The sequence below is a fragment of the Erpetoichthys calabaricus genome, chromosome 4, assembly GCF_900747795.2.
Source record: "Erpetoichthys calabaricus chromosome 4, fErpCal1.3, whole genome shotgun sequence".
Classification (NCBI taxonomy): Eukaryota; Metazoa; Chordata; class Cladistia; order Polypteriformes; family Polypteridae; genus Erpetoichthys; species Erpetoichthys calabaricus.
In genome coordinates, this window is record NC_041397.2 from 246,256,740 (window position 1) to 246,400,918 (window position 144,179).

Consider the following 144,179-nt stretch of genomic DNA (forward strand, 5'->3'; position numbering starts at 1 on the left):
GGACTCCTGTCTGTAAAGTCGTGCTATTTTCCTCTCACAGTTCCAAAAGTACATGGGGTTACCAAGGTGATACCTCAGCTTTTGTCTAGGTTTTTGTACAAGGGCTAGACAGGACGTTTTTGACTCCTGGGGTAAATTTATGTTTTTAAATAAGCAGTCAGATAAATATATATACACTAACAAAGTAACCAATAAATGCATGTGCGGTAAACTCCATTTTTGAAATTCTCAAGATTCTTTATTTGTCACATGCATAGTTATACAGGACAACACGCAGTGAAATGCATCCTGATCCGCTTATCAAAAACTGTGCAAAGTTAGAAGAATATCAGTTAGATTAACAAAAAGTCATAGATCGAAAGATAGCAGTATAGTAGAACATAATAAATTAGTAGAATTATGTGAATAAAGTAGAATTAAGTGTTAAGGTGCAATAGTGTAGTAATTATTGTGCAAAACCAAAGTTAGACTGGTGCATAGTTAAATGAGGCAGTTTGTTTGTTTGCGATCTTTACTTTCTTTTATATATTTTCTAATTTTCCTACTTTCATATCCTTTAACTTTCTCCACATGTGTATAGCGCAGTTTTTTTTTTTTTGAGCCATTCTAATTTCACTGGTTTCATAGTCTCTAACCTGCTCTGCATGTGTTTAGTGCCAATGTTTGTAAACGTCTTTATGAAGTTGTACTTTGTCATTTTACTCATTGTCTTTTAATTCTGAGCCGTACAGTACAATACATAGAACAGAATAAATCCTCAATACAGTATAAAAATAAAAATTCTAGAAGTACGGAGGAGAATTTCACATTAGATGATACAGTATCACATAATATGATTTGGATTTGTTTTAAGTCCTGGAGACCTCATTCATCAAGCTGCCTCCCCCATTTTGCCATTCCACATCTGAAATAGCGCTAATCCGATGAAAGGACCCCTCACTGCCACGTCCCCATTCATCAGGGATGACTTTACCTTAGGCAGGCAATCTACAATTTAAAGAGATTGTTGTTTTCTTGTGAATTGTTACATATGCATTATTTTCACTTTTACTTTAAAAACTTTTGTAAAAACAATACCTGTTTCTTTATTTCCTGCCCAGCGCGTGTTTACATCTCTTTCTTCCCAGACGTATAATACTGCTCGGTTGTGAAGGGTGTTGTGGCTGAACGTACGCTAAGGATATGCCTTTGGATCATTTGCTGTCTTTTTGCTGCTTGCTAGCTGCCTCTTCTGCCTGTCGCATGTCGTTGTTTTAAGAGCTGGGAACACATGATGCTTGCCTGCCAAAAGCAATCCAACAACTGCTAGCTTAGAGGTCTATTGACTTGTTTTAAATGATGGCTCACTGCCTGGTCTCGCGTGATGGTGTAAAAGCAATACCTGTCTTTTATTGCTGGCCCCAGGTGTGATTGAATTCTTTCTTGCAGGATGTATAACACTGCTCGCGTTCGTTTGGGGTAGCTGCTGTCGCACTGCCCTTCCATCTTTTTAAAGCCTGTACAGCCGCTGTCCTTTTTGCTACGTCCCTGGGACAATCTCTTGGCACCAAGTCTCATGTTTACGGTCCCCGCGAAATGCATCGTGGCAAGTCTCCTTGGTCTCGCAGGTCTGTAGATGTCTTTTGAGATTATCACGTATCGTAGCCTAGCATTTTCTTTCCATTCCAGGATTTTCTTTTATATATATAGAGAGATGCAAACATTTCTAAAATCCTGTTTCTGCTTTTCCATTCTGGGGTGTTGAGTGTTGCACGATGCAGGGAAAAAATTAATTAAAATCATTTTAGCACAAGGCTAGTGAAGGCGCCTGAATACATTCTGAATCCACTGTATACTAAAGTCATTTACTGACAGTAATTTGCCATGTAAAGCTTGTCTTGTGTACTACATTATGATACTAAAAAGTACAACAGATAACTTATATATAAAAACAACTGGCAGCTGGGTTACCAGTGATATACTGTATAACAAGTGCCATCTTTTAAATTTTTATTAGTGTTCAAGTCTTGGAAACCTTCAAATCTGCAGCACAAACATCCTCATTACAAGTTTAATATAGCAATCAATTTTAAAGCAACTTAGATAGATCAATGTAGAATAAAGAAAACAAATAAAAGACATCAAAAATGTTCTCATAAAGATAGAAATCATGCAGTAACAGATTGCAAGGCTTTAGCCAATGTTTGCAGCTCTTAATTAACTCAAGAGATTTCACAAATAGCAAACATTCAGAAAGGAAAAGGTTAAATATGGGACTCCATCTGATCCATTTATATTTATGAATGAGATAATTCCCAAATATTAAAATATTGATTAGAAATGAACTGTTATAATTAATAAATTTCTTCTCATAAAAGATAATAACATCCTTATTTGGAATAAAACTCAGTTTACGGGCATGAGTTCAACTGTTTTGATGCAAGGCAAAATCACAAAGAAAAATTCTAAAATCATTGTTTAGGAAACACTATTTTTGTTGGCATGCAATGTTGTGACACTGGAAGGGCTACTGGGTCACATAGAAGCTTCCCAAAATAGGGAGGTCTGTTCTTCACATCGCCACCACCCCCATTGCACCCAAGGAAACCAACAGGGTTGCCCTTCCATACTTCAATTCCCTAGCAACCCTGAGGGTGTCCAGACTGGGATTCAGCTGGGGGAGCATTACCACCGTGTTGGGGGATAAATTGTTCAAAACATTTATTCGGCCCTTGTTTATCCATTATCTGGGCATCTTGTTTTGGGACAGAAACAGAGGATCATCTCAGCCAGGTTATGCTTCCATTGTTGTGCTCCATCCCGGCCAGGTAGGGTGTCAATCTACATCTACATGTACATCCATCCAGTCTGGCATTTGCAATACACTCTATATACAGTATACATATATATATATATATATATATATATCAAAAATTCATGGGTGATACCGTATACAGTGAGTTATATTAGATGTGGCAAAACTAATTGTGATGAAGAACTTAGGAAAACTTTCCTGTGTCTTCTTTCTTGCTTCTCAAACTGAATGTCCTTTGAGCTGAAAGTGCTAACTCCTTAGCTCCAAATATCCTATATTTCAGCCCCAATTTCGGAGTCAGAAATTTTATTCAAAAATCTTTATTTGCTCATAATTTAGAAGTGAATCATTTTTCACTGCTGTGCCTTAAGCAGACGTTTTTGTGCATGTTTGTGTACATAGCTACTTGCTATTATAGGCACAGATAAGACTACTCTAAGTGTAAGTGTAAAATGGAGTTCTCAGATACAGAATAACAACCCTTAGCACCTCCAGTTATTTTTAAACTTTGTATTTATAAATTAAATTATAATTATTAGTAATGCTATCAGTTACACTGGTAATGTAATAGGCTAGAAATCAATGTTTTAATGAAAAGGACAGTCCTCTGTGTTGCTCTTAGGAAAAACACATTTAAATAATACATATAAAAGTCAATAGATGAAGGGGCAATGGGCACCCCTTTGTTTAAGACTGGGATGACAAATGGAAAGGCAAATTTCCTGAATACTTCTGTTACCAGAGCTGTCTACAGGATATAGATATTTACCTGTCTCACAAAAGAGGCACTTGCTTTGACCTACTTTGATTGGTATCTTATCAACATACAACACTGTGTTAACAGAAATCCCTGCTTCCTTATAAAATGTTTATATTTGCTTGGTTTGAATATTAACATGTTCTGGGGACATTGGTCTCTATCTAATCAGCATACATTGGCATATATACTTCTTGATAGTTAGCAACAATACTATTGTTTAACCAATGAAAATATGTATACACTATCGTTAAGCAAAAGAAATTGGTATGTACCATAGTTGATTTAGACAAAGACTAAAGCAGTAAGATAACTCTGGGCAAATCAGAATAAAAAAGTATGGGAAAAGATTTCTAATTGCTGCCTGCTTTTTTTATGCCTTTGGCACCATACCACTGCAGCTACACCATGATATGCTACAATACGCTGAGGCCGGTAACAATAACAGGTTTTGATTTAAAATTACAGAATTTGTGGTTAATCTTATCAGGAGGGCCAGATCTCTTTTTTGTGTTGTAATTGTTGGTTTGACATGCTAAAATATTGTCTACAATAACTTCTATAATATATAAGTGTTTTTCCTAGTTCTCTGGAGTTTACACAAACATAAGAATTGTTAAATCAGTGAACAATATGGTTGTGAATTCTAATGTTGGCATTGTGAAAGAGAATTCCAAAACATGAAAAAAGAATTCTGCAACATGAAGCTGAGCAACACTTCAGCCCCTTCTTACATCACCTCACACTTACCCCACTTCTTTTTACAGTTCTGGCTTGTAACAGGAAAACACCAGGAACCAGGCATTCACTCTCAAGTACTACTAGGGCAATACATCACAGTAAACAGAATACAGCATATTCAAACATCTATCCATCCATTTTCATAACTTATTTATCCAAGACAGGTTTCTGGGGTAGCTGGAGCCTATCCCAGAAATCATCGAGCACAAGGCAGGAACAATCCCTGGACAGGGCGCCAGCCCATTGCAGGGCATAAGCAAACATGTACTTTCTTCACTTGTACTTAGTTATGTTAAGCCCGTCCTTTCAGATCCCCTCCCAGTCCACTCCGACTGTATTGCAAGGTATTTATTTCAACACTTGTAGCTGTAAGGTAACAAATTAGTGTTTGAAAATACTATTTGACTATACACGGGGCTCTATCTATAAAATAAATAATTATGCAAATTTCATTCATCAGTTGCATGCTTCAGTTACAATCAAGATCTATCAAGTATGATTATGTCACAAGTGTGTTTTTGTTTTTTTTTAACTAAGTCTTTATTGAAGATGCCATGTTCACTTTGGGTGGTTAGTGTGAAATGAAATGCTAGCAACCTTGGCTGCAAATTAATGGACATGCTAAATATCTAAATTAATCAACAGTGTTAACGGTGAAACATTCTATTAATGTAAAGCAGTTATATTTGCAAATCAATTGCGGTGCACTTAATATGATTTCATTTGCAAAGGGATGATGAATTTTGGCCTCATTTGACTAGGCAACTTTAACAGTGGTAGGGGACAGGGAGGCCTATTTTCAATTACTTTCATAACTACATAGCATTTTTAAGATACTACTTGTTGCATAATTTGCTATGTGAAACTTTTCAAAAGGAGAAATACACTAAAAGAAATAACAAATATCTATATTAAGAAAAATGTAAACTCAAAAAGAAAAACACAATAATTGTAATCTCTTTCTGAACTTATTAAATTGGAATGTCAAAGGTCTTAAACATGACATTAGACACCATCATTGGCATGGATATAAAATATGAGGACGTGGTTCAGTCCGTATCCTAGTATCTGGATATGAATAACAAATCTCTGTTTGTGCTTTTTTTATTTTGGAACTTTTTTGTTACATCTGTCAAGAACCTTTTGACTTTTAACATGAGCACTGACTTTTCTTAAATGTTTAGAATTTTGGATCCTTTTTGACTTACTGGTTATGATCCTCATTATTTCTTTCTTTTTATATAAGCCTTTAGAATGGGTCTCAGGGTCTGGGTCTTTATAATACTTACTACCTTTGTTGCAATTTAGCCTGGTCATCGGGATACACCCTGGTTTTAACGAAGGATGCCCACGGATCTTTAATGACCACAGAGAGTCAAGACCTCAGTTTTACATCTCATCTGAAGGATGACGCCATTTTTATAGCACAGTGTCCTGATCTGCTCTGGGGCATTGGGATCCACATTCAGACCATGGGGTAAGCACCTCTGGCTGGCCTCACCATGCACCTCTCCAGCAGCAACTCAAGCTTTTTTCTAGATGGTCTCCCATCCAAGGACTAGAGAGATTGCAACTTACAGAAGAAAATATTCAAAAAGAAACAAACACTTTATTATAGTGCCAGCAAGACACAGAATTATTATAAATACAACAATAAACTAAAATAAGTGATAGTGAATATGTACAGTATTTGCAATGGCTCAAAAAAATGTGATGAAAAGAATAACAAAAACATAGAACAGACACCTCTTCTTCTTCCTCCTTCTCCCGGACAAAAATGAAGAGAACAGAAATAACAATAAATGGCACTGGCACAAAAATACAGGCAATTCAAAGAAAAAATTAACAGCTCTCTATATACAAGAATGCTTAATAAGGATCGTTTTGCAATTTGTTCAGCTATGCTGCCGGTGACGTTCCACCCCTGCAGCCTCAAACTATGTGAAAGTCTTTCTATTTCTCAGGCGTCTTGTTCGCTCACAGGTGTATGGCTACCGGCACACTCACATTCACGTGCCTCCAACTTTAGGCACCTTCCTGAAGTTGTTTTCTCATTTACTTTTTTTCCATTGCTTTCTATCTCATGGCTCCCCTGCACTTCAAGCTTACATGCCTCCATTATCAGCCGTTTACTCTGATGCAACTCACACTGTCAAATGAACATCCTTCACCAGGATGGCTTGAAGTAATTCCAGGATTTTGCAGCTCGAGAATTAAATTGAGTGACAGGCCTTAATCACTCAATCTCAATAAACTCCCAGCAACGTTTTTACCTGTGGCGTGCATCCATACCACCATCAGAGCCATTTGCTCCCAAAGCCTTTTCACCTACCATGCAGGCAAGTGCACTTTTTATGAGTAAACTATACAAATATAAACTGCCATAGGTCAGTTATTATACTGTCTCCAAATGTTCTGTGATATAGCCTATCACACCCGGCATTAGTGTCATCATTTTCTCAGTGATATAATTTGTGATGTGCTAGGAATTTTTATTTTGGTTTATACTGATGCCATCCTAATTTTTTAAAAAGATTAAAAAGAAAAGAAAAGAAACACATATCAGTCATGTTAAGGTTGTGTTGCACCATTTAAGAGATAATCATTTATTTGCAAAGTTAGAAAAGTGTGAGTTACATCAACCGTAATTTTATATCTTAGGTATATCACTTCTTGTACAGTGTTATCAATGTATCAATATGAAGTAACAACCATTGTAAATTGGAAGATTCCGAATAACGTACAGACATTTGTCTGTGCTGCTAATTATTATCATAGGTTCATCAAAAATTTTCAAATTAGAACCTGAGCACAGCCATGCAATGGGTGACACACATTGTTCGAATGGTGCATAGGTATCACCCATTGCATGGCTGCACTCGTGTCCAAACTTGGGATCCTAAAGTGGTTCATTGTGTGGTAGGTGCAGCAACGCGCTGTATCAGTTCATGCTCCTACCCTCCTCTCTACCTATCTCTCCCATTGCATCAAAAAAAAAAAAAAACAAAACAATTCCTTGAATTCCAGAATCAAAAGAAGCTTTTGATCAATTGAAATTTTACAGCACTGGTACTAAGACATCCAGAGACAACCCATCAATTTATTGTCAAAGTAAATGCATCTAACATAGGAGTAGGTGCAGTCTTGTCCCAAAAGTATTCTGAGAATTGTTGGTATTAAAAAAACACTGGACGACTGGTGTCACTGGTTGTAAGATGTTACTTTCCCCAAAGTGATTTATATGGATGTCAAATATTGTATGTAACTTAAAAGTGCTGAAAGGCTGAATACAAGACTGGCTATGTGGCTCTTATTCTTTAGTTGATTTAACTTCATTATTTTTTTAACTCTGGTGCAAAAATGGGAAAGCAGGTGCTCTATCCCATATTTATGACCCCAAAGAAATTGAGGCTGAACCTGAACTAATAATATTGTTTGTAATATTTCATGCAATGATCTCAGTGACTACCCCAGCCAGTTTATTGGAAGATTTAAAAATGATGCAAAGTTTAGCTCAGCATCCTAATAAAGTTTCTAATGGTAAACTATTTTTACCCCATGATTACAGGGGCAGAGTATTAGAATGAGCTCAGGCTTCTATTACGTTTAGACACCCAGGGATTAAGCAGATACCCGGATTGTTAAAAATGTGTTATTGGTAGGAACAAATGTACTGGGATATTAAGAGCTATGTTTTAATTACAGAATTTTGTTGAAGTGTCAAATTTTCACAGGGTCTTCCCTTCAGAATGTTTCAGCCAATTTCAGCTCCTAATCGGCCATGGAAATCAATTTTGATGGACTTTATTACAGATCTACCTCCCTCATATGAAAACACTATTACACTAGTAGTAGTAGATCAATTTATGAAATGAAACCACATTGTTCCACTTTAACAATTGCTATGTGCTAGGGAATTAGCTGGTATTTTTCAGAAAAAAGTGAAACACCTTCATTGATTTCCTTTATCCATGAGTTCAGACAGAAGTCCTCAACTTGTTTGGCAATTTTAGAAGAACTTTCATAATCATATGAGTTGTGAAATTAATTTAACTTCTTCTTGCCATCCTGCAGCCAATGGCCTGATGGAACATTTTAATCGTGATTCTGAAAATTATCTCCCTGTAATATTGATACATATCAAACAAATAAAAGTGACCCATTGCCTTTGGCTGAATTTGCCGGGAAGTGAGAACTTTGATATTCTATTCAGTCTGGCCTCACAACATAATGGATTCACCCCAGAGTAATTAGTGCATTGGAAAAGAGGACCGATCATGGATATATTCTAAAGACATTCATGCTGCTCGTGTTCTAGTATATCATTCATAATTTCTCGTAAGTTAGACAAATATGACCAGAAATTGGCCCTTAAGAGGACAGCTATGTTATGATCTGGTTATTAATATAATTTTAATTTACCTTATACAATGTGTGGACCAACCAGTGGGTGTACCTACCGCTCCCCTAACCCCGACACAGACAGGCTGAGACACAAGTCTTTCCCAGTAGCACACGTTTTATTCAGGTGAGGAAGTGTTTTTTCTCTTGCTCCCCACTTTACAACACAGTACACAAAGCATCAAATACAACACAATCCTTGTCTCTTTCTCTCTCTGTCTCTCTCTCTCTGTCTCTCTCTCTCTCTCTCTCAGTTCCCCTCCTCCAGCAAGCTTTGTCCACCTCCACCTGACTCTGGCTCCTCGACTGGTGGTAAGGCAACTCCTTTTATACTGCACCCAGAAGTGCTCCAGGTGTTCCTTGGCCTTCTTCTGGCTGCACTTCCGGGTGTGGCAGAAGCGTTTCCTCTAATAACTCAGCTGCACCTGCATCACCCCCTGGCAGTGCCCATGGAGCCCAACAATGTTGAAACTCCCAGCATGCCCTGCTGGGATTCATGATTCTGTACAAACCCAGGAGGGCTGCCCTGTAACGTCTTGTGAGAGATAATGTCCTAAATATGGTCTCTCCCTCAGTCTTTCCACCCAGCCAGAGTCTCGGCCGGGTAATGACCCTGGCCATCTGTCACAAATGTTAATTTTAGTCTTCCTCCCTTTGGGTTTTGTTATTTTTTGCTATAGAGAGTCTATTCCAGTTACTTTGTTTTTGGAATAATATTTAATATACTTAGAATATAATTATGTCATTTATGACAACATTTTGTTTTATTATGAATGCCACCATTTTGTGTTGTGGTTGGTCTAATGTTGTGAAGGAAAACGTCCTGGAAGTTTACAGACTAAGACATCACTGCCACAGGGTTATAAAGATCTTTGCCATGCACTTTCTGGTTATCCAACTTTGTTGATAAAGTCCAAGCCTTTTGCAAGTTAAATTCACTCTTTATTCAGCTTTTTCTGTTTTTAACTTAGCACTTTTATTTCTTAACAATTGCTTTGTTTGATAAATTAAATGTGCGTGGAAAATAGAACTGACTGACAGTATCAACCATATCCAGGACAAAGACTATGGCTCTTCTGCTTCTAGTCTCACACTTATTATTATGCCTTATTTTCTCCGTGGGATAGCATTATGAGTATCAAGTAATAACTTATGGCATTAGCAGTTTTTTCAATTATTTGTCAGTGCTTTTTTTGAAACATCTTTGGAGTTTATGTTGGGTATATTTTGACAACACATTATTTGTTCTTCTACAACTGAAAAGCTTTTATTTTAACATTTTAACGAAACATTGACTTATCTAAGTAAGAATCAGTTGTTTGTTAAAATCTAAGTTCCATTAATCTCGAGTTTGATTTCTGGGGTATTGTATTTCTAGAAGGGATAAAACTAAGATCAAATCCATTCACATTTGAAAGACTCTTTAATCAGTCAAGCAAGTGTAACATTTCACTGGGTCTTCAAACTATTATTATAGATACTGCATGTTGTGGCTTGAACTGGGATGTTTGTGGTTGCCATTTTTTGGTTAAAAGTGTGTTGTATTTAGTGTAACGTTTAAACACAGAATAATAAGGGAAGGAAAAAAATGTGCGTGTGTGTGATATAGATGTATATATTAATAAAATCATTTTTTTGTAGCCTCAACTGCTGGTCTCACACATAAAATCACTCAAAAATTTCAATAAGCAAGGGTACCCAAGAGGCTTTGAGAAACTAAAGAAAACTTTCACTTCAGCATTTATTCTCAAGCATCTCGATATTAGTTTGCAATTTTAATTACAGAATGTTGCCTCAAATACTCCAGAGGGAGTTTCTTTATTGCCAATCGTTATTGTCCATTAAATTCCCTCTTGAAGAATGGAGACATTGGTTGGAGGGTGCAGAACATTAACTTATCATTTATACTAACAACACTCACTGCCTTAGAAAGGCAAACATTATAATTAAAGACCTCAACCATCCTGTACTGCTGCCTCTCTCACTCTTTCCTTCTGGAAAATGGTACAGGGCTATTGGCACTTGTACTAGCAGATTCAGAGACAGTTTCTACCCATATGTTCTAAAGTTGCTAAACAATTAATCATAATAATTCAAATAAGGTACATAGAGAATTTAATGCATATATTTTATTTTTTGGTTTATTTATTTATTTTTAGTTGTATTTTTGCCTACTATTCCAAGGAGACATACAAGTAAGAGTTTCACTGTACATGTTTTGCAACTGAAACTCTTTCAGTCTACAATATTGTATTGTAAGTCTTTCTCCTACTGCAGTGGAAGGAGATTAAAGTACGGAATTCAATATGTTTTGGATTCTAAATGGAAGGACTCACAGGCACAATATTTGGTACAATGTCAGGGCTTTGGTCCTGAGGATAGATCATGAGGTCATGGCTCATGATTTTCTCACATGTGCAATGTGTTATGTCATCATTGCCACAGGTAGACAACATGGAACCACAGTTCAGTCATCCATCCATCCATCCATTATCCAACCCGCTATATCCAAACTACAGGGTCACAGGGGTCTGCTGGAGCCAATCCCAGCCAACACAGGGTGCAAGGCAGGAAACAAACCCTGGGTAGGGCACCAGCCCACTGCAGACAGTTCAGTCAGTATTGGAGTATTAATATTTTGATTAATTGAGGAAACCTTCTTGTTTAAAAAAAAATCAGTGGTCAAAATGTAATGTTCTGCATTTTAACAATGATCCTTTTGACTATTCTTATATCTTTGGCCTTCAGTTTTTTCACCTCCTGGTCCTTTTTTTGCCTAAGTGTCATTTTCAGAACAAGCTTTACTTCCATCTAAGGCACAATAAGGATTGAGAATACTGATTCATTAAGAAATTCCTTTTATGGCTTCTGAGAAAATTCTAAATCCAAGGAGTAGCAAAACTCAACCAAACTAAATGAACTCTGGCTCACATATACTAACCCTAATTTATAGATAACTAGTATATGCTTGGGTATTATTTCAAAATTTCATTGTAAATTTTAAGTGGGGAAAATTTAATTTTGATTAGGCTAACTTTGATTGGTAATCCTAATTTGTCATGAGATTTGACTCATTTGTGGGGTTAAGATTACATTAAGTGGTTATCAAAGTAAAGATTTATATATGACAGAATAAAAACCTAAGACAAGATGCAATGGTGGTGTAATGTTGAGAGATTACGCTTGCAGCCCCAAATTGCCAGAAATATCCAAAAATACAGTTTGTCCTCACCAAGGGCCTTATGCATAACACCATGCAAAGAATTCACACTAAAACAAGGCGTACGGACAAATGTGGAAATGTGCATAAGCACAAAAAATTCAGATGCACACAACTGTGCGTAAGCCAACTTCCATGCACTTCCTCTACATAAATCCCGGTCAGCATGAAAAGTAACACTTGTGCACGTGCCTGCTGCCCCACCCTGACTTCTCCCAGAATTTTGCATATTTTAATATGCAAATAAATATAAACAGCCCTTTACGTTCAGTATTCGGCTAAAAGAATATGGAAAAAGCACTTGAAAAAAATAATTTCAAATAATACAAGGTTTAGGCAAGGAAAAACATACTATTTGTTAGCTTAAGCAGTGGTATAAACAACAAAAGGAAGTTGATCAATACAGAGTGCAGAGAAACTCGAAAGTTCAAGTTCGGAAAGTCGCATAGTGCCCGAAATAAAAAAGAAGTGGTCAGATATCAAAGTCACTGTGAAAAAGCAAGTCGTTGCCCACCATCTGAGTGTCATATGTAACCGTATTAGGGTACAGAGAAAAGGAAAAAAACATGGACACTGTGAAAAAAAGGTTGAAATTTCCACTTTAATCACATAGTTTATTTTGTCATTAAAGTAGAACATCATAAAGTTCATCTTAAAATTGTTTACTAGTTTCTCAAATCCCATCATAACTAAACCAGCAAATTAAGTGCTGCGTATTCTAGGTTGGCGCTGTCATTTGATCTTTTCATTACTTTTGTCCCTCTATAGTACAACTGAAGAACTTGACTCCCAATGACATCACAACCAGTCTGAACCTGTTGATGTCACTTCTGGCTCCCTATGATGACACCATATCCAGTACTCAGAACTCCTCTTCCTGCCACATCAGTTCCTGTTCCGGCCTCCCTGATTCCACCTCTTCCTCCATTCAGCCATATTTATAGAACAGCTTTTCAACCTGTTAGTCAGATCTGCTTTGGACAACAAAAACAATAACAACAATTAATTTTTTGTATAGCCCAAAATCACACAAGAAGTGCCACAATGGGCTTTAACAGGCCCTGCCTCTTGACAGCCCCCCAGCCTTGACTCTCTAAGAAGACAAGAAAAAACTCCGAAAAAAAAATCCTTGTAGGGAAAAAAATGGAAGAAACCTTGGGAAAGGCAGTTCAAAGAGAGACCCCCTTTCCAGGTAGGTTGGGCATGCAGTGGGTGTCAAAAAGAAGGGGGTCAATACAATACAATACAATACGCAGAACAGAACAAATCCTCAAAACAGTATAAAAATAAACATTTTAGAAGTACGGAGTAGAATTTAACAGTAGATGATATCACATAATAAGATTTGGATTTGTTTAGAGTCCTGGAGACCTCATTCATCAAGCTGCCTCCCCCATTTGGCCATTCCACAGCTGAAATAGCGCTAATCCGATGAAAGGACCCCTCTTTCCCATGATTCCTGCGATCCTCCATCAGGGATGACTTTACCTTAGGCAGGCAAAACAACTTGGCAGGTGGGCTGTGGCACCAAGCGCCACATTTCAGTACCAAGAAGAGAAACAGAATAGGTGAGGGTTAGTATCCAGTTATAACTATCATGTTACTTATGTTTTAGTGCTAATGACTAACAACAGAGATGCAGTATGTACAGTTAATCAGCAGCTCTAGTCAGGATATGCTAAACTGAAGTAGTGAGTCTTCAGCCGGGATTTAAAAGCTGAGACCGAAGGGGCATCTCTTATAGTAGCAGGCAGACCATTCCACAGTTTAGGGGCTCTGTCACTAAAAGCTCGACCTCCCACTGTTATTTTATTAATTCTTGGAATCATAAGCAGACCAGCATCTTGAGATCTTAATGTGCGCTCAGGTTGGTAACAACAGTCTGTAAAGATGTGTTTATTTTTTTCTACCAATTTCTTCAGTATACAGGGTGGCCATCCCCAAACCTTTTTGTGACTCCATTTGTCCTTATTACAATAGATAGTCCATCTTAATATAAGTGTCCATGTGTCTGTGAATATGTGTCTGTCTAGTTGCTATGCATCTGGCATTCCAAAAGATGGTGCATCACGAACATTAGTATTAATAAAATGCATTGCACATCACAAACATTTGTAGTAATGCATTTTATTACTACAAATTCTTGTGATGTGCCAACTGTTGGAATGACAAATACAATGCATTTTATTGTTACATGCATACAAAATACATTCCAGTAAATGGTGCACTACAAATGTTAACACTGAAGTCTACACTGATTACTTAGATTTCAACCCATTTTAGATGGGTAGCACAGTGTCTCCAGCAGGGGGCACTTGCTCCTGGGATTATGTTCTTTATTTAATGCAGGACATACCTGAACCTGGATATACACCCCTTCAGCAACCATGGAGGAAATAGGCAGATGAGAGAAATATAATACAAAAAGAGATTTAGATACGTATTTAACTTGCATTACAATGTAGTTTCCACTTCCAACATATAGTGTAGTATAGTTATTTATACATACATATCAAGGTTGAAAAGAAGCCATTAGAACAGTACAATCATCATCCAGTTCTTCTGTGGGGAATTCTGATGGATGCAGAGTGTAAGGCAGCATTTGGGCAGCTTCAAGCTTTTACTGGTCCCTCACCATTGTAAATACTCACATATTTTGCATTTTCATTGAATTTTTAATTAACCTTGTCAGGTATGGGCAACCACCATTTGAGCTACTGTATCTATGTTATTTATGGACTGTGCCCAGATAGCACCTTTCCCAGTTTTAATTACTCATTGCCTCTGCCTGAAAGTGATAAATCAACCAAAATTCCTGTCTGAAAGAATTATCCCATGGACTCTAAATAGCAAACAGTGGCCCCTGTCCTTGTTCATTACCAAACAAGGCATGTCAGCACTTTAAATAGCCTGCCTGAATCATCTTTCACATGTGTCTGTCCATCTCCCTGTCGGTTTCTCTCTTTTATCTTATTTGTGTGGTTTCAGCTATAAAATAATGTGTTTGTAATAAACCTCACAGATCACAGTGGCACACTTTAAACTTTTAGCTACACACAGCTAGTAAATAATAAATAAACAATATAATACTAACATGTGCCCAGGATTGGTTCCTGCCTTGTGCCCTGTGTTGGCTGGGATTGGCTCCAGCAGACCCCCGTGACCCTGTGTTTGGATTCAGCGGGTTGGAAAATGGATGGATGGATGGATGTGCCCAGGATTGGTTCCTGCCTTGTGCCCTGTGTTGGCTGGGATTGGCTCCAGCAGACCCCCGTGACCCTGTGTTCGGATTCAGCAGGTTGGAAAATGGATGGATGGATGGATAATACTAACAAAAATGCATAATTACAATACGCATATGAAAAATAATACTTCCCAATAAACAAAGAAGGTTGATACAAAGAAATGAAAAATAAGTCAAAACTCTGGCTATAACATAACATTTATCAGACAATACCTCTCTCTGCCTGTTTTTGATCTCTTAATTTCTTGGTTATTTTCTTAGCCCATAAAAATCATCATCATTGACCACTTACTACACAATTCTTAGTGATTATAACACCAACAAGGCAAGAAAGCGTGAGACCTAGATGGCTACCCGGCAGAATAAAAAAAAATTCTAAATAAGGACAACTGATGCTAGAAACCTTTTTCATAAAACAATTCTGCAGGCATAAATTACCGTTTTTCTCATCTTTAAGAATTCTCTTTTAATGGTCCAATTTCTTTATTGAGCTGCTGTGTAAGATTATTGCTAAAACTCTAGACCGTGAAGGGTCTAGAAACAGTGCTTCACTTAAAATTTTTGCAAAATCATTTTTTAAAGGAATTTGTTAAAGGTGGACAATTATTATCAAATCCACATAATAAACACCCCCACATCAACAAGGCTCCATGAGGTCTTTCTATCTCATGGTGCAAAAAAAGCCTTTGTCAGAGCTAAAAATGGGTTATTTGTTCAGTACAGTATGCAAATTTGTATTTGGAACAAAGTATATTTTGGATTAAATTACTTTAGCCCAAGAACATTAGTTCATGTGAAAACTATCTCTTTTGATTGTTTCACTTTAGAACTTGAAGCCAAACGATGCTAGTCCCTTGTAACAACCAATCAAGGATCTGATTGTCAGTGTTTAGAGATTACTCAATGAACACTGAGGACTTACAGAGAGCAGATAATGAAACTAAGGCAGCTTTGCAGACAGCACAGTATATCACCTTAAGACAGACTCGGCACTAAATGTGTCTGTCCTTCTGTAACTTTTTCTGCCTAAAACACACTGCAGCTTTAATTGTCTAAAATCAGCATACAGTTGGTGATAAAAAATGTGTTCTGGAAAATAACTTTAGGAACTTGACAGCCATTAGGTAAACTGAAAATTAATTTGAATGAGTGTTGTGAGCATGGGTCCGAACACCATCAGACTAACACCTGCACTTTACAAAAACACACATTTATTTTCACAATAAAGTCCACCCAACACACAGTGCTCCCAGCACCAATCACCCTCCACACGGGCCTTTTTCTCACTGTCCGTGGGCCGCCTTTCCTCTCCTCACGGGAGCTTCGTCCTGCTCCCACTCCTGACTCTAGCTCTCTGATTGGAGTGAGGCACCCCTTTTTATTTCCACTCGGATGTGCTCCAGGTGCTTGCTGATGTTCTTCCGCCGGCACTTCCTGGTGTGGTGGAAGTGCCGCATGAGCACCCCGAAGCACTCCGGGTGTTGCTGGAAGGATCTTCCCCCACCTTTCCAGGTGTGGCAGAAGTGCAGAGCTCCCGGTCTTTAGGAGACTTAGGGTGCCACGGACCCCCACGGGTTTGTGCCTCCTTGCTCCATCCCTGTGGTCCCCTGCTTATCCAGGGCAGTTGCCCCCTCGTGGCACGGGGGACGTACTGACTGCATCCCTGTCCTTCCAGGCCTCCCAGCATCCTGGGTCTGGCCCCCAGCCTCCTGTAACAGTGTCTATGTAGATAGATAGATAGATAGATAGATAGATAGATAGATAGATAGATAGATAGATAGATAGATAGATAGATAGATAGATACTTTATTAATCCTAAGGGGAAATTCACATAGTATTCACATAATGATAATTCTATCATTCAGATAGAACTGTCATTTCTAATTCAGTCACCATCTTTTCTGGCCTCATAGTAGCTTTGGCCCAGCCAAAGTCAGCAGCCCATATCCAACCACTGGATGAATGATTAACGGTGAGATAGTGGTCTATGAAGTCAAAATTTAGAACTCTTAACAAAGTCACCAATTCAAAGCCCAGAACTGGTACTCTACACTCAGCAGCACATTTTTGAGGCTAAAAATAAGAGGTACCTAATACTTAATGAGTAATGTTAGAATTTCTAATTCTATAAATCCAGCAGGTAAAGCACAATGCCTCCCAGCTACCAAGGTTTCTGATATTGTGGCTACATTATATTTCCAGTATCATTGAAGTAATAACGGTATTACTTCATGTCAGTAGTAATGATATCTTTTTACAGCTATCTGAGGTATTAAAAAGGAAGAAAATCTCCAAGAAAACGTTTGAACTTGTATCTGGCACCTTACCAAGTTTCTACAGAGGGGATCTTATATTTCTCATAGTTCATCTAAAAATATGGCAGCAAAATTGATCGCCTAGCTAAGCAATGCACCCACTAAATGCATAAATTGTGATCTTAAATCATTGGCTGCTTTATATGCCATCAACTACAGTTCAGGAGCTGCTCCCCAAACTCAAGTATTGTTGTATCTTAAATAGTGATAAATCTGACACTATTCTTTTAGTTGAGTCAACACCAAATAGTTCTATATGCCTTTAGAAATAAACAAATATTGGTTGAGGAGGTAGAATTGTGTTAATCTCTCTGCCTTAAAGGAATACTCAACCCAAAAATTCTATTTTTTGTTAATTGTTATTTACCCTGTGTAGTTTTCAGTAATAGATGAGAAAAACGTACTTGTGTTGTAAAGCATATTCTAATTTTTTTCTCCAGGCAATGTGGTGTAGTGGTTAAGGCTTTGGAATTGAAACGCTGAGGTTGTGGGTCCAAATTCTTCATCTGACACTATGTGACCATGAGGCACTTCACTTGCCTGTCTTCATTTGGAAAAATGAAAGAAATGCAACCGATTGTATCGCTAATGTTTTACGTCATCTTGAATGGCAGTGTACTCAGCTCTGGGCTAGCATATGCATGTGAACAAGCATGTGATGAAGATATTGGCTGGACCTGCTTTTGTGTGGAGAAGTGCACAGTTCAGGTGGTTTCCTCATTAGCACTCTTGTGTTTGCATTCAGGCACCTACACCTGCTTAAGAATAAAAGGAGTCTGAGTGGGACAGTGAGGAGAAATCGAGGGAGCATGAAAAGAAACAGAGATTGGAGGTTAAAATGGAAAAGAAGAATAAGAGAGGCGGTATCATGGCTGAGCTGTTACGGCTGAGCAGGGAAGCAGTTGGGAATGACACCCTGTAGGGAATGAGCAGATGGCAGTCATGGAGCTGCGTCATTCCTTCTGAGCACACAAGAGCAGGAGTGACCTACTGCTCCAAGTGAAGGCCAAGGGGGGATGGCTGTGGGAACAAGTGGCAGGGCTCATGGGGTCCCCGCTGAAAGTCAAGAGATGGTGGTGAGGGGCATCTCTGCGGAATCAGCAGTCCTTGTCCAGTGAGCAGCACAAATGTGGTTGAAAAGGAAGCACTGTGGCTCGTGATGGTTTTTAAAGGACAGATCCTGATAGTGATTGTGACCTCATTTTTATTATGGATTATTGAGTATTTTGTGGACCTTTAACCTCTACAGACTTGTTTTTATTCTGGATTGCTTATTGAAGAAAACTGCACTGCACTTTGTTTGCTGAACTGTTGTTAATAAAAGTACTTTGCACATGTTTGCAACTACTGCTACTGTGCTATGTGTCCTCATTGCCAAGTCCATCCCCAGTTACAGTTATTGATGTCCTGGGTTCAAGGACTTGAATGCAGACATCACAGCCAATCCAGACATCTTAGTCAGTCAAAGAATAATAACAACAACACTGCTGATGAAGAAAACGCTACTGTGCTGTTACATTTAAGCTCAGTGCTTGACACCATTCATCTCTTCTGTTACAAAGGCCTTAACTAGAACACGCCACAGAACACAACAGAATCAAATACCCTTCACATTTGATTGCATGAAACATCTTTGGAATATGGCTGACATTTATTACAGTTTATTTTTTTAATGCTTACACACAATTTCTAAAAGTACAGCTCATTTTTTCAAAACTCTACACATAATCCTTCCAGAACAGTCATAGAACTTGACAAATGTCACACATCTCTTGCAAAAGCACATACTTGATTCAAGGGCATATGAACTCTTTTTAAAATGGTATATTTGCACTAATACTCTACGCACAAACAATCCAATGAAAAGCCCTTCCTAATCACCAAGTACAAACTGATGGGATAAGTGCAGATCACTGTGATCCCTGTTGCATTTTCAGTGTGTAGTGAACGGTGTCTGCTGTAAATGGTTCCAAACGTCTTCAAACATTTCTTCAACTGTACATGCATATTCTCATTATAAAACACAAATACAAGGAGAAAGTCACATTTATTTTATTGGGCATTAACATTAGACTTATAGTAATGAAATTCAGAATAAAATAAAGGAAACAGTTTTTAATGGGAAAAAAATAAAAGAAAGGAAAGAACTAGAAAGAAAGAAAAATGAGATTGCACCCTTTCCCTGGTTTGGGTCTGGCCACAGCACCTCATCTATATCACAAACGATGTACTTGCTGCCAAGTCGGCAGAGGAAGTATTGTCTTGAGCAACATATAGATAACCCACAATGCACCCTTATCCATATTCTCACGAGCTTCCTTGATTGACTGGATGAAAGAGTATGTGTCTGTAGTGTTGGCAGTCATACACCTTCCATATCCATGATGAAAGAAATTCTTCAGTGGGGTTTAGGAATGGTGAATGTGGTGGGAGATACAGTACACAAAATTGTGGATGGACGATGAATCAATTTCAGACCATAGCAGCCTCAGTAATACTCAAGCCATGGTTGAAAACATGATTTAATCCATGTTGGTTCTTCTTTGTTTTCTTCTATGTCTTTGTCCTATTTTTCATCTTACCTTCACACATCTTTCTCCTTATTTGCCTCCATTGTTCTCCAAACCAACAGAACTAACGTATTGCCTATTTAAAGTGCTCATGATCTGCTCTCTCATTGGCTGTGTTTCGTAACCTTGAGAATTTGGTGTAGGCAATTGGCCAATGAGTGGGCCATTTTGTGTTTTTCTGAAGTAAAACAAGGCGATTTCATCTTTGGCAATTGTGTCTAATGTACAGAACTGTGTGTAGTGTTTTTCAAAATGTGCATTTTGAAATATTAAACAGAGTGCTAATCTTTAACGACCTGTTAAGCATGGGCATCAGTAGTGTGTCTGTCTGCAGAGAGAGTGTCGACCTTGTTGAGAGGTTTACTTACCTTGTCAGTGACATTCATATCTCTGGTGACTCTTCCTATGAAGTCAGTAGACAGATTGGGAGAGCATGCAGGGGTCATGCGGTTGATGGAAATGGCTGTGTGGCACACCTGATATCTATGCAAAAGGATGACGGTCCAAGGTCCTGGTGCTTCCTGTCTTGCTATATGGTTGCAAGATATGGATGCTATCCAGTGACCTGAGACGAAGACTGGACCCTTTCGGAATTGTGTCTCTTCAGAGAATCTTTGGGTATCACTGGTTTGACTTTGTGTTGAATGAGCGGTTGTTCACGGAGTCCTAAATGAGGCACATTACCTGCATTGTGAGGAAGTGTCAGGCGCAATTCCCCGAGGGCGATCCGGCTCACAAGGTCCTCATTGTTGAGGACCCGTGTAGCTGGACCAGGCCAAGGGGGCACCCACATAACACCTCGCTGCGGCAGATAGATGCTCATTTCCAGGGGGTGGGACTGGACTGTGTGTCTGCCTTGGGGGGTTGCCAACCAGGATCCCGAGTTGTTTCATCCTGTAGTGGGTCCAGCAATGCACTGAACCAGTGCATGCTCCTCGACCTGACCTGACCCGCTAAGCTGAAAATGTGTTTGAAGTTCTGCAGACATGATCTGGTACAAGAGTAAATGGTTTCAGTAAATGTGCCTTAGGTACTAGTTTTTGTGTGCTCATGATCAGAAGAAACTGTAATGTTATTCTTAAATCTTAAGACACGGGGAAATGTTTTAGTAATTTTTGTAAACTGTATTTTTACCTGTCTAGCTGGTGATGTTATTCTGTGTAATTTTGTGCAACCATTGTTATAACATGATGTGTTGCTATGGTGCACAATCATGTAGAATTTCATGAGACACTGTAGCAACCGTCTTATAAAAGCAACCATCTTATAAAAGTCAGGCTCAAAAGTATGCTTGGTGTTTGCTCTTTCTTTTTTCAAAATTAGGACTTTTTTCAATTGTAATTTGTTTGCTTCTTGAACAACTGCTTGTTCTGTTTGGTTAAATGACTGTTTGAAATTGCTTCCTATTTAATGGTTTGGTCACTTCCTTGGCCCACCTGACTCGTCTGGATCTTCCTTATAATATCAATAAAAATTTAATAATAAGCCCACCCCTCTTTCATCTTCACCTTCTCTTCTGTATAAAGTTCTTGCCAGAACACTGAATGTCTCAATATTAATTTATAGACTTTTTAAACTGAATCCAATAATTTCTTGCTATCTGAATGGGTGGGGGAGAGGACTGTGCATCTGATCTGACTGCATTTTATGCATGATTGGTATGTAAATCACGCATTGTAATGCAAATCATAATATTAATAAAAACTGTCACAAGAAATGTTTCAATTTACTGCATATAGTGTTCATTTTAAAAGGTTTAGTTATAAATGTCACTGTGCATTGCATCAAAGTAATCCTATTTCATTTATACGAGCACTGCAATAGCAAGCAACTAAAATACAGTAAAAATGATATACAAGCAGTAATAAATGTGTTTATATAAAAAATATTTATTCAGGGATTATTTCATTGAATCTATGTTTCACTTTTTAAATTTGTGTTTAGTACAGTATATCATTTTACATCTGCTGAGCTACAACTTTAGTTTTTTACACTGAAGCAAGATGATAGTACCTGGATGTCACATTTTCATAATATAGATTACTAATAATAAAAATAAAAAGATATCAACATTTTTAGAGCCATCCTAAACTCCTCTCTATAGAGACTTCTCACAGACCTTATGGTGCCACCCTAAACGTAACTGGTCTCACACCCAGATCCACAAGTCACTGACTTTTTAAGCTCCTTCTTGGGGTGAGAAGGTTATACTCAGTCCCATGGACTCTCTGTGGCTGCAGGTTTTTGTTCCAGGCAACTTGTGTTTCTAATTGGACTCATAGCCTAATTAAGAAAGCTGTCATTTCCCAGTTTCTGTGTTTTGGGGTCTATGTAAAAACTACAAAACTTAAGTAAGTTTTTATTAGAATGTGCCATGCATTTATGTGTGTTACATGCAGATAATTGTGTTTTTTTTCCTTTATTTTTAAGATATTCACCATCATCATGATTTTCATTCTGCTTTTCCATGTTCTGGTTATTTAATCCATTATTTGCTACAATATATTATTTGCACATTAGTGGGCCTGGCACTGAAGCACTTGCAACCTTTCAGCATTCAGTGGCATTTGCCCAGGTGTCTGCTCTGTTGATTGTTAATTGTCATTATTAGGATACAATTAACAACAACGACATTTATTTCTATAGCACATTTTCATACAAACAATGTAGCTCAAAGTGCTTTACATGACGAAGAAAGAGAAAAAAGACAAAATAAATAAGAATTAAAATTAGGGAAAACTAATTAACATAGAATGAAAGTAAGGTCTGATGGCCAGGGAGGACGAAAAAAACTCCAGACGACTGGAGAAAAAAATAAAATCTGTAGGGGTTCCAAGGCCACGAGACCACCCAGCCATCTCTAGGCATTCTACCTAACATAGATGACCTCAATCAGTCCTCATTGTATTCAGGGTTCTTATGGAAGAATTTGATGATGATAGTCATGTGAGCATTAAGGGAGCAAACTACATAGAAAAAGAGAAATTAATAAAAAAAACAAAAGTTAAGCATTTAAAACTATGGCAGATACATTTTTCTAAATGTCTTATAAATACAAAAATCACACTGCTATGCTTTTCTGAATGCCGAAAAAGTAAAGGAAAAAAAAGATTTGAGCCTGAGGTTAAATGGCTCACTGATTGTGAAACTGGTTGGGACAAACACCTGCAGCAACCCTGAAGCGTTGAATTATTTTAGGTTTTAGGCACAGGAACTCCGAAAATTGAAACCCAAAATCAGAGGCAAACTCTTGCCTGGCACAAGTTTTTTGGCTGATTTTAAACACATTACCATGGAGACTAAGAGGAATAAACGTCGCAAGAATCCCATCTCATGAAACATAATGCTTACTTTTAAAATTGAGAAATGCCAGTCTACTTCCACCAACCTAAATGATGACAGACTCATTCAAAATTCAAAACCTTAAGTCTCTGACTACATATACCTTTGTAAGTTTTTAATTATAAAGGCTTTAGTGACACAGACTATTTTTTACTCTAATATTTCATAGATGTTTTATTTACATAACACTGACAAAAGAAATAGGCTTTGATATCTATGCCATTGAAATGAACAGTAACATGATAGGACGATACTTCTACTTTAAAATGGACAAGACTGTGTCATGTCAAAAATAGAAAGAGTGAGACGGTTACAACTCCACACTTTGTGTCACACACAGACCAGAGAGAAAGAGATACCAAAACAAGAAAAGGCCATTCATAATAGCAGGTATTGGGCCGACATATCGGCTAAAGAGGTAAGACTAGAGACAGAAAACAGAATCAGGGTTACTAAACCACTAAGAGCAACATTTGTAATATGTGCACTAAAAGCTGGAGTTTAGAATTATATACATTACCTGAACCTGCCCAGAACCCAAAATCCTACAAAATTATTTACTCTCTGTATATGTTTCTCTTTATTTTGTCACTTATCTGAAGATAAGTAAGTACAATTGATATAATTTTCCCATACTAATATATTCATTTGTGGCAAATTAATAGCCTAAAATCAATACTTTTTTGTTTTCCATGATCCCAATGTAACTGCTTTCAGTGCATGTACAGTATATGTATACATACATGTAAATTCCAGAAAAATATATCTGTGTTTTATTGGTTAATTTGAAATAAAGTCTGTCTCGAGATTATGAAAGGCACAGGAGCACTCTGTGTAACTCAGGTGTACATCTATGAATGACAGGTGGTCAACCCGCTGCTGTGCTTGAAAAATATGCTTCTTACATCCCTTTTGAAGAAGGCACATCATTGGTGTCAGGACCCCAATGTAGGCATTTTGCTGTTCGTATTTGTGAGTAAAAGCAGACATTAAAAGTTAGTTAAATATGTCCTTCCTTCATTTAGTCTGTGGATGTGTTATCTCAACTGTGAGGTCTTGTGGCTTATTATTTTTACATAGAACTGCAATGTTTATGGAACAGATGTCTTTTGGTAGGTGAAGCCCCTCCTAAATACAAACTTGTTCCACTGTCTGCTACACAACCCTGAATTGAGTTTAGCAGGTCTGATAATGTTATGTTATGAATATCAATTCCTGCATGGGTGGGTACTCACATTCTATATTATTAATTGTTATTTCCATAATGAAAAGTAAAAGTGGTTACATTACATACTGTATATAAATGATGCATGAATATAACTACTAGCCTGAAACAAAACTAACACTATAAAGACTCTAGTAGGCTGAGATTGTATTGTAGGCCCACTGTCTGCCTGATTACATGTTTGGTTTTGTGTTCTGCTGTCTCACCACTACATTCCATCTGTTCTGTTCATTTTTGCATCACTTCCTCACATGATGCCTACCAATGATTAATATCATTCTCTAAGCTTTCAACTCTCATTTTCAACTTGTCTGTACTGGACGCCATTTCTGCCACCATTCTAGCCAGTTTTGTCTGCAGGGAGTCTAGACTGTCTTCAATCCTTTTAATTCTGGAATTCATCTGCTCCTCTTTGCTCTCTAATCCTCCAGCCAGGCTTTCATCTAGCTTGCCCATCTTTATAAGGATTTGTTTCCCTTTTTCTTCCAGGATCCTCTTGGCTTCAGGGTATTCAGTCAAGACCCCTTTGAGGTCTTCTTTGGACAAACAGAAAAGGTCAGAGTGACCAATACTTTTGATATTGGCTGTCCTTCTATTCCCAGATGTGTTTCCTAAAGGTTTATTCAGGAAAAAATACAAGTTATTCATAAAAGTGACATGAAAAACTTAAGAATACTAATGTTTGAAACTGCATAATGCTAAATGAGAAGTAAAGTATGAAGTTAACACATAGAATAGCACTGGGCCAAAACAGTTATGCTTCTACAGAATTACAAAAATATAGTAATTATTCTAAGTAAATTTTCATATAACAATATAAAAAAGAGTAATCATTCTATACAGTAAAATAGATATTTGAGAATATCTTCACCTAAACAAAGGAATGTGTAACATTCCAACTTTCACAAATTACCTTTAATGTTTAGAATGCTGATCTCTCCAAAGAAATTCCCTTCACCAAGGACTGCAAATTCAGTAACTCCATCATCAGCAACCACCGCCAGTTTCCCTTCCTTGATAATGTACATTTCGTGGCCGACATCACCCTTTTTACAGACATATTCTCCAGGACTAAACACCTGGGGTTTCAGTTTTAACACAAGTTCTTCTAGCAGGCTCATCTCGCAATTCTGAAAAATGGTCACTTTGCTTAGTGTCCCTAGATGGACACTTACAGCAACTTCAGCTCTCAGTCTCTCAGGTAGAGTTTTGAGGATTTCATTCTCTTTGGTCATCTTTTTGTTAATGTAAAGGTGCTGATACCAGTTATTTACCCTCTTCTGGAGATCTTTATTTACCTTGTGATTTTTAAAGTAGCTCTTAACTAGCTCATGATTTGGAAAGAATGCTTTTTCTGCATTATTGAGATTGGAGATGACATGACCTATATTACCCACAACAGAGGCAAAGGCAAGAACAGCAATGAGAAAGTCCACCATCATGAACATGAATTCTTCCTCTCTCTCTGGTTTAGGTGTATCTCCAACAGTGGTTAGAATCAGTGTAGAGAAAAAGAAGCTATAGATGTATTGTCTATACTCAGTAGCAAAATCTGGATCTGACATGTTTGGGTATACCCAGCCATCTTCTCCAAAGCCAATTGCACTAGACAGAGCAAAATAAAAGCAGCCATTCCAGTGGATTAAAACATAGACATACAACATCAGCTTACACAGACGGAAAGTGTTGGGATATGATGTGCGTGTCTCCATGCGATCAAATGCCTCAAAAAGCCGATAGACCCGAACAAAGCGGTTAATTCTCACAATCGGATAATGAATTCCTAGATAGAAGTACAGGAGATCTGTTGGTAAGATGGATAAAACATCATATTTAAACTCTGAGGAGCGGATATACTTTTGAGACAAGCGAGATTGTTCTTGAACCAAAATGCCTTGTTCCAAAAATCCTGAAATGAGAGACAAACCGAATATTCTATTAGATTGAACATACTGTATTACAGTGAATTAGAAACTACTTTATTGGTAATTAAAATACTGTTTGTTATTAATACTTAGTCTTAATGGAATACTTCATTCAAGAATATATAATGCCACACCACTGAGCACTAAACCCCAGACACAATCAAACCTGACACAGTTCCATGTTTAAATAAAAGTTATTTTATTGATAATACATTACCTTCTCCAGTAGACATAGCTGCAAAACAGAAATACAATTCTCTCCAAAACAGGGAGGTTGTCTGCTGGCAGCCCCTCTGGCAGCAACCTGGGACCCCAACAGGGCTGCTCTTCACACTTACAGCTCCTATACAACACTGCTGTTGTCCAATCTGGGACCACGCTAGAGAAGCACTGCCACCTATCGTACTGGAGGAAGAGTAAAGCCTTTGTGTTTGCTGGACTTATGCCTGGTGTCTGTCTGTGTCGGGTTAGGGGAACTGGTTTACCTCCTTGTGGCTTTTATATATATATATATATATATATATATATATATATATATATATATACTGTGTATATAAATATATATATATATATATATATTGTGACAGATTGAGGTCGCTGTCGTCCTCTTGAACCCTCTGACTCGACTCCAGACACCAGGTAAAAGTCCAAATATTACTTTTATTTAGACAATAACGTGCACAAAGCACCCTCCACTCCACACTACTCATATAACTATCAATCACTACAATAATCACAAATCCTCCGCTTCCAGACACTTAGCCACCCTACCTCCCAGCTCAGCTCAGTGTACTGGTTTCCCAGAGTCATTTATATAGTCCCTGACCCGGAAGCATTTCTCTTTTCTGTCCATGTGATCCTGAACACTTCCGGGTCGGATAAAAAGCTCTTTTCTTCAACCCGGAAGCACGTCGTTTCCTTTTGTCATGTGATCATGACGCACCTCCGGGTTATAGGGCAAGTAAGAGTCCGGCAGCCTCCCCACAGCGACTCCTGGTGGTCCCCATGGTATCCAGCAGGGCTGTGCATATAAACTACAAAGTCCATGAGGCCCTGCTGGAATTCGGGGAACGTCCACGCTGTTGGGAGAGCTCCACCTGGCGGCCTGGGGGTGAGGGCCGGAATTTTTAGCCGGCCACCCACCACATATATATATATATATATATATATATATATATATATATATATATATATATAATTTTATGTAAAGGTGCATTTCAAGGCACTCAATGACACCTTATAAAAAAGTCAAAGAAATATACAAAAACAAAGAAATAATTGAATTAATAAATACTTAAAGAAATAACCAATAAATAAAAAGAAAACAATACAATGAAAAATAGCAATATACAATTATAATAACATTATGTATATATGATTATAAAAGTACTGAACTGTACAATCAAAGGACAAAAATCAAGGGGAGTAAGCAAGTTTAAAAAGATAAGTTTTAAGTCTGGATTTGAAGATGGGAAGAGAATCAATGCCGTGGACATCTTGAGAAAGTCAGTTCCAAAGACGAGAAGCAACAAAGCTAAAGAATCTTAGACCCCATGGTAGATAAACGAGCAGAGGGCAGGCTCCTGTCAATAATGGAGAATCCACTGCACAGTATCATCTCCAGACAGAGGAGCAGCTTCAGCGACAGATTGCTGTCACTTTCCTGCTCCACTAACAGACTGAGGAGATCGTTCCTCCCCCACACTATGCGACTCCTTAATTCCACCCCTTAAACTTTAACATTATTCAAAGTTATTGTCTGTCTGTATGCCTGCACTGTTATCACTCTTTAATTTAATATTTTCTTTATCAGTATGCTGCTGCTGGATTATTAATAAAGTATCTATCTATCTATCTATCTAGTCATTTAAATAAGAAGATCTAAGAGTACGAGCAGGTGTATACATATGTAGCAGATCTGAAAGAGATGAAGGTGCCAGGCTATGAAGAACTTTGAATTGTAATATCAAAATTTTTAAATTAATACGATATTTAAAAGGGAACCAGTGAAGTTTACAAAGAACTGGGGTAATATGTTGTATGAAAGTGGTTCCAGTAATAACTTGTGCAGCAGAATTCTGGACCAGTGGAAGAATATACAGAAGCATGTGAGGGAGGCCAGCCAATACAGAATTACAGTAATCAATACGTGATGTTACCAGAGCATGTACAAGAATAGCAGCACTATTAGGTGTGAGGAATGAACGGAGATGATTTATATTGTGAAGGTGAAAATAAGTAGACTGGGTAATATTGTTAATATTAGCTTTGAAAGATAGAGTGCTGTCGAGGATGACACCCAAGCTCTTAACCTGAGGGGAAGGAAAAATTATATCATCAATTGTCAAGGAAAAACTGTCAAGAATGGCAAGAGCAGATTTAGTGCCAATGAGGAGAACCTCAGTTTTATCATTATTGAGTTTGAGAAAATTAGAAGAGAGCCAGATTTTTATTTCAGAAAGACAGTCAAAAAGCATGAGGGAAGGAAGGACAGAATTGTGCTTGGTAGATAAATACAGCTGGATGTCATCAGTGTAACAATGAAATTGAATACCAAATCTCCTAAAGATATTGCCAAGTCATAGAAGATAGATAACAAATAAAAGAGAGTCCAAAACAGAGCCTTGGGGAACACCACTAGTAACTGGGGTAGGGAACACCACTAGTGACTTGGGTAGGCAGAGATCTAAAATTCTTGAGATGAACAAACTGTGTATGACTGGAGAGATTTGATGCAAACCAAGTGTCTAACAAAATACTATGGTAGACTGTATCAAATGCTGCACTCAGGTCAAGTAACACCAAAATGATCAGCAGTCCAGAGTCAGCAGCAATTAGCAAATCATTAGTAATTTTAACCAAGGCTGTCTCTGTATTATGAAAAGGACGAAAACCACACTGAAACTGCTCAAATAGATCATTATCAGTAAGATATGCTTATGCCTGCACTGCAACTGTTTTATCAAGTATTTTAGTTAAAAATGGCAGATTTGAAATTGGTCGAAAATTGTTCAGATTATCAGGGTCAACATCTAGTTTCTTTAAAAAAGAGTTAAAGGAACAAAACCAAAAGAAAGAGATGAATGTACAATATCAGTTATTAATGAGGCAATAGAAGGACGATAAGCTTTAACCAAATGAGTGGGAATTCAATTTTTGAATTAAGGAATTGCATACAAATTTCACATTGTGCAGTGGAATAAAGGTGAGGAGCAAGGGCATTAGGTGGCTGTACAACCCTATTAACAGTAGAAAACAAAGCTCTAGAAGTCCCTTCACCAAACCTAAACTGTTCTGCATAACAGGCAGTTTTGGCAGCAGAAAAAGCACCCTTATAAAAAAGCAAATGATCATGATACATTTTTTATGTTTAGCATACCCTGTCTTAGCAGACAAATGTTCCACTCTACAGCCTTTAGTTTTAAGCTGACGTAGCTCAGGAGTGTACCAAGGAGCAGAACAGGTAAAAGAAACAGAGTGAGATTTTAATGAAGCAGGATTGTCTAGTAGACTATTTAATCCATCATTGTAATAGGAAACAAGCTCATCAGTTGTGAAAAAATTGTAATTACATGGAAGGTTATCAATTTCATTGCAAAGAGCAGGTATGTGGATATTCTTAATGTTACAATATGAGATGAGAGTTTTGGAGAGTGTTAAGTTAACATTCAGGATATTTATATAGTTAAAGGATATTAACTTATGATCAGATATGGGCAGACCTGATGCAGTACAACTAAGAGCTTGAAAGTTCATCTAAAAGGTTTGGGTGGTCGGTAAACAGAAGCTAGTAAAGTAGGAATGGTTCCATTGATTTGTAGATGAGGTATACAAGCAGAGCCACTGAAGACACTTTTCACTTATCGTTGTAAATTACCACGAGACCTCCCCCTCTACCAGAGGCCCGAGGCTGACAGGTGTAGACAAACCCTTGGGGCACAGCCTCATTCAGATGTAGAAAGTCATTAGGCTGCTGCCAGGTTTCAACAAGATACATAAAATCATACTTATGATCATCCAAAAGATCATAAACTAATGGACCCTTATTCATAAGCTATCTGATATTAAAAAATCCAACAGTGATGCTGTTAATAACAGGCTTATCATTAGCTGTCACAGCAAGTTTATTTAGCATGCTGTAATCAGTAGTGTGACCAGATTTCCTTCGGCATCGCTGGTTGGAAAACCAAAAAAATTGTATTGGGTCTGTGTCATTAACACTGAAGTTCCAACAGGACCCACAGTGGATGTATCTTCAACAGACAGAACGAATGCTGGTACAAATCCGGTGGTGGCTCAACAGAGTGGGAGAGTTGCTGGAAAAGTTCAGCTGCCATATACTGAAATAAAGGAGTAACAAAATGGAGTAACGGAGAAAGAATAATCCAAGCAATAATAATCCAATGAGACAAGTGTTGAAGAGCATAGTTGCCTATAAAAAAATACAGCCAACACATAGGCAGCCAGATGAAGGAGCAAGAAATCCAGTGACCAAGTAAATCCACAGGTGATTCAAAAGAAAATTGTATTATTCATATCAAAATTGTATTATTTTTATTTAAAATGGTGTGTTATCAAGGAATGATAGAACAATAGCAATAAACAAGATAAAAATAAAAATACTGGCGAAAACTAAAAATACCAGCAAGCAGCGGCAGCCAGTTGGGCCAGTGTTCACTAATATAAACTGTATATATATGGTATGTTGTCATACACTTGCGCTTGGGGGCAACTTGAGGTCTCATCTAGTTGCAATTCCATCCCAAACAAAGGGCTGCCACTGTCACATAATGCTTCTTCTCCTTTTCTTCCCACATATCGGACAACTGCCAGTCTACCTGATGCAACTTCCGGGTTGCCGTCTCCTGGACGAATTCCTTCCAGTCTGATTTCCTCTTAAGTGGCAACACCATGTGAGGAATTGCCGGCCATATATTCCGGCCAACACCTCCAAGCTGCCGGATGGAGCCCTACCTGCAACACAGGGATGCCCCGAGTTCCAGCAGGGCATCATGGACTATGGAGTTTTAATACACAGCCCTGCTGGATAACGTTGGGGCCGCCAGGAGTCGCTGCAGGGAGGCTCACAGAGTGCTACGTTCCCTATAACCCAGAAGTGCATCATAAACACATGACCGGAAGGAACGACGTGCTTCCGGGGTGAAGAAGTGGAGTTTCTATATGACCTGGAAGTGTTCCTAGTCACGTGGACAGAGAGGGCGAAACACTTCCAGGTCAAGGACTATAAAAGGACTATGGGAAATCCCAGACATTGAGCTGAGCTGGGAGGAAGGGTGGCGAAGTGTCTGGGAGAGGAGGAGTGATTATTGTGTTGGATTATTGATTATTGATTGTTGTATGTATAGTGTGGAGTGGAGGGTGCTTTGTGCACATTATTATAAAATAAATAATAATTGGATTTTTACCCAGTGTTTGGAGTGGTACCTGAGGGTTCAAGAGGTCGACAGGGGCCTCAACTGCAACAACCACCATTTTTGAGTCAGTCAAAACATTCATATTGTTTTTCCTCTTTTGCCTTGCTTTTTGCCACCAAATATACGGGGTTCACCTAGGAGGTGCCCCAACTCTCTCAAACTGTCCTTTGGTTTTATTATTGGCAGGATTTCCTGGCCGTCGGTTGGCAGGGTCCTGAAAAATTATTGTAACCCCACCCAGACCTTTAATCCCACACCATTGGTACCAAACACCCAGCCCCAAAAATGGGCTAAAGATCAAAGGAAGCACTTCTGAGTCCAGTGGAAGTCCCAAAAAGTTGGGATCTTGTATCCCTGCACTGCCCCCTAGTGACTTGCATAGGACCCAGCAGGGCTGACTCTCAACACTACAAGTCCCATCATGCCCTGCTGGATTCCACAGTTCTACTGTGGTCCTGGGATGTTGTCCACTCATGGCTATGGGATGAAAATATCCAATTTTAACAGCTTTCCCCCACTTTTCCCATACCTTGGGTAAAGGAATCACATACTTCCTGGGTGGGATGCCAGCTAAAACCTGGTTGGCACCCCTGCACACTATATCAAGAGGAAACAGCCCTGGACAGTGCAATACCTCCCCCTGGACGCTAGCTGGTCACCCCACTGGGTTGAAGCGATGCCTCGGTTTCCCACAGGGCTCCATGGGAATTGGACTTGGCTGCAGCCCTGTTGGGTCCCTCAGGCACCGCCAGAGGGTGCTGTGATTGGGACTCCTGATCCTGTGTGGGCAGCATATCCATCACGCCCGGAAGTGCAGCTGGAACTCGGTGATCAAGCACCTGGAGCACTTCCGGGTGAACTATAAAAGGAGCCAGTGACCACCACTCAACGGCCGGAGACGGGTGGAGGAGGACAAGGTTGCCTGGGAGGAGTGGTGGTGCCAGAGAGGAAAGAGAAGTGCTTTGCATAACTTGTGTGATATGTATTGCCTGTGGACATGGGGAAGATGTGCACCCACAGGGGAAGAAAATCCATCCATCCATTTTCCAACCCGCTGAATACGAACACAGGGTCACGGGGGTCTGCTGGAGCCAATCCCAGCCAACACAGGGCACAAGGCAGGAACCAATCCCGAGCAGGGTGCCAACCCACCGCAGAACACACACAAACACACCCACACACCAAGCACACACTAGGGCCAATTTAGAATCGCCAATCCACCTAACCTGCATGTCTTTGGACTGTGGGAGGAAACCGGAGCGCCCAGAGGAAACCCACGCAGACACGGGGAGAACATGCAAACTCCACGCAGGGAGGACCCGGGAAGCAAACCCAGGTCCCTAGGTCTCCCAACTGCGAGGCAGCAGCGCTACCCACTAGGGGAAGAAAATAAATAGTTTTATTCATTTTACACGTGCCTCTTGTGTCCAATCTGTGTCGGGTCGGGCACTATACATCGTCCATCTTACTATATATATATATATATATATGTATATATATATATATATATATATACACACATATATGTTGACCAGTGTCACCACTGTATCTGCGCAAACATATCTTGGTAGCTGGTCTGCTGCATATTCCTATTATGTAACACTGGTAGCTGCATTTTGACACTCTGTTAAAAAGTAAACCAAAGGCAATGTAACACAGGATAAGCTGCAGGTTTGCAGACTTACCATATAATGTGTTTGTCAAACAATGTTTAGCACATTTAAAGCCAAGCACTGGCCTGTCCTTTTGCTCAGTCTCTTATCCACTTCCTCCAGACTGCATCTGCCCCAGCTTCAGAGCTACTGAACCTGCTCAACGAAGGAGGCTTTGTGTTCTTTTAATCTGAAGAAGGGAGCTTTAATGTGTCTGCTTGTGTGCTGAAGAAACATCTCTATTTGGAATAAAGCCTTGAGACTATTCCTGCCTTCTCAGCTATAAAGTTATTCTTTCCTTGGAAACCTTTCTGTCTCTAATGCAACTCAGTGATATAATATATAAGTGAAAGATTTGTGTGTGTATGGAGTAAACCGCTCTGCTCACATTTAACCACAGCCACTAGATGGAGCATGCATGCACTTTTTATTTTGCATGCACCAACAGTGTTGTGCTAAAGACACTGATAAAGAGACACAACGTCGAAACAAAGCAAACGCCGTGGCTCAACAATGTGCAATTGAAACACCTCAGCAACAGACAGCAAGGCTTGAAGTTTTCACTAAAACATTATATATATGGAGGTATTTTCTCAAGACAAAGATTAATTAGGACTCATATATCAGCGATACACCTAAGATATGGTATCGCTAGTGTCTTCTTATGAAAGCCAGTGGGGCAGCAAGCACAGGTGGGGCCACGTCCTTGGTACTTGGTAAATCTTAAGAGTTAGCGGATATCTCTGCTAACTTCACAAAAAAAACTGCTAGGGAGACTTTGGGTTGTTTTTTGTTCCAAAGACCACACACAGCTAATATCCATCCATCCATCCATTTTCCAACCCGCTGAATCCGAACACAGGGTCACGGGGGTCTGCTGGAGCCAATCCCAGCCAACACAGGGCACAAGGCAGGGAACCAATCCTGGGCAGGGTGCCAACCCACCGCAGGACACACACAAACACCAAGCACACACTAGGGCCAATTTAGAATCGCCAATCCACCTAGCCTGCATGTCTTTGGATTGTGGGAGGAAACCGGAGCGCCCGGAGGAAACCCACGCAGTCACGGGGAGAACATGCAAACTCCACGCAGGGAGGACCCGGGAAGCGAACCCGGGTCCCCAGGTCCCCCAACTGCGAGGCAGCAGCACTACCCACTGCGCCACCGTGCCGCCCCACAGCTAATATATATATATATATATATATATATATATATATATATATATATATATATATATATATATATATATATATATATATATATATATATATATATATATATATATATATATATATATATACAGTATATATATATATTCACGGCATTTGTAGTCTGAATCACAATCTGATTGTATGGGTGGTTACCTACCAGGTAACGCTTGTGGTTGGTCAGTAAGTCGGCTAACATCCGCCATGTGCCCTCTTTCAGTTGCGAGAAGCAGATCATAGAATGGTTGAAATAGTTTACTGTCAAATAATGCAAAGAGTACGCGACGCGTTTTTCGCGGTAATTCTGGGCTCATCAGGTGTACACACTCACTGCACTCCCTTACGGGAATCGAACCTCGGACGTCAGCGCTAGAGGCGAAGCCCCTAACGTTGTGCCACGGCGTGTGGTTCGTTCATATATATATATATATATATATATATATATATATATATATAGATAGAGATAGAGATAGATAGATACTTTATTAATCCCAAGGGGAAATTCAAATACTCCAGCAGCAGCATACTGATACAAAAACAATATTAAATTAAAGAGTAATAAAAATGCAGGTATAACAGACAATAACTTTGAATAATGTTAACGTTTACCCCCCCCGGGTGGAATTGAAGAGTCGCATAGTTTGGGGGAGGAACGATCTCCTCAGTCTGTCAGTGGAGCAGGACAGTGACAGCAGTCTGTCGCTGAAGCTGCTCTTCTGTCTGGAGATGACACGGTTTAGTGGATGCATTGGATTCTCCATAATTGATAGGAGCCTTTTGAGTGCCTGTCGCTCTGCCACAGATGTCAAATGGTCCAGCTCCGTGCCTACAATAGAGCCCGCTTTCCTCACCAGTTTGTCCAGGCGTGAGGTATTGTGGGGTACAGCCCGGACACAGACAGGTAGACATGATGTTTTCACCACACACGTTTATTTTACACTATATACAATAATAAAAGTGAGCACAAACCAAGTGTCGCAGCACCAATCACCCCTTAAGTCCTGGCCTTTCACAATGCCTTCACTGTCTCTGGTCCGCCTCCACTCCTCTCCTCCAAGCTCTGTCCTCTTCCACCCGACTCCAGCCATCGAATGGAGGGAGGCGGCCCCTTTTATGCACACCCAGATGGGATCCAGGTGCTTCCCGACACTCCTCCGCCGACACTACCCTGTGTGGCGGAAGTGCCGGCTGTGCACCCGGAAGGACTCCAGGTGTCCCCAATCCTCTTTCCCCAAGCACTTCTGGGTGTGGCGGAAGTGCTGAGGTCCAGGGCTCCCAAGGCATCGGGGCACCCCCTGGTGGTGACCACAGGCCCCTACAAGGTTGGGCTTCCAAGCCCTGCACCCATGGACCCCAACACAACCAGGGTGGTCGCCCCCTCGTGGTCCTCCTGGGTGTCCCGGCTGGGTACCACCCCCAGCCGTGTGCCACAATATATATACAGTATATAAAAGCCAAATACCACTGATTCATTCATCACAAAATCTCCCGAACCATGAGGACTTGGGACTTGTAATTTGGAATGTAGGTTACCTTTCTCCCATAAGTGCTCACTAAAAAACGGTTTTAAAAATTTCGTGGTCCAAGCGCAAAATTTCTTATAGTTTTTTAGACCTGTTTGTATGTCTGTCCACTTTTCACGAGAGAACTACTTAATGGATTTAGATCAGGTTTTTTTTCTATAATTTGCTTGAACATTCCGTTGATTTTTGCGACTTTCTCATTGCTCTAGGTATCATAGTTCACTTGCGGTACCAATTTATTAGCGTAAATGCAAGGGAGACTCATTGGGCTGCGGGAAGGAATGGGCCCTCCTCACTCATGTGTCTGCCTCGGGGGCGTAACCTTAACTTCGCTTAGTTAACAAACGATAGAACTACTTAACGGATTTAGATCTTTTTTTTTTTCTATAATTTGCTTGAACATTCCGTTGATTTTTGCGACTTCTCTCATTGCACTAAGAATCATAGTTCGCTTGCAGGAGCAATATATTCACACTAATCCGAGGCAGAGGCTGCTGGCCGAGGGGAGGGGGAAGAGTGACGCCAGGAGAAGAGAGCTGGGCAGGGCCCTCCTCACTGTCCTGTTTCACTAATATATATAAAACCTGTTACTTACCCTATATTGTTTGCTCTGATGGCTGAGAAAACATTTATTCTCACATTTTCATGGAGAACGAAGATAAAAAATATTATATTAGGCTTCAATGTGGATCCACATTGAATAACACGTGATAATATCAAAATGTCCATGGAAAAATTTAAATGACTCATGTCACATAGTCATTCATAGGTTCAAAATGACTCAAACATGTGTATTTCATTTACATATCTATAATAATAAAAGGCAAAGCCCTCACTGACTGACTGACTGACTCACTGACTCACTCATCACTAATTCTCCAACTTCCCGTGTAGGTGGAAGGCTGAAATTTGGCAGGCTCATTCCTTACAGCTTACTTACAAAAGTTAGGCAGGTTTCATTTCGAAATTCAAAGCGTAATGGTCATAACTGGAACATATTTTTTGTCCATACACTGTAATGGAGGAGGCGGAGTCACGTATCGCGTCATCACGCCTCCTACGTAATCACGTGAACTAAAAACAAGGAAGACATTTACAGCACGAGTCACACGCGGGAACGAAGGTAAATGACGTTAATTTTTGACTGTCTTTTAATACTGTGTAAGCATACATATTAACACATGTGCAATTAAACGTGTGCATTTACGGGGTGATTTCTCAGGCTTAAAAGCTCACCTTTTATCAAACGCGGGAAGAAAGGTAACTGACGTTGTTCACTGTCTTTTAATACTGTGTAACCATACATATTAACACATGTCCAATTAAACGTGTGCATTTACGGGGTGATTTCTCAGGCTTAAAAGCTCGCCTTTTACTAAAAAGGTAAATGCAAAACTATTTTCAATCAGTTTATTGAAACACTCCCATTAAGGATTGCAATAACATATTCGCGAGATAAAAGAACGAAGTAGGGGGAAATGGAGGAACAGCCGCAAACAGCGAAGAGCAAAAAATTAATTAAACAATTGAGAACGGAGCGAGTTAAGCATACAAGCATGTTCATAAGGGAAACAAAGCACGGTGTAAAACGTAAGTTTCAATTAAGTTTATAGAAACGCTCCCGCTGCGGATTGCAATAACATATTCGCGAGATAAAAGTTTAATGAGAAGACACGAGGTATAAACGAACCACACGCCGTGGCGCAACGTTAGGGGCAACAGTTTCAACCATTCTATGATCTGCTTCTCGCAACTGAAAGACGGCACATGGCGGATGTTAGCCGACTTGCTGACCGCAACGTTAGGGGCTTCAACTATGGCGCTGACGCCACATCTCAGTGCCAACACTTTGCAGACTGTACTTAAAAGACACGCCTTCCTCACTGGACAGTTAAAATCACCAATCAAACTAACGATGACATCAAGTATTACCCAATCCAAAGTAGGAAAGGAGGCATCTTCATAAAATGCGTGTGGGATGATTTGCATGAGACGCTGCTTTAAAAAAAAAAATGATAAAAAAAATACGGGATAAATCCCGTCCAGTATTGATTCAAAACGGGACGCGCAATTTCATTCTCAAACGCGGCACGATTCCATATTTTAAAGGATGGGTGGCAACCCTACAGTGCCAGGTAACCACCCATACAATCAGATTGTGATTCAGACTAGGAATGCAATGAATGTAATTACCCCGATCTACATACAAGGCGAAAGTCTTGCAACATTCAAAGATGATGGTTTGGGATAAGTACACCATATAACATAAAAGAGCTTATGAAGCCTTGAACCGAAAAAAGCAAGATCTCAGAGATCGTAAAAAAAAAAAATAGGAGGTTATGTCGTTTTACTCGCTGTACATTTTAGTCAAACATTACCAGTTATTCCACGAGGGAGACCAGCAGATGAACTCAACGCGTGTTTAAAATCCATGCTTCTCCCACGCTCGGTTATATGTCGCGTGTTCTCGGGTAGGTGCACCAAAAAAATGTATACATTTAAGCATGTAATGGGCAAACAAAAAATGAGGTATACCCGAAGGCACTGCAGTAGTACTTCATGTAACTTTACTTCTTAAATGTTAATGTTTTACTGTTTAATAATTTATACGCTTCTTATATGTTGTTCAAATTCTTTTATCAAAATACCACTGACAGCGCAATGCACGATAACATGGAGTGAATACACCATACGCATCCGCCCACGGCTGCCCTGCTGTGCGCAGATAGGAGTTGATTCTACAATAAAATAAAATAAAGATAAAAAGAGTAAAACAATCATCACCCATAAAGCGTGTGTGTGTGTATATATGTGTATATATATATGTTGATATGTGGATGTGTATATGTATATATATATATATATATATATATATATATATATATATATATATATATATATATATGTATATATGTATATATATGTGTATATGTATATGTATATATATGTTTATATGTGTGTGTGTGTATTTTATATATATAAAACACAGCAACACTCATAACAATGACAACACAATTACATTGACAATCATGTTACGTTATTTTTAAAATGTTTCCTTTTTTTTCATAACCTCTTTAACACACTACTTCTCCGCTGCGAAGCGCGGGTATTTTGCTAGTTATTAAATAAACCATTTCTGAAAAATTCTGGCATGAACAACAGTGAAGCACTTTCATCTCGAATTGTATACTTCTCTTAGCCCACACTCTTAAATGTTGATATTGCATAAAACAGCATGGTGCCAATGAATGGGCTATTACTGGCCAGAACTACTTAACAGTGAATAAGGGACAAGATGGGTCTTTAATCCTAAAACATATTCTTGCTCAAAAGAATAAGGCAGATACTAAAATATGTATCCATGTTTAAGTCGACTGATTTGGATCATTTTGTTATTCACAGAAAAAATGGCTTAATATGAAATATGCTATTTGCAAGGACAGTCATATTAAAATTCAGTACTCCTGCACACAACAAACTAGGACTGTTTTCCAGCCTCAACTGATAGGACTGATTGAAGGCTTATGTACACAAACTGACTTTATGTACCATAACTTATTTTTCACATTCCTAAGCCCTATTTGAACAGGATTAGTTTTACACCAGGAGGTAGGGAAAAGTGATTATTACAGGAGGACTGTAGTTTTAGTCATATCCAAATCTATCAAATGATGGAATTTTAGTGACATGTCTATTCATTCGAGAAGGGTGTCTCTGCAGAACAACATGGGTGTTCCCCAAGCTGTATGGGCTGGTTTCAAGCATCCAATCATCGTTAAACCTTTTTTCGGTGACAAAAAACAAGGAAACTGGAACGCAACCTGCAAAATACAACTGTATCGGCTTGGTTGCGCCACTAACTTTTAATATTTAAAATGCGATGAGCTGGGATGTGTAATGTGCCTGCTTTGCTCTGCATTAAGCGGTACCGTTCCAATTTATAACCACACACATCCACACGCGATCTCCTGTTAAGCACACTTTTTTTTAATCATTCTTACCATTCCTACCATTCTTCTGGATGTCAATGTCAAATACGCTGCACATTACATTTATTCTTGTCACTGTGTTATGTGTACATTCTGTTTACCTCCCCATCCCCTTAGCACAGTAACATGACTGTACAATACCAATATTTCTTTTGTCCAGTATATATTTATATTCTGCTACAATATTCCAATTAATATGTATTTAGCTTCTATATAATATTCTGTCTCTGTGCAATGCTCATGCACTTTACCTTTTATACGATTATTCATGTGTAGATATTCCACAAACATAACACCAGCTTTTAAAACAAATGGCTCCCTCATTTGAGGAAATTGCCAACACCCGGTACCACAGCAGAGCAAAGAACATCATCAAGGACACGTCTCATCCCAGTCGTCAACACTTCGAACCTCTGCCCTCAGGAAAACGTAACGTCAATCATCCTAACACAGGGTGACGGGGGTCTGCTGGAGCCAATCCCAGCCAACACAGGAACAACGCAGGAACAATTCCTTGGCAGGGCACCAGCCCACCGCAGGGCACACACACACACCAAGCACACACATTAGGGACAATTTAGGATTGCCAATGCACCTAACCTGCATGTCTTCGGACTGTGGGAGGAAACCGGAGCACCAGAAGGAAACCCACGCAGACATGGGGAGAACATGCAAACTCCACGCAGGGAGGACCCGGGAAGTGAACCCAGATCTCCTTACTGCAAGACAGCAGTGCTACCACTGCACCACCAGGCCGCAAAATGTATGTGTGATGTCATTATCTTTATTAAGTAAAATTATTTAGTAAAAACACTGTCTCACCTGTTTTAAATCTGATCACCATATCAAAAATATAGAACAAATCACACAAATAGTCCAGGGTTAGCCATACACTGAAATAGCTGTTCTCAATATCTGTGAAGACGGTCCTAGAACACAAAAGAAGATTAAAATCGTCACATCATTAACTGTACTTGTCTTATATTTTCCCCAGTTTTTTGCAAAATGTTAAGAGTGCTGCCCAGTGGCAGAAATTCAATAAAGAGCACCACGACCTAGTTTTAGTTCGTAACATATAGAACTTTTGTATTGTAAAAATAATACTTATAAATTGTGAAGTCTGGGGGTTCAATTGCAGCACATTTGAATACAGGGCAAACTCAAACAAGTTATAAATTCAAAAAATACATTAACAGAGTCATAATGATGAGAACAACCCAAATAAAGCAGTGCAAGGGCAGAATAACCAAATCAACAACTGTCTTCCCCAGACTTTGAACTCACAACTGTAGCATCTTTTTACCCTTAGACCACTCATGCAGATCTGAAAATTAAGTAAAAAGCATGAATGCAATTGCTGTCCTGTTTTGCGTCCCCTAATGGAATTAGGATTTAAAAATAGTAGAAGAGTAAGAAAAAAGGAAAGCAAGCAATATCAGACTGCATTTATAATAGCAGTACCTTTCATTGTATGGTTCTCAAATATAATATGAATCAACATTGTTGAAGTGTTCTTAATCTGTAAACAAATTAACAATACATTAGATTAACATTCAAAGTCCATTTAATGCAATCCAAGGTCATGGATGGAGGATGAAGTCTGAAAGGCCACCCTGGATGGATCAAACATACAATACGGAAATGAGCTTGTGTGAAGTTGATACTGACCATGACACTCTGGTTTACATACTGTATAACAGTAGGCCTAAGGCAAAAATAATATGCTGTTTTCAAAAATGATGACGGCACTTAGAGCACTGAATGATACCCAAGTTACTTAACAATGACTAGGGTTAGCAGTGTGCTCCACAAACGTTGCATGTTGAGGTCTCCAGTCTCAGTCCTGGAAGTCTGTCTATTTTTATTCTGACATGTTTTTTAAGAAGTAAATTTTTGTTCTTGGTGGATTTTTGCATTAATGTGCTAACTATGCCAGCTCTCTATTTGCAGTCTCAAAAAGCACTAGTGGTTCAGGAGGAGAGGAGGACCTGTTAATGTGAAGTGGTAAGGAAGAGAAATTTTAGCCTGACTGGGATGATAGTTTACATCTGGGGTCTTCTAAAAACTTTGTTTGAAACAGAAGAAGGAGTAAGAGGAGGATGGGGAGGAGGAAGAAAAGGATAAACAGAGAAAGAAAAGAGGAAGAAAAGAATTCAATTAAAATTTTATCAAAAAGACTGGGTAAGTTGAGGTATATGGGAATAAGAGGGATTTGCCAGGCAGCTGATGAGAGGATATTACTCCTATTAAATTAACCTGCTGGAATAAAAGTATGATGGGGAATGTGAGATAAACTAAAAATATTTATTAAGTGGAAAGGCTGTTTTTTGTAAGTAAAAAGCACAACGACATTAAGCTTTTTTTCTGAATTGGTTTAGATAAATGCAATAAAATACAGTAAATATTGAAAGTTTTGTTTGTGGAACAGATACTTCAAAAGGATATCTCTGGAATTTGTAAATACATATTTTAAACAGGAAACCGTAAGATTCATTTTTACAAAGAATGGAGTGGAAAACCCTACAATTTCTTTTTAACTGACATTTGATGGTCAAACAAGTTTGTTTTGGCAATCACATATTTAAAGTTCTGTGGCCTCACTTGTAAACAGTGTGTACGCACAAAAATATAGCGTACACTGGTTTCCACGCTCACATGAAAAACTGAACTTCGTGTAAAGCCACGCACATTCTCACACCAGCTCAATCCATTGCGTATGCAAGTTTTTGTCTCGGTTTTGAAAACTGGCGGCTCCCAGTGTCAAAGTAGTGCTACTGTCCCTGTGTGGTTTCCCTTTATTTTTCAGATTCACATCCCTGACACGACTTTAACAAATACACTGAACTTAACCGCATATCGTTTATAAATTTAAGGCACCTGATTGTAATCAATCTGTAACAATATAATTGTGCACAGAATGACCAAACTATTCCACTACCATGGCTGCTTTAGCATTGTTAGAAGACATCGCAAATGGAAGGATCAGAAGAGAACGCATATTCAGAGATAATACTGATTTATTGGCACATGATGATGACTGGCTTCTTAGTCCTTTTTGACTTCCAAGAGCTATTCTCTTGGCGCTGTGTGCTGAACCGGTGCCAGCTTTACAAAGGCATACTTTGAGGAATTGTGCTCTACCTGCTCCTTTGCAGGTTCTGTCCACTCTTGGGTTTTTAGCCACAGGAGCTTTTCAACAAGAACTTGCTGACCGATCGGGTATTTTTCAGTCATCACTGAGTCGCAGCATACCAGCTGTATAGGATGGTATTATCCGCTTGTCATCCAGATAGATAAGATTTCCTTACATTGCGGTTGAACTGGAAAACATAAAGCGCAATTTGCAGCAATGTCCAGTTTTCCAAATGTAATTGGAGCTGTCAACTGCAACTGAAACGGCGGTGGACAAGTTACATCAACTAGGAATGAATCACCAAAAGAATGAGCTGGCATTACATCATATATAGCTGGAGGGCCTGTAAAAACAGCAGCTTGGGTGCTCTTTCCAACTAGTGCGGCAAAAGGTAAATAGTCCTTTTAAGTATAGTGAGTCACCAGAAAAGAGCCATTTAAATAATAGAGAATCGATCTGTTGTGGCACTTGTCGCCAATGTCACACTATAAAGGCGCCTTCAGAAAATGAATTTGGTTATGTAAATAGAAAGCTTTTCCACTCTATTAATGTGAGGCTCTATAGAGCATAGAAAGTGTGTTGCATTGTGCATCGGACAGCATTACAACTTCATTTGAATGTAATTAGCAGAATGTAAAAACATGTAATCAGATACAGCATTTATTTTTTAACCAATTCAGTTTGTAGTCAATATCACATAGTACAGCCCTTATATTCTAAGTTAATTGACCACATCTCTTATAGCATCCACTGTTGCATTTTATGACTCCAGAACAATGTCTGTCAGCACACAGCCAGAAGGTCTCCTGGCGGTTTCCGAGGCAAAGGTGTGTGTGCAGCAGCACCATCAACACATGGATTCGCGTCCTCAGCGTGGGGGTCAGCTATTGTCTGAAACAATATAGACAGTGGGCTGCGACTCACTTTCACGTCAGTTTTGATATCTGACCACTTCTTTTTTATTCTGGGCACTTTGTGACTTTCTGAACTTGAACTTTGGAGTGTCTCCACCACTTTATATCACTACATCAATTTTGTTTTGTTGTTTATACCACTGCTTAAGCCAACAAATAGTACATTTTTCCTGCCTCCACTTCATATTCACTGAAATTCCTTTTTTCCATGTGTTTTTGACATTGTCTTTTAACAAAGCACTGAAGAAGGGCGGCTATTTATATTGATTTGCATATTAAAATATGTGAAATTCTGGGAGGTGCTGGGGTGGGGCTGTAGGCGCGTGTACGTGCATTAAATTTCACATTCGTTGGGTTTGTTGGGGGAAATGCATGGAACCTGGCGTACACACAGATTTATTCAATTGGAATTTTCTGTGCATACGCACATTTCCACTTTTGTCCGTACGCCATGTTTTAGTGTGAATTCTACGCCTGGCATTATACATGAGGCCCCTGGTGTTTATGCCACAACCGCTGAGATGGTGTAAATGTCAAGGTACACAAAGGAAAAACTAGGCATGTACAGTATGGAGAAGAAAATAATTATGTAATGTAATTGTGGAGAAGCTCATAGCACAGCCTTTCATTAAAACTGTAAACATATATACATAACATCTGTAACTCTGAAAAAGGAGCATAATACATTCTGTAAGCCAGTATAAATAGGGTACACTTAAAAGAAAGCAAAGGAGTAAGAGGGACGAGAACGGGAAAAAAAACCTGCATATTTTTTTGTTAACGTTAACTGATAAAAGAATAGTGGCTACTTAAGAAGGTGCTGGAACAATAGGAAAAAAAGATAACCTTGTGATTAAGTAAACTAAATTTTTAGGATTTACAGTGGAAAAAGTTGACTCCACCATGCAAATACTTAAGACATCTTGAAAATGAAAGATTAGTATTAAATCCATCTGAAAATATCTTGGGATGTCAGAGGGATTATAGATCAGTTGTATTGTTTACGTGTTACATTTAACCAATGAAAATGAAGATTGTTCAGTTGAATTGAGGACATTTAGTGGCAAATGGGCATGCGGTTCAGGGGGGTTTGCCTAAGCTAGAAAATATGCATAAAGTAGTTAGTGTTCAGGAAATTTGGAATAAGTCATGTTAAAATGTGTAAATGAAGGCATTCATGTGTTAGGAAAGATAGTGTGACTAGAGGTGGAGGTTTATTATTTTTATTAAACAAGAGGTGCAATTTATGGAACTCTTTTTAGTAACTGAGAAAGAAAGTGGAGCAATTATCATTAAAAGTAGATATAGTCATTTTGGGGTATTTAATTGTAATAATTCTGGTAAACAATTATGCATAGGAAATCTTGTTCATTTGTTTGGGAAAATGACATTTTCAGTAGTGTAGTCTGGGAATTTTATAGCGTACAATGAATTTTGGGTAGTGGGCCTACCTGTATAGATAAGAGAGAATAGTGTACTGAGGAAGCATTGGAATGCTTAAATAGTGGTCATGGAACAAGGTTTGATGTTTGGTGGATTAAACTTTCTTGCTTAGATCTGACTTTTGTGAATAGGACTTGGGATTAACCAATGTAATATTGATGTCATATTCATAACTGTCTGATTATGTTCTTGACCTTTTAAAAACTGAAGATGAATTTTGAGTCAACATTGCAGCTAAATTTACATGAAATATTTTGGATACACTTTTAATAACTTGATGAAGAGTTAATTAATCAAAAGTGTTATGATGAACATGTTTGAAATTTTAATGAAATGTTGTGAGTGCTTTGGTAAGAATTGCTAAAACATCAAATCCATAGTTCCAAGGTTCCATGGTAGATCGATGAATTTAATATAGTAATTCATGAAAGGATTAAAACATACGGCTTTCAAATTGGATTAAAAAACTGAGATGTGCATTATTGAGGAAATGCTTTAAGAAAAATTAGTAGGACTACTAACATCAGTACTCTTAATAATGATTCTTTCATATCTGATATCTGGAAAAGGATAAACACATGATATAATCCTGGTGGTTCGTTGTATGGTGGGTGCGGCAACACACTAGCAGCACATGCTTCCATCCTAAGAGGTCTTAAATTAGGCAGAGTAACATATAAAGAAAAAGCTGAAATGTTCGTTTCTGATTTTTTATGGAAATACTGATCATAACATAAAGGTTTATTGAAGAAAAAAGGTCAAAATAGTGAGTGTAGACAAATACTGTATTGACAAGCTTGGAAGATGAAAGTGCAACGCATGCTAAAACTGAGTTGAGGTAATGGTTTGTCCATGGGTTGAATACACAGAGTAATACAGACAGTACAAAAGAGGTTACAGACATCAGTCACAGAGCTGGTTTTAGCATTTCTTCCTAGCCCCTACTAAGAAAATGTTAATTTATATCTTTCATGTAAGCTATATGTCATAGATTATCTGATAACACAATAAAAGACCAATCTACTGCCTTAATCATCACTCGTGTTTCCTCATACATGACATCACCATAGAAACTTCATCCACACTTTAATTTTTTAAGAGGTCTTCCTAGTTGCTGTTTTCATATATTTTGAAAAAGTATATAGTACGGGTTAACAGAGGTGTTGTTAATAAAAGTGCATCAGTTAGGCATTAAAAGTATAATGATCAGATAGATAAGGAATTTAATGTCAAGAAAGTCAGTACAACATAAAGTGGGTAATTGCTTTCCACAAGAAAGAGTCAATAACCCAGTTTTACTTAATATAATGATACATTAATTGCCTGAGGTTTAAATAGATAATTTGTCATTATTTATATAAGGGGGGAAAATGCTAAATTTTTGCTTTGTTCGAATGCAAAATTCATTTGTGGCAATAAAATGGTCTATGAAAATTGTTTTATATTATTGTTTTGATGAGTATATTGTTTCTACTGAAGAATAGTGTTGGAAAGTAAGCTGAACTTATATGGAGAGGAGATAAAACAAAAAAAAAGTTTTCAAATATTTAGCAATGTGGTTTGATAAGAAACTGCTTTGGAATAAGCATATTTAAGAAGTTATTAAGAAAGGGAAAAAATGCCATGATCTGGCTTATTAGTTTGATTTCTTGCAGCTGTTCCTTGACTTAATTGTAACAAATTATTTGGTTATGGTTAGATTAATCTTTTGCTTAATTAAGTTTCTAACATTGTTACATTGTTATCTTGTTTTTCTTTTTTATGCTGCCATGTTCTGCCTGGGGTACCTTAGTTACCTTTTCCAGTCCCAAGCCCAGACAAAGTGAGGAGGGTTAAGGTTGGGTTGGTCCCCCATCCTCATAAAAACTAAACTGGCTATGGAAACAGACATTGATGACACACTTCTCAATGAGATCAGTGTAGCCACGGCTGGATGCAAACAACACAGTGAGGGTACTCACATCATGACGAACCTTAGCCAAAGCCAAAAGGAGGTTCAGGCCTCAATGAGTGTGCTTGCAGCAACCAACAGAGTGTTTACATCTTGCAGAACAGCCAAAATCGGTTGCTGGAATGTAATAGCTCTCAATTCATCTAGCAAATGCGCACAGGTCATTTCTGAAATTAAACACTGCCATCTTGATGTCCTTGGAAATAGTGAGGTAAGATGGACTGATGCCAATAGACAGGTTATTTATGGAATCACAGTTTTATATTCTGGCAGAAAGGATGGAAACCACAGCCAAGGTGTTGCACCCCTCCTGTCAAATGCAGCATCAAAGGCCTTGTCACAATGGGAACCCATCAACAAATGACATATTACTGCACAATTTGTCACAAGGCATGCCAAAGTATCCATTTTCCAATGCTAATGCCCAACTGAGGATGCAGATGAAGCACTGAAAGACATTTTCTACAATACCCTACAAGATGTGGTAAAAAAAAAAATCCTACTGCACAATATTAATCTGTTGATAGGTTGATCTGAATGCCAAGGTTGGTTCCAACAGTGTTGGCTGGGACAGGTTGATGGGTTTGCATGGTGTCAGCACTCAAAATGAAAATAGAGGGCGATTTGTACAATTCTGCAAACAATTTAGTTATTGGTGTCACCAAGGTCTCGTATAAGCACTGCCCCAAGGTCACATGGAGATCACATTACCATTGGAGGGAGATGTACACGTTCATTACAAGAGGTCCATGCATACTGTGGGGCAGACTTTGGGAGCAGCCATTACCTATTAGTAGCAAAACTCAAGATTTGGTTGAAGGTGAGCACCAAAGCAACAACAACAACAACCAGAGACAATGTGAAAAGGCTCAAAGACCCCTGTACTGAGATGGCATTTCATATTGAAACATCTAATCCCTTGCAGGTACTCTCCAATACCTCCATAAATTTGGAAACACAATGGTCAGATTTTAAGAAGGTGATACAAAAAGCTGCAGCAGATGTTCTTTGCCCTGACAGACAACCGAAGGAAGAATGGATCAGTGACATAACATTGTCACTCATAGAGGTTCGGAAAAATATCCAACTGCAACTGATATCAGAATGAGACCCAAATTGCTGACAAGGATTAGGATTAGGATAACACAGACCAAGACAAACAAGTCAAAGACAATGCACAGAAAGAGAAATGGCAGTAGGTAAACAACTAGGCAACTAAGGCCAAAGAGGTAGCATTGAGAGGAGCCTTGTGCACAGTATTCCTGGTCGTCCTCACATTATCTGGTGAACAGGGTCAATGCAATATTCCAGTCCTTGACAAAAATGGCAGAATTATTTCGAGAAGGGGATCATGGCAATATTTTAGGGACACTTTTGCTATATCCTAAATATACCCAAGACAACCTTCCCTCTTACAGATTCAGAACTTAAACAAGTACTTTGTCCTACAGTAACATCCACAAGTCCATTTACCATCAACTGTGATCCATTTTCAGCAGCTGAACTTGCACATGCCCCAATCGATGGCGTGAAAAACAGAAAATCTGTTGGCATTGACAATTATTTGAGCTAAAATTCTTAAATTCAGCTTTTCTGAGATGGCAGAATGGCTGATCAATATGTGTAATCTATCTTGGCACAAAAAGACAATCCCAGTCGAATGGACGAAAGGCACTATTGTCAAACTCCCCAATAAAGGAGACCCACATGACTGCAATAATTGGAGAGGCATTACATTCTATTTGTCCCAGGAAAAGTCTTTAGGAAAATAATTCTTAATAGACTGAAAGAATATGTTGATTCAATTCTCCAAGCTGACATTAGGCCATGGCCATCCTGCACTGACCAAATATTCACACTCCTGAGAATTCTAGAGCAGATACTAGCCCATTGGTTTCCTACCCTGCTGACTTTCGTCAACTTTGAAAAGGCATTTGATAGCCTTGGCCGTGAGGCATTATGGAAGATACTTGCCTTTTATTGCATCCCACCTACAAATGAGTGTTTGCCAGCTTGTACTGTAGGAGTGAATGTTATATCAAAATAGACTAGGGCATGACAAAGTGGTTTCAGATGATTACAGGTGTTATCCCCTGTTCTGTTCAGCCTTGCCATTAATTGATTGATGGGAAAGGGCTACAGTGGGTAGAAGGCAACCAATTGGAGTTGATGGAATTTGCTGATGATGTTGTTATGATCAGGGTTAATGTGCAGAAGGTACAAATCAAGATTAACCACTTAGCAGTCACCAGGAAGTAACTAGGATTGCTCATCTTGACCAAAAAAATTAAACTGATGTAAATAAACACTTCAGGCTCCTCCTTACACATCAACAGTAATCGCGTGGACAACGTTCAAGAGTTCATTACCTTGTCAGCTTGCTTACCAGCAATAAGAACACTATGACCAATATCAAGACACATATTGGCAAGGCATCCTCTACCATGAGCAGACTGAAGTAAATTTGGGACAACAAGCAGCTCTCCATATACGCCAAGATGAAAGTATATACTGTAAGAATGTTATTATCCCATTTCTTTTATATGAAGCTGAGACATGGTCGTTCAGGAAGGCACAACACGCTAAACTGGATGGCTTAGATTCACTTTGCCAATGCAGAATCATGCACATACAATGGCAAGAAATGACCACTATGAATATAGTCCTGTCAAGAGCTGTCCAGTTGTCTCAAACTACAGAAAAGATGGCTTGGCCATCTAATTCATATGAACAACAACAGCTTATTACCCAAACAAGCCATGCAGTGCACCCTGACTGGAAAACGCCCACCACGCATACCAAAGACTACATGGGCGCAAAACATTAGCGAAGACTTTTGCACTTATTGGGAATGAATTGGACAGAAGCACAGTCACTGGCACTTGACAATTCTGCTTGGCATCATCATATTCCTGCCTTATGTACCACAGGGCGCAAAAAGACACAAGAAGAAGAGAACAATGCCACCATGTTAGAGACTGGATACTAGGACGTAGTGTCATTATATCACTAGTGCAACTTTTTAAAAAGCAGGTGCCACATGTACCTAATCATCCAAGATTTGGATTTATGAATGAAGAACATTTGTGTCATAATTAGTTTTTGAATTTACTGGTTACCGCATTTTTTTACATCTTGTGTTTTATGGCTTTGGTTACGTGTACCCTTTATAGGCTTACTGCTCTGTTCTCTGACAGTGACTCTGGCTAGAGGTACTGAGCTTTATTTAATAATTATATTCCAAGTTATGACCCCTGAATGAATTGTGACTTCTCTGAGTCCATTTTGTCTCAAAACTATTGTCACCACTTTCAAGCAGTACAGATAAGGCCAAATTTAATAGCATGTGCCTTGAGTCAGTAGTAAGGAGTAGAAAACTGCTTTTGTTATGTAGAGGTTTAATAAAATCAGTGATAGATTATGGTTACCAGGTGTGTGGGGGGTACTAGTAAAGAGTGAAAAAAATGTTAAAAGGTTATTTCATGCCAAAAAGGAAAGAAGGATAAAGACTCAACGTTTTAGCTCCCTAGTAAAAAGTGGTTGCAATTACTGGATTGTATTTGATGAAGAGCTTCAAGAGTATTTACTACATCTTCTCTTGTCTTAACTTTATTGACAGAATATGGCGAACTGAAATAAACACTCATCATACATTAAAATGACATTTGTTAAAAATAGAATAGCTACATAGAATTTAACAGAACACGATATCAGTAGTAGATACAATAGCAAGTACACATTATGTTTAAGTAAATAAACCTACCTGCAAATAATGAAAACCCAGTTGTAGAGCACAGGCACAATCATAATCTGTAACCATGTATAGTACATGTTTCCAGATGGATCCACTATACAATTCTTCCAGCTTAACAAAAAATAAAATGAAAAAAACAATGTTGTAAATTGATTATTTATGGAATAACAAGTCTGTAATGAAACTTTAGATGATAGCTTGGAAAATGGAAAGTCAGGATTGGAACATTACAAAGTTAGCATACTCTTATCAAAATTGTTCAACATGGCACTTATATACTGTTTGTGATGACAGGGATGAAAGGTTTTTAATTCTCATGAAGTCCAAGTTGTCCTGCTTACAACAGCTGTACCTCAAAGAGAGTTCTTATGTCTGATTAAACATTTTAGTCAGAGCTTTTAAAGAAATGTTTCATATGTTGTATAGTGGACATGCTTTAAGAACTGAAAAAGCAGAAAAATAGAAACCGTTCATAGGGTTGCAGTGGTATAATGACAAATTTATATCAATCAGGACAGATAAGACTTTAGGAATATAATCCATATATTTGTGAGAAGAATGTATGACAAAAACAACATGTTTATAGAATATAACATTACCTTCATGCAACTGGGACAAAATACAGCATTATTCTGAAAGATATTTTCTTATCTAAATAAAATCACAATTGATATATTAGTAGTGGAGTATAATAATGAAAAATAATCACCTTCCCTTGCTTAAAATGAAGTAGTTGTACACTGCTGCAACTTAGAGTTTTTTAGTCAAACAAGCACCTGCCTTTTCCAAAGCATATGATCTCCAGGGTAGTCAAGGTGAAAGATGTAATTAACAGTTGACCTACACCTCCTGAGTTCTTTGACAGAAAGGGTAATATTGTGCTGCTAAAAAAAAGAAAACCTAAGAGGTGCAGGAGTAATGTTATCCACTTGTCCAGGACAGAAAATGAAGAACAGGCAGTTGAGTATAATTTGTCCTCTTCTTTCTAAACACAGAATGTCTGGCTTTGTAGGCATGGCATATTTTATTTAGTGACTTTATATCTTTTGATTTTGCTATGTTCTTCACACATAGAAATCTACTAATATTCTGTGCTGATGCATACATAACTTCGCAAATCTAAAAGATTTTTCTTATTAAATTTTATCAATTTCTGCTAAAGATAGTTTTAAACTATACTAAAATACTGTTTTTGGTGATTTTCTTATGTTCATATTCTTTCAGTAGCACTTAATAATCAAGTGAAATCAAATCAAATTTTATTTGTCGCATATAAATTATTCATACACTACAATATGCAGCGAAATGCTTAGTTGCTCAACTCCTATGACTGTGCCTTGAGACGAATATAAAGGAACAATAACAAAACATTTGCATGTTCTCCCCGTGTCTGCATGGGTTTCCTCCGGGTGCTCCAGTTTCCTCCCACAGTCCAAAGACATGCAGGTTAGGTGCACTGGCGATTCTAAATTGTCCCTAGTGTGTGCTTGGTGGGTGGGTGTGTATGCCCTGCCATGGGCTGCCGCCCTGCCTGGGGTTCATTCCTGCCTTGCACCCTGTGTTGGCTGGGATTGGCTCCAGCAGACCCCTGTGACCATGTGTTAGGATATAGCGGGATGGATAATGGATGGATGGAATAACAAAACATAACTTTATAAATTCAAATAAATTCAGAAATCATTAATAATATTAATAACTAAATAGATTACTTAACTTAGATAACTTAATGTGAGAGTGTTTATAATAGGGCATCATATACAGTGCATCCGGAAAGTATTCACAGCGCATCACTTTTTCCACATTTTCTTATGTTACAGCCTTATCCCAAAATGGATTAAATTAATTTTTTTCCTCAGAATTCTACACACAACACCCCATAATGACAACGTTAAAAATGTTTACTTGAGGTTTTTGCAAATTTATTAAAAATAAAAAAATTGAGAAAGCACATGTACATAAGTATTCACAGCCTTTGCCATGAAGCTCAAAATTGAGCTCAGGTGCATCCTGTTTCCCCTGATCATCCTTGAGATGTTTCTGCAGCTTAATTGGAGTCCACCTGTGGTAAATTCACTTGATTGTACATGATTTGGAAAGGCACACACCTGTCTATATAAGGTCCCACAGTTGACAGTTCATGTCAGAGCACAAACCAAGCATGAAGTCAAAGGAATTGTCTGTAGACCTCTGAGACAGGATTGTCTCGAGGCACAAATCTGGGGAAGGTTACAGAAAAATTTCTGCTGCTTTGAAGGTCCCAATGAGCACAGTGACCTCCATCATCCGTAAGTGGAAGAAGTTCAAAACCACCAGGACTCTTCCTAGAGCTGGCCAGCCATCTAAACTGAGCGATCGGGGGAGAAGGGCCTTAGTCGGGGAGGTGACCAAGAACCCGATGGTCAGTCTGTCAGAGCTCCAGAGGTCCTCTGTGGAAATAGCAGAACCTTCCAGAAGGACAACCATCTCTGTAGCAATTCACCAATCAGGCCTGTATGGTAGAGTGTCCAGATGGAAGCCACTCCTTAGTAAAAGGCACAAGGCAGCCCGCCTGGAGTTTGCCAAAAGGCACCTGAAGAACTCTCAGACCATGAGAAAGAAAATTCTCTGGTCTGATGAGACAAAGATTGAACTCTTTGGTGTGAATGCCAGGCATCACGTTTGGAGGAAACCTGGCACCATCCCTACAGTGAAGCATGGTGGTGGAAGCATCATGCTGTGAGGATGTTTTTCAGCGGCAGGAACTGGGAGACTAGTCAGGATAAAGGGAAAGATGACTGCAGTAATGTACAGAGACATCCTGGATGAAAACCTGCTCCAGAGTGCTCTTGACCTCAGACTGGGGCGACGGTTCATCTTTCAGCAGGACAACGACCCTAAGCACACAGCCAAGATATCAAAGAAGTATCCATGGGTATCTGGGTGAAATCCCAGAGGTGTCTGAGGTTGTACAAATTTTGACATGCATTCTTCACCAAGGTGTTGATGAGCTTGGACCAGGTCAGATGCTCTCTGATGTGGACACCAAGGTATCTGAAACTTTCTACTCTCTTGACCTGAGTAGAGTTAATACTGAGGTGGCAGTGTAGTACCTCTGCTGTTTCCTCCCAAAGTCCACAATCAGTTCTTTTGTCTTTCTGACATCCAGTAGAAAACTGTTGGCCTGACACCAGTGTGACAGACTTTCCTCTTCTTCCAGGTAAGATTGCTTATTGTTGTTATGTATGAGGCCTACTACAGCTGTGTCATCAGAAAACTTGACAATGATGTTAGAGTCATGTACAGCTGTGCAGTCATATGTGCAGAGGATGTACAACATCAGGCTCAGGACACAACCCTGTGGAGTGCTTATGTTGAGAGTGAAGGGTGATGAGGTGTGGCCATCTACCTGAACCACTTAGGGTCTGCCTGTCAGGAAGTTAAAAATCCAGCTGCATAATGAAGTGCTCACTTGCAGGTCCCTGAGCTTGGTGATGAGCTTAGACGAGTTTGTTATGTTAAATGTAAAGCTATTGTTTATAAATAGCATTCGTACATAGTTCTCTCTCTTGTTTATCACCCTTAGACTTTACTGCATTTGCTCAAAATATTCCTTACTGAAGTTACACTTAACAGTTTTGGTCTTATCATTCATGCTTTTTCAAAACACTGAGAACTGTATTATATTATGGTCACTTGACCCTAGCGGTTCAATCACCTCTACACCCTTAATTCTATCCTGGTTATTACATAATACTAAAACTTTGCTTGTAAACAACAAGTGTAAAGCCAGTTTTAGAATAAACTGAAACTCAACCCTTGCTTGAGTCGAGTGATAGTGATTACGATGTGAATTGTTCATCAGACCTTGACACAGATAGTAAAACTGATGCATACAGTATGACTGAACCACCTTGATATGCCTGATGAATTTGTTCACATGAAGCTGCAACATTGTGTGACAGTAGCTGCATGGTAAAAAGGCAAAATGATTGAGAAGAAATGATAGAATAAAAAAGACGTTAATCCATTAAGCATTGCTCACAATGCAGCAACTGTCATTCGTGTCAGGGGAAATGTGGATGTCACTAAGCCTGGCAATGTGAAAGCCTACAATAACAACACAGGGTGCATGTTTTATTATGTGGTGCAGGCTTTGACATACAGTAACAGAAAAATGTTATAAGAAAAGTGCTCAAAGAAACACTCTTCAAATGTCCCAACTGCAATGTCGGGTTGTGTGTTGGTGACTGTTTCAAAACATATTGCACAAAGGACGTGTACAAAATCTGCGTCACTACAGAAATGGACACTTAGCATACCTTTTCTAATGTATTTTTGTTGATGTTTTGATATGTAAATGTTTCTAATATATATATATATATATACTAGCAAAATACCCGCGCTTCGCAGCGGAGAAGTAGTGTGTTAAAGAGGTTATGAAAAAAAAAAGGAAACATTTTAAAAATAACGTAACATGATTGTCAATGTAATTGTGTTGTCATTGTTATGAGTGTTGCTGTCATATATATATATATATATATATATATATATATATATATATATATATATATATATATATATATATATATATATATATATATATATAGCAAAATACCCGCGCTTCGCAGCGGAGAAGTAGTGTGTTAAAGAGGTTATGTAAACATATATATATATATACATATATATACATATCTACATATACACATATCTACATATATATATATAAATATAGACATACATATATACATACATACATTCACATATATATATATATATATATATATATATATATATATATATATATATATATATATATATATATATATATATATATACATATATATATATATATATATACATATCTACTTATTGGCTCCTGTATTTAGGATATAGCGGGTTGGATAATGGATGGATGGACATCTGTATGCATAGCCCTATTTGCCTGTTTTCGTTTTTTTTCTTTCTTCAGTAATATTTCAGTAAACCCGGAGCTTGTCAGTTCAAATCCTGGTACTGATACCACTGTGTGACTCTGAGGAAGTCACTTCACCTGCCTGTGCTGCAAAAAACAAAAGTAATGTAACAAATTGTACCTCAGATGTTGTAAGTTGCTGGAATAAAGGCATAAGTAAAATAGATAAATATGTATTATACACATAGGAACTATTCATTTATTTTCAGTTAAGTCATCTGCAGCAAACTTTTATAAATGAGGGTTTCTCATTTTTAGATAGTGCAAACTGTTTCTTCTTCATTGACGTTTTCTCTTGGAGAGCTTTTTTCATTTCATTGAAAATGAAAGCAGCAGCTGCCAAAATATGTAGCTTTCTTATTAATTTTTCAACATTGTGTAAAATAAATGTATAAAGTAACATAAAAGGTTTAAATACTGGTTATCCTTTTACACTAAAATATTACTAAAGAGATACAAAAAAAGTAAAATGGATATGTTCTTTTTCTTTAAATATTACTGAAGAAAGAAAAAAAAAATTAAACAGCCAAATGGGGCTATGCATACGAACTTAAAAGGTTTAAATAAAACAGAAATATATATTTTATTTTTACTTCCTTAACTTGTGGAGGGTGTATCCTGTAGCAAAGCCCTAACTTTTTTCGTGAAAGCCCGTTTCAGTCAATAAGTCTTAAAAAAACGTGTAAAGATATTGACAATAAGCTAAGCAAACCCAGGAAGACATGGAATCGTTTAAATCAAGTATCATTACATCTTCCTTTCTTAAAGAGAAGTAAGGCAGTACTTATAAGCTTACATATTTATATATAGACATACATACATATATATATATATATATATATATATATATATCTATATCCGAAGCCGTGCAAGCACACTGTTGAGAATGCAACGTATAGTTGTACAGAAGAAAAGCAATCTTGCCTCAAATGAATGGCAACCTTTTGTAGGTCTATGAACTTAATTTAAACTTTAGGTTTACACAGTGCTTTCTTTCCGAAGTACCTGCACTCATGAATATGTCTGTATGTGTCAGTCGGTCAAATCCACGCGCTTCGCACCGGCGAAGTACCGCTTTTAAATTTTTATTAAGAAGAAAATAAAACCTTTTTAAATTGAGGGAAAATATACTAATAACAGTTTGTTAAGGATCTGTTTTTTTGTGAAGCTGCCTTTACTCGAGTGATCACTTCGACCTGACTTGGTGGCCAACTATAAGCGTTACCTGGTAGGTAAAAACCCATACATTCAGATTGTGAATCAGACTACGAATACCGTGAATGTAATTACACACTCACTGCACTTGCTTACGGTAATTGAACCTCGGACGTCAGCGCTAGAGGGGCTTAGCAGCGGTGAAGTACTGCTTTTAAATTTTAATTAAGAACAAAAGAAAACCTCAGAGGTTCGATTCCCGTAAGGGAATGAAGTGAGTGGCCGGTTACCTACCAGGTAACGCTTATGGTTGGACAGCAAGTGACGTAACATCAGCCACGGTGCCTTCAGTTGTGAGAAGCAGATCATAGAATGATTGAAAATAGTTTTGCATTTACCTTTTTAGTAAAAGGCGAGCTTTTAAGCCTGAGAAATCACCCCGTAAATGCACACGTTTAATTGCACATGTGTTAATATGTATGGTTACACAGTATTAAAAGACAGTGAACAACGTCATTTACCTTTGTTCCCGCGTTTGATAAAAGGCGAGCTTTTAAGCCTGAGAAATCACCCCGTAAATGCACACATTTAATTGCACATGTGTTAATATGTATGCTTACACAGTATTAAAAGACACTCAAAAATTAACGTCATTTACCTTCGTTCCCGCGTTTGACTCGTGCTGTAAATCTCTTCCTTGTTTTTAGTTCACGTGATTACGTAGGAGGCGTGATGACGCGATACATGACTCTGCCTCCTCCATTAGAGTATATGGACAAAAAACATGTTCCAGTTATGACCATTACGCGTAGAATTTTGAAATGAAACCTGCCTAACTTTTGTAAGTAAGCTGTAAGGAATGAGCCTGCCAAATTTCAGCCTTCCACCTACACGGGAAGTTCGGGAATTAGTGATGAGTGAGTCAGTCAGTCAGTCAGTCAGTGAGTGAGTCAGTGAGGGCTTTGCCTTTTATTAATATGTATAGATATATATTCAGTGTTTGGGCGGGTGGTAAATATAATGCTAAGGATGCTATACTATCACTCTACCACACTACCTATAATGCTACGGTATATTACGTTTGATGGGGGTTCTGCCCTATATATATATATATATATATATATATATATATATATTGACATATTTGCAGCTGGAGATCCACAAAGGGAGAAAAAATGAATCACGTATCATAAAGTAGTTTTTATTCCTGAGCTTTCAACCCCTACCAGGGGTCTTTATCAGAGGATAATGCTTAGACTTACAAGAATCAAAGGCAATATATAGCAACACATTAAGTGGGGTGGGGGGTGGGGGGGTGACTAAGTCAGTATGATCAAGAGGGAGTGGGGGGGTTTGTATAGTTTATTTATTATGTACATCTTCTTCTTAAGTTAGCATATGCTGGATTTATGTCCAAGTGTCTGTTGATGGCATTTTCATTTGATAGCCAAGACTCGGCCAACTCTCTGGCACTTTTAGTACTGGCCTTAAATTTTACTTTTACATTGTTCCAGTTGAATGTACTGTATGTCCTGTTGATTTAGTATGTGCATAGATCAATGATAGTGCGTCCTTTCTTCTGACGGCGTTGCGATGTTCCTGTACACGTGTTGAGATTCTTTTTGAAGTTTGTCCTATGTATACCGCTGAGCAAGAATTGCATGGGATACTATAAACTGCGTTTCGTGTTTCTGCTGTCGATTTCTTGTTTTTGGCATTAAAGAGGACTGTGCGCAGATTGTTCGTGGGTTTGTGTGCTATTCTGACGCCCCACTTGGTCAGGATGCGCGCTGTACCTTCTGACACCTTGTGGTGATAAGGGAGTGAGTGCCAGGTGGGGTGGGGGTTCTGATTTAAGTCGATTGTTTGCTGAGTTATTTGGCGTCTCCTGTGTAAGCTCCGATTAATGAATGTTTTTGAGTATCCGTTTGAGGTGAAAAGGTGGAAGAGATAGCGTCTCCCATTAATTTTTGTTACCTTAGTATTACAATGAGTGTGGACTCGTCTGAATAGGGTTTTCACACAGCTCCGTTTATGAGATACCGGGTGGTTGCTATATACAGTATATATATATATATATATATATATATATATATATATATATATATATATATATATATATATATATATATATATATATACTGTATATACAGCATATGTCAAAGCTTCTCTTAAGGGGTATGAGGTTAATTCCTGTTTTAATTTGCTAGTTAAAGGGTGCATTATTATATTTCTACTCATCCTGCTAACTTTTCATGAGCCCTGTTTACTTTTCGGCTAGTGTTGCAGATGCCCTTCTGCTGCTGAAACCTGATCCAAACACTGTTGTTCTAAAAAGATGTCACTGTTTCTAATTACTGTTTTTACAGTGAAAACAAAATGCTCCCTGTAATTTAAGTGTTAGTATATCTGTACTTTTTACACTATGTTGAACGAATGGAAGATTGATCATGCAAAAGCATTATTCTACCAATAGGATGAAAGGTCCTTTCCTCTGCTGTTGGCAGGCAATAGCCTTTAATAGCTTTTTTCCTATTAGTAATGCAATTGCATTTTAACAAAGGTTTATGGAGCTCCCTGTTACTGTTTATTTAACTAGATGTGTGCTTTCACATGAAAATGTTATATTATGTACTTTTCTCTTTCTCCGTTTTATTTGTAATCTGTGTAAACATTTGCTAAAACATTTAAATTTAATTGAATAATTTGTTGTTTCAGTCTTAGCTCTCTGCACTAAACTGCCTACTTGATTTGGCTATGACTAAAAAAACCTTTTACTGCACACTGATATGAAACATATCAAAATATGTCTCCTCAAACAATAGTCACACAGGCGGGGAAAGAACACACAGGAAAGAAAATAACTATCCAAAAGAATCAAGGTCAAAAAGAACACCAGGCACTAACATAAACACTAGGAAATGAATAAAAGAAACTTTAGTACAAACTGAAGTACTGATTGAAGATGATGTACTTCCTTTAAACTTGACAGCTGCATCAGAGAAGAGGTGTGGCATGAAGCACATACTGTGTAATTAAGCCTCAGTGCAAAGACAAAGTCAGACATGAAACTCTGCTTGGAAGTGAAACCAAAGCAGAACATGTACCATAAAATGAAAACATTCTTTCTCAGAAAAGAATTGCTTTCTGTAGTATGAAACCATGTGGTTTTACTGCAAAAGCTTTTGACAACTTGGCTTGTGGTTTATAATTTTACCAGTACTGATGGTTGTAAAGCATTTCTGAACAATGCCAGTGTTTCTTTTGGAACATATTGCTAGCAGTTTTGACGTGTACATGACTTTAAAGTATAACTCCTCCAGCTGGTCATATAATGTCTATCTCACCAGCTGCAGTGTTTTAGATATGATTCTGCTATCATTTGTTTTTTCATATTTACTGTGCAGCTTACGATATTACTATTGCTACACAGAAGCTAAACAAGACTGGAGCCACATAACTTAGATACTAAACAGTATTATATTTTTGAAATAGTTGGTGCCCAACATCAACTAGATTACCTGCACTTTACCAGCACATTTATATTTGGTAGAATACCCAGTCTTGGAACCTTCACAGGTGTTTTTTTCTCCAGCATCTTGCCAGCTAGAGTTTTTGTTTTCCTGTTATCCTTGGACTTCTGACACATAACATCAGACTTATCATTAAAATATATAGAGACCTAAAAATGAGTTTAGCTGTTTAAACTATATTTAAGGATTCTGCCATTTCTATTACTTGTTTAACCTCATTATGTAAGTTTGTATGTATGTATGTTAATATCTATATATATAATTCACTAAGCAGCCAACCATGGCACGCAAGAAAGAGACCATGGGATACGCACGACAGAGCCACGCCCGCCAACTCACAGAGCCCCGCCCACCAACTCTAAGACCATGGGATACGCACGACAGAGCCCCGCCCACCAACTCTAATCCTCTTCCCGCATCATGGGATACACACAACCGCGTCCACCCTCGCAAACTGTTTTACAAGCTGCATACAGCGACAAACATGTTTCTTCTTAGATGGTCCTGCAGGAACAGGGAAATCCTTTGTCTACAAAAACCTGATTCATACCATACTAAGAGCATAGTGTTTTTGTTGGCTTGCCCGCCTGCCTGACCGCCCGCCCGCCCGATTGTTACCAGCATTCACCGCAATGTACTAGAGTGTAAAACTATCACAGCTCCTACCTCACAAACTGTCCTTATTCCCCGGATTTCCCTGACCCCATCAGATTCAAATTTGCCTTTTACTTTTACACAAAGACAATTTCCTGTTAGATTGGCCTTTGCAATGACAATTAATAAGGCACAGGGACAAACTTTCAAAAGATATGCCTGTATCTGCCAAAACCAGTTTTCAGTCACGGACAATTGTATGTTGCTCTCTCCAGAGTTCCATCTTTTCATTCACTCACAGTCGTACCCTCAAACCCACCCCATTTGGACAACTGTGTCTTTCAGGAAGTGTTCACCCATCAATAAATAATTATGCGCCGTATGCTACGCCGCGGGTTGGCTAGTGTATGTATTCATTTAGTTACACTTACCTTTTAAAGACAGATAACAGAATAAATGTAAAAATATTTGATATCTGATATCTCTTGCCCTAGGTCTATTCTCAGAATTTGTCCTACTCTTTTCTTTGGTATCCTGATGTATCTCAATCTCTTTTATTCAGCATTTCTGTCACATTCCCCTAAATTCTGCTTCTCAGATGCTCTCATTTTGAATTGTATTGCTCACCTCCTATCCGCTTCTTGACTACCATGTCATTAATTGGCCTACATTACCCACTGTGAAAATATCATTCATATTCTTGCAAACACTTCCAGTCTTTAAAAGTGACTCAGGTTGTGCCTAGTTAGTATTTGCGAGCCAACGTTGCTCTGTAAGTTATTTTTTTTTTTTGTTTTCATTGAAGTGTTTCATTTTAATTCCTTTTCAGTAAACATTTAAAAAAAATTGACACAACCAGAAACTGAACTTTGAACCCATAACATATAGTCATCCTTGCCATTGAGCCATCATGGCCAAACCGACCAATCACATTGCTCAGAAGAACAGGAAAAAAACACACACACACACACACACAGAGTGGCGTTTTATTATATAGTAGATTTATCCTTTTCAATTGAAGTTTTTTCCTTAACTTTTTGTTAAGCACTTTGAACTACATATTTTGCATGATAGAGGTGTATTGAAGTAAATGACGAGGTTGCTGTAGTTTTTTTTTTTTTGGTTCCCTTAATATTTCTTTCCTGGTAGTGTTTATTATTACAAAGCAAAAACACAAAAGAGTGCAAGAAATAATAATAATTTTACATAATAAAATTACAAATCAGTTACCAAGATGACGTAAAAATAGGATGCACAAAATTGACATCTAACAGTAAGTATGATACAAATCAAAAAATGGGTACATGAAATTAATGAAAACTGGAAATTGAAATGCAATCCACAATGTAAATGTCTTCTTAAAACAGAAAAAATGGTCATCCTCTGGATGCTTAGTTGCTCTTATTACACATGCCTTGGAATTTACCAATGAGCCGCCATGTCAAAGCCATGTAGAAAAAAGCTCGAAGTAAGTGACATTGGAAAAAATTAAACCAACAATGTCTGGAAGTAACCAACATATGTGACCATTCCTGATTTGTTTCATAGCTACTTTTTGTTCTGCTAGGCAACAGACTGGTGTGTGCTGAGATAGCAGTTGAGTGGTTTATGATATTAGGGTTGGGGAGCTATAAAATGCCATTTCTCCTTTTATCCATGTTGCATCATATTTGACTCTGTCTATTTTCACCTCCCCCCTTCCCTCTGACAAACAAGTGGTGCCACAAGAATTAATGCTAATTCATAACTTGTGAATACTTGGTTGAAATTTTCTGGGCAGGGATTGGCTTTCCCCCTTATGCATGTGCCAGGGACACCTCCATGATTTTGTGTTACAATTTCCCACTTGAGTAAAGACAGCAGTATAGATTGAGGAAGTATATCAAGAAAATTTAATTAAGAATGGATGAAGTAATGGTGCCTACTCATTCATCGTGTGATTTGGAACTAGAATAGTCCTTCATTGCTGACCTTGGAAAGTCATGAAGCCAAATCACTGCAGTTTTGATCAAGTTAAATCATTCTTTGTCATTTTGATTTTCACAACACTTCACTGCATATGAGTACAAGTGTGAATCAGGTAGTACATTGGAGCCATAATGTTGGCTTTAACAAGAAAACCATCTCACCAAAAACAAAATAGCACTTCTGATCATGTCAGCACTTTCTTTTTGCTAATTATTAAATTGACTTTGTGTTGTGGTTTTAGAATTAACAGAAAGTGTATTGTTTCCTATATTTCATTATTTTGTTAGTTTATTTATTTTCTGGCTGCTGATCTTCCCAAATCTTTTGGGATCTAAGCTAGACTTGATTTTATGACATAATGAGGCTTTGGCCATGTCACGCCACACATGCAATTTTTTTCCTTTAAAAGGAGATCTGAAGCAAACTAAAATGGTCAGATGTTTAGTTCTTTATTTGTCAAACTCTGGATTTTTTTGTTCTGTGCTTGTGTGATGTACACATTACACATTTTGAATTTTGTGCTCCATATTGTTTATTCTTTTTGTTCTGTTCTGTTGAATGTATAGATAAAATGTATTATTATTATTATTAAAACCTCCAAATAGAAAATATTGAATGAAAATGACAAAAGATAAGAAACAATTCCAAATAAAAGAGACATGTCAAGACCTGGTTTAGTTTCCCTGCAATATTCTGGCATCAGCATTCTTCCTTTCTGATAAAGTTATGATTAAAAGAGGAGGCAGAACTTTTAAAACAAATATACAAAACAATTCACTTGTTTAAGCAAACTAATAGTAGAGGCACACTATACCAATTAATAGGAAAATGACAAAAAAAAGAATGAGACTATAGCAAAAATACAAATATTTCTAAATTTCTTACAAATATAAATCCCACACTAGTACACTTTTCTCTAAATGAACACTCAAGGAGATAATAAAAACATAATTAAACAAATAACTCAATTGCAGGTAAAATGACTCACTGATTGTGAAACTGGCTGGAAAAAACCTGTAGCTACTGGGGCCACCCGAGGACTGGGATTAGAAGCCACTGTAGTGGAGTGAATCTAAACTAGATCTGTCTGTTGACCAATTGTCTTTCATTATTTTCTTTTGGGCTTACATTTAGTGTTTTTCTCCCTGTTCTCACAATTTCAACATCTCCATTGTTAAATAACAATTTTCTTTTCCGTGTAAATTAGTTTGTGTTTGTTGCGTACCCATGTCTGCCTCTTTCACTACATATCTACTTCTCTGGCTGTCGATGTCCTATTTTGAGTTCATTTTAAACCACACACCAGATAGCTCAAGTCTGGATGTATTCAGCTGAGTTCTGACTCCCAAAGACTACCCTACTGACTGTAGTTTCCTGCTTTCAGAGGGTTAAATTATGTGTATCTTGGCGTTAACCACATTTAGGCTTGTTGTTCATATTTTAATGTACACTCACAAAACCAAAATTACTTATGCTTAAGACTGTTAAGCATGAGTCATGCAAGCCTATAATCCACTGAATATGAGCACAACAATATTGCGAATGCACCTACTGGTAGTGTGTGCATGAAACCAATGATGGATCGATTCTTCTTAAACATTGACCATTAATGAATGCAAAAGAGCAAGTATACACCATCTGAATTATGTCCAATTAAGTCCCTCATAGCTACTATAATTAGAAATCTAATATTTGCTAATATATTGGACCTTTAATTATCTTAAACCATGTTGATCTGTTTTAATGTGTCACTTCATTGTAAATGGGTGTCAAGGTAGTGCTGTAGTTCTTCATTCTGCCATAGACCTCCAAGAGACTACGTTTGTCTTGATTATTGTCTATATTGTATCTCTTTGAATCTGGAAACCCTGTTTTCCTTTAAAATTTCAACATTTATGTGTTAGGTTAATTAGCCCAGCTAAATGGGTTTAGTGAAGATGTGTGTAAGTATGTCATGGTTCCAGCTCTCTGTGACTTTAAAATTGGATTAAGTAGAATCAGAAAGCAGACTGTTGTATGGACTCCAAAAAAATAATTTAGTTTTGTGTCCTTTTCCAGCCTATCTCTCATCTATAGAAAATTTGTTTAGATGTGATGAGTTAAATGTCAGGAAGACAGTCGTTTTTTCAACAATTCTCTTGCTTGAAGAACTGTAAACACCTTTCATTTGGTTCGGTTTGGAATATCTTTTGTTGCATTGAACTTCTCCAACTGGCTGCCTTTGACCATCTCTTTTCATAAAGCATTTTAGAAAATGTCTGCATAATCACAGCAAAGTGGATACACACAACAAAAACATAAGCATTTGTTGTTTCACATGAATTGCAGACTAAGAGAATATCTCTTTAATTTTTGATAGTCAGTTATGTGTGGACTTTTTTATTTTCTCCATTGTAAGTGTGCTGCTCTCATTTTAATCATCTGCGCTCACTGTCCCTTTAAATCTAAATAACCATGTTTAAAGTTTTTTAGCAAAGCACAGAACACTGCATATAGGGTGGCATGGTGATAGCACTGCTACCCCACAACTTGGGTGGAAATCTTGGCATAGGCACTGTCCTTGTTGAGTTGGCAGTTTCTATCTGTGTCTGTATGAGTTTTCTTGGTGGCCCTGCAGTGTTTCTTTGCATTCCAATGAGATTAATTGGAGACACCAAACGCCCAGTATGAGTCACTGTCTATGTAGAGCTGGCACTTTGTTTCAATGTTCTAGTGGGCTTTCCTCTGTGTATTCGAGTTTTCCTCCTTTTCTGATCTAATTTTATACTCCATACTGGCTTAGTATGAGTCACTGTTTCTATGAAATTTGCCTTTCTTCCCTATGTCCGTGTGGGTTTTTCTCTAGGTACTCCAGTTTTCCTCCCACGTTCCAAGCAAGTGTGTTTTTGTTTAATTAGCAAGTTTTAATTACTCCAGAAAGAATGTGACTTGTGTCTAATGCTATCTGGGTACACTCTAGCTCCTGAATTGAATTAAATGCTTGAGGTAATGAATGAGTAGATAAATGGACAATGCTATGTCATATCTGAGCTATTCAAAGCACAGCATACAGGAATGTCTACCCTGTGAGAAAGTTAATGTCATCAGAGTGTATGCCACAATTTTATGAGTCATATATAATTTGCTCTGATTGAGATTCTGTAATTTTTTTAGACAAAGACAGGAGATACAGTTTGCAAATGCACTTTTTGCTTCATACATTGCCTTTTTTGATGAGTATTATCATAAAGTACTAAACAGAACATGGTAAAGTGATAAAGAAAATCAAGTGTTAGCACCCAGTCTAGACAGTATCCTAAGTAGAAATTGTTCAAGTTGATTTCCACAATATGAAGGTATTACCAAACAAACTTATTAAGATGAAATATTACAATTAATGTAATGAAAAAAAGACTAAGAAGGATGTTTTTATAACAAAAGACAGTGTGACCTGAAAGCAAACAACAAGGCCAAAACAACAACAAAAATACATTCTTAAACATCCTGAAATGAACACCATAAAGGCAGTCTCAGTATTTCCACCAGAAGATCAGGAGGCTTATGAGGTGCCATTTTTATGACACAGATTATTCTTAACAGGAACATACTGTACACCATATACTGAGGTATTGCACCAAAAATCTTATAGCACAGTATACAGAAATTCATTGCCTCCTCAATACCTGGCAAGTTAAGTAATTTGAAGAATATCGCAACACATTCAATAAATGTTTACTACTATAGCTCAGTATACTGTGTAACTGTTTCATCTTTATTGACTTATCGTTTTCAGTATATAGTGTTTTAGTATATAGAATAAGCATTTCAGTAATGAGTACACTGTACATACATGTAAGACAGAATCAAGTCCTAAGTGATGTCTCTTAGACATCTCACCTACTGAACTGCAACCTGCCTCTTTGACTAATCAAACTGCTGCTGACAGAGTGCACACACAAGCTACACACCAAACCAAAATAGTGGCACAAACGGGCATGAAGAAATAAGCAAGTGCCAGAGTACTATCATAACAATAATTAATGTCAGCTAATACCGTCAACAGTGAAAGCTCATCCTGTCACGTCAGATGTTTGTGCTGCTAATTGGCTTAAAGTAAAAGCATAAGCAGTTTGTAGTATAAGTGAAGTGGCATTTGTCACATATTGAAATCAAAACATAATTCTTAATATGCTGGACAATAAGTCAGATATTTTTTTTCTAAAATATGATTTCAGTATGGAATGGAACATTTTATGATTGTTCTGCAGCAATGGCTCTAATCATTTTAATATATACTTTGTCCCTAATCATAAGTGGAAACTAGAGAGATACTTGTGGACAACGATTGAATTTCATTTTTAATTTTCTTTAAATATTATCTTACAACTTATATCACCTTTAAGATACAGGACTGAGTCTTGAATTAAATACATTAATATTTATTACTTTTTTATAGTATTCTGTAACATACTGTATTTTATATCTGTAAAGTATACTTGTTTAGCTTAATAGAAATGCATCATATGGCTCATATACAGATGCAAAACTATAGTGATTAAAGTATATAAATGTCTTGATTAAATAGATCCTAAATCTCTTATTATCAAGGCGATCAAGGATTATATCAACATGGTGAACAGAAATATGTTTTAGTACAGTATGGGATTCTTAATCAACAACCTTTCCTTGCCTGGTGTTGTAAAAATTTTAATACACCATTTATTGTGATTTGCATTAATATTCTTCACTTATTTTAAAGTCTATCCATTGATTTGCCTATTTTCAAAGTAACTCATTTTTCCATTTTCTCTACTTGTTTATTAAACTGCAATTCAATGTAGCAGAGAAATGGCAGCAATAGAACTGGCAGGAACTTCCTAGAGTAGTAATGCCAGCTCTTCGCAGGGAACAAACACACATGTCCACACTAAATGCACACCTTTGTATTGTGCAGGGGAAGCTGGCATCAATTAGAAAAACTATTTAAACACAGAGGGAACACAATTATTTCATTCATATAACTAAGGGCATGCACTGGCAGTAGAGGTTTTGGAAGGCCTAAAGAGTTCAAACTGTATTAATATCCAGATACTGGATTTTCTAGAACCTTTACATTCAATTGTCAAGATGACTTTCAACTTAATGTATCATTTATAGATTTATTAGTTCAAGAAGAAGAACAAGCACCAAATAATTACTTAATCTCCAGTTACTGCATTTAACACTCCAGAAACCTCCAGCCCTGTCTAAATTTGTTAGAGTCTTTCCACCTTCTGTGTGTGCCAGTTTTTTTTCTGTAGTGCCTTGAAGTAGTAGGAGATGCAAATTCAATGGTCAGGCTAGCTGCCCCAATCAACAGGGATTTTCAGTAAATTTTTTAGCTGCCCTTTCAAATTAATCCATTTTCTGAACCTATTTAGCCCAAGAAGAGTAAAGAAAGCCAACCCATTGATATCAGGTACAAGACAGGAAACAGACTGAGCTGCCAGTCAATTACAAGGTACACTTATGCCCAACCATATTCTCACTGCCAGGTCAACAGTTAACATGCACACTTAAGGGTGTGGTAGGACATTAGTTTATCTGGAACTAGTAAAATTGATAAACTCAAAATAAGCTGATACTAGGAAGATTGGAAGCAGCAAACTATATCTTACAAAGTCACAAATTGTGTATTGTGTTCTTCTTTGTATTGCAAAAATAGAGTAAAAGGTGCTTCATAAATTGATGGTATGTGCATGACTGTGCCCTATGATAGGCTAGCATCCCTTTCAGAATTTGTTTCTGCCTTATACCCGATGCTTTTAGGATAGTTTTCATCTCTCCATGACTCTGAATTAGATGAAGTGAGTATAAAAATGGGTGTTAAATGCATAACTACTAGTATGGTATAGCTGCCCAAACTTGAATCATTAGTGTTGAACTGAGTTATTAGTTTAGACACTAAGTGAATCTAAGAGGGTATAGCAAAATGTTGCAACAGGCCTTTTCATTTGTTTTTGTGCAATTGCAAATAAGGTGATTAAGAAGGGAGAATCCAGTCCCTTTATATTAAAAATAAAGGCTAAAATGCTAATTTTCCTTTTATACTGTTGGAAATGTCACTATTCAAAGATAAGAGCTTTCCATACTTACTTTTTCCACTTGACTTTGTCCCACAGACTCCCTTCAACCTTTGCTACATTTTTCTCAGCCTCCTTCTTTGCTTCTTCTTTTATTTGTATTTTGTGCCTTCTGAGAAAGCCTGCCCATTGATTCATAGCTTCTTGCACCTTTTACTGGTTGCCAGTCTTATGGCGTCTAAGTTATTTTACCAGCAGACCCAAGCAAGGAGTTATCACCTTGGTAACTTTATGGTTACCTGGCCAGCAGATATTCCCTTGAAATAATTTGCTAACAGTATAAGCCAATGAAAATCTGCAGACTGAATATGGAGGAGTTAGCTGCCCTTAGGGCTTCATTAATACTGCAGAAGTTTTCTTGAGGGAGCTGTGATATAATGATTTCTTGACAGTAAGTGTATGTATTAGTGCAGTGCCTATTTTATCATCTTCATTAGTCTACAATGTTTAATATGAATAGGTTTAATATTAAAAGAGTAGATTTTGTAATGTGAAACAAGTATTTAAAATTTCACAGTTATTAAATTTTAACTAATTAGATATTTTGAAACTCCACATAAAATGAATATATACTAGATGTACAGATTCAGATAACATTAAAATAACATTCAGTTCTACTATGGAACAGTGAAAAGTCACAAAGGTGTATTCCTACCCTGTCAAAAATATTTTAAACAGTTTACAGATTCTTCTGAGCAATGGATAAACTATTTGAAAAGCATTTATTAAAAAAGATGTCATTGTGAGTTCTGTAATGCTGCTGTGTTAATTTTAACACAAGTACTTTCTGAATTACCTAGATATATTTCTACAATTTAAACCCTGGCTTAGAGGTGTAGAGTAAGTTGAGGGTGAGGAGTCATATCCCTGCTTCTTTGACACTGAGGCATTCTGGCTTAGAGATATTTCACACATGCAAAAAAGTTAAAATTATACAATAGATCTCAATATGTTCAACTTACAGATGATTTATTTACTTACCCAAATCATTAAAATAAATGGTGTGTGTCCCTTTTTCTCATTTCACATCTAAACATAGCTAACCCCTAAGAGTCACTGGTACTTCCATTCCATGATTGAGGACAAGCCCATATTCTTTTCCTCACTTTTAATCTCTAGTCTTTTATCTATGCATCTTTCTTGCAGTTTCTTGCCAAATTAAATTACCTGAGTCATTCTGCTTGGCCATTGATTATTTAATCAGGCTTCTGACATTCACCATGCACTTCTGGCCATCTGTACCTAGCAATGATGTGGTAGTGCCAACAAAATGGCAGTGTCCACAATGTTAAACAAAATGGCAACTGAAAAAGATATGACAATATATTAACAGCTTTAACTATTGTTTCAAAAAATAAATATCAGAGATGGATTCTTCATGTTTGAAACATCCAACAAAGCCTAGAATAACACCTAATAGCATTAAATTAATAATAAAACAGAATCATAATACTTTTATACCAAATTCATTCTTTAATAATTTTGCCAGACATTAATGATGTTATCACTACACTAAAATTGTTGTCACTACATTAAGGGATGTTAGAGCATGTGCATCTTTGTAAATTTTTTTCTTAATGCATCAATTTTCTATTTGCCCAAAAAACTTTTATATAAGGTTTGGAACTTCAAGAAATTAAAATATTCAATCATTTCCTTTATTAATATTGCAGTTCACTTTTTTATACTGTATTTGTTTAACATTAAATTTTGGAGTTTCCCATGACTTCATTTTGTTTTTGAATTGACATTGCCTTTTTGTAATACTGTTGCTCCCAGACAGGGCCGGTGCCACCATTAAGGCGAATTAGGCATTCGTCTAGGATGCAGATCATGGAGGGTCGGGGGGGTTGGTAAACCCAGCCACACGCATTAACTACTGAACAGTCGGTTGGCACACTAATAAGCCTGTCCTAGGGTACAAAATAACCTAGCACTGGCACTGCTCCCACACAGCAAACTTTTGCTAGAGGGTGAGGCCTGGAATTTGCATCACATGATGTCATCTATGTGGTGCTATTTAAAGTGGTACCCAAGATTGTGAATTCTCTCAAAATCTATTTTGCACTGTTAGGTGCTGGTTTAGTGTTTCAAAGCAAAGAATAAGGTGCTAACTTTTCACTCTGACTTTGTATTAGGGATTGACCATGCCCTCAAGTACTCCTGATTACAAACATGGATTTATTGACCATAATTCTGTCTCTTTATCTGATCTCCACAAGTGAAAAACTACTCTGTTTGCCATTTTTTCACCTAGATATAATAATGGCCTAGTTCCCGATGAGATGGTTTAAGGGATTAGTACATAACATTGTGACAAATATAAGCAGCAAATTTATCACCTTTTTGAATGTAAATGTTTCAATTGTTTATACTTTTCAAGCTCCCTCACTTTAAAAGATTTTTAAAATTGAATTTTTCTCTTGTTTATTTATTTTTATAATTATGACAATCACATTATCTCTCCACAATTTCATTTTTGGATTGTATTCTTCTAAACTGTCTCCAGGGTCTTTGCTGATCACAGAACAGCAGAGGTATAAAATACTAAAGTTCAACTACTTTGTTACTTTACCCAAGCACATTTTTCAGCTATTTGTACTTTACTTGAGTAAATTTCATGTAGGGTAACTTTTACTTTTACCCCACTACATTTTTAGGTCAAATAACATGCTTTTTTCTTCATTACATTTTCTAGGAAATCCTTGTTACACCCACTAAACTATTAACAATTCAAGAGACCTATCAGGTGTGATGTTAATGTAGGTTATAGTTCAGTCTTGCTCAGACATGGACAATAGAAGCCATGTGTCATTCAACACTGAAAGCTCAATAACACCTTCCACTGCTCATTTGTTGGGCTGTTCCTAAGCTGCCCGCTCGCTGATGAAACATGGAAATTGATTGTGCACTTTCCCCCATGATCGTATTTGAAAATGGCACTTAAAGAAATCTCTGCTTTCAAGAATTTGTCTTCAAATTTAAAGAAGCATGTTAAGTAAGCATTTTTATTTCCTTTTCTTAAGCTACAGTATATTATATGAAGCCACTGAAGTCACAAAACACTCTTTATAATCTTGTACAAACAAGACATTATTGGTACAAGTTATATCTTGAGACTTCAAGTTATATATTGTGAGATCAATATCTATATGTTGTACACACAAGATATTACTTCAGATTTTTATGAGCCCAATTACTGAAATGCTAGAGTGAGCCTGGCCATAAAAGTCTCTGGTTAACTGGAAAAGACAGACTCAGGATTCCAACGAGATCTCTGGAGAAAGCATTTCAATTTAACAGAATTGTCCCATGTCCAGAACATTTTTCAGTAGAACATTGAGTCTCAAATTTGTAATTGGCAATTGCTATTTTATTGTGTTGTATTTTGTTGTATTGAAGGTAGTAACCCCCATGGGTTATTCTACCTAACAAAAATTATCTAAATCAGTCCTCATAGTTTTCAAGCTTCACATGAAAGAATTAGATGATGATGGTCATGTGGACATCTGGGGTACTGCCTTCACTCCATCAATATAGGGACTGCATGGTAACTTGATCAGGTGGTGGTGGCACAGAGATGGTCAAGATTCAGTAACCTGAACAGGATCAGTTGGCAAACATGGTGTTAGTAACTGCAATGACAACAGGTGCCTCCTGTTAGAGCTTTGCATGGTGAAACATTTAACCATCAAAACACCATTTTCCAACAGAAAGACAACCTGAAAACAACCTAGATGCAATCGCAGTCAAAACACTGGCACTTCATTAACTACATCTTAGTGCGCCAGAGGGACCTTTGTGATGTCTTACACACTTGAGTGATGGCCAGTGTAGAGTGATATACTAACCATCGCCTTGTTCACTGCAAACTTAAACTCCAATTCAAAACTAAGCCAAGTGGGGGAGGCGCCCCAAGGAAGAAGTTCCAGGTCAGTAACCTTCAGTCAGTCGAAGTGAAAGTTGACTTCCAGGCAAACCTCCAGTTGAGGTTGGAGGAACTTAGTTTCTGTTTGGATCCTTCTCCTGAAACCCTCTGGAATCATCTCAAAACTGCCATTCTGCATACCTCAAAAGAAGTCCTTGGGTATTCTACAAACAAGAACAAAGACTGGTTTGATGAAAACAACCTGGAGAGTCAAGAAATGCATGCAAAGAAGAGATCCTCTTACCAGGCTCACATTGCCCAACCATCTTGTCCCGAAAAGAAAGCAGTTTTGCGCCACATATGCAGCAACCTTCAGAGTAAGCTTCAACAGATTTAAAATAAGTGGTGGAACAACCTTGCAGACAGAACTCAGCTCTGCACAAACACTAGCAACTACGGAGGGTTTTATGAAGTCCTAAAAGCGGTTTACGGGCCAACATATCAGGTGCATAGTGCAAACAGTCAGGCACTTCTCACTGATAAGTCATCTATTCTGAAACAGTGGTCCGAGCATTTTCAGGCTGTCCTTTAGCACCAACCACTTGGTCCACAACTCTGCTATTCTCCACATCCCACAACAGCTAGAGAAAACCAAGCTGGATGATATCCCTACATTTGATGAGATTATCAAAGCCATCAAGGAGATGAAAAGTGTCAAGGCAGCGGGAATGGATGGAATACTACCAGAAATCTGGAAGCATGGGGGCCCAGGGTTACATGTCAAATTGCATGAGCTTTTCCTCTGCTGCTGGGAACATGGAAAATTACCAGAAGACCTCCAGGACACAGTCATCATCACCCTCTACAAGAATAAAGGGGAAAAGTCTGACTGCTTCAACTATTGGGGATAACTTTACTATCCATTGCAGAAAAAATCCTGGCAAGAGTTCTCCTAAACAGGTTGATACCCACCATTGCAGAAGCATACCTCCCAGAGAGTCAATGCAGATTTAGAGCCAACAGGAGCAAAACCAACATGATTATTGTTCTCAGGCAGCTCCAAGAGAAATGCTGGGAAAAAGACAAGGAACTGTAAGTGACATTTTTAGATCTTACTAAGGGTGAACAGCAAAGGTCTGTGATAAGTCATGCAGTGTTTAGGGTGTCCCTCAAAGTTCCTAGCTTTGGTCATCCAACTTCATGAAAATCAGCACAGACAAGTTAGATACAGCAATGACTTCTCAGAGTTTTTTTTAAATTGAGAACGGAGTGAAGCAAGGCAGTGTCCTTTTGCCGACTCTTTTCATGATCTTCTTTAGCATGATGTTCCAGCAAGCCATTGAAAACCTTGACGATGATGATGCCGTCTACATTCGTTACTACACTGACGGATACTTGTTCAGCTTGAAATGTCTACAGGCCCACATGAAGACCCCGGAGCAATTCATCTGAGAGCTTCTCTTTGTTGCTGATGCTGCCCTTCTTGTCCATACAGAAGCAGACCTACAGCATATAACAATCTGCTTTGCAGAGGCTTTGCAACTTTTTGGACTTGAGGTCAGCCTGAAGAAGACAGTGGTCCTCCTCCATCAGCCCACACCTCATGAGGAATATCACCCTCCCCTTTTCACTATAAGTGAGACAGAACTGATGACGGTCCACCAATTCAGCTACCTGGGGTGCACCTTCTCCTCAGATGTTAAAATTGATAAGGAGTTTAACAGTTGACAGGCAAAGAGAAACAGTGCCTTTGGTAGACAATTGAAAAAAGTCTGGAAGTTGAAGCTGATGTATTGTAGAGTAATATTAATGAACATTAGTTTAATGATTTTATTTATGGGAAAGTGTTATTCTGTAGAATTGAAATTGTCAAAGCAGTGCATTAAAAATATGAATATATATAATGGGACTACCAACTGGTATACATCTGCATTAATTGGCCCTAAATGTGGTTAATTATATAGCTTGCATGAGTGCTCAAGTGGGTAGTTAAATGATAAAATTGTGTTCCAAACTAAGCAAAGGAAACCACTGCTTTCTTAAGAGAAACTTTTGTATTACTATTTAATTTAATAATTGCTTTTCTAAAATCTGAAGTATAATAAACCCAGTCTGTGTTGATTTTCACTCATTTTTCTTTATCTATTCAAGTGATAAGGTTGTTGACTGTTCATTTAATTTTCTATTCTCATTTTTACATTTTATTTTATTTTTCCTCTCTCTGGAATAGGGGTGATTTATCTGCTGCTGCGGGTATCCCAACAGGTGAGGTACAGTGTTCGTCATATACTCACCACTACCACACTTCAGGTCATCACAGTGACACTGATTGCAGTTATGTACTGTTCAAAAGCAGAACTGCATTTGTATGATTCATTATTCTGTACTGCATTTATGTTGCAAAAATATATGAGTGTTGTTTAAAAATAAATCTATTGTGTTCTCTAGACAAAGCATTGGACCATCTCATTATCATAAAATGTGTTTTTACATTTGGTACTTGAGCACTTTTGAAACAAGTTACTTTTTTACTTTTACTTTTATTCACTTTTACTTCAGTGAAACTAAAAATTTAAAGAAATACTTTGACATTTACTCAAGTATCATTTCTGAGTTCTTTTATCACAATTCTGTATTAAAGTACATTGTATCATCAAAATGTTATGTCTATTTCCCTATAAAAGATGGTGGTGCTAGAACTTAAAAAAGCTTTTAGATAAATCTAAATAATTTTCACCAATGGTTAATCTATAAACTGTTTAGATACAGACTTTTTCTTTTGTCAGGGAGACTTTTTCTTTTGTCAGTTCTGGTTTTGACCCTGCTCCGCCTAAAATCTTGACCACTGAGTTTTGATCTTTGTTTACGATTTTCACACTAGATATTGTTTTTCTTGTCTTTCTGCTGTCATGTCCTTTGCCTACCCTCTAGTTATGTCTCTTGCCTGTTTCAAACAAATTTCTTCATATTTTCTGTTCTCTAAATGCTTGTCTTCTTAGCGCGCACTTTAGTGTTCACTAAAGAAAACCTTGGATCTTTACTAGAAGATCTCAAAACTAACTATGAACATTCTTATTTGCAACTGCTCCTTGCTGAATAGAGGACTCTACATAAACAAGTAAAAGAGCATGAGGTTTATCTTTCAAGTAAATAGTCACATTCCAAAAAGGGAAATGAAAAGTACAAGAAATGGGCTTTGCCTTTATTGTGGCAGCTCAGGGCATTTTAGTAGAATCTACAAAATGTTATTAAAGAAGAGGATTATTCATTTGAGTGTTAGTTTAGGTCATGCAGTTCTAATCAGAGCAGTAATCACTAGTTAATAATTATTAAATTAAAAATTAGTGTCAGAATTAACAACTCACTTAACTTGGGCTCTACCAAAAATTAGTAAAGTTCTGGATATGACTCCAAACCATAACCACCAAATATTAAAACCCTCTGAATGATTGTGATGAGTGGTCTATGGCGCATGGCAACTCTTTTAAATAATTGTTTTTGGGGTGCCAATAAGGTGCAGATGTGTGCAGACTTGCTTCGCTCCGTGGTTAATTGAGGTACTTGGCCGCAAACATGTGTGGAGGTAGGCGGATTGGTTGGGCAACTCGATTATGCCTCAGAGGTAGCGGCTTGTCGCACCTGCCTCCAATAAGAGTGGAGGGATAAAATGAATCCTGCACAGGGCAAGGGGCCTCACATACAGTATAAATGGTGTGTACGTACAAAAATGTTGCATATGCCTGTTTCCATGCTCATTTTCAGATGTATAAAAACTAAATTTGGCATAAAGCACTGCACATTTTCACAGCAGCCTCACACCATGCGTGCACACTTTTCTGCTTGGATCTGCAAATGGGCAGCACCCAAAGTCAAAGCAGTGCTACTGTTTCTGTTTCCCTTTCTTTTTTAGATTCACACCTATAAGGTGGGCTTTATCAAATACACTGAAATTAATTGCATATCATTTACAAATTTAAGGCACTTGATTGTAATCATTCTGCAAAAATATAATGGTGCATAGAATGGCCAAACTATTCCAAATACCATAGCTGTTTTAGTGTTGTTACTCTCAGTGCACCACTCAGACATATTTTTTGTATTTGTGTGTGGTATCACAGTTGTACAGCAGCTGATCAGAAAGCTCTACAGCGAGTTGTGTCAAGAGTGCAGAAGAATATCAGGGTACAGCATCCAGCCCTGGAGAACATTTATAGCACATGCTGCCTCAGGTAAGCTGCCAGCATCTGCATGGATTCCACTCACCCATGCCACAGTCTATTTGAACTTCTCCCATCCAGCAAACACCCTCGAAGTGTAGAAACAGTTTCATCCCAAGAGCTATAAATGCATTCAATCAGTCTGTCAAGTGCTCCTGGTAGAACTGCTTGTACTTATAATTACAATTACCTCGCTGTAAACTCGCACTATAACTGTAATATTGCACAACCTGAGACACTTTTTGAACCATTTGCACTATCTGCACTATATGTACATGTATATTGTGTTTTTTAATCATATTATTATTAGTAGTAGTATTCTTACTCTTATTCGTATTATTATTATTTTGTCATTTTATAGGAAAATAAGTTTATGGAGGAATTACATATTGAATCTCATTGTACCACACAATGATGATAAAGAAATACAATTCAATTCAATTAAAGGCAGCACGTATTTACGGATGATTATGACTGGTTTCTAAGTCGATTTAGATTTCCAAGTACTATCCTCTTGGAGCTGTGTGCTTTTAGAATGTATGATGTATACCTGATATTTTTATGATGAAATTTTAAAGTATGTATATTACATTTTATAGATAAATTGTAGTACTAGGGTGTTACATCTTGCCTGAAGAAGGGGCCTGAGTTGCCTCGAAAGCTTGCATATTGTAATCTTTCTAGTTAGCCAATAAAAGGTGTCATTTTGCTTGGCTTTTCTCTACATAGATAAATTGTTAATTCATTTAAATAATGTATATTGTTAATAATTAACCTTGTGGGGGCATGGTGGCACAGCAGTAGAGATGAGCTGGCGCCCAGTCCAGGGATTGTTCCTGCCTTGTGCTGTATGCTTGCTGGGATTGGCGCGACTCTGGGTGGATAGATTAAAGGAATAATTAGCATGTATAGCAAACATTATTCAATTTTTTCCTTCAAAGTTTTGAAGAATTGGCGCTCTAAGCTTACAGCTGATTTCACATTTATTACAGACACTTATTGAGTGGTGATTGGTTACGTAGAGAAAGAAAATGGAAGGACAGGAATTGGGAGCAGGTATGCACATTTCTGTTTTTGCCCATATACCATGTTGTAGTGTGAATTATATGCACAGCGTTATACATGAACCCCAAGTAGAGTTTTGAGAAAGACGAAAGGAAAAAAGACAAGAGCAGAGGTTAAATAAAAGGATGAAAAAAAGGTGTGATGGACGGCTGGCATTTCATTTGGGCCGGGACGCCCCTCAACAGAAGAAAGCAGCCTTTTCAGGGCACTACATTCCCCAGGACTCTAGATGGCAACTCCCCTGGATAGAAATGGTTCCATGGATTACCGCAGGGCAGCATGGGACATGAAGTCCATCTCTTCAGCCCTGTTGGGTACCGTGGGTGCCACCAGGGGGAGCTCACCAAGAACCCGGGGACTATTACTGTTAAGCTAACCTGGAAGTACTTCAGTCATGAGGACGGAAGCCCGCAGTACTCCCGGGACACTTGAGGAAGGATAATGTGGCGTTTGACCCGGAAGAAGAGGAGTAACATTTCCAGGTCATGGACTATAAAAGAACTGTAGGAAACCCAGCAGAGACAGCCGGAGTTGGGTGGGAGTGTGACGGAGCTGCTGGGTGTGGAGGATTGATTTGTGTTATTGGTTATTGTGATTATTGCTTTATTATTGGAAGAATTGTGGAGTGTACGGTGCTTTGTGCACTTTATTGAAGAATATTATTAAAGAATCTTCTTGGTGCTTTTAACGTGTGTCCTGGACATCTGTCTGGTGGGTTCAATGGGACAACAGCAACCCCTAGCATCCACAAAGGGCAAGAATGAGAGAGAGAGAGCTGGTGCAAGACAGGAATGGAGCCCTGGGGTTGGAGCGTGTGGACAGCACTCAAGAGGGAGCTGAAGGTTGCTCCTACTGAACAGCCAGGAAGCAGAAGCAACTGCAGATACTCAGGAGGACTCCCCTGCAAGACCGGAGATGGCAGCAGGTGTTGAATGGGATGGAGCCTCGGTGAAACACCATGGGATTGGTGGTGGGGGCACGGGAAGGACTGAAGGATGTCTGCGTCTGTTGGGAGACCCAAGTAGTGTAAGCTGCGGAGATATCGGTTTTAAAGGGAGGCACCAAGGCTCGTGAGTTTTTACTGTTTTATTAATTATTTATATATCGAAGACTTTAAAAGGTATGGCACTATTTATTTGGATACTGTTTATTTTGATTGTTTTTAATAAAATGCCTGAATGTGTGTGGGCTCATTTGCCCGGCTCAACGCATTTATCATATAAACATTTATTTAAATAAATAATACCAGCAGTTCTTTTCTAAGATTACTTGTCCATCACTGAATCAAAGGATACAAGAGCCTATCACAGAAGCAATGATCACAGGGTATTGACAAGTCCTACTTTGGTACCCAATTTCTGTAAATGTTTTAAGGTCTTTATGTTATGAGATCTATTGAGAACCTGTGAAAAGACTGATTTCTCTAGTAGTATTTGCAACAGATGACAGTAGTGGAAGATAATATATATGTATACTGTATTATGTTGTGGATGATATATTGGCACTTGAAAAAAGAGTTCAAAAACTAAAAGAATAATAAACACTGTCATTCCTATTTTGAATAATCATCATTTAATAGTAGGGCATCTATAGTTGTCTATCTGGTGTATTACAATTGCTGTCCCTGTTGAAAAAATGACAGCACAATATGTATCCTGTTTCTGTCCACTCTCTGTTATACTTTCAAGCACAGATTCACCATTCTCCAATCTGTTACCTAGGACTCTTGTCTTATACATATCCACTTTGAAATTTCCAAGGCTTTGTCTCAAAATGTGTGGCAAAAGCTGAAAACTGTGTGCTTATTCTATAGAGACAAACAGGCAAGCTGATATTTTTAGGCTGTTATAATCTGAAAAGCTCATTTCAACAAAAATGTGTTTTCCATAAAAAAATAAAACACTACTGTTTAAAGCTACATGAATAAGTAATTTAAGTTAGTAAATAAGAGAAATATAGACAGGTTTAGATGAAGTAAAATAAATGGAAATAAAAACAAGAAACTCACAGGAATATTATTGAAGCAAAAATAAACTAATTCAATTAAATGAACATGGGATATCATTAACAATTACTACATTTGTACATAATTATGCATTTTTATTAACATTTGACATGAATGTGTACAATTGTCCTGAAAGTATTTTGATCTTTTCCAATGTTAAGTTTGGCTGTCATAGTAACAAGTAGCTGATTGTTTAATAGGACTATTTGGACTCAAAGCCATAACCACCAAATGTTAAAAACCTCTTGGGCCATGCAAACATTTATTCAAGCAAATAACAGACTATTGAAAACATTCACTACCTAAGGCATAAAAAGAAAACTGTGTTTCGGTGATCTAAAATCTCCCTTCTCTTTCATATCAGAAGCCTAAAAAAGGAATAAATGGGGAAAAAAAGACACGCAAGTAACCTGACTCCATAGCTATCTGTGAAGCTGGCTTGTTAGGTCAGATGTATGTGTACTCCTCAGTAGTGCTGAAAGGTAGATATATTTGTTGCCAGGTGGTGAATATGACCTCACCTTGTTTATTATACGTACAAGTATAGTCACATTTTACTTCATCTCTATGACCTATTACTTTGGGAGCAAGGGGAAAGCCACAAAAGTTGGGGGTTGAAAATTCTGCCATGTGTCATTTCAGAAAATCCCAGGAAGTTCATACATCATGACAAGCCCCAAGAGGATGATCAGAAGCTTGAGAGAAAACCCAGAAGGTTGAAAATATCCAGTATAGTGCAGGAAAATCCTAGTTCAGACCAGAGGATCACCGGTTCCATTTAGAGAAGACAAGAGAGCTTCAATAACTGTTTTTCATTCAGCTTTGCCATTAAGTCATAAGCTATGTCAGAATGACAGTTAAAGGGACCTTTGGGGAAAAGGAAAATATAGTTCAGCGGGTTTGAGAACAAAATGTGTTGCAAACTAAACAATTCTTGTGCTTAATAAATGAACAAGGTAGCTATGTTGTCGTCTTGTATCATGTAGTTCCTCCAACTCCAGACTTATACTTGTTTCTGAGAGCAAAGATGAGGGAAACTTTTCCAAACACTCACTGCTCTCCCAATATTTCCAAACCAAGGTAAAATGGGTTAGAGGATTTTTCATATTCTAATAGAGGCCATATAGCTCTCAGGATACCAAAGTGGTATTTAGCCCTACATTCTCTTAAGTAAATAGTACATTGTACTCAAGGGAGCTTAAGAATGATTTTGGTACTAAGTTTGAAGTAAGGGCAACAAAAAGAAAATAGACAGACTGAGGAGGGCTTTGAAGTTCTTCCCTTGTTTTAAAAAAATGATATGTTTCTCTTAAAAGCATGGTTGAAAAGGTGACATCTGAGGGTATAACTGAAAAGCTGGAGAGTTTTTCAGATAAAGCTCCTTGTTATGGAGATTGCTATTAAATGCCACTTTAAGTACATTGCCATGACACCTTTATAACCCAATGCAATATCTGGGAAGCACTGGTCACATCACAGCATAAGCTGAGCCAAGGAGTATTGTAGACGATCATTCAGTTGGCAAAGGATTTTTAGGAGAGAGAACCAAACTGCCAATCAGAGTAAATCTCTGTATCAGTATGGATAGACTGAGAGTAGTGGGTGAAATAAAGCCATGAATTTGTTTTTGAATTCTAACAACACAATTGTCAAAAGGCACCAGAGTGACAGAAAAGTAAGGCCATGTGCAGAAAGTAGTAGCCCTCTGAAACTTTTCCTTGCTATCAGTTTTAAGGTGACAATAGTTGACTTTGAGACCCGTTCTAAGCTGATGGCCCCTGTAAGTAAAACTTAGGGTTGCTTTAAAGAAATCTAAATACTAAAGAAGATCTGAACTTAAATATGGGATAAAAATTTGGGCAACACTGATGGAAAAATAATAATAATACTTCAGGTGAAAAAAGTGGTTAGAGGTGAAAGGAAAAAGTACTTTAAATGTAGTGCTACTTAGCATATAAAGAACAAGATATAAAACATAAAGGTATAATTTTTAAATAATTCCCATATCTGACCAACTGTGTGACCCTCACCCAGTCACCAAACTTGTCTCTACTCCTACTGCAAAAATATATCTAAACAGCTGAACTGTTTGCATGTGTATGTAATTGTAAAGTGTTTTTGCATTGTGCTTGCAATAAAAGGTGCTATATAAAATAAATTATATATACTGTATATTTTTTTTTTCTGGTACTGAGGTGGTACGGTCATGAGAAATTGTAGGACAGTTGCTTGCTGGACTGTTTGAATAAGTATATATCACCAGAGTCTTGTAAATGCTTTAAAGAATAAAAAAACCTCTTGACATATAGAGAAGAAAAAGAGAGAGAGAGACACAAGGGATGTTTTTACATTTCCCTTTTTCACTATCCATTTTATTTAAACCACAGGACTTGCTTTGTACCCATGATCTGACTTCCAGTTTCCAGCAGTGTTTACTTCATACTGGATATTTCAACTTGCTATGTAATACTTTAATAACATCAGGTTAGATCAGGTTGGGGAGCATGCACTGGTACAGCGTGTTGCCACCCCCACCACAAAATGAAACAGCTCGGGATCCTGATTGGCAAACTCCAGGCAGACACAAGGTCCAGTCCCACCCTCTTGAAATTACTAATTATCTGCCACAGCCAGATGTTTCATAGGAGTCCCCTTAGCCTGGTCTAGCCACTCAGATCCTCAACAATGAGGATCCTGTGAGCTGGATCACCCTTGAGAAATTGCGCCACATGGCATGATATTTCCTTCAGTTTATTATATTCTAAACCACTGTAGATTACTTCTAACTAAGATATCCACTATAAAGGCATACCAGGTCACCTTCTTACAACTCATAATCAAACGTGGCAATATAATAAGTAATTTAATACTTATTTAACAGAGAAATTTTCATAGTAAAATCACAAAGGTGATTTGTACATAGGCATTCTATGACTACATTGCTCCATGTGTAGTCTATTGCCTTTAAACAGAAAATGGGAGAAGAAGGCCCTTATTGTGTTTATTTTGATCAAGATTAAGGTTAAATTCAACAGCATGTACATGGCAACAAAGTACCCACTGATAAATGCAGAGACACTGAAGATGCTTACTGCTTATGTTGTATATGTTATCTATTTGACAAGAGTTATTAACAAGAGGTACAGTGGGTAGCGCTGCTGCCTCACAGTAAGGAGACCTGGGTTCACTTCCCAGGTCCTCCCTGCGTGGAGTTTGCATGTTCTGCCCGTGTCTGCGTGGCTTTCCTCTGGGTACTCCGGTTTCCTCCCACAGTCCAAAGACATGCAGGTTAGGTGCATTGGCGATCCTAAATTGTCCCTAGTGTGTGCTTGGTGTGTGGGTGTGGGTGTGCTTGTGCCCTGCGGTGGGCTGGCACCCTGCCCGGGGTTTGTTTCCCGCCTTGCACCCTGTGTTGGCTGGGATTGGCTCCAGCAGACCCCCGTGACCCTGTAGTTAAGATATAGTGGGTTGGATAATGGATGGATGGATGGATGGGTTGGATAATGGATGGATGGTTCAGAATCATACTAATGGATGTGTTATGTCTTCAGTATATTCACCAGCTTATTTTAAGTGCATTTGGCTTGTTACAGATTAACTGTGACCATGGCAAGAGGTTCATAAGCAAATAATTTACTTGTAGTTGCTATAAATGTTACAGTTGTAAAAAAAAGATTTCAAGCCTTCATCCTAGCAGAAAAGACTAATATAACCTCTGAGGAGGACATTTTCATGAAGATAAAATCTGTGCCTTGGAAGATCCAGTGGAAAAATATTCATGCTTCTGTAGAGTACTATTTCATAAATATTATTATTTAGAGTTTGTAAACAGGAAGAGTCATATAACCATAAAACTTACTAGTCTTTCTGTGTCATGAAACAATTCCTCAGCAACACACTAACAGTTTGAGAGAATATTTCTTGTTAATTAAATAACAGAGTTTTGATCAGCCTTCTTTAGTAGTTTGAGAATCTACAAGTCGGAGTTCACAAATACTGCAAGACATATGAACAGCGCATGGTCCCTCATCTTAAACTTAATCTCTTTAGGTCCAGTATTGTGTATCTACCTATTTCTTCTCCATTTAACAGATCTGTCTGAATGATATTGAATGATGTGATCGCAAATGATCTTCAATGGTGTGATTTTCTTCATTGGCCCAGAGTGATGGTTTTCTTGTTCTCTCTCTCTCTCAGCCTGGGTTCAGCAATGCTGTTATGGTCAAGATCCCATCATCTGCCATTCTACCACTCCCATTTACTCAGAATGCTGCATTCCAAGTAGTACAGTATATTCTGTTTTCCGCTTCTCCCACATTACTCATCTGCTTCTCTACTTACACTGACTTCCAACCATTGCTAGGATCCATTTAGTGTGAAGGTGAAACCTTTTACGTGCAGCATGCTTTCTTAATAGATTTCCCTTTTGCCATTAAACCATAACTTTTCATTATTTTCTTGGATGCCTATATTCATATTTGCCGAAGCTAAAGAAATCATTATTTGTGCCCTGGCTTTCCTAGCCAATGAAGGATACCTACAACTTTTGTTCTATTTATTTTTATGCTTATTTGTTTACTTTATATAGTGCCTCAATGGTTTTCATTTTATCTATGTCTGTTTTGTTCTGTTCTATTCTTTCCTGCCTTATCCCATGTCATTTCCCCCCTTCTCATAACACCTTATTTTTCAACATCTTATCCAGTCTTAATTCCTGTCCCATCCTCCATGTTATGGCATCAACTCTATTCTTGTCTTGTCCCATCGTGTCCTACTTAAATACTGTTGCTTCTTATCTTTTTTTCTTTTGCTGTTTTATGTCACATATTTATAAAGTGTTTTCATTTTGTCTACTCTAATCTGATGTCATCTGAACCAATTCTTTTGTTTCACTTTTATTCCATTTTCAACTCCCTTAGCCACTTTGCGTCACACCTCATCAAATATTTTAACTTCTCATCTCTTTTCATGCCATTCAATACAAGCATATTCAATCGCACCCCAAGTAATCTCCTACCTTCTCTTTAACTGATTTTGACACTTTATTCATATTTTGTCCAGTCTTTGTTCTCTTTTCTCATCATCATTTGCTCCAATCCCATTTTGTATCTACTTCTCTGCTCTAGTTTCTCACAAATCTTTGCTTTTTTCTTGCTTTCTAAGAACATTATTTTATAAACTTAATTTGTTAAAAACATTATGTCAATTTAAAACACTTTTAATACCTTACACCCGGATATTATCTATACAACTGGCACCCAAACCATCAAACCAAAGTGATTTCTATGCAACAAAAGACTAAAATGCAAGCAGTGTATCCTGGATTTGATACCTTGAAGGTTTTAGGTTAACTGCTAACTAATCATGAAGCACAGAGCAAGTAACTTAATATTGCCTCTACTAAAAATAGAAATTAGAATGTTTTGGGTCAGATCTCACTAAAAATAGTATGCTGTAAGGACAGATTGAGATGGTCTATGTTTATTTAAAATAACCTAATTTCTAAAAACAAACATGTGTGCACAGGCTATGGCCAAAGTGGAAATACAGTACTCCCATAACTGCAGCAGAGCCTTTTTCAGGGAGTTATCCAGATTATCATATACCATATACTGTATAATGCACTTCACTTGCTGGTTAACTTTTTAGTTTTATTTCATTACATTAAAATTGAAGCCAATTTTTGAATTAAAACTAAAATAGTGCAGCAATTAAAAAAAACACAAGACTTCATTGCTAACAGTTATGCAAAGAATGATCAGCACTATAACGAGAGATAGCTGAATTAGGTTGCACTGCCAGGATGGGCTGGAATATTTTTAGGTATTTTAAATATACTTTTAAATATAGTAGCAGCAGACGTTAAAAAGGAAAACATATCTGGCTCATCCCACAACAGGGTAATGGGGAGCCAGTGACTATCTGGATATCATAAGGTACAGGCCTGAAATCAACCCTGTCTGGAATGCCACTGACTTTACTCACCTAATTTTAATTGCTGATGTCAGGTCAATTTACACACAGAAGATTAATCTAAAATATACATTTTATGGAGATGAGAGGAAATTGGAAAACCCACAAAGACACAGGCAGAATTTGGAAACCTTATACAACAAATTTCCTCTTGTGGTAGTGAATGATCATGTTAGAAATGCTCCCTTTGACAAATCTGTGTGAAGTTTATAAAATGTCCAATTTGACTTAGAACTCATAATAAGGTAGCTGCCCACCATAGAATAGTCTATGCAAATTAGGAAATGGCCAAAGAGATTACAACTTCTTGAAATTCAGTAAAATTGATGATTCTAAAATTGCCCTATATGAGTGACTTTAAATGTGACATTTGATGTACTGAGAATGGTTCCTCACTTATGCTTGATGCTGAATGGATATGGATCCCTGAACTAAATTTAAAAGGTTTTGTTTTATAATGAATGTAAGAATTTCATTAATTTTAATTTTACAGTCAAGGGTAGGGATCTTTACTGTTGGTTTTGATGTAGTTTTGTTACTAAGCCATGATAAAGTCTCCCTGATTATCACAGTGTGGGTAACAAAAATGTATTGAGTATAATCAGTGTAAGAGCCATTTCCTAGTTACATAAGATTCATAAAAGTTTTACTAAATGACAATGCATAATCTATGGGAGGTTCCTATAACCCCCATAAGTAGAATTGAATTGGTATATTCTTGCCATTTCTAACAGTTCTGACTAAACATTATTGTCAGTTAGTGACCAGCCTTGCCATGTGTAAGGTGTAGAGGGCACATGGTTTTAAACCGTGCCTATGTGCCTAAGGGCCTATGGGCCTTCTGAGTGTGTGAAGTAACATGTAAGAAAATAGCACTTATTTAAGTGCAGAACTGTATGCTTATAGTGTACAGAAGAAGAAGCTAAGAATCTTTAAGTATATAAGAAGTAAAGAATTTTTAAGTACAGAAATAACTGAAGTTTCTCAAGAAAAGCTAAGTTTAGAGATGATATCTTTTTCCTTTTTTTGTCTTTTATTCTATGTGTGTACTGTAATTACTTTTTTCATTATTCATGTGTGGATTATTTGCTTTTAATTTTCACTAAATATTTTTATAACAAACTTTTGGACTGAGAGATTTCTTTTGGCACACATTTTACCCGTGCTTGAACTCACCTTATACTTCGGCAGCTACAATCAGATTACAGTAAAATTTCTGTGTTAGTTTCTGAGAAACTGCACTTACATATAGACTGTATTCCTTTTTTGTGACCACTGCTACTAAGATTACCCATGCCTTTCCCACCATCTCAAAATGGTTTACCACATATTTGAGGAATAAATTTTTTTACAGTTGTGACCTACTGTATGTGCTACTGCTTTCAGTACCAATGTTGAGATGGAAAGAATATCTCTAAACATACACTCATCAAGGTGATTCTCAAGTGATCCATCTGGGTGATCCATTTAGACAATATTCCTATCTTGTGTCAGAATCAACACAATTTTTCCCACTATCTCAAACGGGTTACTTCAGATAAGGCTGTCCCTAAATTGGATGTATGACCCAGTACAGTTTGTCCACTGTAGTGTTCCCCTGTTATGGTTGTATGAAATATGTACTATATATATGGTGAAGTTAGCGCTACCTAGTGCCCAACCCGGCAGAGACTCACTCCAGAGGCACGTGTAAAATGGCACAATACTTTTATTTTCTTCACCTGTGGGGCACGTCTTCCCCGTGAACCCCACAGGCAAGTAGTTTTTCTTAAGTTCATAATAAGGCCAGTACTAAAAGTGCCAGAGAGCTGGCCGAATCTTGGCTATCAAATGAGAACGCCATCAACAGACATTTGGACATAAACACAGCATATGCAAACTTAACAAGAACATGTTCATAATAAATAAAACTTTGCAATCAATACCCCCCCCCCCCCGATCACACTGACTTAGCCCACCCCCCACGTAATTTTTTCTATATATTGCCTTTTCATTCTTGTAAGTCTAAGCATTATCCTCTGATGAAGGTCCTTGGCAGGGGCTGAAAGCTCAGGAATAAAAACTACTTCATGATACGTGATTCATTTTCTCCCTTTGTGGATCTCCAGCTGCAAATATATATATATATATATATATATATATATATATATATATATATATATATATATATATATATATATATATATATATAGTGAACACCAGGGGTCACTGTTGCCCTGTGAACCCAACAGACAGATACGCAGACTCCGGGTAAAAGCACCAAGAAGTATTCTTTTTATTCTTTTTTCCCTCTGCAGTGCCTCCAAAGCACCCTAGCCACAGCAAATAGGTAGTCCAACAATAAATAAACACAATACTTTTCCTCCTCGCCTCCCAGCAGATATACAGTATATAAATATATATAGTGAACACCAGGGGTCGCTGTTGTCCTGTGAACCCAACAGACAGATACGCAGACTCCGGGTAAAAGCACCAAGAAGTATTCTTTTTATTCTTTTTTCCCTTTGCAGTGCCTCCAAAGCACCCTAGCCACAGCAAATAGATAATCCAACAATAAATGAACACAATACTTTTCCTCCTCGCCTCTCAGCAGCTCTGTCGCACTCTCTCCCAACTCTGGCTTGCTTGGTGGGTATCCACCAGTCTTTTAAATAGTCTTTGACCCAGAAGTGCTTCTGTCCTTCTAGCCACGTGACTTGTCTGCACTTCCGGGTCAGATGGAGACTTGTGGATTTCTTCAGCCCAGAAGTACTTCTGTGGTTCCGCCTCTGTGACTCGGGAGGGCATTCTGTGCTATACGAGAAATATAAATTCTCGAGCCTCCCTGCAGCATGTCCTAGTGGTACCCACGGAACTCCAACTATGCTGCAGGGGCATATCCATCTGGCGTTCTGGGGGAGGCAGTGTCCCTCTGTAACTGCTTCATATATATATATATATATATATATATATATATATATATATATATATATATATATATATATATATATATAGTTAATGAAACATTTTAGATGATGGAATTCGATCAGCATGTTATGGGGGCATTACAGTATCAGCTATCATTTATGTAAAATATAATCTAATTTGAGAGAACCATAGCAGATTATTTTCAAACTTTTACTTTGCTATCTTCTCAATTTCCACTGCTTCGAACTCTTCTATTAAGCCTTCATAATCCAAACTTTCTGCTAGTAGCTTTTCAATGGAGGTCATAGCCAATCCACTCAATCTCTCTTGAGTCATAGTTGCTCTTAAAAAACACAAAAATCCCTTCTTGTTGAAAACCAATGAAAATTAAAGTGGCCCCATATTATTTAACCATTTTGAATGCCTAGTAATCTTTGCAGTTTGTTCAAAAGATGTGAGAGTGGGTCAGGTCTGAAAGTGAATATGATCATTTTTGCCTCATTTGGGCAAATGTCACATGAAATTAAAGTATGGAATTATTTCAAATTATTGGTTAGGTTTATTGACCTATATTAGTGTATACATTTTAAAATACTGAATCTTCATATTATCACAGACCTGTACCAAAAGCTGTAAATATACCATTAACTTTAGGTTCATCAGAAATCAGGCTAACAAAGTATATGGCTGGTTGACAAAGCAGGAATGAACAAAAACAAAAAAAGGTAAGTGTCCCGACTAAAAATTACATCAGGATTTCTATCAAACTAAACCTATCATTTTAATGATCACACAGTGATTGTCCTGGCAGCATGAGATAAAAAGCAGCTTGCTTTGAACAAATTTAGCTCAAGACCAAAGGCTCAAATATCCAGCCATCTATTTTCTAAATTTTTCTGTCATTTTCTGATACATGGCCACGAGTCAAGTCAAGTCAAGTTGGGGAGCATACACTGGTACAGTGCGTTGCCTCACCCACTACACGATGAAACAACTCAGGATCCCGGTTTGCAACCCCCCAGGCAGACATGCAGTCCAGTCCCACCCTCTGGAAATGACCCTCTATCTGTCACAGCCAGGTGTTACGTGGGTGACCCCTTGGCCTGGTCCAGCCACTCGGGTCCCCAACAATGAGAATCTTACCCTCAGAGAAACGCGCCAAATGGCCGTAGTGCCGTAACTGACACTCCCTCACAATGCAGGTAATGTGCATCATTCGGGACTCCATGAGCAACCACTCATTCAACTCAAGTCAAACCAACGGTACCCAAGGATTCTCCGAAGAGACACAGTACCAAAGGAGTCCAGTCTTCGTCTCAGGCCACTGGATAGCGTCCATGTCTCGCAACCATATAGCAAGACAGGAAGCACCAGGACTCTAAAGACTTGGACCTTCGTCCTCTTGCATAGATATTGGGAGTGCCACACACCCCTTTCCAGTGACCTCATGACCCCCCATGCTCTCCCAATCCATCTACTGACTTCATAGGAAGAGTCACCAGAGACATGAATGTCACTGCTAAGGTAAGTAAACCTCTCAACAAGGTCGACACTCTCTCCGCAAACAGACACACTGCTGATGGCTGTGCCCAAGTGGTCATTAAAGGCCTGATCTTGGTTTTTATGCAGGACACTCGCAAGCCCAGACACTCAGACTCCTCACTCAGTCTCTCGAGAGCCCCGATCAGAGCCTCCATTGACTCCGTGAAGATCACAGTATCATCAGCAAAGTCAAGATCCGTGAATCTTCACCAACAGATGCCCCACAGCCGCTGGACCCCACGACCTTGCCCAACACCCAGTCCATACAAGCATTGAACAGAGTAGGAGCAAGAACGCACCCCTGACGAACCCCAGAATCAACTGGGAAAAATGCAGAAGTCCTGCCTCCACTCTGCACAGCACTCACAGTACCAGTGTACAGGCCGGCCATGATATCCAGCAACCTCGAGGGGATGTCCCACAGGGCAGCTCGATCAACTGAGTTGAATGCTTTGCAAAAATCGACAAAGGCTGCAAAGAAACTCTGCCGATATTCACGTTTGCGCTCCGTGAGAACCTCAGTGCCAGGATGCGGTTGAGATGCGGTTGATGGTAGACTTCTTAGGCTTAAAACCAGACTGTTCTGGTTGCTGATAGGTGAGCAAGCTACCCGGCACTTAGAGCAGTCTTATCCCCCTGTAGTTGCTGCAATCCAGGTGATCACCCTTCGCTTTCCAGATAGGGATGAGAAGTCTCGTTTTCCAGTCAGTTGGGATGATGCCAGTCTCCCAGATGGAAGCAAAGATTGCTTGCAATGCCAGGAGGTCAGCCTTACCACCAGCCTGGAGAAGTTCACCCCGGATACCACAGATCCCTGCAGCCTTTCTTCCCCTCAGCTGGTTCACCACCTGTGCAATCTCAGTGAGATTGGGTGGTTCACAGCTAATTGGAGGATCAGCCTCAAGGACCGTAGACCCAGCAGATCCAACATCCTAGCTGGAGGATCAGCTTTGAACAACTGCTCAAAGTAGCCAGCCCAATGGGTTATAACTGTAGTGTCATCCGTAAGGACCATTCCATAAGCCGCCCTGACTGTGACTCTCCGAGGAGCAGATTTGGATGTGCGTAATGCTTTGAGTCCTCTGTAAGCAGGACATGGGTCGCTAGACCACAGATGGTGTGTCACTTGCTCACAGATTCCTCTAACAAACACCTCCTTATCTGCCCTCAGAGGCCTTGCAGCCATCCTTCTCAGTTCCCGGTACAGACCAGAGTTGCCATTGAGCCATGCGCTGCGACTCCTCTCAATGATATCCAGGGTGCCCTATGAGATGAAACACCTCCTTCTGGGAACACCGGTAACACATGGCCACAAGGAGACATCTTTAAACTGTGGAATATCAAGCTGCCTTAGTGCCACCCCCAGAGTATGCCTCGCCCCTTATAAGGTCATCAGAGTTTACCCACTTTAAGGAATTCATCTAGAGTGGAGAATTCTGAGGTACTTTAGGAAATGAAAGTGGCATATGACAAGGTTAAAATCTGACTGAAATACACGATTCTGTATGCATCTAATACAGAGGTAAAGTAATGAAAAATAGTTCGCTAGACATTAACTTATTGCAAACATGAGTCAAAAACACAAAGGCAAAGATGTGGGTAAAAACAAAAAAGAAACTTTAAATATTCATCTGAAAATTAAATTAGGGACCAAATACTGAGTACTACACAAAATGCATCGTATTTAGAACATTTACTCAACTTACTGTAAACTGTAATAATTAACTAAAAGTAAATCCTATAGTAGATTAATTTTGAAAAAAAAAAACCAAAATGTCTAGTCACTAAGAACAAGGAAATTATAAGCTCTGAAAATCATGTTTATTTTATTAATTGTTTATTTGTGACTTTGCACCACTTTAATGATTCTGATAATACCTGATAACACTAAAAACCAACTGATTTTAATTTGCGTATTGCTTAGAGAAATTCTATACATTTTTAATGATATGTACAGTACATGTTTTATGAACACAGTGAGTCAAACTCAGAATATGCTTATATGATCTAAGAGACTTAATTATTCATGTAATCTGCATTGCTATTTTGTGTTGACCTACTTAAATGATCAAAATATAGATCAATACAGCAAAGTGTGTAATGTCACAACTGTACCACATGGAGGCGACTAGAATATGGGAACAACAGCATCTAAATTAATCACTATAAAGTCTAAAACATTTATTTATCATTTTAATTTTAAGGTTTTGAATTAATTTCAGATTTAAATAATATGATTTTGTAGGAAAAGAAAATAAGCCAAAGAATAACCATCTCACAAAAAAATTATTTCAGAGATAACCGTAGAGCCTTGCACTCAAACGTTTTTTCATATTTAAATTCAGCAGGTGAATTAATTATTCTTGGTAACACCTTAGAATAGGGGCTATCTAGATGCTTTCAATTAGCTAGTTAGTGTTAAGAAATAAAACCTTAACAAAAACTTTTTTCTTTATAAGACACAAAGATAACTTTAGAGTAGGGCCAGTCTACTGCTGCATAACAAGACCTTTACAAAGACGTAGTTTGTGTTATGTACTCACTTAATGAATACTGTAGATACACTATGCTATGCCCTTAAAACTTCTATTGTAAATTCTTATTTTTTTTCTCTTAATGATGCAATAAAATGCATATTTTATCAGAGATATGTGATTATATGGGGTTAAAGTACATGAGGGCAGCAAAGTGATGCAATGATTAGCACACCTTCCTCAAAGCTTTAGAAACTTGGATTTCAGTCTATGTGAAGTTTATTTGCAATCCTTGCAGAATATTGGGGATTCCTCTGTTGCCCCGATCTGGATAAGAGGTCTTCTTCCATCCATTGTTGGGACTTGTTTTTTTTTTTTTTTGTTCCCAGTAGAAGAGCCCAAGATGACAACAGAGGCCTAGATGAAATGCCAGCCCATAGTGTGACAAAACCATACACAATCAACTTGGAGTTACTTTCTAGGATGACTTCTGAAAGTAAACAAAACCAAACTCCTAAACATATAGTGGGAAGATGCACACACTGTATGTAGAAGGAACCCTTTCAGGAAACAAACCAATGCTGAACACCCTTTTCTTTAGCTAAACAACTAGTTCACACTGGAAAATACCGAAGTACCTCACCTGCATTTTACACTATGTGAATACTTTGTTAACTCCCTTACTGATTAAATGTTCAGCAAATTTTTTCCTAACTTCTCTTTCAAATAAGTATGTGTCAGTTATTCAGAGTATATGTTATGCATTCACAAGCACAACTATTATTAATTAAAGAATGTTATATAACAAAACACATATTAGTAAGTCGTCTAAGGTAGACTATGGAATAAAACGGAAAAGTAGAAATTCAACTGGTTAATTTATAGAATGACTATTTATTTCAAAAGCTGTCTGTTCCGAATCAGTATGCATATTTGATTTATACCCTACCATGCCATTTTCTAAGCCCGCTTTATCCTGAGCAGCGTCGAATTTCTATTTGCTCATAGTGACAAACGATTTTGAGAACAGCCGTCCTGACCTGCTAATTAAACATTTAACGTAACCAGGCGGTGGCGCCCCATGGCCGCAAATGGCTAAGAAGCAGTTGTCTGGCATAGCGCAACTCTCGAGGACGCAGAAGCGACTCATTTGCATTATTCATAAGGTACGTCTGCGTGCGGCGCGTCGGGAAGGGGAGGGGCGGGGTAGCGTTTGTGCAGAAGCAGGGAAGGGCGTGGTGTCCTCGGGAGAGCGGTCGGGAGCTGCTGGCTGTTTCGTTAGCTGGCGGGCGCGGCGCTGGCAGTGTTGGCTCAAGCTAAACGTGAAGAGGGGGGCTTACGCGAGAGACTTTGAGGAAGATGGCTGCGCGAAGAGAGCTGTCTGCAAGCGGAAAAGCAGCGTAACGAATTGTTCGGTGAAGACCGCGAACCGAGAGCGGGAGAGGTAGGCGATACCCAGGTCAGTGCGGCGGACTCTTCTTCAAATTGTCAGCGTGCTGTCAAAGGGACTGTTTTGTGGTCAGATTGATTTCTTGTACACAGTGGGATTCACTAATTGCCAAGCGCACAAATGCGAAAACAGTCAGGTGAGTGCTGGTTTACGCTGCTGGCGCTTGTAGAAATACGTATTGCCACATTGTGATATTTTGTTTACAGTAGCAGTAAAATGGGTTTTGTGAGATGTGAGCTACGTTTACCGTGACAGTGAGCAAAACATTGCAATGTCAAGCCGTCGATCGAAAAGGGAAGAAATGGATATCTACAAAATTAATCATTAACCAATTGAATGACAGTCACTTGATGATTGTTCGTATTATTCGTACGGAAAATTAGACATAAAAAATCCCTTATGACAGGTAGGGAAACCCGTGGGGAACCTGCCAAATTGTGCATAACGTGCCATGCTTATTTTACGTTTAGCAGCAGGGAGGGGGCGTTTGTCACTTGGGTGAAGGGTGTCATTGTAACCGTTAATGTTGGAGAACCTCAGTAAATAAACAAAACCTTTCAAAGATGCAGCTGATATGAGCCTAGATGGTATATTTAGGATTCTCTTGAATGCGAAAACTCCATGTCCGAGTTGTTGGTGGTGATCGCGACTGAATCCCTGCCAAGGAAGAAAGTTGCTAAATGGACCTTCAATACCCTGGAGGCCAAAGTGGTATGCAGCTTGAGGGGGAGGGTAATGAAAGTGTTTCTCCGCGGTTGGTGGTCCCCTTTATTGAGCCCCCCCATCATTGAACCAACGTAGATCCCTGCCATCGATATTTTCTGCAGTAGAATTCCAGACAACACTTCATTGACCGCTGTATAGACTTTGCATTGATAAAGCTTTAGTACGTTTTATTTTCGTTTTTATCAAAGCTTTACTGGTTCAGTAATGTTTAAACTTGCATTTAAGGTAAATGGTAAATAAGCGACAATCTTTTGGCTTTTAAAAAAAGTGGAACAAAGACCCATAGGCTGCAGTTTATATGTTGTGTTCAAGTTCTCCTTTGATGGAACGTTGACAGCCCCCAATAACCTCCTTTACAGCACATAGTACAAAACATTGAAATACTTGTTAGACACCTGTTGCTTCTTTTGCTTGAACTTGCATAATTCCTGGTTATTTCACTAAAGTCGAGCAGATTACTTGACATTTGGGACCAGACTGTGGCTTACAGCTCTTTGCTTGCTTGCTGGTTTTTGTGTTTAGTTGCCTAAGTGCCAGATGTTGTGTTGTCTGTCAGCAAGAGTCTCTTGCCCTTGAGTGGAGGATGGACAAGTGCAAAGGTAGTCGAATTAGCACTGAAAAAATCATTTATTTTCCTGCACTTAGATTTTCTGGATGTTGCTGTCACCCTGAGGTTGTTCGTTTGGGTTCTCTCTAAGACCTCAGATTTTCCTCCCAGATCTATAAGATGTGTAGCCTACGTTGATTGGCATATCAAATTTTTTTGTATGAGTGAACGAGAGAGTGAGTGACCCTGTACAATGCATTGGACTAGCAACTAGTTCAGGCAGGGATGGTTCCTTTCTTATCCTTGAAGTTGCAGAGGAATACTATGATTACTCTGATTTGTACTAAGGAAAGTAAAATATAAAGAAATTGTGCTCTTCATTTGTTTCAATACTGGAAAGTCATCCTCCATTAAAATGTTCAAACTGTTTTAAAAACTGGGAGGGGTGTATGTTAGCACAAGCTTTTTTTAGGACAGAAAGTAGCGATAATAATGATAGCAAAATGCATAAAAACAAGACTATGGCACATTTGACAAAAGCAATAAAGTATTACAAAAATCAAAAATTGCGTAGTGAGTTGGATTTAAACTAAAACAGACGTACATTGCCTTTTGACTGATTTTGGTGATATTTCTGGCAGGTTCATAAAATTGACTATTATCTTGCTGTAACAAAAAGACCCTGCTGTTTGTTTAGAGATGACTTTTACCTGTATCACAACAGAGACTATAATATATTTTCAGAGTCACAGCATGTGTGTGTGTGTGTGTGTGTGTGTGTGTGTGTGTGTGTGTGTGTGTGTGTGTGTGTGTGTGTGTGTGTATACAGTGGGGCAAAAAAGTATTTAGTCAGCCACCAATTGTGCAAGTTCTCCCACTTAAAAAGATGAGAGAGGCCTGTAATTTGCATCATAGGTATACCTCAACTATGAGAGACAAAATGAGAAAAAAAAAATCCAGAAAATCACATTGTCTGTTTTTAAAGAATTTATTTGCAAATTATGGTGGAAAATAAGTATTTGGTCACCTACAAACAAGCAAGATTTCTGGCTCTCACAGACCTGTAACTTCTTCTGTAAGAGGCTCCTCTGTCCTCCACTTGTTACCTGTATTAATGGCACCTGTTTGAACTCGTTATCAATTTAAAAGACACCTGTCCAAAACCTCAAACAGTCACACTCCAAACTACACTATGGCCAAGACCAAAGAGCTGTCAAAGGACACCAGAAACAAAATTGTAGACCTGCACCAGGCTGGGAAGACTGATTCTGCAATAGGTAAGCAGCTTGGTGTGAAGAAATCAACTGTGGGAGCAATTATTAGAAAATGGACGACATACAAGACCACTGATAATCTCCCTCGATCTGGGGCTCCACGCAAGATCTCACCCCGTGGGGTCAAAATGATCACAAGAACGGTGAGCAAAAATCCCAGAACCACACGGGGGGACCTAGTGAATGACCTGCAGAGAGCTGGGACCAAAGTAACAAAGGCTACCATCAGTAACACACTACGCCGCCAGGGACTCAAATCCTGCAGTGCCAGACGTGTCCCCGTGCTCAAGCCAGTACATGTGCAGGCCTGTCTGAAGTTTGCTAGAGAGCATCTGGATGATCCACAAGAGGATTGGGAGAATGTCATATGGTCAGATGAAAAAACTCTACTCGTCGTGTTTGGAGGAGAAAGAATGCTGAGTTGCATCCAAAGAACACCATACCTAATGTAAAGCATGGGGGTGGAAACATCATGCTTTGGGGCTGTTTTTCTGCAAAGGGACCAGGACGACTGATCCGTGTAAAGGAAAGAATGAATGGGGCCATGTATCATCAGATTTTGAGTGAAAACCTCCTTCCATCAGCAAGGGCATTGAAGATGAAACGTGGCTGGGTCTTTCAGCATGACAATGATTCCAAACACACCGCCCGGGTAACAAAGAAGTGGCTTCGTAAGAAGCATTTCAAGGTCCTGGAGTGGCCTAGCCAGTCTTTCGATCTCAACCCCATAGAAAATCTTTGGAGGGAGTTGAAAGTCCATGTTGCCCAGCGATTGCCCCAAAACATCACTGCTCTAGAGGAGATCTGCATGGAGGAATGGGCCAAAATACCAGCAACAGTGTGTGAAAACCTTGTGAAGACTTACAGAAAACGTTTGACCTCTGTCATTGCCAACAAAGGGTATACAACAAAGTATTGAGATGAACTTTTGTTATTGACCAAATACTTTTTTTCCACCATAATTTGCAAATAAATTCTTCAAAAATCAGACAATGTGATTTTCTGGATTTTTTTTCTCATTTTGTCTCTCATAGTTGAGGTATACCTATGATGAAAATTATAGGCCTCTCTCATCTTTTCAAGTGGGAGAACTTACACAATTGGTTGCTGACTAAATACTTTTTTGCCCCACTGTATGTATATATATATATATATATATATATATATATATATATATATATATATATATATATACATACACACATACATATACATACAGTGCATCTGGGAAGTATTCACAGTGCATCACTTTTTCCACACTTGGTTATGTTACAGCCTTATTCCAAAATGGATTAAATTCATTTTTTTCCTCAGAATTCTATACACAACACCCCATAATGACAACATGAAAAAAGTTTACTTGAGGTTTTTGCAAATTTATTAAAAATAAAAAAACTGAGAAATCACATGTACATAAGTATTCACAGCCTTTGCTCAATACTTTGTCGATGCACCTTTGGCAGCAATTACAGCCTCAAGTCTTTTTGAATATGATGCCACAAGCTTGGCACACCTATCCTTGGCCAGTGTCACCCATTCCTCTTTGCAGCACCTCTCAAGCTCCATCAGGTTGGATGGGAGCGTCGGTGCACAGTCATTTTAAGATCTCTCCAGAGATGTTCAATCAGATTCAAGTCTGGGCTCTGGCTGGGCCACTCAAGGACATTCACAGAGTTGTCCTGAAGCCACTCCTTTGATATTTTGGCTGTATGCTTAGGGTCGTTGTCCTGCTGAAAGATGAACCGTTGCCCCGGTCTGAGGTCAAGAGCGCTCTGGAGCAGGTTTTCATCCAGGATGTCTCTGTACATTGCTGCAGTCATCTTTCCCTTTATCCTGACTAGTCTCCCAGTCCCTGCCGCTGAAAAACATCCCCACAGCATGATGCTGCCACCACCATGCTTCACTGTAGGGATGGTATTGGCCTGGTGATGAGTGGTGCCTGGTTTCCTCCAAACTTGACACCTGGCATTCACACCAAAGAGTTCAATCATTTTCTTTCTCATGGTCTGAGAGTCCTTCAGGTGCCTTTTGGCAAACTCCAGGCGAGCTGCCATGTGCCTTTTAATAGGGAATGGCTTCCGTCTGGCCACTCTACCATACAGGCCTGATTGGTGGATTGCTGCAGAGATGGTTGTCCTTCTGGAAGGTTCTCCTCTCTCCACAGAGGACCTCTGGAGCTCTGACAAAGTGACCATCGGGTTCTTGCTCACCTCCCTGACTAAGGCCCTTTTCCCCCGATCACGCTCAGTTTAGATGGCCGGCCAGCTCTAGGAAGAGTCCTGGTGGTTTTGAACTTCTTCCACTTATGGATGACGGAGGCCACTGTGCTCATTGGGACCTTCAAAGCAGCAGAAATTATTCTGTAACCTTCCCCAGATTTGTGCCTCGAGACAATCCTGTCTCAGAGGTCTACAGACAATTCCTTTGACTTCATGCTTGGTTTGTGCTCTGACATGAACTGTCAACTGTGGGACCTTATATAGACAGGTGTGTGCCTTTCCAAATCATGTCCAATCAACTGAATTTACCACAGGTGGACTCCAATTATGCTGCAGAAACATCTCAAGGATGATCAGGGGAAACAGGATGCACCTGAGCTCAATTTCGAGCTTCATGGCAAAGGCTGTGAATACTTATGTACATGTGCTTTCTCACTTTTTTATTTTTAATAAATTTGCAAAAATCTCAAGTAAACTTTTTTCATATTGTCATTATGGGGTGTTGTGTGTAGAATTCTGAGGAAAAAAATGAATTTAATTCTTTTTGGAATAAGGCTGTAACATAACAAAATGTGGAAAAAGTGATGCGCTGTGAATACTTTCCGGATGCACTGTGTATGTATGTATGTATATATATATATATATATATATATATGGTTGAAATAGTTTTACTATCAAATAATGCAAAGAGTACACGACACGTGTTTCGCCCTAATTCTGGGCTCATCAGGCGTACACACTCACTGCACCCCCTCTCGGGGAACTGAACCTCAAACATCAGTGCCAGTGGCTATATATATACTAAAGCAAAAAAAAAAAGGGAATATTTCAAAGGGGGTGATTCTTTTCTATATCCACTGTATGTATGTGTGTGTGTATATATATATATATATATATATATATATATAATATACAGTACTGTGCAAAAGTTTTAGGCAGGTGTGAAAAAATGCTGTAAACAAAGAATGCTTTCAGAAATATAAATAATGATTGCATTTTGTAAATTGATAACAATAAACAAAGTGAGCAAACAAAAGAAAAATCTAAATCAAATCAATATTTGGTGTTACTACCTTTTGCCTTCAAACCAGCATCAATTCTTATAGGTACACTTGCACAAAGTCAGGGATTTTGTAGGATTATAGTCAGGTGTATGATCAACCAATTATACCAAAGAGGTGCTAATGATCATCAGTGTCACACGTAGGTTGAAACACAGCCATTAACTGAAACAGAAACAGCTGTGTAGGAGGCTTAAAACTGGGTGAGGAACAGCCAAACTCTGCTACCAAGGTGAGGTTGTGGAAGACAGTTTCATGTCATGGCAAGATTGAGCACAGCAACAAGACACAAGGTAGTTACAGTGCATCAGCAAGGTTTCTCCCAGACAAAGATTTCAAAGCAGACTGGGGTTTCAGGATGTGCTGTTCAAGCTCTTTTGAAGAAGCAGAAAGAAACGGGCAACGTTGAGGATCATAGACTCAGTGGTCGGCCAAGGAAACTTAGTGCAGCAGATGAAAGACACATCAAGCTTATTACCCTTCGAAATCAGAAGATGTCCAGCAGTGCCATCAGCTCAGAACTGGCAGAAACCAGTGGGACCCAGGTACACCCATCTACTGTCCAGAGAAGTCTGGCCAGAAGTGGTCTTCATGGAAGAGTTACGGCCAAAAAGCCATACCTCCGACGTGGAAACAAGGCCAGGCGATTTAAGTGTGCACGAAAACATAGGAACTGGGGTGCAGAAAAATGGCAGCAGGTGCTCTGGACTGATAAGTCAAAATTTGAAATATTTGATTGTAGCAGAAGGCAGTTTGTTAGTCGAAGGGCTGGAGAGCGGTACAATAATGAGTGTCTGCAGGCAACAGTGAAGCATGGTGGAGGTTCCTTGAACATTTGGGGCTGCATTTCTGCAAATGGAGTTGGAGATTTGGTCAGGATTAATGGTGTTCTCAATGCTGAGAAATACAGGCAGATACATATCCATCATGCAATACCATCAGGGAGGCGTATGATTGACCCCAAATTTATTTTGCAGCAGGACAACGACCCCAAACATACAGCCAAAGTCATTAAGAACTATCTTCAGCGTAAAGAAGAACAAGAAATCCTGGAAGTGATGGTATGGCCCCCACAGAGCCCTGATCTCAACATCATCGAGTGTGTCTGGGATTACATGAAGAGACAGAAGGATGTGAGGAAGCCTACATCCATAGAAGATCTGTGATTAGTTCTCCAAGATGTTTGGAACAACCTACCAGCCGAGTTCCTTCCAAAACTGTGTGCAAGTGTACCTAGAAGAATTGATGCTGTTTTGAAGGCAAAGGGTGGTCACACCAAATATTGATTTGATTTAGATTTCTCTTTTGTTCATTTACTGCATTTTGTTGATTGATGAAAATAAATGATTAACACTTCCATTTTTGAAAGCATTCTTTGTTTACAGCATTTTTTCACACCTGCCTAAAACTTTTGCACAGTACTGTATATGTATATATATATATATATATATATATATATATATATATATATATATATATATATAATAATATACAGTATGTCCGTGTGTGTGAGGTTTGATCCCTGAGAGAGGTGCAGTGAGTGTGTACGCCTGATGAGCCCAAATTAGGGCAAAACACGTGTTGCATACTCTTTGCATTATTTGACAGTAAACTATGCAACATATATATATATATATGTGTATATATATATATATATAATATATATATATATATATATATATATAAGTATACATATATATATATATAAGTATACATATAGTGTGTGTGTGTGTATATGCCTCGCAGTTAGGAGACCCGGGTTTGCTTCCTGGGTCCTCCCTTTGTGGAGTTTGCATGTTCTCCCTATGTCTGCGTGGGTTTCCTCCGGGTACTCCGGTTTCCTCCCACAGTCCAAAGACATGCAGGTTAGGTGCATTGGCGATTCTAAATTGGCCTTAGTGTGTGCTTGGTGTGTGTGTGTGTTTGTTTCCTGCCTTGTGCCCTGTGGCTCCAGCAGACCCCTGTGACCCTGTAATTAGGATATATATATATATATATATATATATATTAGCGTATGTAATGTATGTATGTATGATGTAAGACATACTTTATGGGATAAAGATATATTACACAAAGCAAATAACTGAAAAGTAGTGCTGGGTGGTATAACCAATATTGCATATCACGGTATTTTTCAAAATTATACCGGTTTCACTGTATTATTTTTTTCCCATGTATGAGTGGATGTTAACCACATTTTCCACTGCAATTACTGCAGTGGACTGGCTAAGAATAACCTGTTCCACTGTCATGAGAATTGTACATTGTACAAAAAAACATTTTAATGTGCACACAAGTATTATTACAGGTTTGCATGGCCCCATAAAGTGATAGTTTTGTGGCACTAATGAAGAGAAGGAATCACATTGCATGACAGTTGCAGTCAAAATATAGAACCTTTTCATTGAACAAATTTTGCAAACAACTTAAACTATAATTTTGACAACATATTTTCAATCATCCAAAGAGGCATTTGGACTTAGTAAAATACCCAGAGGTGCTTGTCAAAAGTTATATTGCACTGAACATGTCTTAGAAAAGGAATAAATAGTAAATATTTTTTGTAAACCAACTGCACTTTCAGTTAATCTTAACAATCTCTGTCCATTGACACGTTAGCTATATGGATTGTAATGGCGTTGGTTATCTCGATCCACCGCTTGCTTTTTTTGTCGTAGGCAATACCTCTAGCAAACACGTCTACAAGTGACGTCTGACTTGAGTGTCCTCTATCTTTTTCAGTTTTACCTGAGGACGTAGAGGGTGCCAATCTTGGTTCCATACATTCATGGTAGTCCAAAGCATGTTTGCGGCTAAGGTGGTGCAGCAAATTACTCGTGTTGCCCCCTCTGGCAACAACTTTAGCTCGACAGCCTTTGCAGTAAATAGTTGTTTGGTCCATATCCTACCTTTTAAAACCAAAGTATCTCCAGACAAGAGACACGGCTCCTTTTTTCGGCAAAAGTTCTTCTGTGTCATCATGTTCAACTTTATTGTCTGCTACAGCTTCAGTTTTGGAATGTACTCTGTACATTTTTACTGCTGAGTACCTCCACTGACGCATGCATGTTTAGCGGTGTAGCAGTGAAAAAGGTCCCCCCTTAAACAGTTTCCCACTGCACCACGTTCCGAACGTTGTTTGGGCTATTTAAACCGGTGTTGTGGTATAAGAAAAAGCCATATCATAACAAAAATAGTAAACGGTTTCGGTATGAACCGGTATACCTCCCAGCACTACTGAAAAAACATATTACCTATATGTGTTTTACAAAATTTAACACACTTGGTTTTATAACTATCTGGTGTGTAGACTGTGTGCAAAACGATTCTTTTTAATGATTTGATTAATTTCTTTCATTTCATCAAAATGACTTTAATCTTTGAATCACTGATTCGTTCACTTCAAAAACAACAACAAGCTATATTCTACCTTAAAATCTAGAATAGATCATAATTGTGTAACAACTTTAACCACCAAACAATACAAACAATATAAAAAGCAAGCATAAAAATAAGTAATTCACACATAATAGTAATAATAATAATTAGGGCTGCAACTAATGATTATTTTGGTAGTCGACTAATCGTTCAATTTTATTTTTTGATTAGTCATGATTATTTCATGCCTGACTATTTTGAAGCATGAGCTTCAGAAACAGAGAAAACAGAGACATAGCTATATATGATATTTGGAATTATTCATTTTATGACCTTATAGTACATTTTGGAAAACATTGTGGCACAGATGCAACATTACTCATATTATTCATATTCATTCGCGTACCTTCTTGCCGTTGTAATCAGTGACCGCATTTTTTTTTTTTCCCTGACCTTGCTCAGTCTGCACAGGACTCCAGGACATGCAGAGGAAAGAATGTTTCTCTGCAAGGTGAGCCATAAGTGCTCTTCTTTTCTCAGTGGACCCCGTACATGCCTTGCACAGTACATGTGCTTTGATCACCACCAGGTCAAGCTTGTTATAGCACAAGCAACCGGCCACCTGCGTGCTCCTGCTAGCACTGAATAAGCTCACGCCTTCTGGTGTCAGCGCGCAGCACCGGGATAAAAAAAAAAAAGAGACAAATGTATAACAACAACATTTATTTATATAGCACATTTTCATACAAAAAGTAGCTCAAAGTGCTTTACATAATGAAGAAAAGAAAAATAACAGACAAAATACAAAATTAAAATAAGACAACATTAGTTAACATAGAAAAGGAGTAAGGTCCGATGGCCAGGGTGGACAGAAAAAAACAAAAAAAACTCCAGAAGGCTGGAGAAAAAAATAAAATCTGTAGGGGTTCCAGGCCACGAGACCGCCCAGCCCCCTCTGGGCATTCTACCTAACATAAATGAAATAGTCCTCTTTGTAGTTAGGGTTCTCACAGAGTCATGTGACATATGTGACATTTTGAAGAAATCATTGTATGACCTGAATAGTACCAATCATAAAACATCATCACACTAATGCAATATTATTTGAAAACGAACAGATCGGGTGTAAATTTGTAAATTTGTTACTTGTAAAAGTTAGCTTTTTTCACTTTTATTTTCTCAGTCTCGTTCACACTTTCCCTCCCTTCCTGATCTGACCCTAACTAATTAACTAACAGCGCCAGCATATATTCTCAAGAGACATCACAGCTCCAGGATGCTTGCATTTCAGATGCTCATGCATCGCGGTGGTGCTGCTGTGAAAAGAAAGCTCCACTTTGCATAATCTGCATTCAACTTTTTTTTTCTTTTTCGGTGAAGTGCTCCCACGCTTTAGAAAGTTTCTGTCTCAATTTTTTTCCCATCTCCTTCCCCCTGCTCTATCCGACTCACCATTGCAACCACGTTTATTTTCCTCTACATTCTTCTTCTCCTCAGATGTTCTTTGTTGGTAGGACTGTGTGCAGTCTTGACAAACAATAATAAATGATATTGCCCCCAGACGTTCATGTAGTGCATTGCAGTTATAAAAAACAATGTGGTTCTTTGTAACTGGAGCCTCTATTGAAGGTTCTGTTTATGACGCATCGACAATAAAAAATCCGCGTAGACAATTTTTTATAGTTGACATCGTCAATTACATCAACTAATCATTGCAGCCCTAATAATAATCCTCTCTATTGAATTTTGACAATAAATAAAATTTCAACAATAGAAAAAAAACAACTGTACAAATAGAACCATAGAACAGTGCACACAACACGACCAAACTGTAAGAACATTGACATATGACTAATTAAAACTATTTTCAGTTTTATCTGCCATACATATATCATCACCACCCAACTCACACTGCACCCGACCTCCTTGGCCCCTCCCATAGGTGGTGAGCCCATGGGAAGGGGGACCTACGTTGCCTCTTCGGGCTGTGCCCGGCCGAGCCCCATGGGTGCAAGCCCGGCCACCAGACGCTCGCCATCGAGCCCCACCTCCAGGCCTGGCTCCAGAGGGGAGCCCCGGTGACCCGCGTCCGGGTGAGGGAAAACGGCGTCCAAATTTTTTGTTCATCATAGAAGGTCTTTTTGAACCGCACTTTGTTTCGCCTCCCTGGTGAGGTGTTCCGGGCACGTCCAACCGGGAGGAGGCCCCGGGGAAGACCCAGGACACGCTGGAGGGACTATGTCTCCTGGCTGGCCTGGGAACGCCTTGGGATTCTCCCGGAAGAGCTAGAAGAAGTAATCGGAGAGAGAGAAGTCTGGGAATCTCTGCTCAAGCTGCTGCCCCCGCGACCCGACCTCGGATAAGCGGAAGAAGATGGATGGATGGATGACATATATCATCAGTGAACTTAACTGAGATTCAGTGTATTGCCTCTTTTTTGCATTTCGCTACACAAACTGATTCTTTCAGTGAACCACTTTAGTGTATGGTACTGTGAGTCAATTGTCTGCAGTTTGCTCCTCAGGTCAGTACATGAAATGGTTCTTTGAGTGAGCTATTTCAGCAGTTCATTCCTCAGTTCAGTATATGAACTGATTCTTTTGGTGAACTAGTGCAACAGTTCTTTCCTCCAGTCAGTACACAAACTGATTCTTTCAGTGAACTGGTTCAGTGTACTGTACTGCTGTGCAGTTTGTGAATGAATTTGCAGTGGTTCTCCAGATCAGTAGGGGGCATACTGGTTCATTCAGTCAGTCAGTGTACGTACTGAGACTGTCCTAGACACTCAGAGTGAATTGATCAATGGGAGGTTCTTGGTGTCATCCACCAAGTCGGTAATTGGCTAGTTGTCATCATGACAGTTTTGCTGCAACAGTTTAATGATAGGCAATTTCCTGAAGCCCGTCGTGGAAAGCAATATAAAATTTAGCATGCATTGCACATTCCTCAAAGATTAATTTTGTAACGTCAGAGAACCAGTATGTTCATTCAGAGACCAAGACAAGTACAAATGAACTAGCTTGTTTGTTCACTGCATGTCACTAGTGCAGACAGGTGATCTGCAGCACATCTTAAGACTAATGCTTGCATCGTTCAACCCAGTTCCCATCACACATTAGCCATGCCAGGTCTCAAAGTCAATACAGCACAAAAACGTGCCAACTGGTTCAGAAATTATGGTTATTCAAATTAAAGCAAAAAAAACTATAGGTATAAAAAATGTTTGATTGTCTTTGCCAGATAGTTGCATGGATATGAATTGATATTACAAAGTTTGCAAAGTATTTTGAAGTGAAATCTCTGTAATGATTTGTAAAGTTTTAAAGCAGTTTATCTGGATACTTTAGATATTTATTTACAGTTGATCAGAAGGTGTTAAATGTTTTTTGTATTTTAATAACTTTTATTATACAACATTCAATAGCCTAACAATTTCTTAGTAGAATTGCTTCTGGGCACAATGTTTTCAGTGTTTTGTTTAGCCATAATAAATATTTCGATAGAAAATCATTTTAGCACTAGAACTGACAAGAAACTGACAGTCTTGGTCCCATCTTCTATGTCAGGAATTTAAGATTAGATTGTCCAGAGGCCAATCTCCTTTGTGTATCATGATTATTTTAACTGTTTAACTAATTTGTCTTTTAGATGCGTACCATTTTTTGTTACACTTAGTTTCTCAACTGTCATCCTGAGGACATATTCAGGAAGCTTGCAGTAATTCTTGTCCATTCTTGTTCAGTCTGTGGTAGAAGCACTCTTACTCAATCTGTAGTAGAAACGTATCTGTTGCACCACTTACCTGATTATTTTGAATTTATAAACATTTTACCTTTGTGTGTTAGGTATCCCCCATTGTATATTTGCCATGGGTTTTGCTGACTCAGCCTGATACCTTATTTCTTCATAGGACTGTTTTATTCATTGCAGCCTTACCACTGACCAGTTCCTCAATTTACTGTTTAGAAATATTTCTTGATACCTTGTACTCCAATTCCCTTTTCCAGGCTATCTATGCAAGGTGACTGAGTGAGAAGTGAAGAAAAATTATAATGGTAGAGACAGGTAGGCCTGATTGTTATTTGCACAAGGTTGGCCAAACAGTGTATCACACAACTCTGTGGAGTCCTTTGGCACTTATTCACCCTTTCTTGAAGCCTGCACCCACCTTGAAAACTGCTGGCACTGTGGTATAAATAAATTTATGTTTCTACTTCTCCAGCGTCTTTAACAATATCCAGCTCATTAGGTTCAGGAATAAGCTCAATTGAAGCTTCCATATTCCTGGATTACGGATGCTCCAGGACTGTCAGAGATGATGGTGAGCAACACAAGGGGTTCCCTGGGGTAACTTCCCATTTATTTTTGTCTTCACCCTCTACCCAAATTGTAAGCACAACTCCAATTTTGTGGCATCTACAGACGCGCACAGATGACTCCTCCATTATAAGCTGCTTCAGCAGAAGAGATGAAGAGTATAGAAATTTGTTGGAAGACTTTGTTTTGTGGTATAGGGAGAACCATCTGGAATTGAGCATTACAATAACAAGAAAATTGATGATGGACTTCCAATTTCCCAGGGAGAAGCTGATATCAATCGCTATGGGTTTCCTAGACTTAGTCAGGAGCTATAAATACATACAAATGTATGGAGACTCGGGACTTTGTGTGTGTGTCAAGCTAATGGTGATGTTCCAACAGTCCCTAGTGACAAGCATGCTGTTCTTCTATGATGATGTGTCCTAGGGTGTAACATCAGCTTAGGGGATGCTAAATATCTGGATAAACGGATAAGCATGGCTTTTATTCTGTTTTATATGACTGACCCTGGACTCACTGAGGGAGTTGGTGGAAAAAAGAATGATGACAAAATTAGGTCTGTTATGACCACTCCATGATTTGCGATCCTGAAGCACCTTCTGTCACCAACTTGTTCCACTATGGTGTGCTAAGAAATGCTACCCTGGCTATCTTTTGTCTACAACTACCATACTTCACCCTAACCAGTTATATTAGACACATTGGTTTTAGGTGTTATGTTCCTGGCTGAACAGCTGAATATACTCCCATCTATCTGTCTATAAATATTGCAGAATACAGTATGACAGTTCAAAGTTGAATTGAACATTTGTCATAGTCTACTCAAGTTCACATTCCTCTGGATACTACATTGGGATGATTTTAATTCAGAACCACTTCCAGTTGCGTAATATTTCTCAAATATCATATGTCTTTGTTTCTTGTCATAACTAATTGATAATATTGATGTACAATCATTTGTCTCTATCTATAATCAAACTTTATATTAAAATGATATTCTCACATTGAGGGAGGTCGAAAATGGTGGTGGAATTTTTTCTGTAGTAAAAAGAGTTATAGTCACCTAAAAACATAGAAAAAGTGTTAGTATTATATAATATTTGTTGCAATAAATTGCTATAGGTAAAACTGCATTTAGCTACATTTTGTTATGATAATGATGGCGGGGAAAAAAAAAAGCATAAAATTAAATGTATTACCAGGACCACGACAGGGACGTAGCAGCTTATTGTTTCCATTGCATGTTTATAGTTAAATGGCATGTTCAGTGTTTACATGTTATTGTTAAACTGATGATGTATAAATTAAAATAAAATTAATAATAATTATTGAAAGAATATGCATTACAGTAATCCCTCGCTATATCGCGCTTCGCCTTTTGCGGCTTCACTCCATCGCGGATTTTATATGTAAGCATATTTAAATATATATCGCAGATTTCTGCGGACAATAGGTCTTTTAATTTCTGGTACATGCTTCCTCAGTTGGTTTGCCCAGTTGATTTCATACAAGGGACGCTATTGGCAGATGGCTGAGAAGCTACCCAACTTACTTTTCTCTGTCTCTCTTGCGCTGACTTTCTCTGATCTTGACGTAGGGGGATTGAGCAGGGGGGCTGTTCGCACACCTAGACGATACGGACGCTCGTCTAAAAATGCTGAAAGATTATCTTCACGTTGGTATCTTTTGTGCAGCTGCTTCCTGAAACGACATGCTGCACGATGCTTCGCATACTTAAAAGCTCGAAGGGCACGTATTGATTTTTGCTTGAAAAACAAACTCTGTCTCTCTCTCTCTCTTTGTCTGCTCCTGACGGAGGGGGTGTGAGCTGCCGCCTTCAACAGCTTTGTGCCGCGGTGCTTCGCCCTATTGATTTGTTTGCTTTTCTCTATCTCTGTGACTTTAAATGCTCCTGATGGGCACTCCTTTGAAGAGGAAGATATGTTTGCATTCTTTTAATTGTGAGACGGAACTGTCATCTCTGTCTTGTCATGGAGCACAGTTTAAACTTTTGAAAAAGAGACAAATGTTTGTTTGCAGTGTTTGAATAACGTTCCTGTCTCTCTACAACCTCCTGTGTTTCTGCGCAAATCTGTGACCCAAGCATGACAATATAAAAATAACCATATAAACATATGGTTTCTACTTCGCGGATTTTCTTATTTCGCGGGTGGCTCTGGAACGCAACCCCCGCGAAGGAGGAGGGATTACTGTATATTGTTTACAGTTTTTAATATCGTGTATACATTTATATTTCAATGATATGAAAAATTCAGATGGTTGTTTAAATAAAATACTACTTCCGGTTGAGTAATTTTTCTCAAATTTCTTATCTGTTTGCTTTTTATCATTATAAATATCTATACAATATCTGAATCATCCTGCGGTGGGTTGGCACCCTTCCCGGGATTGGTTCCTGCCTTGTGCCCTGTGTTGGCTGGGATTGGCTCCAGCAGACCCCTGTGACCCAGTGTTCGGATTCAGCGGGTTGGAAAATGGATGGATTGATATCTGAATCCTCTATCTGTAATTATAACAATAGTTTACTTAATAATTCACTGAAGTATTCAGTTAAAGAACCAGAAATGGCCCAAAAGTTAACATGATTCCTTATTGTTGATATAAAGCAGGTGTACAAAATCTGTTTACACACAGACAATTTCAAAAATGTTATTTTTGGACTCAGGAAGGTCTAAAACGTCAAGATTCATCAAAATCTTGAGGTCGAATTGTTTCATGATTTCTATACTTTCTCTTTACTATGCATATGAGAAAGCAAAAAAGCACAGCATTTTTCTTTCTATTGTCATGGTGTGTCATTTATGTAGCCACAGTACAGTCTACATCAGTGGTTTTCAACCCATAGTAAATGAGCAGTTACCAGGGGCCTCATGTATAAACGGTGCATATGCACAAAAATGTTGCATACTCCCGTTTCCTCACTCAAATCATGATGTATAAAACCTAAACTTGGCATAAAGCCATGCACATTTTCACGCTAGCTCAAACCATAGCGTATGCAAGTTCTCCACTCGGTTTTGCAAACTGGCAGCACCCAGCGTCAAAGCAGTGCTACTGTTCCTTTGTGGTTTCCCTTTAGTTTTTGGATTCACATCCCTGACATGGCTTTATCAAATGCACTGAAATTAACCACATATCGTTTATTATTTTAAGGCATCTCATTGTAATCAACCCATAATCATATAATGGTGCACCGAATGGCTAAACTATTCTAAATACCATCACTGATTTAGTGTTGTTATTCCCAGTGCACCACTGAGTATTTAACCCACTGTATCTGAGAGTGGAATCACAGCTGTACAGCAGCTGATCGGATTATCAGCATACAGCATCAAGCATACGCTGTCTATTTGAACTGTTTCCTCACGGTTCACAAACATTTTCATCTCGTGCTGTAAATGCACTCAATCAGTCCATCAATTGTTCCTGGTAGAACTGTTTGTACTTATAAGCACAATCACCTCACTGTAAACTTGCACTACAGTTATAATATTGCACAACCTGAGCCACTTTAAAAAGCGCTTATTTACATATGATGACGACTGGCTTCTAAGTCGATTTAGATTTCCAAGTGCTATGTTCTTGGAGCTCTTGATATTATTTTTAAGATGAAATGCAGTAAAGTGTGTTTATTACATTATACAGTGTCACAATAATGACCATTAGACATTGTGAAGGTTTGGGGCAGCCACCCGTATAATTGTTTATGGCTGCAAAACAAACTAAATAGCAAAGACATGTGCATTCAACGGAGTCCAAAACAGAACTGATTCTCTTCAGGCAATATGGCGGCTTTAAAGGCCAGAAAAGGACGGGATTTCCCTAAACTGGTCTGCGAAAGATCGAGAGGGAAAATTAGTGAACTTTGCCACCCCCTGGTCTGGCATGGAATTACATGTATTCAAGCCCTTTGGTTGTCTCCAAAACACACGTGTGTGACAACAGATAAGTCTTATACCAGGGGTAGTCAACCTTTTTATACCTACCGCCCACTTTTGTATCTCTGTTAGTAGTAAAATTTTCTAATCGCCCACTGGTTCCACAGTAATGGTGATTTACAAAGTAGGGAAGTAACTTTACTTTATAAAATTTATAAAGCAGAGTTACAGCAAGTTAAAGCATATAATAATAATTACTTACCAAGTACTTTGTCGGATTTTTGCTAAGTTTGGCAGAATAAATCTTTATAAAACAACTTACTATAGTTAAATCTATCTTTTTATTTATACTTTGCATGCATAGAAATTACATTAGTTAATTGAATTATTAGTGGGATCCTTGAGGCTGATGCTGGGAAACTAAATATTGAATATCCGGTTCAATTTTTGTGAGGAACAAACGAAGGTCTCCCCTTTCGGAAATATTCAGGCGGTTTCTTTCTTTGGTCATAATATGATTAACAGCACTAAATCCTGATTCCACAAGATATGAGGTAGGGAAAGGTATCAATAAACTGAATACCATTTTCCACATATCTGGATATAAGACCGGCATTTTTTTATTTTGCCATAGGTTTTCATATCCACCACTGTCAAATTTATGTTTACTTTCTTCATCATATCAAATTTCTAACAGTTCTTCTTGGCAAGTTGTATCAGCCTCTTCAATATTTGTGGTAAAAGGATTTTTCATCCAGTCATATACCTTCAATTTCAAAATATCTTCAAATCGTTTTTCCATGTCCAATTTAAGTTCGTTGAGGTGGCTACTGAATCTGTCAATATCCTCTGGAGTTGCATCATCTTTTATAGATGATAATTGAGAAAACTGATGAAATTCTCTCTTCAATAGATTATGACGAAGTAGTTCAAGTTTGTCAATAAATAATAGCACAACACTTTGGCAACCTATAAGAGTTTTATTAGCTCCTTGAAACTGCAAATTGACATCGTTAAATCTCTTGAAAATATCTGCCAAGTAAAAGGCATCATTCTTTACTGTTTTTAACTGTTGACACAGATTGGTCTCATTATTACTTTCGGTCTCATTATTACTTTCAAAAAATTGTGTGACACTATCATATAATGTTACAAATCTAGCCAAAGATGTACCCTTTGACAGCCACCGAACTTCTGTGTGCAAAAGTAACTTAATAAAATCTTCATTATTGTCCTGGCAAAGCTGCCGAAACATTCTATCATTCTTTGTATTGGATTTGATCTTGTTTACAGCTCGAATTATTATAGTTAATGATGAATGGAGACTTGTACTTTGATGTTTTCCTACAAGATGTTGTCTGTGCACCACACAATGAATACATAAAACATTTGGCACTTCCTGCTTTAAATAAGCAACAAATCCACGATAGCGACCTACCATTGATGGTGCTCCATCAGTAGTGCATACAACAATATTATTCAAAGGAATATTATTTTTTGTAAAGTATGTTCTCACAGTATTAAATATAGATAATCCTTTTGTATCTGTGATGAGATTTATTGCGAATAGCTTTTCTTCTCGTAATATATTGTTTTCATCAAAATAGCATACATATGCCATCAATAAAGCATCATTATCTGCAATGGTAGATTGGTACAATTGCATGGAAAATGAAGAGTTTTGGAGAATACTTATAAGTTTGTTTTCAGCATTAACTACCATTTCATCAATTCGTCGCTTTACTGTGCTATCGCTTAGGGGCAACGTTTTTAAAATTTGAGGTATATCCTGATGCATTACTGTTGAGATAAATTCTTTTATAGAGGGTATTATTACAGTTTCTCCAATATTATAGCTTTTACCACTTTTTGCAATTAATTGTGAAATGCGATAAGTGGCAATTAATCCATCTTCGTTCGTTGTATGCTGTTTCTTAAATGATGCAACGATAGTTGAACGATTTTGAAATTTTTTATATATTTCCTGAAAATATTCAATGGGCTTGTCCTTGTCATTTGGATGCTTTGTAGAAAGATGTTCTCGCAATCGACTTGGCCTCATTGCCTCATTGGATAATGTTTTATGGCACAATAAACACATTGGATGTTGTTTATTTGCAACAGATTCTATGAAACCCATCTTCAGATACTCTGGCGAATAGCCGTGTGCGTATTTCTTTTTTTGAGACATGGGCTCACAATATTTCACAATATTTTGTTAAAGCTGTAAGCACGTGCTTGCTCTCAGAAATCTAACTACGTACTGACTTTAGTTTTGATTATGTAACGATTTAGCTTCACTTACATAACGTGAACAAAACTTATGCACTTGAAATCTGTTGCGTGGTCGCGACTTTTGGAAGGTTGCGCTTTTTTCCGATCCGGTATGCGAGACATCCTTCTCGTCTCCTGACGTTGGTCAGGCAGGATCAGGCATTCCGGTTGCTGGACAGCACAGCTTACGTTGGACGTGGATGGTCAGTCAAGGCGCTGTTGAATGTTGAAAGATATGTGGATCCAACAACAGCCGTTGGGAGTCAGGATCGGGATGTAGTAATCGTAGCTCTTTGTACGTTGAAATGATGAATGTGTTGACAGAGTAACAAATGCTGGGTACTTCTGTCGATTAGTATGTAATCACAGCGCTGTTTGGTTGCTCCGCTACCGCCCACCATGAAAGCTGGAACGCCCACTAGTGGGCGGTAGGGACCAGGTTGACTACCACTGTCTTATACATTATTTTAATGAAGTTTATTGTTAATAATTAAACATGTGAGGACATGGTGGAGCAGCGCTAGCGATGGGCTGGCGCCCATTCAGGGATTGTTCGTGCCTCACGCTGTATTCTTGCTGGGACTGGCGCGACACTGGATGGATAGATGGATGGAATAATTAAACATGTACTACGAAGATATTTCAATGTTTAATAAAATTTTGAAGAATCGGCATTCTAAGCTTTCAAATTGCTTGGCATCTATTACAGAGCTGATCGTGTGGTGATTGGTTACTTGGTGAAAGAAAAGGAAGGACAGGAATAGGAGGTTAGTATGTTTGAGAGAAACAGTACTACTGCAATAAATTATTTCATTGAAGGTCGTGCACGGTGCAGCAAGCATCTTGCATGAGGCATGAACAATCTCTAAACAGAGCGCCAGCTCATCACTAGTACTGCACCACCGTGTCCCCATGTTTAATACATGTTTTAATTCCTGTCATTATGAGAATGATATCAAGTATATATCTTAACCCTTAAACCACCCGAACTGGCTATAGTCGGTTCCCAATGCAATTTGCCAGCACGCCGGAGCCAAGTATATTCGGCGACGTGTATTCATTGAATGCCGCAACCGGCTATAGTCGCTTCACAGAGCAATTTGCCAGGACGCCGGAGCTGATCAGTCAGTGCTGTATATTCATTGAGCAGCCAGCTCATGACCACTGCTGGCCCTGGCAGCACTGCAACATCACTGTCCCTGGGACTCAGCCGCCGCACTAGACTAGCCTGCAAGCATCAGTGCTTACCTTGTGTGTTTGCGTGCAGCCAGTACAAGCACAGCTGGCTCGGTGATTTACTGAATTTCATCAATGGCGTCAGTTGCACTTTGTACATTTAATAGATTGTTGCAGTAGTTCTTTTTTTTAAGTTTTTACAGTCCATTGGCAGTATGTAAAATGATCAGTGTTGCAGTAATTGTGATGATCTTTACATGAAAAAAAATGTGTTCCATTAAAATTTCATTTTCTTTGTGAATTGTGACGTTAACTTAAAAAGTGCAGCAAAAAATATTTGGCATCCAGGGGTGCATTAACCCCTAAGTGTGTGGCGGTTTAAAATTGTTCAGAGAGCTGTAATATCATGAATGTAATGGATTCTGTGTCCTGTTGGCGGAAGAGAAAACCTGTTTAAGAAGCACATAGTGATTCACACACATAGAGCACATAAAAGAACACATTGAAAGAAGCATTTAACGTGCTACTTTAGTTACGATGGGATCTGAGGGACAGGAGGCGCAGTGGTAGTGCTGCCGCTTTGCAGTAAGAAGACTGTGGAAGATTGTGGGTTCGCGTCCCAGTTCCTCCCTGTGTGGATAGCGCTTTGAGTACTGAGAAAAGCGCTATATAAATGAAATGAATTATTATTAGTAGTAAATTAAATGATTTTAAGATGAAGTTTATGATGTTGTACTTTGATGACAAAATAAAGTACATGTTTAAAGTGGAAATTTCGAGATTAAAGTTGACATTTGGACATTTTTTTTCAACTGTGTCCCTATTTTGTTTTTCTTTTCTCTGTACCCTAATACGCTTTCATATGACAGCCAGACATTGGGCTAAGACTCACCCTATCTGACAACTTCTGTTTTATTTCAGCACTGTGCGACTTTGTGAATTTGAGCTTTCGAGTTTCTCCGACATTCTGTGTCACTCGGTCAACTTCCTTTTGTTGTTTATACCACTGTTTAAACCAACAAATAGTATGTTTTTCCTTGCCTCCACTTTGTATTCGCTGAAATTCATCTATATTCTTCTATTATGATTTGCATATTCAAAGAGGCGTAATTCTGGGAGGAGTTGGGGAGTAGCAGCAGGCGCATGCACATACGTTACTTTTCACTCTGACCAGGATTTATGGAGCGGAAGAACATGGAAGTTGGCGTGTGCACAGATTTATGCATCTGAATTTTTTTGTGTGTACGAACATTTCCGCTTTTGTTTTAGTGTGAATTCCACGCACGGCGTTATGCATGAGGCCCCAGGTGATACACAAGGAGTCACAAAAAATGGTAAGAAAAATAAAAAAAATAAAACTAGAAAGTTGAATACAAAGCAACGGACACTTCTTTACCCTAGGATGTATTTCAACTTTCCTGCTCTCTCCTGTCCATGCTTTGGCTACTACACTGTTTCATGTGCTATCCATATTGCAGAATGTGTTGTAGAATTAGATATTTAAATTTAAAGAAAACGGAGTGAAAACATGATGTTATTTTTACTCCATCTGAATTTAGTATCATTTTGAATGTGTAGATATGACAAAATGTACTTTCTTTAGTGTGTACTCATGTCCCAGATTCATTAAATTGCTTATTTTTTAGCCAAAAAAAATTATTAATAAACATAACATTTTGGAAATATTGCAGTTTCCAAGAGAATAAAATTAGTAGACAGATCTACTGCCCATTCATGAAGAGAGCATTATACAGTTTTTGTGTGGTGTATACTGTAGTTAGGCTGAGAGAATAATGCTTTTAGTGTTTCCCTCAATGGTTTCACTTGGCACTTTGAACTAAGAATAGTCAAGAAAGTAAGAGTATCTTGGTAATACTTTTTTCGTTGTGATCTACGGGAATCCCAATAGCTTTTCCAAAGTTGCTCAAAGGGCCTTGTGAAATCTTAATAAAAGGTTTATTTTCCAAAAGGCTGTGCAACATACAAAGCTCCAAAGAGTACAAGGAATTGTCTGAAAAAACAAGGCAATCCACAGTGAACAAAGTTCCAAAACAGAACATTCCTGGCAGCTTCCTTTAAAGCAGGGTATGGCATTTGCTTCACAACAGGTATCAGCTTCCCAGAGTCTGAAGTACAAGGGGGCAGTCAAACTAAGATTAGAAAATGGAATGAACCTTAACAAAACTGATAATGTAATTTCTCAATGTAGTCTCCACCCTTCTCAATGCACTTTTGCCATCTACCTGGAAGTGCCTGGATTCCTACAGAATAAAAGGTTTTATCATGTCCTCGCAACCACTAGTGCACTTGAGTTATTGTCGAACACTACATGCGGAGGGGCACTATAGTCACTAGTGCAAGTTACTGTGACTTGCTGGAGACCAATGTGAAGCCTGCTATTTGATCCAAGTGGCAGGGACGGCTTGTCTGAAGTTTGAGGTATTACCACATTCTCCATGGTAATTCTCCAGATTGGGCACCATGTGATTTTTCACCTTTTTGAACTGCTAAAAACACATCTGGGTGGTTGTCGATTCAAGGCAGATGATGACATGAAGAAAGCGGTGCATGAGTGGTTGTGAGGACAAGACAAACCCTTTTATTCTGCTGGAATCCAGGCACTTCCAGGCAGGTGGCACAAGTGCATTGAGAAGGGTGGAGACTACATTGAGAAATGACATTATCAGTTTTGTTAAGGTTCATTCCTTCTAATAAATCCCATTTTCTAACTTTAGCTTGACTCCCCCTCGTAGCATCTGTGTTTATTCTGAATCCATGTAATTTTAACTTCTTAGCCTGGAGCAATGCCAAGTCCTTGCATTGTTTCATTTTATTGTTGTACTACTATGCAATAAGTAGGCCCTCATTGATCATTATTATATGTATTTTTCTTGACCTAACAGCAGCATCTAAAATGTGCTCTAGCACAAATTTTCTCAGGTATATAGAAACAGTTTTACTTTTGCTGTGTGTGTTGATTTTCTGTGATTCACAAACAAAATGTAACCTTTTCTGAATGTGAAGTTCAGAGAATAAGTTCACTAATTAAATCATACAATGCTGACCGTTTTAAATGATAAAATAGTGTAATACAACAGGTTTCAACTTCACCCTGGATTCTCTGTGAGTGCATGTTTTTGTTTCAACCAATCAGTTATTTTAGTGGACTAAATAATTAACAGATGACACAAGTGTATTAGACAGGAATGAATTATTTTTTTCTTTTGCTGTTTAGTATTTGTTCATTTGTAATCTTTAGGTTATTTAACCCATTGTATGCTGATAAGCAACAAGCGTATAACACTGAAGTAACTTCTGCCCTTTAGCAATCAGTGTTATTTGCATGTGTGTCCATGCAGCTGATTATTAATTGTCAGTATTATGACACAATTAAGAGAGCAAACCCTGCAGAAAAAATTGAATTAAAAATAAAATCAACAGAGTTAAGCATTTATTTAAAGCCATGGCAACATTTTTTCTTCATTTGTTACAAATGTGAATCTCATACTATTGCACTTTTTGACAGCAAAAACATTAAACAATGAGATTAATTAAAGGTAAAACTGACAAGTATTGTTTGTGACAAAAAAAAAAGAACCTGCAGCTACCTGTATAGGGGACCCCAGGACTGAACTTAAAAACATTGCAGCTAAAGATAGCTGTCAGATTGTGATGACCATTGCTAATTTCTCGATTTATGATAGTGTTACAAATTTTAGGTTATCTTATATATAAAGCAGACTGTAACAATCTTTCGGTCTTGTATGTATCCAGTTGACACTTAGCAACCACAAAGGGGCGCCAGAGAACCCCAGACAAAGCAATACTGTCAACAATATAAGAATATAAATACAATAAAGAGTTTTTATTCCACAAAGCACCTTCCAGTGAACACCTCTCCAACAATTAGCCAGACTGTAACAATCTTGCCGTCTTGTATGTATGTTATCATCCTGTTTGACGCTCAGAACGTTTCTGGTGTGCTCCGTAAAAGCAACCGGCAGTTTTATCATTGTGCTCCGTAAAAACAACTGACAGTTTTATCATGAAAAATCCTTAGTATTGTTTGTTTGACGTTTAATTTTTGTTTTTGTTAAAGTCTTGCGGTCTTGTATGTATGTTATCATCCAGTTGATGCTCGGAACATTTGTGGTGTGCGCCATACAAGCAACCAACAGTTTTATCATGAAAAATTCGTAGTATTATTTGTTTGTTCTTATTAACTACATTTTGATCTTGCATTTTTCTTACTGTAACAATATTGTAGCGATAATAGAATTAAATCAACTTAATATATTAATTTAATTGACTTTTTTTCGTCGTCAAAAATTCTGCACGTAAAAACGTATTACTACACTACAAAACAAAAATTAATCTGTCAAATTGTGTCTTTTTAAATTTTTTTTCAAACAATTTAAAAAAAAAAACAACTTTATTTTCCTCCCGGGCAACGCCGGGTATTTCAGCTAGTACTTAATATAAGTATGTTGTTGTTGTAGTAGTAAGAATGGTACTTTACTTGTTTGTCCAACCAGCATGTGACATGTACTCTAATTGTTTCTCAAAGGCCCAGTGTAACCACGAAATTTAAAGCAGCAGTAATCTTGGTACAATTAAACTGTTTAACACTGAATTGAATTTAAAAGGACAATCAGACTGAGAAAGTAGCAATGAATTGATACCTGCTAGACTGACAACAGAATATGGCACAAACCCAAAACCCAACTGAAACCTGCAACTTTCATTTTCCTCATTCATACATTCTTTTTTATATATATTTTATTGATTTTATTGAAATCACACAACATTCCATACAAATAAATCAATTTTTACAAAAATAAGATCGAAAACAAATCAACCCCCACCCCTGAGAAAGAGAGCTAAGCCAGTAGAGTAAAACTTAAAGCTAGTAAAAATAAGTAAATAAATGAATTAATAAGCGAATAAAGATAAATGGAGAAGAAAAAAGGGGAGCTCTGCTTCCTCAGTGCTTTAACACTAGAATTACCAGAGTCTACGAAAAAACTCGTAGATACGGCCCACCTTAAAACCGTTCTCACCTCTCTTTTGTCTTCTAAATGTGCCAGTTAAGACGAGCAGCAAGCAGCCGGCTATTCCATCCCCCACTGCCGCAGAACGTTCACTAAGTTTTCCCAGCTCATGCCTTGTTTGATTATCTGGGAGTGACTGAAGTGCTGGAGTTTTAGAGTGGAAATAATAAATAGTTGTTTGGAACACACGCGTTTCATGTGTGTTCCGTTTCTACAGTAGTCGGTGTAAACACATTTTTAAAACAGAAACGTTTTTCATATTTTAGTAGTAAATGACAAAATGTAGGCATAAACTATATAATGTATGAAGCCTGAAGTCCAAAGATCAAGTAAACACTTTCACAAAAGATTCAAGGAGCAGACAACAGCTTCATTGGCATAGCGGTAAGATTTGCTGACTTGTAATCAAGAGTCCCCGGTTCGATCCCCACTCATTCCTATATTTGCCGCTTTCAGTAGTGAGCTGCTCCTTTTGTTAATATTATACAGTACACACATACATTTGGTTTGCGTCTGTAACACACAGTGTGCATTTATAGGACTTGTAAAAGTTACCGTTTTTTTAACTTTATTCTATCTAAATCACGATCACGATACATACTAATGCCACCCCCACCCCCACCCAGGGATCTGATGCTGTTATTTTTCATTTGAAATGGAATAACTGGAGATGTGAGTGGTGTTTTGAGACAATGGAACTGGACATTCTCTCATCTGGAGGGATAAAAGCTGACACACAAACGCTGATGAATCTGCCTTCTTCGTATATCACCGTCACTTGATTTTTTTTTATTCAGTTTTATTGAGTGTTCCTGCTTATGCTGAATTAGTGTGCACCTTATGGTGTATGATGTCAAAAAAAAATAATAAAAACACAGACGTAGGTATATATGATATTTGGAATTATTCGTTTTATGACCTGTATAGTACATTTCGGAAAACTTTGTGGCAGGATGCAACATTATTCATATTCATTCGCATAACATCTTGCGGTTTGTAATCAGTGACTGCATGTTTTTTTCGCCGATCTTGCCAGTTCCCACATGTTGCTATATGCTGTTTCTTTTGTACTCCAGGACATGCAGAGGATAGAATAGTACAGAGCAGTAACTTCACCGCTGTATGCAATTATCAGATTCAAATGTTAATTGTTCACACACAGGCAAGGATCGTCTTTCCTACATTTACAACGTGTGTACCTGTTACAATGTACATGCTTCTCTCAATGCTGTGGTTCTTATTACACACCTGAAAGAAAGAGACAATATATGTGAAAACATCATCGCACTAATGCAATATTATTTGAAAATGAACAGCGTCAGATCGGGTGTGGATTTATGTTGGCGCTATTACTGAAAGAAAAAAAAGATCAACATGTGCGTTGATCCTGCAGCACTGAATAAGCTCACGCGCTCTAACATCCTCCCCCCCGACTCTAAGAAACAGAGCAAGTGCAGACGCAAACCAAGTGTGATCAAGAGTCCCCGGTTCGATCCCCACTCACTCCTATATTTGCTGTTTTCAGTAGTAAGCTGCTCTTTTTGTTAATATTATACAGTGCACACATACACTTGGTTTGCGTCTGTACTTGCGCTGTTACTTAGAGTCAGATCAGGGGGGGAATGTTAGAGCGCGTGAGCTTATTCAGTGCAACAAGATCAACGCACATGTTGATCTTTTTTTTCTTTCAGTACATGTGCCTTCCCTGTTTATTTATATATTTAGTAACTTTTCTGCCTGTCTGTCTCTCTATTACGCAGTGCTGTCTGTCTGTGTGTTATGGATCTTAAAAATAACAGTTACAAGGACACTTGTTCATGTTAATTGCAGTCTCAATTGTTAAAAAAATATTTTAAAAGGAGCATCCCACATGAAAATATAACGATCTCATTAATTGACAGTACATACCAATTTATAAATTTTATGTCCGTTTAAGGTTAAAAAGAAAAAAAAAGAACACTTTCTCCTCAACGGGGAATCGAACTCAGGTCTTTGATGGACAGTAAGCCAGCAGCGCTCTGAGACAGCAAATCTTACCGCTATGCCACAGAAGCTGTTGTATTGTTCTTGAACCTTTTGTGAAAGTGTTTATTTGATGTTTGGACTTCATGCTGCTTCACACATTCTATAGTTTATGCCTACATTTTGTAACATTTATTACTAAAATATGAAAAAGTTTCTGTTTTAACAATGTGTTTACACAGATCTATATTACTAAACGACAGTTTAATTTATGCACGGACGGCGGACACACCGAAGCGCATGCGCAATGTGCCGCAGCGCCCCAGAGTCAAACCCAGCGGCTTCCCAGAGTCAGTACGTGGCGCCCAAACAACACAACCTGTAAACTAAACTTGCTCTAATCCACGGTGCCAGCAGAGGCAATGGAGTCACGGCTCCAAATGGAAAGAGCTCAACGATTTGTAATACAAAACCGAGCCCGTACTTCCCAGAGTCAGTACGTGGCACCCAAACACCACAACCTGTACACTACACTTGCTCTAATCCACTGTGCCAGCAGTCAGTGTGGCATATGTGAATCACATAACAGTAATCTATAATAATAAAAGGCAAAGCCCTCACTGACTGACTGACTCACTGACTCACTCATCACTAATTCTCCAACTTCCCGTGTAGGTGGAAGGCTGAAATTTGGCAGGCTCATTCCTTACAGCTTACTTACAAAAGTTAGGCAGGTTTCATTTCGAAATTCAAAGCGTAATGGTCATAACTGGAACATATTTTTTGTCCATACACTGTAATGGAGGAGGCGGAGTCACGTATCGCGTCATCACGCCTCCTACGTAATCACGTGAACTAAAAACAAGGAACACATTTACAGCACGAGTCACACGCGGGAACGAAGGTAAATTACGTTAATTTTTGACTGTCTTTTAATACTGTGTGAGCATACATATTAACACATGTGCAATTAAACGTGTGCATTTACGGGGTGATTTTCTCAGGCTTAAAAGCTCACCTTTTATCAAACGCGGGAAGAAAGGTAACTGACGTTGTTCACTGTCTTTTAATACTGTGTAACCATACATATTAACACATGTCCAATTAAACGTGTGCATTTACGGGGTGATTTCTCAGGCTTAAAAGCTCGCCTTTTACTAAAAAGGTAAATGCAAAACTATTTTCAATCAGTTTATTGAAACGCTCCCGTTAAGGATTGCAATAACATATTCGCGAGATAAAAGAACGAAGTAGGGGGAAATGGAGGAACAGCCGCAAACAGTGAAGAGCAAAAAATTAATTAAACAATTGAGAACGGAGCGAGTTAAGCATACAAGCATGTTCATAAGGGAAACAAAGCACGGTGTAAAACGTAACTTTAAATTAAGTTAATAGAAACGCTCCCGCTGCGGATTGCAATAACATATTCGCGAGATAAAAGTTTAATGAGAAGACACGAGGTATAAACGAAGCACACGCCGTGGCGCAACGTTAGGGGCAACAGTTTCAACCATTCTATGATCTGCTTCTCGCAACTGAACGACGGCACATGGCGGATGTTAGCCGACTTGCTGACCGCAACGTTAGGGGCTTCAACTATGGCGCTGACGCAACATCTCAGTGCCAACACTTTGCAGACTGTACTTAAAAGACACGCCCTCCTCACTGGACAGTTAAAAACACCAATCCAACTAACGATGACATCAAGTATTACCCAATCAAAAGTAGGAAAGGAGGCATCTTCATAAAATGCGTGTGGGATGATTTGCATGACACGCTGCTTTAAAAAAAAAAATGATAAAAAAAATACGGGATAAATCCCGTCCAGTATTGATTCAAAACGGGACGCGCAATTTCATTGTCAAACGCGGCACGATTCCGTATTTTAAAGGACGGGTGGCAACCCTACAGTGCCAGGTAACCACCCATACAATCACATTGTGATTCAGACTAGGAATGCAATGAATGTAATTACCCCGATCTACATACAAGGCGAAAGTCTTGCAACATTCAAAGATGATGGTTTGGGATAATTAGTACTTATTAAGTACAACATTGAACATAAAAGAGCTTATGAAGCCTTGAACCGAAAAAAGCAAGATCTGAGAGATCGTAAAAAAAAAAAAAGGAGGTAATGTCGTTTTACTCGCTGTAGATTTTAGTCAAACATTACCAGTTATTCCACGAGGGAGACCAGCAGATGAACTCAACGCGTGTTTAAAATCCATGCTTCTCCCACGGTCGTTTATATGTCGCGTGTTCTCTGGTAGGTACACCAAAAAATGTATACATTTAAGCATGTAATGGGCAAAGAAAAAATGAGGTATACCCGAAGGCACTGCAGTAGTACTCAATGTAACTTTACTTCTTAAATGTTAATGTTTTACTGTTTAATAATTTATACGCTTCTTATATATTGTTCAAATTCTTTTATCAAAATACCAGTGACAGCGCAATGCACGATAACATGGAGTGAATACACCATACGCATCTGCCCACGGCCGCCCTGGTGTGCGCAGATAGGAGTTGATTCTAAAATAAAATAAACATAAAAAGAGTAATACAATCATCACCCATAAAGCGGATAGTAGACGTGACGTATTATATGTGAACCACATTTCAAGTCAATACGTGAAACGGTTTGCAAGCTACATGTGATTTAAAATCCTGGACAGACCAACGAAAAGCCACGGTACCAAATTATAGAAGAACATTTTACTGTTTAATAATTTATATTTATATGAAATGTGCTTCTTATATATTACTTCATATTCTCATATGATAATGATGTTAATGTTGTTTATATTGATTTCTATGTTATTGTAAGTGCATCTATGTGTGTATATGTATGTATGTATGTGTATATATATATATATATATATATATATATATATATATATATATATATATATATATATTTATATATATATAAAAAATATATGTGTATATGTATATATAATATATCTGTATATGTGTGTATATGTGTGTGTATATGTGTATATGTATATATATATGACAGCAACACTCATAACAATGACAACACAATTACATTGACAATCATGTTACGTTATTTTTAAAATGTTTCCTTTACTTTTTCATAACCTCTTTAACACACTACTTCTCCGCTGCGAAGCGCGGGTATTTTGCTAGTTCAGTATTAAATGTAAGTTGGATTATGCTTCCTAACAGTAAACGACGTCTACCTAACGACACAGCCACAGAACAACAAAGACGAGACTGCATGGATATGCACGGATGCAGGATGACGGCATCGAAGCGCATGCGCACTGTGACTCAGCGCCCCAGAGTCAAACCCAGCGGCTTCCCAGACTCGGTAGGTAGCGCCCAAACAACACAACACAACCTGTAAACTAAACTTCAGGTCACAATACAACTGCCGCCCGAACGCGCACACCACCGCATATAAAACCTTCGTTTAGTAATGTTTACGAAGATTGTATATATACATGGACGGCAAACGCAACCCGTGCCAAAAGCACACGCGCACTCGCACAGCGCCCAACAGTCAAACCCAGCGGCTTCCCAAAGTCAGTAAGTGGCGCCCAAACAACACAACACAACCTGTAAACTAAACTTGACGTAAAGCGTGTACACCAACAAGTTGCCATGGTGACATATTTAAACATTGACATAGAATAACTAGACGCCTCATGACTAGAAGAATCGTACTTCAACGTCGCCGCCATATTGTGAGTGGCACTGCTGTGGAGTGAAGTAATCTCTATATATAATCTTCATTTGGATCTTGATCTTTGTTTGTCCGCGAATGAATTAGAAGAAGAAGCACTAGATGGCAGTAGAGAGACAGCTAAAACATAGGCATTGCATTAAGAATCTCCTCCAGGCTTATACTACTGAAGACTGTAGTACTCCAGTCACACCTCAAAACACAGACATTCAAACTAAACAAATTGTTGTGCTTTAAATTAACTAATCTTTATTTATAATCTTCATTTGGATCTTGATCTTTGTTTGTCCGCGAATTCCACGCATGCGTAGACCACCTTCCAGTTTAGTACGTTGTTGTTACTCACGGATGTCAACAATGTGCCGGAATAACGAAAGGTGTGGTGGACAGTGTTACGCTGGTTAGCTCCTGAGGCCTGGTTAGAGAATGAGATTGCCGAAGATAAAAGGTACGTGCCTACGTAACATATGAATGAAAGGAAGACAGTGGGTAAAATGAATGACAACGTAACAGCACGTTCCGGAAATTATTATTGTTACATTGTAGCCGGCGAGTGCTGTGCGTCTCACAGTTGTACCGTGGCTTGCTCACATGTCAGTGAAGTGATCCCTATTTATGCTTTAAAGAGCCTGGATACCTATGTGTCCCCCTTTTATAACCATTGCTCCGTGTATATTGCCTTACTCTTTGGATTGCCACAAAGCAACCTGCGAGATTGGAGAAAGGTTGAGAAGAGATCATGAGAGGAAACGACAGCGTCGTGAAAACGAGACGGACTGTGAACGGAGAGAAGCAGAAATGCTCCTACACCACCACATAATTACTATTCGGACAGTGATTCCGAGTAGGCCGTTCCTATCGAATCAATGTCCAAGGGTTTTGTTTTATAACTTTGTTTCCCTTATAAAAAATCATAATGCTGTGTGACGAAAGGCCCAGTTCACGACTGGCAGCCGCGTTTAAACAGGGAGCCCTTCACAGACAACTTTAACACGCGCAACTTAGTTGGGCGCACATGGCTAGTGAATAATGTGCTGCTTGGGATTGTACAAACTGCTGTGCGCTCCAAACTACATCCCGGGGGATTACATTTCATAGGCAAGGCTGAACAATTGTTTTGGTTATATTTGGCCGTTAGAAAATCCCGTTATATAATCTTTACTTTAACAAAGCCAGGCTAAGCTAGCAAAGCTATGCATTTATGTGCTCAAGTGAGCCTCCAAACAACGTTTTGGCTAAACGTATTTAGTCACTATGTAGATTGTTGTTAGCTGTTAACATGTCTCAAACTTGATGATGTTTTTTCTCAAGGGGCACATTGAGGAAACACAGTTTGAAATTGACAACCATCATTTTATGCTCATGTCATTAGTTGTGTCTGTCTTCCACAAACTAAGTCTGCACCATATTGCCAGACTGAATACTCTCAAATTACAAGATCTGAGTGAGCGAGAGGAGTGTGAAGGTAGTCCCCGAAATGTTACTTATATGGGAGGAATGGTTAATAATAATAATAATAATTATTATTATTTAATAATTGCCATTATTAGTGTATAAATGGATATTAATAATTGCATTTAAACGATTCGCTTACATCCCTACAAAGATTGGAGGGAACAGAAAGTAATTGCCATTCTTGGATTTGCGATTCTTTAGAGAATCAGGGGTTTACTGGTTACTGTAGAAACGGAACACACATGAAATGCGTGTGTTCCAAATAACAAACTATTATTTCCACTCTAAAACTCCACTTCACTCCCAGATAATCAATCAAGGCATGAGCTGGGAGATGCTCGTGCACGTTCTAAGTCGGTGGGGGGATGGAATAGCCGGTTGCTTGCAGCTTGTTTTTATCGGCACATTTAGTGGACAAAGGACGCTGGCAGAGAGGTGCGAATGGTTTTAAGGTGGGCCGGATCTACGAGTTTTTTCTTAGACTCTGGTAATTCTAGTTTTAAAAGCTTATTCTAAAATGTTATTGATTAAATCCTGCCAGGTTTGAAAAAGTTCTGCACAGATCCTCTAAGTACAAATTTGATTTTTTCCAGTTTCAAATAGTATATAACATCAGTTACCCACTGACTTAGAATAGTTGAGCAAGATACTGTAAGTCTACGTGCCAATAGTGTAGCAATTACAGTTTGTTTGTCCTTCTCCACTTTAAGCCCATCTGGGAGTACACCAAACACCGCTGTTAATGAGTTAGGAGGGATTGTGACACCAAGGCTGCCTGAAAGGCATTTAAAGATTTTGGTCCAGAATCTATATATATAATTCACTAAGGCGCCAGCAAGCAAGACACCCATGGAGCACGCAGGACAGACACGCCCACCAACTCTAAGACCATTGGATACGACAACAACTCGCAGAGCCACGCCCACCAACTCGGACGCAGCAACTCACAAAACACAGCATCATTCGCGTTTGTCTCTGCTACAGTCCACATGCACATCTGAGCCACGTTGACTTTTCATTATTCCTTTCGGTTATGACGCACGACCACATGCATCATCGCAAACTGTTTTACACGCCATGGTCTTAGAGTTGGTGGGCGGGTCTCTGTGAGTTGCTCTTGCGAGCGGGCACATGACCAGGCGGTGTGTATGCTTCGAGAATAAGGGTGGACGCGGCAGGATCATCTATGAAGAGGCATGTTTGTCGTGGATGTGATTCGCTGTATGCAGCGTGTAAAACAGTTTGTTTGTCACGGATAATTTGCCTTTTACTTTTACATGAAGACAGTTTCCTGTTAGATTGGCCTTTGCGATGACAATTAATAAAGCACAGGGCCAAACTTTCAAAAAGATATGCATGTATCTGCCAAAACTAGTTTTCAGTCACGGACAATTGTATGTTGCTCTCTCCAGAGTTCCATCTTTTCATTCACTTACTGTTGTATCCTCAAACCCACCCCTTTTAGACAACCGTGTCTTTCCGGAAGTGTTCAGCCATCAATAAATTAATCATGTGGCGTATGCCTGCAGGGACACGTGCAGAGAGAGAGAGAGAGAGAGAGAGACAGACACACACACACATGAGAGAGAGAGGGGGCTGGACGCATAAGAATAATAATAATAGTAATAATACTTCATTACATTGATATAGCGGTGTTCTCAGTATTCAAAGCGCTATCCACACAGGGAAGTGAACCCACAATCTTCCACAGTCTCCTTACTGCAAAGCAGCAGCACTACCACTGCGCCACAAGGCAGAGAAGGCAGTTAAAGAATGCACCGGGCTCGATTTTATTTTCACTTCTGTTTACAGCGATCGGGTCGTAGCGTGCATTGTTGCAATGTTACTTTTCTTGGTGGCTTATTACATTATGGATGTTTCACATGTTCTTTTTTTTTCCCTGTGCTTAAAAGACATTAAAAAAGTGTTTCTCAACTGTGACTCCAGAACAACTCAGTACGCGAGCTATATTTAGCGTCAACAATGAAGAGTCGCTATACCTTAATGAACAAGTACTGACACTTATCCCTACCGACGAAGTAACGTTCACCAGCGTGGCCTCCATCGTCACAGACGATCCCGCTTTCAGTCACGGACAATTGTATGTTGCTCTCTCCAGAGGTCCATCTTTTCATTCACTCACAGTCGTATCCTCAAACCCACCCCATTTGGACAACTGTGTCGTTCAGGAAGTGTTCACCCGTCAATACATAATTATGCAGCGTATGTTACGCCGCGGGTTGGCTAATGATGTTAATTTGGTGCAGGTCCAGAACATGTGGCCTAGTGAAGCTGCAACTTGATTGCAACGTTCGCAGGTTGGATCTTGCCCTGGAAACATTTTTGACAATTTTAAGCGTGACAGATGTGCTTGATATATAGTTTTGAGTTGAATAATTGTATGCTTTGCACATATGGAACTCGAGTGAATTCCCTGCAGTGAGAGATCCTTTTCCCACTGTCCTCTTGGATCTTTGAAAGGGAGGGACTGTAGTATGGTTTTATATATTGCAGAAATGCTGTCTGAGTCCTCAAGACTGATCAATATTTTTTCCGGCATAGAGGTAGGTGGGAAGTGAGGAAAATTGGGAAGGCTCTGTTTAACAAAGTTTCTGATTTGAAGATAGTGAAAGAAATGTGTTGCTGGAAAGTTAAATTTGGAATATAATCATTCATAGTATGCAAAGATGCTGTCTATGTACAGATCTCTAAGTGATTTAATCCAAAATGTTTTCCAGACATTAAAAACTGCATATGTTTGAGAGGGTGGAAAAAGGTGGTTCTCATGCAGAGGTGCCACAGATGAAAGCTTCTTTATCTTATAATGCTTCCTACATTGGTTCCATATTCTGAGTGAGTGAAGCACAATTGGGTTGTTAGTATATTGGCAATAACTTGCATTTATTGGGGCACAAAGCAAGGAATATAAAGAAGTGAAGCAGGATTTTATTTCTATTACGGACCAAGCCTATGTATTTTCATCTATTTGTGTCAATGTCCAGGTTTTTATAGCTTGTATGTTTGCTGCCCAGTAATAAAATTGAAAGTTAGGTACAGCCATGCCGCCTTCCGCTTTAGGTCTTTGTAGGGTCGCACTTTGCATACGTGGATGTTTTGAATTCCAAATAAATGAGGTTATGGTTGAATCTAATTTCTTAAAAAATGATTTATTGATGTATATTGGAATGTTTTGAAATAAAAAGAGAAGCTAAGGAAGGTTATTCATCTTAACAAAGTTAATTCTTCCAGTTAAAGTGAGATGAAGGGTTGACTATCTATGCAACTCTTGCTTAATTTTTTCCATACAGACAGCGAAATTTTGTTAAAGTAGCTTTATGTCTACTTGTGATGTTTACCCCTAGTTTTTTAAACTGATCTGCGATTATAAAAGGGAAGGTGTCCAATCTAATATTGTGTGCTTGAGAATTCACTGGAAAGAGTACACTTGTAGTCAAATTAATTCTGAGACCAGAAATCTTTTGAAATTCTTCATTTATACTTTCTGTGTTGTCTTGGGGCATAATTGTGTACATCTTTCCAGAGTTCACCTCTGATATTAAGCGCTCAAACATATCATCTTTAGCAGAATAGTAAACGGGGGATTCCACATTGGTGAAGAACAGTGTTTCATAAACAGTCTTGGCATTATCTCTTGTCTATTTTTGTGCTCTATCGCAGTTTAACTCATGTCTTTTTGTTTGATATATTGACAGACACTGAAGCTTTGTCTACATTAACACAAATAAACTTGAAAATTCTGGGTTTTTTATTTCAATGCTTTCTGTCCACGCTAGCATTCTCAGTTCATTTTCTAAAAGTTTGTCAACCACGGTGCAACTCCAAAAACACATACATCTTGCTTATTCATCATGCATAGTTTATCAGCAAAGTTCTCCCTTTTGTTTAATACTGAAAGACAGGAAAGAACAAAATGAACTTCTTTTTCTGGATGATGAAGTATAACTGCTTTTAAGGGTTACAAGTAAGTTTAAGTCTTGGGAAAATATAGACTGGGAGTCCTGCCAAAATAAATACATCAATATATGTAAGTGTCTCAGAGCATAGTACCCATTGACTGATGCAAAGATGTTTGGGAATGACTATCCCAACAGTAAAAATTAGATCACAAAGGCAATTTATAAGAACAAAGCAAAATTGTTGCCTGATCATTTTACAATTATACATCAACATTTTCCAAAAGCTTGTTTTTTCCCCATCTGCACTGCTGTACCAACTCAGTGTTTTCAGATTTATCCACTTTGGACAGCATTTTTGAAACAGTACTGTTTTGGTGGTCGAAAATGTAGTTTCATTGTGGATAGAAGTCCAAAACATATAAAAAGAGATGCATTTTGTAAAATTTATCATTATAAACCTCTAGGAGAGTGTTTAAAATGTTCCTATAAACCCACTTTGTTTACTTTGCATTTTAATTAATACGTATTTGTCCTGTAATTAACACTGACCTGTATTGGTCTACTGTGGTGATGCTGCTGACTAGGGCCGTGCAATGTCTTAAAAGTTCACATCGTTGCTTTAATATATCAATGTTGTTCGATACCATCACTTTGTCATTCGCATGGAGAGATGCTTGTGGATTACAAATAATTAGCTGCTCTACCCATGTTCTGTAGAAAGGGTCTACACTAGGGCATGGGCATTTTAGCTCAGGATGCATTAGTAACTTTTATTGTCTCACAAATGGCTGCAACTGAGAACACATACCAGTATTCACTAATGTTATTACGATGATTCAAAGATGATTGGTTCCAAGTTTTTTTTTTTTTAGAATTGCTGCAAATCACAATGCTGTATTGGCACGAAACTCAAAAATTAGATCTGCCTCATGAAATGGATTTGAATAAACGTCTACCAATATGAAACTAGTAGTTACTATAAATACTTTTACTCACTCAAAAATGTGTCCTCAGTTGTTCTCTTGCTAGTATCTTCTGAAGAAAAAATGTGTTATAAAAAAAAATCACACTTGTTTATTCATCACGGCTTGTCTTTAATATGCCACAAAAAATGCGTAATGCTGAGTGTTGATTAGTACTGCGAGCTTGCAATTCATGATGTGCATTCAGAAGGACAATGGTACAGTTGGCATTGGCTTAAAAAATGTAAGATACTGCTTTAATATATTTGTTCAATGTAATCTATTTCAGATTTACTATCTCGTGTACATTGTGCAATTACATTCCTATTTGCCCAAAAACAGTGCATGAAGTTGAACCAAATTACTGGGAGTACTTTACATCAGTGTCTTGTTCCTTCTCCCAATTCATTATTAGTTTTACACAACAGGGCTGGGGGCTCCCCCATTGAAGGTCGGATTGCATGTATAATAATATATCGAAGCTTCCATATATATATAATATGGAATATATCAGGTTCCTTTGGTACCGGCCCACTTCAAGCACTTATCCACAAGACAAAAGAAGCACCACCACGCTTCCACTTTCCTTGTCTGGCACCTAGATCTCACTGCATAGGACAGTTATGAAAAATATATAGGCTTGAGCTGCTTTGCGATTCTGCCCAGTTTAAGCAGGTTAGGAAAACTGGTGGTGAATGAAAAATATTACGTGTTTTATGTTACTGACAAGCTGCATTAGCCTGTGGATCAGTTACCCACTGTATGAGCTGATATGCCACTCTGCAAATGAGTGGTATTCTGGGGGCCCTTAAAAACGGGCAAACCAAACAAAGTTTAAAAAAAAAAAAAAATTCATTTTAAGTATAGTGAGCTACCTAAAAGTGTGATGTAAAGAGAAATTATGGGCACTCAAGAGTCTGCAAGCACCTCAGCAGGACATACCTGCTCTCTTGCCATTGAAACTTTGTGCGTGATACAGTGATCAGGCTGCCTTCCCTTAGATACAGCGCACTGGTGCTAAACTATAGGTAAACTTGGGAGACTATAAAGCATAAAAAAAGTGACAGCTGCCTTTTGGCATTTTCAGAAGATTTGTTTAGAGCCAATTGACGATGGACGATGATATGGCCATTAGCTAAGCCCTACTGCTGATAAGCACTATAGTGTTTATTGACTCTAGTTTCAGTCTAATCATGCTAAATTCCCGTTTACTTTTTAATTTCTTTAATTTACTGCAAATTCTCATGCACTGTATTCTTTAAAAATCTACTTGTAGTCTTCATAAAGCATGCCTCATGTGGTGATTTGCTTTGATAGACTTCTTTTGACAAGAAACTTTATTTGATTGAATGTAACTGTATTTATTTTTATCTTGAGAGTTACACAGCTTGACAGGATTGTTTTTTTTCATAGGCTCATACTGTGCATATGTGATAGTGAAAGGGTTGACTCCTAGATAATTTCCTGGGTAAAAGGAGACGAGAGCTTCAGAGAAATTAAGCCCTTTTCTATTAGGTTTTCTGTAACTTCAATGACTATTTCATGACTCCTGGCTGATGGTTGAGATGGAGCCCATTGTAAATAACCTGTAGTAAAGGGATATTTTATTTGGTTTATATTATTGAAATTGCATAAATATTATAGATACAAAGAGTTAACATTTTTCTTTTATAATTTTTAGTTATTAAATAATACTGTGTTGGGAAAATATAATTTTTAATAGGGTTGTTTTGTTAAAATTATATTAGCTTATTATTTTCCTGGAAATACTGGGTATGGTAAAGCATTTAAATGTTCTTTTGTCAAGTCAGAAAGTTTTGACTAAATAGAGTTATAAATTATGTACTGTACATTAATCCATGTGTTACTATTGTTTCTTGGATAAAGTTAAAATTTATCTGGTGAGCTTGATATTCATATTTTGGGGACAGTACAGATCTGAGTCACTTATTGTTTTCTTTGTATAGAAATTAGGTCAACTCTGTTTTATGGCTGGGCTCTTAACGAGTCTTTGTTTTAAGTGAAATATACTTGCATAAAAGGGAGAGTTGGACAGTTTCTAAGTATTGCTTTGTTTAAAATAATACATGGACAAAAGATGTATACATAATTAATATAACTGTTAGCGTAATTTTTATTGAAAGCCAAGATTGTAATTGTCTTCAGAATATTAACTCTTCACGTGCATCAGAAATTGTAGTATCAAGTCTTATAAAGACATTGAATGTAAAATTGTCTTCTGATGTATATTTATTTTAAAAGGGTTACATGTAATTTTAAGCTTGCTTCATAAGGCACATGGTTTCATTTCCTAAAGTTAAAATATCTAGTGATATTTCCTGTTTGGTTATTAATTAATGTTGAACCAAGTAGGGCTTCAAGGTGGGTTAGAAGTGCAAAATTACCACATAATTCATAAATGATGATTATTGCCCTTTATATTGTAATTGATTTAGTTTACAGCACTACAGTGAAATATGTATTTTGTGTATCCAACTGCATATACTGTATTCACACAGCACAGAAGAACCTCCATTTTGCAGTTTTCTACAGAACCAGTTATAAAATTGGCAATGTGAAACTGTTAAATGGTGGATTAGTTGAAAAATTCTAAATTTAGCATTTAACACAATAGATTGTTCATTGTTTACAACAAAGATGCAAGACATTTATTAGAAATTTGTGTCATTGTTTTTGTAGTTCTAACGTGAAAATGTAAATATAATAGAAACCTCATTTTTCAAAACAAAGGTTTACCTTTACTTATCTGGCTGACACCTTTATCCTTTATCCTTATCCACCTTTATCTAAGGCACTTATAACATCCATCCATCCATCCATCCATTTTCTAACCCGCTGAATCCGAACACAGGGTCACGGGGGTCTGCTGGAGCCAATCCCAGCCAACACAGGGCACAAGGCAGGAAACAATCCTGGGCAGGGTGCCAACCCACCGTAGGACACACACAAACACACCCACACACCAAGCACACACTAGGGCCAATTTAGAATCGCCAATCCACCCAACCTGCATGTCTTTGGACTGTGGGAGGAAACCGGAGCGCCCGGAGGAAACCCATGCAGACACGGGGAGAACATGCAGACTCCACGCAGGGAGGACTCGGGAAGCGAACCCAGGTCCCCAGGTCTCCCAACTGCGAGGCAGCAGCGCTACCCACTGCGCCACCGTGCTACCCCACTTATAACATTTATGATACAATTGGTTACATTTATTTTGGTTTATTGATTGGGGCACAGGCAGGTCAAGTGACTTGCTCATGGTCTAGTGATTTGCTTATGGTCACACAGAGCCAATAGTGTGAATTGAACCCACAAAGCATTAACCACTACCACTATCTTTCATGGTGGTATCATGTGGTGATAGGCTGATTCTAGGAGATTTGAGCCTTCGTGTTTGTTGTCTGACAAAACCTTTGGTTAGAGAATTCCTAGTCTTGTGTACTCTTTTAATTTAACTCAAGTGGTTTCAAGCCCTACACATCAGGGAAGTTATATGTTTGACTTATTTACAGAAAGGCCAAGTTTTAGTCCTTAATTTTATTTTCCCTTGATGTTGTTTATCATTGTTATGCTGATGATATGCCGTTATACCTCAAAGTTAGACCTGACATAATTTCATTGGTTAAAAAGCTAATGGAGTGCTTTGAGGATATTATATTGGATGAGGTAAAATTTCCTACAATTAAATGAAAATAAAACGGAGATCATTATTTTTGGTTGTATCACATCCACAGTTGAAATCCGCACACAGTTAGGCTCCTTGTCAGAAATTATTCATAATGATGCCAGGAACCTAGGTATCATCTTTCAGTCATCACTAAGCTTTAATAAAAAAAATATTTTCCTGCAGTAAAGGCCAGTTTTTACCAACTGAGGCTAATTTCAAAACTAAAATCTTTTCTTTTACAGAAGAACTTGGAAACAGTCGTTCATGCTTTTGTCACGTCTTGGCTAGATTATTGTACAGTAATCCCTCCTCCATCGCGGGGGTTGCATTCCAGACCCCCCCCCGTGAAAGGTGAAAATCCGCAAAGTAGAAACCATATGTTTATATGGTTATTTTTATATTGTCATGTTTGGGTCACAGATTTGCACAGAAACACAGGAGGTTGTAGAGAGACAGGAACTTTATTCAAACACTGCAAACAAACATTTGTCTCTTTTTCAAAAGTTTAAACTGTGCTCCATGACAAGACAGAGATGACAGTTCCGTCTCACAATTAAAAGAATGCAAACATATCTTCCTCTTCAAAGGAGTGCGCGTCAGGAGCAGAGACTGTCATAAAGACAGAGGAAAGCAAACAAATCAATAGGGCTGTTTGGCTTTCAAGTATGCGAAGCACAGCGGCACAAAGCAGTTACAATGAAGACAGCAGCTCACACCCCCTCCGTCAGGAGCACAGAGAGAGACAGAGAAAAACAAACAATTAAAAATCAATACGTGCCCTTCGAGCTTTTAAGAGAGCGAAGCACCGTGCAGCATGTCGCTTCACGAAGCAGCTGCACAGAAGGTAGCAACGTGAAGATAATCTTTCAGCACTTTTAGACGAGCGTCCATATCGTCTTGGTGTGCGAACAGCCCCCCCTGCTCAATCCCCCTACGTCAGGATCAGAGAAAGTCAGCGCAAGAGTGAGAGAAAAGTAAGTTGGGTAGCTTCTCAGCCATCTGCCAATAGTGTCCCTTGTATGAAATCAACTGGGCAAACCAACTGAGGAAGCATGTACCAGAAATTAAAAGACCCATTGTCCGCAGAAATCCGCGAACCAGCAAAAAATCCGTGATATATATTTAAATATGCTTACATATAAAATCTGCGATAGAGTGAAGCCGCGAAAGGCGAAGCGTGATATATCGAGGGATTACTGTAATTCCTTATATGTGGGACTGCCCAAATTTGCTCTGGTGCATCTTCAGCTGGTTCAAAAAGCAGCAGCTATTCTTTTAATTGGGTCTAGAAAAAAGAATCATATGTCCCTCATATTAGCCTCTGTCTACCAGCTACCGGTGAGATGTTACATTGATTTAGAATTTTTTTTGTTTGTTTTTAAAGCCTTGCGAGGTTTTGCTCCAAAATGCACCTGTGACCTCCTTCACCCCTACTCTGTACCAAGAGGATTGGGGTCATCTGGACAAATCGTCCTTGTTGTTCCAAGATCATGGCTGAAGTCTAGGGGAGACTGAGCTTTATCAGTTGTTGCCCTTAGGCTTTGGAAAGGCTTAAATTAGGTCTTCATCCTCTGTTGAGGTTTTTAAAACTCGACTTAAGACCTCCCTGTTTTCTTCCACCTTTCACTGTATATAATGGGTTGTGGGGTATGGCTTTAATTGGTTGTTTTTATTGATCTGCTTTTGTATGATTGTTTGTACTGTGTTTTAATTAATTTTAATGCCCCTTTGTTCAGCACTTTGGCGCAACATCTGTTCTTTTAAATGTGCTTTTATAAACAAATATAACTGACTGATAAATAAATAAGTGTGTCAAAGAATTTTCAGCCACATTTCTCTTCCTTTGTGGAAGGTTATACTGCATTTCTGTGGAAAAGAATTTATTTTTACATTCTGAAGATGTGTTTCTTTTCTGGCCCTAGAAATTTATAATTAGAAGAAATTAAGCATGAGCCAGAGACCATAATAGTAAATAGAATTTAATTTATCAATCCCTATTACTAATCCCTTACTAAGAAATATGTGTTGTTTCAACTTAACACAAGTCTTTTAGAAAGAACAATTTATTTTTAAAATATGGTTCTTAGATTAAGAGTATTCAATTTTTAAAGGTTCCTTATGAATTATTTAACTATAGAGTTTTACCACCATGGTGTCCAAGTAACGGGTGGTTGAATGCTCTGAATTTAGGAAGCTGATTTAAAGTAACATTTTCCTCAAAAGATGTCAATGATTAGAATTGGCTATAAAAATGTGATTGATGTTAGGGCTCATTTTATGTATGTGTATGGCATCGTAATATGAAATTTGGCTGGACACAATGGCAAATGAATAAAGGGTCAAGAGACTAACTTTCAAACAAAGGACTAGCAAGGATCAAAACCAGGAATCAAACAATCTTAGTAGGAAAGCCCAGTATGTAAACCAGTAATCAAAGTATTAAAACTTGTTTTGCAACATAGCCAGAAATTCTTAGTACCAAAAAACTTAACTTAAATTTAGTCAGGTCAGCTTGGGGAGTCTGCATTGGTACAGTTCATTTCCACACCCACCACACACAACGAAACAGCTCAGAATCCCAGTTTGCTAACCCCAGGTAGACACGTGGTCCAGTCCCACCCTCCAGAAATGACCATCTATCGGCTACAGCCAGATGTTACATAGACATCCCCTTGGCCTGGTCCAGCCAATCTAGAATGCTGCAAGCTAGATTACCCTGTGGGAATTACGGCACATGTCCGTAGTGCTGTAACTAACGCTCCGTCACAATGCAGGTAAATGTGCCTCGTTCGGGACTCCATGAGCAACTGCTTGTTTGAATCAAAGCCAAGCCAGCGGTACCCAAGGATTCTCCGAAGAAACACAGTACTAAAGGAGTCCAGTCTTGTCTCAGGTCACAGAATAGCATCCATGTCTCGCAACCATATAGCAAAACAAGAAGCATCAGGACTCTAAAGACTTGGCCCTTCGTCCTTTTGCAGAGATATCGGGAGCACCACACACCCGTTCCAGAGACCTCATGACCCTCCTTGTTCTCCCAGTCCGTCTACTGACTTTACATGTAGAGACACCAGAGGCATGGATGTTGCTATCAAGGTAAGTAAACCTCTTAACATGGTTGACATTCTTTCTGCAGACAAACATGCTGCTGATGGCTTTGCCCAAGAGGTCATTAAAGGCCTGGATCTTGGTTTTTATTCAGGACAATTGGAAGCCCAGACACTCAGACTCCTTGCTCAGTCTCCTGAGAGCCCCAATCAGAGCCTCCAAAGATCACAGCATTGTCAGCAAAGTCAAGATAAGTGAATCTTTCTTCACCAACAGATGCCCCACAGCTGCACGACCCAACAACCCTGCCCATTACCCAGTCCATGCAAGCATTGAACAGAGTAGGAGCAAGAACACACCTCTGACAAACCCCAGAATCAAGTGGGAAGAACACAGAGATTCTACCTCCACTCTGCACAGCACTCACAGTAGCAGTAATCAGATGGGCCATGATATCCAGCAACTTTGGGAGAATCCCTCAAAGTCTCAGGATGTCCCACAGGACAGCTCGATCAACTGCGTCAAGTGCTTTATGAAAATCATCAAAGGCTGCAAAACAACTCTGCCGATATTCACGTTTGTGTTCACAGAGAATCCTCGGTGCAGGTATGCGGTCGATGGTAGACTCCTTAAACCTAAAATCAGGTTGCTCTAGTCGCTGGTAGGTGAGCAGTTAATTACAGATCTTGTTAAGGATGACACTTGCAAGGGCCTTACCTGGCACTGAGAGCAGTGTGATCCCCCTGTAGTTGCCGCAGTCCAGGCGATCACTTTTCCCTTTCCAGATAGACAAATCTCATTTTCCAGTCAGTTGGGATGATGCCTGTGTCCCAAATGGAAGCAAATATTGCTTGCAGGGCCAGAAGGACAGCCTTACCACCAGCCTGGAGAAGTTCACCATGGGTACTATAGATCACTGCAGTCAAAAATGGTCCTCTGGACTATTCCCACACCAGTGTACCAAATAGTAGACTGTTGAACCATGACATGAAGAATCAAAAATCTTGCAGATTTCAAATTCCTGTTCACTTCCAATGTGAACATTTGGGGATGGAGACTGTAATTTAAATTAAAGACTAAATTGAACACGCTTTTCAGCCAAGAGACATGAAAGAATACAGTAATCCCTCGCTATATCGCGCTTCGACTTTCGCAGCTTCACTCTATCCCGGATTTTATATATAAGCATATTTAAATATATATCACGGATTTTTTGCTGGTTCGCGGATTTCTGCGGACAATGGGTCTTTTAATTTCTGGTACGTGCTTCCTCAGTTGGTTTGCCCAGTTGATTTCATACAAGGGACGCTATTGGCAGATGGCTGAGAAGCTACCCAACCAGAGCGCGTATTATGTATTAAATAAAACTCCTCAAATATATTGTGAGCACGGGGGCTGTTCGCACCCCTAGAGGATACGACCGCTCCTCAAAAAAGCTGAAAGATTACCTTCACATTGCTGCCATCCTTGCTGGGCTTACATATGGTTGCTTTGTCAAGCGATATGCTTCCTGCACGGTGCTTTGCATACTTAAAAGATCAAACAGCACGTATTGATTTTTGATTGTTTATTTTTCTCTCTCTCTTGCTCTGACATTCTCTGCTCCTGACAGAGGGGGTGTGAGCAGGGGGGCTGTTCGCACATTGGCCTACAGGATATGGACGCTCCTCTAAAAAATGCCGAAAGACTACCTTTACATTGCTCTCTTCCTTGCAGCTGGTAAAAGCCAAACAGCCCTATTGATTTTTGATTGTTTACTTTTTTTTTATCTCTCTGTCTCTCTCTGACATTCTCTGCTCCTGAGGCGCACTCCTTTGAAGAGGAAGATATGTTTGCATTCTTTTAATTGTGAGATGGAACTGTCATCTCTGTCTTGTCATGGAGCACAGTTTAAACTTTTGAAAAAGAGACAAATGTTTGTTTGCAGTGTTTGAATAAAGTTCCTGTCTCTCTACAACCTCCTGTGTTTCTGTGCAAATCTGTGACCCAAGCATGACAATATAAAAATAACCATATAAACATATGGTTTCTACTTCGCGGATTTTCACCTTTCGCGGGGGGTTCTGGAACGCAACCCCCGCGATGGAGGAGGGATTACTATAAATCTTTAAAATGAGCTGGAGGAGACAACTTATAAGTAACTGAATCAGTAAACCTGACACTAGAATTGTGTGAATGAACCCTCAGGAGGATGTCTCACGTAGTGAGCCACACCAACTTCTGAGCCTGAAACTCTGGGTTGATTTTGTGTCTATGGTTGTTTTCCACTTTCAACAGATTCTCCTGGACAACCTTCCACACATTGCAAAATCTAATGAAGTATTCTGTCAAACTTGGAACTGATGAAAGGCGTTAATTATGCATTGTATAAACTTCTCCAAACTGCTTGACTAGTTCCTTTGTCCATTAGATTCCAAATGACATCCAGAAGTTAAGTTTTCTGCCAGAAAATGGTCTTTTAAGAGGCATAAATAATCACATTTGGATAGCCTATCTAATAATGGACAAAATTTTGTCATTTCGGTGATAAAAATAGGGCTCCTGGGAGGGGTATGAGCTGAATAAACCTAATGAATATCCTTGAACCGCTTTTGTTCTTTGCCAAAACCTGAATATCCAAATTCTTATTTTCCCACCAAAACTATCTCTTTAGCAATTCTTGAGCATTTGAAATACCAGGGGTCCAAAATATCTCCTTCCTTAAAGGATGGAGGAACATAAAGCATTTTGGGGAGCTATCAAAATAGGCATTGGACTCTGTGATTATAGGTATCAATTCATTGGATTCATTAGTTTGATAGCAGCTAAAACGTCTCTTGATGGAATATATTATCAGGTTTAGAAGGTAAATCATCCAGATCAAATTGTCTTGAAAGTGCATCTGACTTGCCATTCTTTTCCCCTGCCCCGTATGAAATTTCGGAGTCCATTCTGTTGAGAAGTGATGCCCATCATTCGTGTGTTTCATTTAGATGTGTAGTTGTCTTCACATACACTAGACTTTTATGATCCATAAATTATGAATGAAAATTTCCTACTCTGCAGCCAATAATGCCACTCTTGGAAAGGTTATTTTTGCCAAATGTTCTTAATTTCCCACATCTTTATGTTGTTCAGCAGTAGTTAATTTCTTGGAGAAAAATGTGCAAGGCTGAACTTTCCATCTATCCAGAATTTTTTGGAAAAGAATACCCCCAATTCTGATACCTGAAGGTGTTATCTGAATAAATGTAAGATTTGAGCAGAATTGGAGACTGAGTAAATACTCCTGTGATTGTTCATGTGATTGATGAGCTTAATTGGTCCATACAAATTTATTTTCTTACTTAATCATGTAATAGGCAATATTACAGGTGAATCAAAATGTCATCTATTTATACCACCAATAGTGATGAGCGAACTCCACAGTGTTCGCTTTGCCTGAAGTTCAAAGAAATCACTGAACTTGAGAAAATGCATTGAAGTCAGTGGGGAAGGACTTACTGAACTAGATTTGACTGGATTATAATGATGCAATCATCTTTAAAGTGTCCCTGAGAGCTAGGGAAGTGTCTGCCAATTTATACAGGACCAATTTCTATTGCCAAAAATGTGACCTGAGCTATTCGGCAGCAGTGCCAACCACTGCACCACCATGCCTCTGTGAAATCAAAGAAGAAAGAACGCAGTCAAAGACGCACAATCATATATTTTGTCAAAATAAAGTGGAAATGCCGAAATTGTAGTCAGAAGTCAGAAAAAATACATAGGTGTTTCAAAGGCAGAAAATTCAAAGTGGCATGTCATGATTGAAGCCACTGGCTCTTTCTGTTTTTTTGAAATCGTGCTGAAGGCTCTCCAAACTGGCTGTGCTAATGCTTTGCATTTTTTCCTTAATCAAAAAGATAGAAACGTCTTGTAAATAGTAATAAATATTTTGTTATTATTATTATTTCATAGAGTCTCCTGTGTTTAGGGGGGGGGGTGGCGGAGTGGTTGCATCACGGTCCTACAAGGTTTGTTTTTTATCTCCACATGGCTAACTATGCATGCATAGTACACATGGCTGCTTCTCTTGTACTGACATGGAACTCGAAGATTGTCCTGCACATTTGGTAACAAGCAGAGATAACTCGTTATTTATGCTGTATATGTTTAAAAAAAAAAAAAAAATTTTGAGTGCCTGCATTAA

General features: G+C 38.4%; 2 protein-coding genes across 12 annotated transcripts in view; one reads left to right on the forward strand and one right to left on the reverse strand.

The window, feature by feature from the left end:
* Window positions 1-24,685: 24,685 nt before the first annotated feature.
* On the reverse strand, window positions 24,686-70,006 carry cnga4 (cyclic nucleotide gated channel subunit alpha 4). Its single transcript, XM_051926188.1, has 5 exons — window positions 69,855-70,006; window positions 51,549-51,650; window positions 41,167-41,273; window positions 25,523-26,518; window positions 24,686-25,220 (listed from the first exon to the last, which is right to left on the reverse strand). Exons 1-5 carry the CDS (start codon window positions 69,977-69,979, stop codon window positions 24,868-24,870), a joined length of 1,683 nt encoding a protein of 560 aa, XP_051782148.1. The 5' UTR covers window positions 69,980-70,006; the 3' UTR covers window positions 24,686-24,867.
* Window positions 70,007-95,115: 25,109 nt separating this feature from the next.
* Window positions 95,116-144,179, forward strand: part of fhip1b (FHF complex subunit HOOK interacting protein 1B) — a 287,627-nt gene continuing 238,563 nt past the window's right edge. For 10 of the 11 annotated variants that reach the window (XR_007934742.1, XM_051926175.1, XM_051926177.1 and 7 more), the window contains exon 1: window positions 95,116-95,351. The gene's annotated coding sequence lies outside the window, so the exon portion shown is untranslated. Of the gene's footprint in view, window positions 95,479-144,179 lie in introns of all 11 variants that reach the window. The other variant, XR_007934743.1, reaches the window with a different exon arrangement.

Coding starts and splice junctions, on each gene's coding strand:
- cnga4 (XM_051926188.1), bottom strand. CDS start 69,979: ATGAATCAATGGGCAGGCTTTCTCAGAAGGCACAAAATACAAATAAAA. Junction 51,651..69,854: donor GACAAAGTCAAGTGGAAAAA/GTAAGTATGGAA, acceptor TTTTTTGTTAAG/CTGGAAGAATTGTATAGTGG. Junction 25,221..25,522: donor CAGCATTCTAAACATTAAAG/GTAATTTGTGAA, acceptor ATAAACCTTTAG/GAAACACATCTGGGAATAGA.